Source organism: Panthera tigris, chromosome C1, assembly GCF_018350195.1.
Source record: "Panthera tigris isolate Pti1 chromosome C1, P.tigris_Pti1_mat1.1, whole genome shotgun sequence".
In the NCBI taxonomy this organism is placed as follows: Eukaryota; Metazoa; Chordata; class Mammalia; order Carnivora; family Felidae; genus Panthera; species Panthera tigris.
In genome coordinates this window covers 208,599,492-208,715,947 of record NC_056667.1, presented here as the reverse complement: position 1 = coordinate 208,715,947, position 116,456 = coordinate 208,599,492, and the positions used below count along the sequence as shown (strand labels likewise).

At 40.2% G+C, this 116,456-nt stretch overlaps 1 protein-coding gene across 5 annotated transcripts; it reads right to left on the bottom strand.

Annotated features, from left to right (window-relative positions):
* Positions 1-43,791: 43,791 nt before the first annotated feature.
* Positions 43,792-115,972, bottom strand: AGFG1 (ArfGAP with FG repeats 1). Of its 5 annotated transcripts, none has more exons than XM_042995520.1 (13): positions 115,725-115,972; positions 97,882-97,975; positions 73,070-73,185; positions 69,659-69,821; positions 68,506-68,659; positions 60,916-61,035; positions 58,454-58,663; positions 56,574-56,754; positions 53,697-53,776; positions 53,394-53,486; positions 46,362-46,520; positions 45,324-45,409; positions 43,792-44,477 (listed from the first exon to the last, which is right to left on the bottom strand). In XM_042995520.1, exons 1-13 carry the CDS (start codon positions 115,889-115,891, stop codon positions 44,418-44,420), a joined length of 1,683 nt encoding a protein of 560 aa, XP_042851454.1. In that variant the 5' UTR covers positions 115,892-115,972; the 3' UTR covers positions 43,792-44,417. The 5 variants fall into 5 exon arrangements, with proteins under 5 accessions (XP_042851454.1, XP_042851455.1, XP_042851453.1 ...); XM_042995521.1 differs by having other exon boundaries at positions 45,324-45,415; positions 56,574-56,691; XM_042995519.1 differs by having other exon boundaries at positions 45,324-45,415; positions 115,725-115,971.
* Between the last annotated feature and the right edge of the window lie 484 nt (positions 115,973-116,456).

Genomic DNA, 116,456 nt, shown 5'->3' with positions numbered 1-116,456 from the left:
TCACTCTCTCTCTCTCTCTCTCTCTCAAAAATAAATAAATAAGCATTTTTTAAAAAAGAAATATTTTTCCAGATATGTCTCTTTTGGCAAAGAAAACAAAAGCAAAATTAATTATTGCAACTATATCAAAGTAAAAAGCTTTTGCACGGTGACAGAAAGCATCAACAAAACCAAAAGATGAATAGGAGAGGTTATTTGCAAATGATGCATCCAATAAGAGGTTAATATGCAAAATACATAAAGAACTTATACAAGTCAACACCCAAAAGGCAACGATGCAATTAATACATGGTCAGTGGACATGAACAGACAATTTTCCAAAGAAGATGCAGAGATGGCCAGCAGACACATGAAAAGATGCTCAACATCACTCATCATCAGGGAAATGAAACTCACAATTACAAGGGGCAATCACCTCACACTGGTCAGAATGGCTAAAATAAAAAACACAAGAAATGACAGGTGTTGGCAAGGATACGGAGCAAAAGGGATCCTAGTGCACTACTGGTGGGAATGCAAACTGGTGCAGCCACTGTGGACAACAGATTGGACATTCCTTAAAAAATTAAAAATAGAATTTACCATATGACTCAGTAATTCCACTCCTGGGTATTTCCCCAAGAGGTTACAAAAACACCAATTCAGAAAGATACATGCAGTCCTATGGCTACTGCAGCATTACTTACAAGAGCCAAGAGAAGCCACCCAAGGGTCCATCGATAGATGAACGGATAAAGAAGATGTGGCATCTATCTACAATGGAATATTATTCAGCCATAGAAAAGAATGAAATCTTGCCATCTGCAACAACATGGATGGATCGAGAGGGTGTAATGCGAAGTGAAATAAGTCAGAGAAAGACGAATACCATGTGATCTCACTCATAACGTGGAATTTAAGAAGCACAGCAAACAAATTAAAAAAAGAGACAAGCAAAAAAAACCCAGACTCTTAACTACACAGAACAAGCAGATGGTTACCAAGAGGGGAGGTGGGTGGACGATTGGGTGAAATGGGTGAAGGGGATTAAGAGTTCACCCATGATGAGCACTAAGGTAAGGAAGTGTGGAATCCCTACATTGTACACCTGAAACTAACGTCTCACCGTAGGTTAATTACAGTTGAATTTTTTTAAAGTCTTAAAGATGACTTCTTTGTAAATGCAACTGTGTCCTGCTTTTCAGAACAGAAAGACAGGGAAGTGGTTTGGGGCTCTCCGTTGCACAGACCTGTAAATCATGCCTGCACCTACCTGACTTCAGTCACTATAGTCCTAAGATAACCGCTGTATAAAATAGCTGATTCATTTCTGGCTGCTACTTTTTTGTTGGAATGTGATCATGCCCTGTGGATTTTTAGTAGTTGTTCTATCTTGTGCCAGGATAAAGACAGAGCAATGCAATTGCTTAAATAACTATCCTGGAAAACACCCAGTGAGCAAGCATTTCCTCTGTGCCTTCAGCTCACACACATTTCTCCCCAGTGCTCTGACCTTCAAGATTCATCTGTTCTTATATGAAAGGGCCCCTGAACTTCTGTTTTCAGGCACATTAAGATTTTCCATCGAGTAAACTTGGGGGGAAGCAGCGTACACAATTTAATAAATAGTTGTTGAATTATCCTTGTCTTACGACGAAGTAACTCTGACATCTGCAAGATGAATCCACGCAAAGAATTCCAATACATGAACAAGAACCAGAATAACCCTGTCCATTGACTTTCTCAGAGCTATAGAAAAAAAGGAGTTGATTCTGGGGGCGCCTGGGTGTCTCAGTCAGTTAAGTGTTTGACTCTTGATTTCGGCTCAGGTCATGATCCCGCAGTTTGTGGGCTCGAACTCCATGTTGGGCTCTGCGCTGATAGCTTGGGATTCTGTCTCTCTCTCTCTCTCTCTCTGCCCCTCCCGCTCTCATGCGCACACTCTCTCTCATTTTTTCTCAAAATGAATAAACATTTGTTTAAAAGAAGAAGTTGATTCTGAGTTTATGTAGGAGAAAGGGAACTGGGAAGACTGACAGGGACCCTCTATCGCGGGAAAGTCTTCCTTCCCATATAACACCTTCAGTAAGGATGGGAGATGGGAAAATGTGAGGGGCGATCCAGGCAGCGCCCACCATAGGCCTGCAGCTGGCACTTACAAGGTGGGACCCAGGGGGAGCAGGGACGGCTGAGGACACTGAGAGCCCAGCCTGAAACATAGGTAGAGGAGGTAAGGGTAGAGATCCTTGGGTTCAGGTGTCCCCCGCGTTTCCAAAGCTCAGGCCTTCAGTGGTTAGGCTACTTTGCTTTTACAAAGACCTACGTTAGGACCTGCTGTTTTTGCTAACGGAAAGAAATCTCAAGAGGTTGTTCACTTTTACAATAAAGGCCCCAGTAGCGTTCAGCATTTGTAGAGGCAGCACTGCCCCTGAGCAGAAGCGCAGCTCCCCCCCCCCCACCGCCCCCACCCAGCTCCTTCTCTGGACGCACCCTCAGCAACTCCACGTCTCCGCATCCGGCCTCCAGAGCTTTGAACTGCGTCTCTGAGTATCTGTGATTTGTCTCCATTGATTTTGTGCATCTGCCGGCAAGCTGTGTCCTAAGGTTGCAAAAAAGCCAAAGAGAGGTGATTTGGGGTTCTGGGAACGCTCAGCATTTGCTCCGTGTAAGTTAATGGTAATTGACTCACCACTTTCCGCCACTTTGGTTTTCGAAAGTGTTCATAGGAACGCTCCGCTTCCAGAGAGCAGGGACACCTGTGCTCTGGTAAAGAAGCATTAGAGGTGTGGAGTCAGTGAGAACTAGCATTCCGGGCTCTGGAAGGGGACTGACGACAGAACCAGGACGTGGGAAGGCGAGACCAAAAATAGAGACCGGTTAGGGGCACTTGGGTGGCGCAGTCAGTTAGTTAAGCCTCTGACTCTTGATCTCGGCTGAGGTCGTGATCTCACAGTTTGTGAGTTTGAGCCCCACGCCGGGTTCTGTGCTGATGGTGCAGAGCCTGCTGGGGATTCTGCCTCTCCTTCTCTCTGCCCCTCCCCTGCTTGTGCTCTTTCTCAAAATAAATAAGTAAACTTAAAAAAAAAAATTTTTTTTTTTTAAATTAAAAAAAATAGGGATGAGTCAAAAGGCTTTTGCAACAGTCTTAGCCTGAGAGCCTCAGCGGTCTAGAGACTGGGGAAGAGAGGGAAGGAACAAATGGTAAGCAGGGCATGGAACATTCCCGAGAGGAGCCCCATTACAGTAGAGAAAACAGCATCACATTAACAGTAACACATGGTGTTTTACTAGATTTGCTACTTAGTCGCTCAGTAAGTGGTCAGTAAATATTGTTGAATGTACTGATCAGTTGATTAACTGAATTTTGCTCATCATTATGTATTACGTAGGTCCTTTCACCCCTCTTCAGCGTCCAGCAACATCCTGCCCCAACAACCATCACCCTGGGATCCCCACAAGGTATCAGTGGGCTCAAGAATGTAGCACTCAGTGGCCCTGGGAGAGGGCCCTTTTCTCCCCTGGCCAGTCCCCCAGGGCCTGCAGTGATGCAAGTCTGAGGCCTGGGGGGCAGGAAAAACCATGAAGGCACATGGTGGATCCCACCTCCTGCAGGTACTGCTCGAGGGGTGAAGGTCCTAAGCCAAAGCCATACCATGATGGAGCCCACACTGCCACCAGCCATCACACTGTCTTGTAGTAACTGCCACGGCCAACCTTCCTGGCCACCTCTGTACCAACATCATCTTGCCCTGATGTCCCTCTGCTGCAATGGAGAAAATGTCTTCCCCCCACCTTGTACCACACCCTGGACCCACCGGGCCTCACAGGAAGTGTTTCTCATTGCCTTTTTTTCCATATGCCTCAAGCCCAAGTCCATCATGAGATTCGACTTCTATAGGTCCACGACACGAACCACTCAAAAGACCTTTAGTAATTGGGTCATTGGTCACAGGAATTAACCCCATCGCCTGGCTCTTGTCCCTTAAAACGACTTTACTTGCTTTTGTTTTTGTTAGGATGTGCCTCAGTTCATCCCAAGTGACCCCTGGCAGACCCACCTCCCCATTTCTCAAGACCTAACCAGACATGTCAGAATCCCCAGACCAGTAGAGCTGAGACTCAGATGGGACTGTCATTGCCTAAATGTATGTGACATCATGGAAGCAGAACTGATAAATATTTGTGGTGACCCATATGGCTTTCCAACTACTTATTCTAGCTTAATGAGCTAGTCAACTCTATTCCTTCCCCTTCATATACTTGCTATCGCTCCCTGTTTTTGTATCAATTCTCCCTACCATCAGGTGAATATGTAAGTTTCTGCATATGGTACATGTGCTCCAAGTGTATTTGTGGAACGTCAAGGTGAAAAAGTTTAGAGAAATTCTTCACTGGGGCCCCCCATGCCCCGCTCTCCAGGCCATCTTTCAAACAAGATATCCAAATAATAAAGAAGATATTGACAAGATCATGATGGAGTTGAAATTGTCATTTAGAAGCTCTGCTCTTAAGTGGACTGACATGGGATGGTTTAGCACCGCACGACGTTACTTAGGGTCTACAAAGGAAATTGAATCATTTGTTTTTATCTTGAACATTTAACTGTGTTTCCATTATTTTTTGTTAGTGAAAGGATAGGAGACCTTTACACTATGTAAAAAGGTGTTCCTCTTTCCCTCCTAAAGGACAGAAAAGTTGCGCCTACCACCCTAGAGTTAAGAATGGATGTCACTGGATGTGGCAAGGGGATGTCTTTTAGGGATACTCCACAGGGCCCAAGGGATGAAGGAAAAAATTAGTTAAGCTGGGAAAAGACAGAGACTAAAGAAATAAGGACTCAGAGCACACCAAGATCACCATAATATTTAATCTTAATGCTTTCCATTGTAAGAGTGCAGAAATCCCTACAGTTAGCCAAAGACTAGACTCCTACACAGATACCATCGAATGGGTTCTTTGCTTCTCTTGAATTTGTACCAAAGCTGGAAAAAATAACATTGGACAGTGATCAGATCTCAAAGTGTGACCGCATTCAGATTAACTTAGATATGGGAATGTCCGCTCAGCTTCATCCCGTTGGGAGATACAATAATCCCAACTCCCCAGCAGTACAGCCTGGTCATTGGAAACCAGAGAGCATTCAAATGTGTGACCCATTCGTCAGTAGCACAAATTCTTGCCTAAAGCCTGGCTCAAATGCATAAGCATGCCAGTTAAAAATAACCAGGCGTGGCTGTTGTAAACAGAGGGTACCATTCAGCGCATCTATCAATTAACTTCCTGCTTATAGTTCTACCTGGGATGATAAACCCTTGAGCAAAAGCAAGCCAACTTAACAAACATTTGTTGAACCCATTTTACGTGCCAGGCCACGTGGGCAGCACAAGGAAATGTACTTCTAAGTAACCCCAGCTGATCAGAGAGATGAGAAGAAATAACTGGGTAAACTGAGGAACAAAGAAGATTTAAATAATAGCCTAATAAGAGTTGACTCCGAGTATGGGCTGATTAAGTTCCAAGTGAATATTAAGCCTTGCAAGAGTTCCAAGGAGGGGCTAATTAAATCCAATCACATAGAGAAAGTAGGAAAGCTTTATGAAGCAGGCAGAGCTCAAACTGAGTCTTGAATGGGAAACCAGATGGGAACAGGTAGAGAGGAGGAAGGAGCAGCGGGTGGGGGTACAGTCTGGGATCATCCTGCATGAGCTGCTTCCTCCCTCCACCTCCAGCGGTGTGACCTGATTTTTCTATACCTCAATTTCCTGATGAAAATAATAATCCCTATACCATAGGACTGTAAATATGATCATACACAGAAACGCTTAGAATAGAGCTTGGGACAGACCTCATAAATGTTAGCCAACGTGAGTATTTCGAGGTAGGCTGCACGTCGTAAGGGAAAATACAAGACTCCTCCAGCAGGCAGAAAAGAAAGCACATGTGCCTATAGTGTAAAGTTTATTCCAGAGAATTAGTATTCAGGCTGCAAATACAAGTTGAAACTAAGTCTGAACTGTAGGTCGGAGAGACTTCGATGTTTCTTTTGCAAGCGAATTATGTGGCATGTAGAAATGGTATTTTAGGAGCACGTACCTGGCAGCAGCTTGTAGGATAAATTAAAGACGAAAACCTATAGAGAGACCAATGAGATGACTCTAGGTAGGAAATTCCATCCGCGTTAAAAATTCAAGGATCTCAAATGCAAACGTCTTATTAAAATTCTTGTTCGTCATAATACATTCACTAATGAACACAATGGGCTTATGTCTTAGAAGCGACTACAGTTCGGGGCGCCTGGGTGGCTCAGTCGGTTGAGCATCCGACTTCAGCTCAGGTCATGATCTCACACTCCGTGAGTTCGAGCCCCGCGTCGGGCTCTGTGCTGGCAGCTCGGAGCCTGGAGCCTGCTTCGGATTCTGTGTCTCCTCCTCTCTCTGCCCCGCGCCCCCAACCCCCCTGCTCATGCACTGTCTCTCTGTCTCTCAATAATAAATAAACGTTAAAAAAAAATTTAATAATAAAATGTGTATTTATTTTGAGAGAGAGACAGAGGGTGTATGTATGTGCATAAGCAGGGGAAGGGCAGAGAGAGAAAGAGAGAAAGTGAGAGAGAATCTGAAGCAGGCTCCACGCTCAGTGTGGAACCCGATGCAGGGCTTGATCCCATGAACCATGAGACCATGACCTGAGCCAAAATCAACAGTCGGTCGTTTAACCGACTGAGCCACACACCCACCCCTATTTTTTTTTCAGCTCTTTTAATATTCCAGAAATAATTCTAAGTATTTTATCTGACTTGATTCTTGCAATAACCTTCCAAAGAATATACTGTCCATGCTCCCAGTTTACAGATGAAGAAAAAGTAAGACACTGGAACATTAATTGTCTTAAGGCCACAAAGAAACTGGAGTCAGGACAGCGGCACAGGCAGCCTGATCCCGGAGCCAGCCCTCTCAACCACTCCGCAACCCTGTACTTCCTGTCTTCAAAGTTCAGCGTCTAGATCAGGGGTCAACACGCTAAGGCCCACTTTTGGCCTGCCACCTATCTTTGTAAACGAGGTTTTATTGGAACAAAGCCACTCACACATTTAAGTGTTGTCTGTGGTAGTTTCCAGTCACGGTGGCTAAATTGAGTCATTGCGACGGAGATCATGTGACATTCATCCGGTCCTCGACGGAAAAGTTTGCCAAACCCTGGTCTGGATTATGCAGCGTGCTCAGTCCAAAAGGAATTCTGAGTACAGGCAAACTGTTTTTGACCTGATACCCCGACGAGCTGCAGTGGGGTACGAGGGTGGCCTCTTTTGCTCTCTCTCCCGCTCAAATAAGCCACACCCTTCTCTGAGCTTTTGCAACTGACTTCCCTCCTCCGTGGAACCTGTTTTGTTCCCATCGCCAGAACTGGGATGGCTTTCCTATTTATTTACCAGTCTTTGGGATCGCGGGCGCCTAGTCACAGTCTGCGAATAACCAATTTAAAGTGATATTTCTTTCCAACAAATGAATACTATTCCATGTAGAAAATCTATTTTTGTATCTGCATAGAAATAACAGCGGTAGAGTAAGTGGGGAATATTTGGATCCTTGTAACACTCCTTCCCAAGGCTAATGTGGGGTGAATGAGGCACCCACCTGGGGTGAAAATTTAAGGTGGCACCCAAAACCTGAAATCATCACGATATTTTTAATGCAATATTTAAAAAAAAATCAAAGTAGGTGCAAGAAGCCCCTGATGAAAACCATAACAACATTTTACCAAAACAGAGGGCTGGACACCGCACTTGCCCGACTCGGCCTCCCCTAGTCCCAACCCCGCAGCTTACTACACAACATTTAACACGGTTTAGTACCGACTAGTTCTTTCAATGCCTCCACAAATCTACCAACACAAACATAGCGTACCCTCCCCTATTAAAGACTGTGGCAGGAGGGAAGATACATGTGGTTAGATGAGTACAAACGACTTAAGACCCCATTGCCCCTGGAGCAGCTTTTCAATTCTAATCACTCCAGGAGAAAGGCCTCCACCACGAACGCCATGCCGAGTTCTACAAGGCCACCAAGATGAGCAAAGCTGGTTCCCACCTGCACACCTGCTCTACAGCACTGTCTGGGAGCTGAGAAAGCCAGCGTGGCACCCAGCTGACTGGCTTTGATCCAGGCTCCGCCATACAGAGGCTGAGAGACTTCCCCTCACAACCCTGATTTCCTACGTACACAGTGGGGATGATTTTCCTACCTGCCTCTTAGATTGTTGTGTGGACCACATGGGAGGAGGCTTGCTAGAAATGTCAGCGGCCACCATCGATATCGTTGACTCCATGGGTGACGCAACGACCCGTTCCCCCGGCTCCCCCACCGGCCCTAGTTACTTCACCTGCCATCTAGTGTCCACCCACCTGTCCAGGCTGGAGCCCCCACTCTTGGATTCTTGAGTCCATTTGCTTCTCCACTCAACCTTGAAATGTTTCTCGAATGTCCCATTGTGTGGCAGGTCCAGCCGCCATCATCGGTGCCCAGATCACCACAGCAGCTTCTTGTCTGGGTTTCTGCCCCTCCCTCCACCCATTCTCCCTGTGCTGCCAGACTGGTATTTTCTCCAAAGTATATCACTCCTCCACTGAAATCCTTCAAAGAATCTTGCACAGTGTGGAACACAACGTCCGCCCATTTGTGCAATGTTTTTCCTGGTCCGGACTTTGCTCGCCCCTCCAGCCCCGTCTCCTCACGTGACACCGTCACCCTCCACTCTGCAGCCACACCGAACTCGGGCTGCCCCCGTTGGTCACGCTGCCTCTCACCTCCGACCTTTGCACACAGTTGGGTGCCTCTGCCTGAAATAGACCCCAGCCCCGCCCTGTCCCCTGACACGCCCTCTTCCCAGAGGTTGCCTTAACCTTTCTGGACTTGGTCTAAGTGTCACTTCGTCCATGAGCTTTTCTATGACCCTGGCACCCCACCCGAAGCCTGGGTTAGGTCTTCCTGCATCTCCGTGACACCGCACGCTGCTCCCGGCCATAGCGCTTGTCACATTACACAGTATTTCCCATGTACTTGTTTGTGTCCCTCATCACGTGAGTAGCCCCAAGCCAGGAGCCGTCGTTCACCGTCTCCTAGCCCCAGTATCCGGGACAGCACAAGGCACAGTGAGTGAGCACCATTCTGGAGCCTGACTGGACAGTTACATCAGTGGCACAGAACTGAAAAAGTTGTATCTATAGATAGATAGGTTCCTCAAAAATTATGTAGACAGGGGCGCCTGGGCGGCTCAGGGGGTTGCGCTTCTGACTTCGGCTCAGCTCATGATCTCACAATTTGTGAGTTCGAGCCCCGCATCGAGCCGTCAACGCAGAACCGGCTTCAGATCCTCTGTCCCTCTCTTCCCTCTTCTGCTCGCACCCTCTCTCTCTCAAAAATAAATAAACATTTAAAAAATTACACAGATAATTAGAACAATATATGTATGTAATTATAAATACAATTTTATCTATCTATCTACCATCATCTCCTGTCTACAAGTAACAATAGTAAGACACAGAATACGTTATCCGATACTATAAAAATAAGGAAGCGTTATGGGAGCTCAGAGGCAAAGAACTTCCTAGGCTAGGGGTGGGCAAGTGGGGAAGATGGGATTTAAGCTGAAACCATGCCATCTGTACATGACCTTAGGTGGGTTCAAGACGCGTAAGCAGTAAGACTTAAAAAATAGCTAAAGTCCTGCCGGCCCCAGCCCCATGTCTCCTAGGTAACGATGGTAAACGTATACCTCCCACAGCATTTGTCAAGAAACCCGGAGCAAATCCACCAACTCCGAGACCGTTTCTGGAGACTGAGACTCCTCTCCCTTCCCGCGGTAAGCACTGGTGGACAGATACATCCCGCCCCCGCCCCCCGGTAGTGAGTTAAGTAGCTGTCACCTGGATGAGCAGAGACCTTGTGTGGTCCAGAAATACCTCTGAGGAGTGCCGAGAAGGAACTTGCTGGAATGTGGCTCTCACCCAGGCAGCAGGGTTCAAGGACCACCTGGCGGTGTGAGGAACAGCCAGATAACAGCAGGTGCATGCATGAGCTTGGGAAGACGAAGAAGGGAAGGAAATAAATGAACAAGGACACGCATGTAAACTCTGAGAATCAATATGGTAGGGAAATAGGATTGCCAGGTTCGACGTCAGAAGAACCTGGGATTAAGTCAGGATTTATTAGCTGCATTTCTTTCCGTGAATTTCTTAACTGCCTCAAGCTCAGTCCTTTCATCGATGAAATGGGTCTAATACAACCCACCTCGAAGGGTTATGGGGAGGAATAGAAGCAACCATGCATGTAGAGGGGGGTCCACAGCAACTCACCACCCATCCTTTCTTTTCTGAATGGACATGGGGGGGGAGCGTGAGCTGAATAAGGGGACCCCTCCGTTGCCCTGCTGCCGAAGCTGGGCTGGCAACGAGGTTGGCCCTGACGTCAACACTGTAAGTGGAATCAGCTCAGGCAAGGTCTTCCCTCCCCGAGGGCCTGCTGGGTGAGTTCGCTGCTGCCCGAAATCCGCAGAAACAGGAAATACACAGATGTTGGAGGCACAGCCAAGGATGCCAGCAAGAACAAGAGCCTTCCAGAGCCGTCCAGAGCACTCAAGCTCCCCGGCAGGGCCAATGCTCCCCAAACTCCCCAGAAACCGCCTGGCACCGCAGGGTAGGGCCTACGTGCCTTCTTCCTCCCTTTGGGACCCTCTTCATTTCCTAAATCCGTTTCAAGACACAAAGCACCCCCTCACCACCACCAATCCCCACCACCCTCGCCCCACCTGGAAAATCCCCCCTGTAAATCTGAGCACAGAAGCCCGTCAGGTGAACCGTCATTTCGGGGCAGCAGCAGAGGGGGCCGTGTGGCTCTCTGACGAAGGGCTGTGGGTGCAGGGTCGGGTCCAGGGGTGGCCACAGCACCCTGCCGGGGTGCCAGAGCCAGAGTCAGAGCCCCATCTGCTGCGCCGCGGCCCCAGTGGCCGACACAGGAACGGACAGAAAATGGGACCAACGAAGAGATGTGATCGTGCATCCAGTCACTTTATTAGGAAGTTTAAAACAGCAGATGTAGACAGAGCCACAGAAGAGCCAGCACGCGGGCAGAAACCCCCAAAATGGCCAGAAGCCAGGCCCGAATATTTATCAGAGATGGAACATGACACACAAATAAACCCTTGGGGCTCCCAGGAGGCTGGGACTTTGCCCCGATGTCTTCTCACAAGCTCTTTGGTTGCATCGTGGTTCCGTGCTGCACGGTGGCGGGGAGGGAGGATTTGTGCCAGCGTGGGCACAGGAGGTTCTCGGAAGGACAAAGCAGGAGGAGGGGGAAAGCTGGTGACAGGCCGAGGGAAAGGAGACGGAGGAGGGTGGGCCAAGTCTTACCTGCAGGGCAGGGGGGCTCCCGCAGCTCCCGGGCAGGGGTGAGGCCGCCCGCCCGCCTAGCTGCAGCACTGCTTCTTGCAACAGCACGTCTGCTGACAACAGCACTTCTGCTGGCAGCAGCCCTTCCCGCAGCCACACGAGCCGCAGCCACACGAGCCGCAGCCACACGAGCGGCGGCAGCAGCAGACCACGGGGACGCTGCAGCAGCCCCCGCAGCAGCCGCAGCAGCAGGGACAGCAGCTGGAGCAGCAGCCCACCCGGTAGCACCGGCAGGTGGTGCAGCTGCCGCAGCCGCCGCCGCAGCCGCCACCGCAGCCACCGCAGCCACTACCGCAGCCACCGCAGCCGCCGCCGCAGCCGCCGCAGCCACCGCAACTTCCGCAGCCACAGCACCCCATGGTGTCGGCAGAGAGGACTCGGGAGAGGGGAGGAGGGAGACTCAGGAGGTGAGGGAGGTCTGGTGCCGCCTCCTGCTGGGGGAGGGGCTTATATACCAACCCGGGAGGTGGGCGGGGGAAGACATGTGACCACTTCCCTGTTGTTTATTTCAGTTCCTATAGGAAAACTTCAGGCCCTTCCTGTTTATTTCCTGACACCTTTAGTCCCATTAAGTCACATATTTTCCGTTTAAGTAAATTTATCTCTGTTTCACCCAGTGGGAATATTTAGCAAAGAACCCAGCTAGCCCGTTTTCAAATATAGCTGGTCTTGGAATAGATGAGCCGGAGGAGACCCATCTGGCCACGGTTCGCCTTGCTCGCTAGTATCTCCGCAGGGGAATTGTTATTTCCCTTGACACCTCTTTCAGGAAAATGCTTAGGGGTCCTTTCAGCGGGAGGAAGAGAACATAGAACCTTAAATAAAGGAGGTAAGTTGCCGGGGCACCTGGGTGGCCCAGTCGGTTAAGCGGCCCACTTCGGCTCAGGTCACGATCTCACGGTTCGTGGGTTTGAGTTCCACGTCCGGTTCTGTGCTGACAGTTCAGAGCCTGGAGCCTGATTCGGATGCTGCGTCTCTCTCTCTCTCTCTCTCTCTCCCTCTCTGCCCCTCCCCCACTTGTGCTCTGCCTCTCTCTGTCTCTTAAAAATAAATAAATGTTAAAAAAAAAAAAAAAAATTTGCAACATCCACTCTTTCTACCCCTGGTCTGTATGTCACAGATCAAAGAGGCTACATACATCTAGACTAGAAGATACTTCTACCTCTCCTTACCTGGGATAGGGAAGCCTGACTGCAATTAGAAAACTCATTCTCAGTGGAGAAGCCCACGGTCCCCGGATTCATCTTCAGGACCTTAGCGCCCTGCCTTGTGATTAATTCTCTGCGCATGAGTCACGTGTGTACATTTAGTCCCAGTCCCAGACCAGACCATAAGGTGAGGAGGAGGTGAGCTTTCAGAGGGAAGTTCCTCTGTCCCCAGAGACTCCCTCCTTTGATTGGCTGACCTCAGAGTGTTTGCATTAATCTAAAAATAACACTAACAGCTCATGACTTGCTCACATAAATAGCACTTTTCTGGGGGGGAGAAAGCACTACATTTTCCCCAAAATTTAGTGAACGCAGTGACATTGTTTTACACTTCTGCAAACCTCTTTAATGTCTGACTTAGTCAAAGACGCCTGGATTCTCATTATCTACCTTCTGTGTTGAAACTGTTGTACGGCGTGGTTTTGATCAAAATGCATAAAGAAAACCCAGCCTCGCGCAGATGTGCAATTGAAAAGGATGCTCTTACCAGCCTCAGGGCCCCGCCTGGGTCCTTGAGCCACACACTGAAGACCGCCAGAACAGAGCTTTGGAAAATTTGGGCCCCTGAGGAAAGAAACCACTTAAAAATGCACCCAACTATTGACTTTAGCCTCATCAAGTATAATAAATCCCTACACATGGTTAGTGTATGGTACAACAATGGCTCAATGCCATTTAATAAAACTTTATTGTTTCTATATTAAAAAAAAAAAAATCCTACCTTCTGCTGCTATATTTTCCAGTGGTGCACATTTTGTTGTTACTCAACAGTCCTCGGCTGATTGTCTTTAAACTAAAGTCCAGACTCACCAGTAACAATCTGACTCCAATTTGCTTTGCAGCCTAATCGTCTGTCGGGGGCTCTAGAGTAACCCAAGCCTACACGAGAAGGGAGAGCTTGGGAATTAATACCATTAGGACCAGTAGTTAATCTTTATGGTGCAGGCACTATGTGCTGCACGGTGTGCGAAGCACTTAGAAATTAAGACAGGGACAAGAGCAATGAAATAGGCAAGACGCAGCAGGGAACACCCTGCACAAGAAGGAACCGCATCCACAGAGCAAAAGCCCCGTGGGATGAAGGTGGCAACACAGAGCACACCCTAGATCCCTCCTGTGACTCAGACCTTTTTGCTCTTACTAAGGAAATACAGCAGCCGTACAATCATTACTTGAACTTTTATCCTTCCAAACGTCCCTTGTGACTGTGTCGTTAGCTGAAGTTCCACCCCTGAAATTCTGTTCGTTTTTAAAGACACAGTTCAAGTGTTAGCCTTGCGCAATCCCTCCAAATGAAACTGATCTTTCTTTTTTCCAACCTTCGGCTGTGTCTTCATTCCATCACAACAAAGGAAGGAGAGAACAAGACAAGGAAAACAGGCAGAAATGGTGTTGAGTAGGAGGACAATGGCGACGCAGGAGGGGGCTGAGATCTGGTAGCGCCCCTGTGGAAGGCATTCTGGGAACCAGTGGGACCCTCCATCCCATCCTCCTCTGCACTCACCTCTCTTCTCTCATCAGCTCGGCTCCCCTTCTTCCTCCGGCAATGACCACTTCCAATCTTGTCCCCTTTCTTCAGATGCCAGATGCCTCCTCCTTCACTCTGAGAAGGCGCTTCCTACCACAGAATCTATAAAGTTGCCTGACTCAGTGCCGTCTCTCTCCTTCTTACCTTGACTTATAACCACGGTGGTGCTCCCCCTACTCCTCCCGTCACTGGTCGGCCCCTCCATCTGTGCTCTGAAGACCACCCTTCTGGCCTTTTGAATCTCCTTTTTCATGCACCTTCTACCTCCACAAATCTCCTTTGTTCAGCACCTACTAAGTGCCTACCTACTGTAGGCACTACAGACACAGCAATGAACCCCTTCTGCTTTCTAGACCCTTCTCATCAGCATCAAAACCTTTATTTTTTTTTAAGGATTTTTAAAAAAATTTTATTTTGAGAGAGACAGGGACAGCACAAGGGGAAGGGGAAAGGGGAGAGAGAGAGGGAGAGAGTGAGAGTCCCAAGCAGGCTCTGTACTGTCAGTGCAGAGCCCGATGCGGGACTCGAACCCACAAAACCGTGAGATCATGACCTGAGCCGAAACCAAGAGTCGGATGCTTAACCTGCGGAGCTACCCAGGCACCCCAAGCATCACATCCTTTAGGATGGCATCTCTCCCACCCTCAAGCAAGGGAACACCTCTGTTAGGCCCAGTCTGCCTCCTGCTCCTGCCTCTTGTCTCTCCTGTCCTTGACACCCACACTTGCAGGAAGCGTCATCCCAATACCCTCTAGATGACAGGCACGAGCGCAGTGACATTAGAAAATAAGGATTGACCTTTGACACTGTGTACCTATGTCAAATCATCATCCTGTAAACTTAAATATCTTCTAATTTTGTCAATTTTACCTCAATAAAGCTGGGGACAAATGAAATAAAATAGGGATTCAGTGGGGATCAAGAACATGGGATAGGACAGTCAGCACAGCATGCATAAGATTATATATAGTAAAATGCATTGGCAATCTTTTAATACATAAAAGAGTTATATATTTTTTAATATATAAATCATAAAATATGTAGAAACAAAATATTACCCATGATTTCACTAAACATAATTACTGATAACTTAATAACACATGTATGCATATTTAATATAATTTTTGCTTTTTCTGATCATGAAAGCTATACATGTTCATTGTAGAAAGTTTGGAAAATGCGCAGAAATACAAAGAAAATAAATATTACCCACCATCACACCTTACTGAAATAACTACTGTTCACTCTAATTTTCTTATAGAACTTTGTGCATACGCATATGCATGATTCAAAAACATAACTGGGGATGATAGTGTGTATCCTGGGTGTTATGGTGTGTTCGCTTACTATAATAAATAAATACCACCACCGAGGACTCCAGAAATTCTCCACTCCTCCCTAGAGGACAGCTTCACTGGGAATGCTCTAACTCAAGTCCCGGATGGTCTCCATGTGGTTAAGTCCAAGGTATGTTCTCCAGGCAATTTACAAGGTCATTTCTCAGCATTGGGCAGTTGGCAAATCACTCTTTCTTGACACGCCCTTCTCTCTTGGCATCGGTGAGGCAAGGTTCTGTTTCTCTCCTAGTCATTTTGCCACTCGTCCTCCAAGTCTGCTTTGCAAAACATGACTGTTCGAGAGGCTCGAGAGTCAGCGTATAGACTTCCTTGGTGCTGTCTCTTCCAGAAAAGGTCACTTCCTTTATAGCTTATTGACTCCTTTGTTGAATGCTGTACGTTTTATTACATAAATCAACCTTCTTTCAAAATCTGATTTTTGGGGGCACCTGGGTGGCTCCGTCGGTTGAGTGTCTCTGGCTCCTGATTTCTGCTCAAGTCACGATCTCACGGTTCATGAGATTGAGCCCTGCATCAGGCTCTGCGCTGACAGCACGAGCCTGCTGGGGATCCTCTCTCCCTCTCTCTCTGCCCCTCCCCCTTCCCCCCTCCCTCTCTGTCTCTCTCTCCCTCAAAATAAAATAAACATTAAAAAAAATCAAAATGAAGAAAAATAAAATCTGATTTTTCCGAGGCACCTGGGTGGCTCAGTCGGTTAAGTGCCTGACTTCAGCTCAGGTCATGATCTCACAGTTTACGAGTTCCAGCCCCGCACTGAGCTCTCTGCTGTCAGCACACAGCCCACTTTGGATCCTCTGTCCCCACCCCTCTCTCCGCTCCTCCCCCACTCCCTCCCTCCCTCTCTCTCTCTCAAAAATAAACATTTTTTTTTTTTATTAATTTTTTTTTTTCAACGTTTTTTATTTATTTTTGGGACAGAGAGAGACAGAGCATGAACGGGGGAGGGGCAGAGAGAGAGGGAGACACAGAATCGGAAACAGGCTCCAGGCTCCGAGCCATTAGCCCAGAGCCTGACGCGGGGCTCGAACTCACGGACCGCGAGATCGTGACCTGGCTGAAGTCGGACGCTTAACCGACTGCGCCACCCAGGCGCCCCAAAAATAAACATTTTTTTAAAAAAGAGAAAACATTTCAGGCTACAAGTCTTCTTCAGAAAAATCAGATATTTTTATAGTTCTTATTTTATTTTTTACATGTTTATTTTTGAGAGACAAAGAGTGGGGGAGGGGCAGAGAGAGAAAGCGCGAGAGACAGACAGACAGACAGAGGATCCGAAGTGGGGTCTGCACTGACAGCAGAGAGCCCAATGCAGAGCTCAAACTCACGACCCCTGTGATCATGACCTGAGCCGGAGTCGGACACTTAACCGACTGAGCCATCCAGGCACCCCTGGTCGGAAACGTTTTCAGTAATATTTTCCCAAATGTGGGATCATCTTTTTCTCACTTTCATGGGAAGGTGGAGGGCATCACCAGGTCTTCTGACAGTGATCTGGATAATTAGGGAGCTACAACTTTTTATCCACCGGAGTCGAGACCAACACTGACCAACAGACTTTTGGCAACGAAGGAAGTGTTCTGTTCTGAGGCTGGCCAGTATGGTACCCACTTAACCACATGTGGCTGCCGAGTACTTAGAATACGACTAATGAGGCTGAAGAACAAACCTTCTTGACTTAATTTCGATTAATCTAAATTTAAATTGCCGTACATGGTGAACGGCCACTTTAGTGAAGAGCCAGCTCTCAATGGACAGCACCACAAAAGAAAGGCCCACCCTTCATCCTTCTTTGGGTCAGTTTGCCAGAAGTGTAATAATTGTCTCCTACATTCCAGACATTGTGTAGCCGTCAGGGGGAGTGAGGTGAAGAAGAGGCAAAACTGCTCTTAACGGAGCCTGTCAAGGCCATCAAAAAAAGACAGAAGTAACCTATAATAATGTAACATGAAAAGCTCTAGAACAGAAGGCCAAGCGGAAAACATACAGAAGATCAGTTAATTAAATTCCCAACACCTAGCATCAGTCCTGGTATATAATACAGTCAGTTCTGCTATAACACTTGTTTTAAAAATGCAGATTTGTTCCAAGGAGGACATTATGCTAAGTGAAATAAGCCAGACATAGAAAGACAAATACTGCATGTTCTCGCTTAAGTACGGGATCTAAAAAAGTCAAACTCATGGAAGCAGGGAATCGAAAGGTGGTTTCCAGGGGCCGAGGGAAGGGGACGAAGGGGAGATGTTCGTCAAAGGGTGCAAAGTTTCAGTTAGATGAGTAAGGTCTGGGGATCTCATGCACAACATGGTGACCATAGTTAATAAGACTGTATTGCGTCCTTGAAATTTGCTTAAAAGAGTTCGTCTTAACTGTTCTCAACGCAAGAAGAAAAAAAAAGGTACCTAAGTGAGACGATGTATGTGTTAATTAACTGGGTTATGGTTATCGTTTTACAATGTGTACATAGATCACATCATCACATTGTACACCTTAAATACATAATTTTGAATTTGTCAATTATACCTCAATAGGGCTGGAAGAAGCTTATTCCAAGGAGATTGATACATGAGGGAATAATTTGAGCAGAATGCAAATTCTTTGCCTCTGGAGGGCTTTGCCCATAAGAAACGCCAAGTAAATATAGAAGGCTGCATCCAGCTAACACACACACACACACACACACACACACACACACACTTCAGACAACTAATGACCACCCTCCTGCGTGCCCTATGTCCTGAGCTACGCTCATCCGCACTTGTAGTCCCAACTCTCCCTCCCATTTCAGATCTTCCCCCTTCCATCCCCTGACAATAACTCAAGCTGCAATCTTTCTCAGACCTCCCTTCCACAAACAAATTTCACATCTTTTTCAAGGTAGAGTGCCACATTTCTGATAGGATTTATAGATTTTTTTTGTTTGTTTATTTTTGAGAGAAACAGAGTGTGAGCAAGGAAGGGCAGAGAGAGAGGGAGACAAAAAAATCCGAAGTAGGGTCCAGGCTCCGAGCTGTCAGCACAGAGCCCGACACAGGGCTCGAACTCATGAACTGTGAGATCCTGACCTGAGCCGAAGTTGGACAATTAATCGACTGAGCCACCCAGGTGTCCCAGGATTTATATACTTTAAACATATGTGTAAAATCATGTACAATTTTTATTTTGAAAACAAGTCACTGATTAAGTTTTTTGAGTGCTGTTCCCCAACCCCATAAGCCCTGTGGTTTTTAATCGGGTGATTTTGTACAGCTCTACAATTTGGTGGAACACACATGTTGTGTCATAGCAGAAATGACTGTAGGTCTAGAAAAATATCTTAGCAATGGTCATACCTGCGCCCCCGATCTTGGATTCTCAACACCATTCTCCAATAAAAGGGACCAGACTCTTTGGAAGAAAGGCTGATTCCGGGTCTGGGGCTGGGAAAGGATGAAATGGGCCGTGAACATCTTGTGCCAGAATCTAAGCTGATACTCAGAAAATGACAGAGATATTTTTAAAAGGTACAAGAGCCAGCTTGAAGGTGTGGCTGCTGGAAAAAAATGTAGGACAACTTGAGCATCAGAACGATGACAGGAACAGATGATACCTCACTGAATAGATTAGGATTATTCTTTCTGTGAACTCACACTGATGTAAATGAATAAATGGGTAACGTACCTCTTTACCCTGACCAGATGCTGCTGAACTGCTCTGCAAATTGGTTGTAGTGAATTATATTCCCACCCAATGTTGTACGAACATTTCAGCATCCTCACTGATACTTGCTATTATCAGACTTGAACACTTTGATAATCAGGTGGATACAAAATGTACCGCAGTTGGGGCGCCTGGGTGGCTCAGTCGGTTGAGCGTCCGACTTCGGCTCAGGTCACAATCTCGTGGTCCGTGAGTTGATGCTCAGAGCCCGGAGCCTGCTTCCGATTCTGTGTCTCCCTCTCTCTCTGCCCCTCCCCCGTTCATGCTCTGTCTCTCTCTGTCTCAAAAATAAATAAATGTTAAAAAAAAAAAATTCAAAATGTACCGCAGTGTGGCCTTCGTTTCTACCTTTCTGATCATTAGTAGCATTGAGCTTCTTATCACGCGTCAAGCTGTGTCTTCTGTGACTCCTCAGTTAATATCCTTTACGCATTTTCTGTTGTTTCCCTTTTTAAAACTGATTTTCCCCTTAGCCTGTGACTGGTTTTGACTTTTGTTTTCAGCATCATTTTGTAAAGACGTTTTCTTCTTTTTCATGTATTTTGTCCTTAATCAATCTATTCCTTTTATATTTTAAGAAATACTTTACTAATTTGAAGTCATAAAGAGAATTTTCCACATCTTCCGAAAATGTCAAGTTTTGCTTTTCACTTTTTGATCTTAAAATCATCTGGAACTTTTTTCTTTCTTTAATGTTGATTTATTTTTGGGAGAGAGAGCATGTGAGCAAGCGGTGGGGGGGCAGAGAGAGGGGGCGACCCACAATCGAAGCAGGCTCCAGGCTCCGAGCTGTCAGCACCAAGACCAACGTGGGGCATAAACTCACAGGCCTCGAGATCATAACCTGAGCCGACGAAGCTGGAGGCTTACCCAGTTGAGCCACCCAGGTGCCCCAGATCTGGAATTTATTTTAATGTATAGTATGAAGGACCCTCATATTATTTGTATCCACATGGATAGCCTAGTATTTCAGTACCAATATTGAATGGCTAGGATCTTCTCCTGATTTGTAATGTTTCTGCCATATACCAAATTCCAAAATTTGTGTGATTTCATCTCGGGGCTCTCAGTTCCTGTCCACTAGTCTCTCTGTCTCAGTAACAGAATATCATACTGTTTTAATGATCATAGCTTTAGAATTAGTCCCAATATCTAATAGGTGAACTTCTCTCCTCATTCTTCTTAAAAACAAACAAACAAACCATATTTGACATTCTTTGCCTTTTGTTTGGTCAAACAGATTTTAGGAGAAGCTGTTACATTTTTTTAAAAAAGTGAACAATGAGGGGCACCTGGGTGGTTCAGTCGGGTAAGCATCTGACTCTTGATCTTGGCTCAGGTCAGTATCTCAAGGTTCATGGGTTCAAGCCCTGCATCAGGCTCTGCGCTGATGGTCCGCAGCCTATTTGGAATTCTGTCTCTCCTTCTCTCTGCCCCCCTCCCCTGCGTGTGCTGTCTCTCAAAATAAATAAACTAAAAACTTGTTTTGAATAAAAACAGTGAATAAAGAAACAGTGAAAAGAGACCATGTTTTAAAAAATCTCTTAGGAGGGGCGCCTGGGTGGCTTGGTCTGTTAAAAAACCTCTTAGGGTTTTTAGCAGAATCGCAATGAATTTGTTACTTACTTTGGGAAGGAGTAACATCTGTATTCATCAATGTTCTGCAGAGAAACAGGACCAATAGGATGGCTGGGTGTAGATACAGGCACATAGATTTACTATAGGAATTGGCTCACGTCACATGGGGCTGAGAAGTTCCACCATCTGCCACCCTCAAGCTGGCGAATCAGAAGAGCCACTCATGTCATTTGGTCTGAGTCTGAAGTCCGAGGGCAGGGGACGATGGATGTCCCAGCTCAAGCAAAGAGCAAATTTGCCCTTCTGTCGCAGACTCTGGGTCTGGGGTTCTCTCTTGTCCAGCAAGAGAGCGAACGCAGGGTAGAAATGCGAGAGAGGCTAATGTCCGAGAGGAGACAAGAGCCCCGAGTAAGGGTCCTTGCTTTGTTTTTATTAGGATCAGAAGGCTTACAAGCGTGATGGACGTGTGCAAAGAGACAATGAAACTGTGAACATTACCTCACGGGTGTGAGGGAAAGGGGGTGTTGAAGATATGTGGTGTTAGGGGTTTGGGTCAATACACAACAAAGTCCTGGTGCCGGGCAGATGGTTGTTAACAGCAGACGTGAGGCGCCACCTCTGTTTACCTAAACTTGCCTAGGGGACAAAACAGAACAAGCTACCTCTGGGTCAACAAGGCACCTTTCTTTTGCTAATTAGCTCCGCTCTGGGCAACTTCGCCCCGCAGGGGTCTATAGCCCTGTTTACCAGTTCACCTAATTTCGTCCTTCCTTCCTGTGAAAGCAGATTTTTGCTATTGTACTAAATTGGGGGGCACTTCTGCCCTGAATCTCTAATCTTGTTGACCTCATCTTGGATGTTTTCACCCTGAGATTTCCTATTCCTATACGTTTGTCCTATACTGGGGGCCTTTGCCCTGTTTACCTAATCTTGGATGCGTACATCCTGTGGCTTTCTCTTACTTTCTGCCTTGTTAACCCATCGGTGCAAGCTCAGGGAATTCCTAAGCTCATTCCACACACCCTTCTTCTGCCTTTGCGTCCCAGCCAAATCCTCAGTGGATTGCATGATGCCCACACCCACTGATGAAGCTGTCTTCTTCGCTCAGTCCACTGCTCTCAATGCTAATCTCAATGCTAAACACACTCAGAAAAAGATGTCTTATCAGATATCTGGGCATCCCTTAGCCCAAGCAAGGAGATCCAGGAAACTGACCATCACAACATTGTTTAGATATTGAGAACTCCCATCCATAAACCTAGGACGTTTCTCCATTTATTTCCTCTTTTATGTCCTTCAACACAATTTAATAATTTTCTTTCTAAATATCTTGCACGTCTTTGGGGTTAAGCACTGTTATAATTTTATTGCTATTTTGCATGGGTCTTTTTGAAATATTTATTTGTTTGTTTTGAGAGAAAGAGAAAGCACGTGAGCAGGGAAGGGGCAGAGAGAGAGAGAAAATCCCAAGCAGGCTCCACACTGTCAGCGCAGAGCCAGACACAGGGGTCAATCTCATGACTGAGATCATCACCTGAGCCCAAGTCAAGAGTTGGACACTTAACCGATGGAACCACCCAGGAGCCCTTGAATGGATTTTTCAAATTACATTTTCTATTTGATATGTAAGAAATTCTTTCATTGCTGAAAATTGATTTGCTTTCTTTTCAAACTTTTTTCCCCTCCAGGACTTCTAATTACCTCTGCCATGTTAGTGCCAATTTCCCAAATGGAGACACATAGTACAGCACATCCTAGATTATTTGAATATAAAGTCCATTTGAATAGAGACTTTATATACCAAATTCATGGACTTTTAAAGAGCGATTAGACGAGATAATGTACATAAAATACATATAATTAGGGTAAGACAAAAGATAAGAAAAAATGCCAGTCGAGTATCTCTCCCTGAGAGGCTAAGATCTGCCAAAGAAGAGAGAAAGATGAATCTCCATGGTTTAGATCATCTGATACTAACCAAAGGAATTTTACTTGAGGGGGTCTGGGTGGCTGAGTAGATAAAGCATCCTACTCTTGATTTTAGTTCAGGTAATAGTCTCACAGTCTTTTGATCAAGCCCCTCATTAGGCTCTGTGCCAAGAATATGTAAGAAATTCTTACAATAGAGCCTTCGTGGGATCCATTCTCTCTCTCACTCACTCTCTCTCTCTCTCTCTGCCCCTCCCTCACTTGTCTCTCTTTCAAATAAAAAAAAAAAAAGCAAAAAACAAACAACAAAAAAGAATTGCACTCACAGGCAGATGTATTGGGGGGGAAAGCAGTGTTTTATTATCTATTTCAGTTCTGATTCCTTTGAAAGCAAAGGTAATTTATCTGAAATTGAAGGAGAATTAAGTGGTGTCTGCTCCTGAGATAGTAACAGGAAATAAACATCCCTCTGGTCAAAACAAGGAGGGAGAGTGAGCAGTATCTTGTGCGAAACCCCCAGATACAGTATTTAAGGGCCCCCAGGGAAGAGGCAAACATCAGACCTCCCTCACCCCGAGTCTCCCTCTTCTCCTCACCTCTCCCAAGTCCTCTCTACTGACACCATGGGGTGCGGTGGCTGTGGAAGTTGTGGTGGCTGCCGTGGCTGCCGTGGCTGCGGCTGCGGGAAGGGCGGCTGGAAGAAGCAGTGCCCTACCGGGCATCCGGCCCCCCTCTGGTAGAATGCGCCCAGACGGCGCTTGCCTGTGGGTCAGACTTTCCTCCAAGTCTCCCCATTTCTCTTCCCACAACCTGGAAGTCAGTCGTGGGCACTCGGAGCTGGAATTTGAGACTCTCCTCTCTGTCACATCACAAATGGATCATTTCAATGGACCCTGCTAGTGATGTGAACAAGAACGAGGAAAACAAGAGTCAGCCCAGCTGCTGGAGTCAATTCACATGTGGAACAGACTGAAAGTGGAATCATGGCTACTCACTTATTTTTGTTTTTCTGAAATACTTTCCCACAACTTCAGTGCCTTGCTTGTATCATGCCCTCACATTACGTGCCAATTCCACTACGTTCTCATGCCCAGCAGTTCTGTCCTGCTGAAAATCAAGTGCAGATAGGATAATGGACCATACATTGATGGTTAACATTTCTTTTTTTTTACTTTCATTTGTTGTCTTGCTATGAAAGGATCTTTTGTGTTCCATAAATTCATGCAAGCTAAATAAAGAAACGCTTGTTGGGAAGAATGTCCCCAATTGTCAGAGTCGTGTCCCTTACGGTCATAGTTGCACTGAGATGCGCGTTGCGGGCCAGTCGCAGGGCCCCTCAAGCTCCGGGGGAGCTGAACAAGCAGGGCCATGGAGGATGGACGCTAACCTCAAGATTTGCCTTAAGAGCTATCTTCAAAAGAAAGAAGTTGACACATTTTGTTCTATCATGTTTTCTGCCAATGACCACGTACAGACCCTCAAAAGAATTGGATTTTTATGTCAGCCTCCATTCCAAGCAAGCAGCCCGGTCCCTGGCTGTTGGAGAACCCCTTTCATGGTTGAAATTTCGATTTTCATCTTTAATCCTTGCCATGAACTGTGCAGATACTGTTTTCTGAATCTTTTGTTTGAACGCCCTACTGCCTCCTTCACGGCACCCAAGACTGTGACTGACTCCATTTCTAGTCTTTGAGACTTGGCTTTCAATCACATGGTCCGTGCTTCAGGACTGAATATGACCCAGCGAGCAAGGGGCCTGGACTGGAGTCGGAAAGCCCTGGAGAAGAGGCACTTCCCAGCATGCACTGGTCAGCCAATGACCAGTGAGAGGACCAGAGGGCTTCTCCTCTGCCTGCAGAAGTTGGCGGGGGGGGGGGGGGGGGTAAGACCTCAGAGGTAGACCACAGCTGTACTCCGGGTTGTGCAGGAAAGCCTTTACCTCTTCCTGCTGAGGTCACTTGGAACGCTGTCTGCATCAGGTAGCTCAGAACTGGATGTTCGCCTTGCCAGAAAAAGCCTTCCGTTTTGCTTTGAGGTTCTGAAATCAAACCTCACCCCTCTCAGAGTGATCTCTGGTCAGGGGATCGGAAGCAGCTCTTAGGTTGTTTGTCAACACCCAACTGTTGCGTGTCACTTGGCTCTTATTTTTTTTTCTCTCTCTCCAAGAGAGTTGAACTCTGGCTGCATTATCTACACTCTCAGGGCCGTGTTCCCGCTGCTCATGGCAGTGCCTGGCACGTCCTCAGGAAAGACCCACTGTGTTAATAAAAGGAAGCTCTGTGGGGCTTTCTCTGAGCCTCTCTCCTCTTCCTGGGTCAGAGTCAGTTACTCCCTCACCTGTGCGAGCACCTGCTTTCTACGTGATCTTCCTGGTACCTTCGTGGGGTCATGCACGTGCCTGTTTACAAGCCCTTGAAGTTCTTGAGGGCAGGAACCCTCGTGCTTGGTGCTGCCTTCCCAGGCTCCTTCACTGTGTAAGGCATCAATTAATATTTGATGACTGAATGACTTCACCCTCTTTCCAGGGTTTGACACCAGGTGGTCGCGTCACCAACGATCCACTTAAAGCCATTTACAAGGCCAGTGGTGATGGATATTGAACGTGTCTTGTGTGAGGTGTGGGGGTCAGGCACGGGAGACCTGACATTTCCCTTCTCATTAAAGTGCACAATGGGGCTGTGTCATTAAGCTTCTGGCCAAAGACACGCTTCCCAGAAAACTCACCAAAAAAGGGCAAAGCCAGAAAGCCTAAAGCACGATGCTCTCGTCTAGGAATATTCTGAATTGAAACACTTTTCTAAAAGGCACGTCATCTAAAAGAGCAGAGTAAGGAAAAGCCCCATAATAATACAACAGATTTCATTCAAATTAAAATCCATGGTTTTCAAAAGGGATGTTCAAGTGGCCTCTGGGGTTTGCCAAGCTTCTGGGAGGTACCCAGAGTGGGTGATGGCAACTCACAGAAAAAAGTCATCTTAAAAGCAGACATGCCTTTTTTTCATCTGTGCTATTATGAGATCATGCTAATACTCTTTTGAAAACACATTAAAACGATCCCGCAATTCATCTAGAGTTTTATTGTTATTGTGGCTTTTATTGCTTGTTACAAAAATGTGTAATTAGTTAACAAGCAAAACTGAGCTACCAAAAAACAAAAAAACAACAAAACAAACCCAAGCCAAATAGGCAATAAAAAGGAAACGTTTGGAATGAGGTACCTAAACTAGTCCTAGTGGAGATTGCATAACACCCTCTATCCACGTGTCACGGCTAGTTTTCAACAGGCTGGAAACTCAGACTCCAGAAAGAAGACTTTCTCCCGGCTGCCTCTCACCCATCCGCATCTGCAGGCCACGCTGCACCCAGCCACACAACCCCCGGGGCCCAGGGCCCTTGTTCAGTTCATTCATCAGCCTCTCGATCCTGGGGTACAAAGTTTGGCCGGCAGGACCAAGAACAAAGCAACACACCTAATTCCCTGGGACCCAGTGTCTTCAAACTGGCTTTTAACCATTTTTCAAGGAGGATGTTAGTGACTATTCTTTTCCCTTTGAGTTATTCTGACACCGAACAGAATAAAGAACTAGAAACTAAGAGCCATTGAAGGGGACATGAAACAGGTGTCGGGGGAACATCGCTAACCCACCAGGAGCCAGCAGGTAAGACCAAATTCTCATCAAACACTTCTCCATGCTGGCCATAGGCTATGGGGCTAAGTATTTTTACCCAGGAATGAGCAGCTCTGAAACTGCTCCCCAGACTGTAGGGATACAGTGTGGGAGGCTGTCATTTGCACTGGAGGCTCTACAAAACCTTTTGAACTGGAGGTCAGAAAAGAGCCTGGGGGCTGTAAGGCTGGTGAACTAGAATGGGGTCAGGACAGCGGGAGAGGGGGAAGATGTTCACTGGGGAGCCCGAGCAGGGAACTGAAGACAACAAACAGTAAGAGAAAACCTTAAGGGCAAGTGACCAGTATCACTCTTTTCCTTAACATGGGAATTGGTGCCTTGGGATGAGTGAGCATTGAGTGGGAAGGGGGGACCGTGTGATCTGGTTTTGTCCGTATCACTGGGCAGTTGTCTGCCTGTCGATGAGTCACCGAACCTCTCTAAGCAGCCCTTCTTTCCCTTGTAAACATTGGCTCACACTCTCCCAAGGGTCCCGGCAGCTGTTCAATTTGTCGGTGACTTCAGCGACGGTGCAGAATGGATCATTTTATCTCGAAAGTATTTCCCCGATATATACTTATTTAGGGAATGACTCACCTGTCTGAAGAGTGGAAAACGCGTTATTTTTATTTGTTCTGAATTGAAGACTCGTTCCTATTAATTGGATGTATACAATTCATGTGTGAATATATTGTCTATTTTCATGATAAGAGGTTAAGCAGGTAATGCTAAAATTGCAATTTAAATCAATATTAACATATAGACCCAAATTTTATTCTTAAAAATTAGGCTGGACCTACAAGAAATTTGGACTCTAAACAAGTAAAAACTTGAAACTAGAACCACGATGCTAATAATGAAGACATAATAATAGTTAACACCTATGGAGCACACACAGACATCCAAGTAACTTAATTCTGATGACAATCCTAAAAGATGGATATCACGATCCACGTTTTACAAACGGAGAAACATCCGGCGAAATTAAATAAGCTGCCAAAGAGGCAGGGCCTGCTGAGGTGTGGAGCTGGAACTATAATCCAGGTTTGAGGGATTCTACAGCCCATGCTTTTAGTTCCCTCGCTGTAAACACCAGCAGAGTGACGGGAATGGTGAATGGCTGGACACCCAAGGTCAAATGGTGGCTGATGATGCCTAGATGTGTTTGCATATTTTAGCAGTAACTATTAGCATTGTTCATTCTTTCTGGACGAGGAAAACCAATTTATCAGGATTTATTTGAAGGACAACTCAACTGTTTCTTGACTTGAGCAATGTCAGTGCTCTATCACTTTAAAAGTAGCAGAGAGGGGCATCTGGGTGGCTCAGTTGGTTGAGCATCCGACTTCGGCTCAGGTCATGATCTCACGGTTTGCGGGTTCGAGCCCCGAGTCGGGCTCTGTGCTGACAGCTCAGAGCCTGGAGCCTGCTTCAGATTCTGTGTCTCCCTCTCTCTCTGCCCCTCCCCCACTCGTGCTCTGTCTCTCTCTGTCTCTCTCCCTGTCTCTCTCTCAAAAATAAACAAACATTAAACAAAATTAAAAAAATAAATAAAAGCAGAGAAAAGTACCTATCAGTTTCCTTCTACACTTGGGGCCAGGACCCATTTTCCGTTTATACCTATGCTAGTCACCCCTTCCTTTCTCATTGCCACTTGTCTCTTCTCTTCCTCCTCCCACAACATCTCAACCCTTATTACCTGACATGGTGATAGATGCTTTCACTGCAGAAATATCCCATCTAGTCTCTTCATCCAGGCAACCATGGCATCTTATGTGAAATCTCAGAATGATCGTTAACAAAGTGCCGGCACGTAATCCATTAGGACCAGACTGCTCATACAACATCACTTGAGCTAGTGGATATTATTTGGTAAGTGGCTGATAGCTAAAGCCAGGAAGGAAAGCAGCGGAATCACCAGCAGGGAAAGCAACCACATCATCACAAAGAGATGAGTCATAGGGACCCAATTTTATCACCCCTGGGAAATGAGTCCAAGGAATTCAATTTAGGATAATGTATGTATTTAGCTCACTTGTTTAATCGCTCAAAGAAAAAAATGAGTGCCTGGTAGGTGCTGGCTTGTCGCTATGGATTCAGATGAAGTCTTCTAGTCCATTAGGGAGGCTAAGTATTTGAATAACTTATCCATACGTAGGATTGTTGTGGTTTTTTTTTCAATTTTTAATTGAGATATAATTCACATACCATAAAATTTACCTTTTAAAGTATATAATGCAGGGGTACCTGGGTGGCTCAGTGAGTTAAGGGTCCAATTTTGGCTCAGGTCGTGATCTCACAGTTCATGAGTTCAAGTCCCATGTTGGGCTCTGTGCTGACACCTCGCAGCCTGAAGCCTGCTTCATATTCTGTGTTTCCTTTCTCTTTGCATCTCCCCTGCTCATGCTCTCTCTCTTTCTCAAAGATAAACTTTTTAAAAATTAAAAAATAAAGTATGTAATTCAATGGGTTTTAGTATATTCACAAAATTCACTATTTAATGTCAGAATATTTTTTATTACTCCAAAAAGAAAACTACATCCATTAGTGATCATTTCCTGTTCCCATTCTTCCCTCCTTCCAGCCCTGGTAACTCTATGCTACTCTCTGTTCTTTATGGATTTGCCTAGTCTGAACACTTCATTTAAATGAATCATAAACAGAGTTTGTGTCTGCCTTTTTTCACTTAGCATAATATTTCCACAGTTCATCCGTGTGACGGCATGAATCAGTACCTCCTTCCTACGACTGAAAAATATTCCATTGTCTGGTTATACCATTTTATTTCTCCATTTATCAGTTGATGGGCATGTGGGTGGGATCTACTTTTTAGCTATTCTGAATAACGCTGCTATGAACATTCGTATACAAGTTTTTGTGTAGACATGTTTTTGTTTCTCTTGGGTATACACACACCTAGCTGTGGAATTGCTGGGTCATATGTAACCATGCCGAACTTTACAGAGGAGCCGCTAACGCATTGTCCAAAGCCACTACATCACTTTGACTTCCCTCCAGCAGTAAATGAGGGTTCCGGTTTCTCCACATCCTCGCCAACACTCACTACTGTTCATCGGTTTTATTATAGCCAATCCAGTAGTTGTGAAACGGTGTCTCATTGTGGTTTGTATATGCCTAATGACTGATGATGTTGAACTTTTTTTCCATGTGCTTATTGGCCATTTGTATATCTTCAGTGGAGAAATGTTTGCTCAGATCTTTGGCTCATGTTTTAGTTGGGTTGTCTTTCTTGTTGAGTTTTAAGAGTCGCTCCAAATGGTTTAAAGTACAAAAAGAAATGTTTTACACACTATGTCCTATGAAATTTGAAATACATGTTTAGAGCTCATATAGAAGCATATTTTTGTCTTTCAAGTTCAATAATTTTTTATGCATTGATATTTAGGAAATTAAATTCTAGCCGCAGTTATCATAAAAAGATAAGGTGTGTTAAAAGCTCGAACAACTCTTAGATAAGATAGTAACAAAAAAAGTGCCAAATACACTTACACTTTATTACAGGAAAATAAGTAATTTCTCAACTGCCATGAAATCCAGGCACCAGTTAAGTGCTTCATTTGTGAACTGGCCACGTGACTTTTTCAACTGATAAACAATTAGAAAAAATACTGTTAATAGCAGCCTGAACTCAGACAGGCTATCTACATACTGAACCACATGTCACTAAATATTGGGAAAACAAGATTTTAAATACTTAACATGTATTCCATAACGTAGATACACAATAATTTACTAAACATTTCCCTAGTGTGTTTCCAGTTTGTGTTAGTTATACATATTTTAATAAATATCCTTATACATAAATCTGTGTGTCTATATGGTGTTACCTTTGGAAAGATTTCCAGGAGTAGGCTTACTGGGATTGATCAAGATTCAACTGATTGATCAAGATTCAACTGAATTATTGCCTAACTGCCTTTCAAGAGATTTTTACCAAGTTTATACTCTTACCATCAGGATGTGAATGTTCATTTTGCTTGATCCTTGTTGATGGGGGATTTTTAAGTAGTCTTTAGTATTATTATAAAAAGAAGATGGTATCTCATTGCCCAAACTGTATTTAAACTGCTAGAAAAGCTATTTTCCCAAGCCTTATTTGCTGGTTCTAGTTCCTTTTGTGGGGGGGGGGGGGGGCGAGGGGATTTGTCTATTCACATCCTTAGCATGTTTCTTAACTGTTTAGTAAAGGAATGTTCTCCCTACTTGGAATATACGCATGCCCAATATCCATTGCAGAGATTAATTTATGGAAAATGCAGCTGAGCAAAGATGCCCAAATTTGGTTGGTGATTAGGGAACACTACCAGCCTAAAGGTTCAACTAGGGCGGTGGGCAACCTGTAGCCTGCCGGTCTGGCTTTGTAAGTCACATTTCACCAGGACACAGCCCAGCTCATCCATTTATCTAAGACTGCTCTTGCTTTCCTGGGGCAACACCCACTAGTTGGGACAGAGACCACATGGCCTGCAACGTCTAAATACGTATGTAGTCTCTGGCCATTTTAAGTAAAGTGTGTGGACCCCCAACCTACAGCACTAGTAAAGAAATTTATGGTCTTACTAGAGAGACAGATACTACCACCATTAAAATGACTTTATAGGGGGGCGCCTGGGTGGCTCAGTCGATTGGGCGTCTGACTTCGGCTCATGGTCTGTGAGTTTGAGCCCCGTATCGGGCTCTGGGCTGACAGCTTGGAGCCTGGAGCCTGCTGTGTCTCCCTCTCTCTCTGCCCCTCCCCCACTTGTGCTCTCTCTCTCTCTCTCTCTCTCAAAAATAAATAAATGTAAAAAAAAATTTTTTTAATGATTTTATATACCATTAATGATGGGGAAAAGTATTTGCCAATTGTTAAAACGTCAGAGTAGTTGATAAAATATTTATATAAATTGTATCCCAAAAAACCCCACGGCTATAATTGGGAAAACTGGACACCAAAATGTTGCTATTGGTGATCTCAGGGTGATGAGGTTACTTTTTGGACGGGGAGGGGCTCTTGTAAGGTTTGTTTCAATGAACAGATTTTACTTTTGTAAACAATGTAAACAATAGATCTGTGATGTGACTCCTTGTAAATTTGCAAAGGTAAATGGCTGGGGTACAAGAAAAAAAAAAAGTAAAATCATTTCTTTAAAGTCATCACGGGAACCACTGCCTCGCCAGCCAGCCCGGGGCCAAAGCTCGGCCAGACCTTGGCCAGCGGGGGAAGTGACACGCACACCCTCACCGTCCTCTCCGCCGCTGTTCTGAGCCAGCTGCTCCCACGTGGTTCAACTGCCACCACCAGGAAACACTGCGGTGTCCTCCCGTGCTTGTGTTCTGTCATCTGCAGGCCTCCTTCCCCTTCCACTGCCTGGCGTCAGGGGACAGTGAAACCTGGGTCCTTCAAATCGCCCTCCTCCACAAACACCCTCGCTCACACACACCTGCATTTTACAGCATCGCCTAACGAACGCCCTTATGTGTTCGGAGCTCAACCCTGGCACATGTCTTTACTAATTCCTTTGTCAAGAGGTGAGATACCTTCTGCCTTGATTCCTCATTGCTAGAAACATACTGAACACGGAACATGTTTCAGAGGAAATTTCATTCCCAGGTGCTTTTACATCATTTCTTTTGAGTTTTTCTTAAATCTACCGTTTGAAGATTCTCTAGAGCAATTTGAGCCTAAGAAATGTGTATGGACTTAAAAAGCTAGATACTAAAGTTATTTACCTAACTTTACAGACTGGGCCACCCAGGCGCCCCCGTAACCATCTTTAATGAAGAGGTGCAATATGCATGCTTGAGAGAAGTCCAAATTACTACTACTCTGCAAAGGAAAGTATTTCTACACTCCTCTCTCCCCACACACCCCGTCCTTTAAAAATGCTCTGATATCCTGGAGGGGGGAAAACTGGCCAAGCTGCTTTCCCATCATTATAGAGTATCCACAACACAAACCCCTCTTCCTCCGGCTTCCTTCAGCTTCTGCTCATCCTTCCCCCTCGGTCTTAAATTCTGTTGTCAAGGCTGCTACTCCTTTGTTAAGTCTACACTGGGAAGGGTTGAGATCTTTCCTACTCTCCAGAGCCCCTTGTCCTTGCCCTTGTCCTTGCCCAGATTATTATCCCATCGGCCTCCCTCCTCCCTCCCGGGTCTGGATGATGGGTTCCTTCTGTGCATTGTAAAGTGGTTCTGAGCACGCTTCGAGTCAGAGCTGGTTCAAAGCTCAGTTCTGCCACTCCCCTTACTTGAGCAAGTAAACCGCCGTCTCTAAGCCAGTTTTGTCTGGTAAAACAGAAGTCAGCCCTACATACAAGGTTGTGAGGACTATAGAAAATAATGTTTAAAAATCATTTAGCAGGGTGCCTGGGTGGCTTGGTCGGTTGAGCGTCTGACTTCGGCTCAGGTCATGATCTCACGGTCCGTGAGTTCGAGCCCCGCGTCGGGCTCTGTGCTGACCGCTCAGAACCTGCAGCCTGTTTCGGATTCTGTGTCTCCCTCTCTCTCTGCCCCTCCCCTGTTCATGCTCTGTCTCTGTCTCAAAAATAAATAAACGTTAAAAAAAATTAAAAAAAAAAATCATTTAGCAAAGTGCCACCAAAGTAACGCTAAACGGAAGCTACTATGACTTTGTCATAAAGCATCACTTCTTTTAGTTCTCAAACATCACTTAAAAAGTCAAAATCGTTGGGGCACCTGAGGGGCTCAGTTAAGCGTCAGACTCTTGGTTTCGGCTCAGGTCATGATCTCGTGGTTTCGTGAGTTCGAGCCCTGCAACATGGTGGAGCCTGCTTGGGATTCTCTCTCTCTCTCTCTCCCTCTCTCTCTGCCCTCCCCCACTCACACTCTCTCTTAAAATAAACCTCAAAACAATTTAAGTCAAAATTGTTACGTATTTTGAAGGTATTATGTCTAAATAAAAGTTCAAAATATTGAGTTTCTGAATGGCCCTAAATTTGCAAGTTTCTCTATTGTAAAATCCCCATAGTTTAGGATGTTGGATTTCCCTGGAAGATGTGGTTATTTCTTCACTTCTCTCTCTGAGAGAGCTACCCAAATATGTTTAGTAACTAACTGAAAATAAGCCTTGAAAGGAACTGTATTGTCCTAAAATCATAACTAATGTATTCTATAAGTACACAACATTCTTCTGTGATAATTTCCTGGAAATATAGTCTGAACTGGTATTTAGAATCATAAAAATTTTAATGTTTAAAATTCTTCTAGGATTACACAGAATTTTATTCAGTGCCCCAACAATTTTGACTTTTTTTTTTTTTTTTAATTTTTTTTTTTCAACGTTTTTTATTTATTTTTGGGACAGAGAGAAACAGAGCATGAACGGGGGAGGGGCAGAGAGAGAGGGAGACACAGAATCGGAAACAGGCTCCAGGCTCCAAGCCGTCAGCCCAGAGCCTGACGCGGGGCTCGAACTCACGGACCGCGAGATCGTGACCTGGCTGAAGTCGGACGCTTAACCGACTGCGCCACCCAGGCGCCCCAATTTTGACTTTTTAAGTGAGGTTTGAGAACTAAAAGAAGTGATGCTTTATGACTTTGTCATAGTAGCTTCTTTCAAAATCTTAAAAACCTTAAAAGTTACTGCAGAAGACCATATGGCAGAGGTAACATTTAAAGACCTAATGATCGAGAAACTTGCAGAACTAGTGACAACAGCAATCCAGACTCGAGGCCCATCAAATTCCAGGCACAAAATAAACACCTACATCCAGCCACATCACAGTGAAACTAATGCACCCGCAGAAGAGCCATGTCTGCATGTATCAAATACAGGGAAAGGAGAAAAGATGCACTTGTGAGCCTGAATAATGATGAGCAGTTCCATTAGAGGATCTAAAGAAGTAATTCTCTCCTCTGATTAAAAAAAAAAAAAAAAAAAAAAAAATAGGGAACTAGAAGGAACCTTGGCAGTTATCTAGATTCGAAATCCCATTATGGACAAGGTTATTCATCCTAAACTAAATGACATCATTAGCATTAGAAAGGTTCTCCTCTGTGTCTCTGTAATCCCCAAATATATAAAGTGATGAAATAAAAATATAAATTTAGGTGACCTAATTAATATTTTTAGATTAACTTTTAAAACAATCCATACATGAGAAAATGCAACTAGGAAATCACGAGGAAAATCAACTTCACAAGTAATCAAAAAAAGGAAAATGAGGCGTTATTTCATATTGCCTAAATTGGCAATCATTAAAAATTGGAATTCCCTGTGGCAACTGGATATTGAAGTAAAAATGGACCACGTGCCTTTTTGGTATTTGTAAAAATTAAATCAATCCCTTTAAATAGCAATTTAGTTGAGAGGATAAAATGTTAATCCTTCTAAGCCATGCGTGTGATTTTAGAAGAACTTATTCCAAAAAACAGCACAAATGAAACATCACACACAGCAAGATATTTAATTAACATTGTGAAAAATGATACATGACCAAAGATATACATTGTTCACTACTTCCATTTCTAAGAAACCATGATGACGTCAAACCCTAAGTGTGTAAAAGTGGAGGTAAAATGTCTGATGTTGAAAAATTAGAAACTATCTCAATGTTCACCATAGGGATGAGCACCGCACACAATGAAAAATCGTTGGCAGAGAACGTAGATCTATACTTGAGGTTGAAAGAAAGCCATGATATATTGAGGCAGATTATAAAATAGTGAACACAGCCCGATTCCATTCTGGAAGAGGTCTCTGTATTTACTTCCATATGGAATGGAACCCAGAAGTACTTACAATGTATCTACACGAGATTAGAGGGTTTTTAAAAAGAATAATTTTCTACATTTTCAGATTTTTTTACAATAGGTGTTATTATTTTGACAAGCAGAAAAAAATAGTAAATACATTTCCAGTTTGGAAGTAAACAATTGTGAGAAAAGGATCTTAAAAATTAACTGGCCATGATCACAATGCAAGATCTGCTATGGGCAAGAAGCAAATATGGAAGGGAAAAAAATCCAAAACTGGGTAAGACTTTTTTTTTTTTTTTAATTTCCATTAATGTTTGTGAAATAGGTTTTTAAAATACTCACACTCCTATTAAAACTTCTGGAATAGAAGCTTCAAAGTATGAATATAGGAGAGAGGATGAATTTTAAAATCAGATAGAAGTGTATTCCTGTCGCTTACTAAATACAGTCTTGGCAAAGTAAACACCTGAATGTCCACTTTTTGGTCACAAATACTGCCTGGAAACAGTTGCTGTGACCAGTAAGACCAATTCTATGAGATGCATGTCACAAAATTAATAGTAATTAACAAATAGTGGCCATATTAAACTGTATGATGCTGACACCTGGTATTTTGAATCTATGAAAATACCAGTTTCAACAGCTATTATTCCGAAACATTGAATTCCAATTCCCAAGGCTAATTACTAATTTAACCATGGATTCCAGGGCTGAGGGAATCCTATGTGACCATTTGGAAGAGAACTCATTTTAAAGTTGAGGAACTGAAGGGTCTAAATCACAGGCCCAAAAGTCAGTTAATGGCAGAACCTAAGATCTGAACAGAGTAAAGGGCTCTAGGAGATTTCTTTTCGAAGATCCCAAGTCAAGTTCAGTAAAGACTGTTAACATACCATTAAAAAAAAAAAAAAAAAAAGAAAAAAAGGACAAAAGAATTTTAATCTCTTCCCATTAAGTGAGACTAAAATAAACATTAGTTTTCCCCCAGGAGGAAGGGAGGGGATACTGGTGGTCAGGGTGGAAATACCGACTCTAAGGGAAGTAAATTTTCTTCTGGGTTCTGGTGATGGTTGACAACAATTTAAACAACAGAAATGTATACAATAGTCAGGATGGATACAGAGCAAATAATGACTACCATGAGGATTGTGGCGTCAAGAGCTGGGAGGCAGTTCACGATTTTACCTGTTATATTTCCATAGGTAATAGAGTAGGTAAAACCTAATTACCGTACCTACCGTCTTAAAACCAAGCTAGATCAACACGTGACTCAAGAAAAAAAATGTCTTTTAGGGGGGAAAAAAATCAGTATCGGAAGCTCAGTGAAAAACACGTGCTTCTAAAAAGATGTTTCGCAGGCCTCCGTCAGTTAAGCATCGGGTGGCTCAGTCGGTTAAGCGTCTGACTCGGGTTTCGGCTCGGGTCATGATCTCACGCTCTGTGGGTTCGAGCCCCACATGGGGCTCCACGCTGGCAATGCAGACCCTGCTCGGGATTCTCTCTCTCTCTCTGTCTCTCTCTCTCTCCCTCCCTCTCTCTCAAAAATAAATAAACTTTAAAAGTGAGCTAACATTAAAAAAAAAAAAAAGTTTTGCAATGTGTAGACAAAGTGAGAAACACTAATGTGTCATTAATAAAAAGATTAAGCTGGAAGGAGATGCAGGAGCTGCTTTGCAGACAATTCATGCTACGCAACAATTAAAGAGGCTACTCTCAAATGGTACACAAATTGAGGAGTCTTTATTTTGAAAAAATTCTTCCAACAATATTTCACAATGAACAGAAACTTCTTAACCAAATTCACCTACCAAAGGGTTTTAGAGATGGGGACGAAATCAGCCTGTGAGTTTTCGTCCAACTCCTAAAACCATCTCCTGCACTGCTCTTCATAAATGGCGGCATATTCGCACCCCTTCCAAGGCCTGGCTGGCTGGCGTCAAGGGTCTCCCGTCTTTCAGAGGTCTCACGGAGTCCTCTCCCCTCCCTAGGCTTAGCCTGAAGGTGCTACGGTACCCTTCACCATCAGTTAGCAGGGCTGATAACATTCCTCATAAACAAATGACTCCAGGAAGCAAGTCCTGTCTTGACTAATGGTAAGTGGACGTTAAGAAATTCTCTGGAATCGAATCTTTTGAGGAGTAAGAATCAGAACCTTCAGTTATTTCCCAAGTCTTCTCTAAGGCAAAGGGGAACTAATTTTGAAGAATACATATGTGGTTGTACCAAAATAGATTTTGCTATAGTAAACCCACACCATTTCTTCTTAAATATAAAGTACATTCTAAGCCAATGTGTAAGGACAGGTACAATACCAACAAGTAGTAACAGAAAATAGCCCCAAAGCACACTTTTAGAAACTTTCAGGGTCGTGGGTGGGGACAATGGAAAACTTAAGGTGCAAAATGGGAATGAACTTGCACAGCCTTTGAAAGAACTGACTGAAAGAAAACCTTCAAAGTTCAGTTAGAAAGCGTAGGATTTTTCAAATATCTGTACATAGTCAATCCGAGGGATTCTCCCCCACCCCCACCCCCTTAAATGGAAGAATTTCCTAAATGGAAGCAGAAGATAATAAACAGCTGGCGAGCCTCAACATTGAATGAGGTCTGTTTTATTGAGTTTCCAGTCAGGCAGAGTCAAGACTTATCTTCATATATGCACAAGGATAGTCTCAATTTAATAATATTTTTTAGTAGAAAAATCTATACAAATACTCTTCAAAAGGGATATCCATATAATGAAACCCTGAAGCCATCGAAATAATGAGTTAGAGCTGCAGGTGCTAATATGTAAAGATAACCAAGTTAAATAAAAAGAACCAAGTTACAAAATTGTACATTTAAAACGAGGGAGGACGCGAGAGGAGTATATACGGAAATAGAGGCGTATGAAGTAAATAACATTTCTCAAAGACTATACAAGAAATACAAGAAACTATATTCCCCTGTGGTGTGGGAATGAAGTCAGAGGAAGGAGACGAGACGTAATTTCTCACTTTATACCCTTTATATATTGCATAATTTTTAAAAATCACAAGCATGTATTATAACGTATAAAAAAAGATAAAGTCTTTAAAAAACCTGATTGTACCCACAGCATTCCATGAAACATTGACTATACAGCATCAGTTTACAATCCTTTTACTTAACGGTCGTTTCCCTCAATGCCTTTCACTTAATGGTCATTTCGTCAAAATCAGAAGGCTCCTTGAGTGTGTGCCTCCTCTAGCTCTCCACTCAAGATTGAGGGAAAATGTTGAGAATTTAGAGTTTAAATCTTAACTCTCATTGCTTGAACTGTAGCCAGGATGACACCTACTCAAGATTCCAGAGAACCAACGAAAATATGGGCATCTTAATCACTTAATTAAATATTTTATCCGGGATCATGTTTCCTTTTTACAAAAAGCCTGAGTCACAACATTCTCTTTTCATTAAACTCCACAGCCCTTTGAGTTGGACAAGCACAGATTTCAAAAGTACATTCAAACACACGTTGAATTCTGATCCAGGGGCATAAGATCAGCAGAGTACATAGAGGCCACAAGTTTGAAAAGAAACGCGCTGTTGGTGAAAGTCTTGCCTGGAAAATAACACCATCGATTCAAAGCCTACGGGGCTGCAAAATCCGACCGGTGCGGCGGCGTCACGAGCACCTCTCACGCAGACACAGAGGCGTCGCTTTAAAGGTCTTCAAACACGTCTGAATGTTTGAGGCTAAGGAAATTGGGCGGGCAGGCTAGTGACCACCGGAAGGACGGAAGCCCTTTAAAACTACTCAAAACCCAAGTTTTTAGGACACTGTGCTGGTCAAACAAAACAGGACTGCAGACAGAATTCAGACTTTCGCCACGAACGTACTTAGCCCTACCACCAGCACAGCGACTGGACTTTTCAATACCAAGCTTCACAGTACTCGGGTCTTTCCAGATGAAATGCGTCCGTGCCCCGAACATTTCTACACGAGGGCGAGTGTCCGTATGCTTGCTGAATTCACAACAGAAAGCAAAAGCCTCTTTAAATATTGGCTACAAGCACCAGCAAATTTACCAGGCGGGCTGTGGGCTGCGAGAGGCGAGCCGGAGCCGGCTCGCAAAGGCCCGGGCGCCGGCTGTGTGCCTCCAGACTCCAAGCTCATGACGTCGGATGGAGAGGCGACAGCAGCCACGGCGAGACCGTTTCCACCACAGATATCAGTGAACAGCACAAAACAGGGCCCTTTTTCACGCGATTTCAAAAAGTCTCACCAGCACAACACTAAGAATTCCATCTTGGTCACATATTCACTTGCTCAAATACACACTGCAAAATTTTAACTGAGGATATCATAATGTGCTAAAATACACAAAGAAAAAATTAACTAACGAGGATGAATCCGGTATGACAGGCTAATCTTACACAAATTTTAGTAACAGCATCCTTTAGAGAGTAAATGTTAAAACTGTCCAGGGCACAAACCTTCGCCATCCGAGTTGGAATGCTTCACAAAATAGGAATCGCTGTGATACTTCAGATGCCTCTCCAGTTTAAAACAAGCTCCACTAATTACCTCATTAATTTACTTGTGAAGTTTACCAAAAAGCCTGCAGAGTAAAGTATGCTGATTTCATCAAATTCTGAATGCAACCCAAATTAAGAAGTTGTGTTAGGTATATGGGATGTAGAAACGCATGCTCTTGGAATTCCAAAAGAATTTTTTAAGGGCTACTTACACACAAATATGACAGCCTTTCAAGCCAGCGACGAAGTATTTGCTCCCCAGAGCAACAGCCCTGTCATCAGCTTACCCTCCCTGTGCCCTGCTCCTTGCATCCACTTCCAGGATCGTGTAATACGTGAAGAGCACTCAGCGAGCATCTCATACATTGAAAGGGCTCAATAAACCCCCACATTACTTTGAAGTCATTACGGTTTTAAAAACGGATCTTCTTCACAACGCTCTCCTAGGGATTGATTTTTTGACAGGAGTCTGAAACTGTCAGTGGAGGCCAAAGATGAGGTGAGTCATTCTGAACACCAGTTCAGAGAAGGAGCATAAACGTGCGGACGAAGAGGGCGCAAGAAGCAAGGCACAGGGCCTGCTTGGGAATGGAAATGGGGTATTATCTCAAAAAAGCATGTTTCAGGGGCGCCCAGGTGGCTCAGTCGGTGAAGCGTCCGACTTCGGCTCAGGTCATGATCTCACGGTTCGTGAGTTCGAGCCCCGCGTCGGGCTCTGTGCCGACAGCTCGGAGCCTGGAGCTGCTTCAGATTCTGTGTCTCCCCCTCTCTCTCTCTGCTGCTCCCCTGCTCACGCTCTCTCTCTCTCTCTCTCAAAAATAAATAAACATTAAAAACAATTGTTTTTAAAAAAGCATGTTTTAGAGCATGCCAACAGCAGCAGCAACAAAGCCAGAGTTGGTGGTGACTAATTACCGTAAACCATCTTTTAAAAAGTCACTTCAAACGAATTTTAAAACATTTTGTTTAAATGAGAAGCAACAGCCAGTGCTCTCTTTAAAAACGAACAAGGTATGAAAAGCCACCGGTGAGAAAACCATAGCAAACCTCTTTCTTAATCAGTAAACATATTCCTTTAATTGTAACAGTGCACTTCCTGGAGGGTAGTGAGAGGAATCTACTTTTCATTAAAAAAATTCTTTAACTATAGCTAAATTATTAACTATAAACATAAGAGATAAAAAACTATTCATTTTGAATTTTTCTTCAGCAAAGTATTTAAAACATTTTTTAAATAGCTATTTGATAGTCCCCCAAAGCAATTACCCAATTTCAAAGTGGTCAGAATAGTAAATGATTCCAAAATAAACATCCATAACTTGTAATATCTGAATTTGTAATATCCTTCAAGGAAACATTCACCAATTTCATCATTATTAAAACGATTTCAAATAAAAATAGGAGAAAATCCAGAAAACACCACTAAAAATGTTTGCAGTTTCACCTCAAATTTCCATTTTTCCCACCACGCCAAGAAAAACACTTCGAAGTTTAAGGAGTGGTATGCTCACAGAAATTGAAAAGTGTAGCGCAGCGGTTTTCCAAGTGTGGTTGGAGGACTTGTGCAAAGTCCCCAAGAGCCAAGTGTCAAAACTATTTTCCTAACAAGACGAAGACGTTCTAGGTCTGTTTCACTCATGACTTCCCAAGTGCACAGTGGAGTTTCCCAGCGCCCACATGCCACGTGATACAGAAACAGCCGGAATGCCAAGTAGTAGGAGAATCTCACGGTTTCTTAAGCCAGGCATTAGAGACAGGCAAAACATAAAACAATGTTCTTCTCACTCATTAACTGTTGTTGAAAGACAACAATGTTTTATTAAAAAAGGGCATTTATGTTGACATGCAGTGGGTTTATCATCGTTATATTTAAATGAATGAACACGTCTGTTAGGTGCCCCGGCATTAACTTCTGATACGGTCGGTAATTTCTGATCGGTACAAGCTATATAAACAAAAGCTCTTTGGGCGTCCTGAAAACCGTACGAGTTATGGTCCTGAGACCGAAATGTCTGGGAACTATAAGTCCTGCCACGGTGGGGCAGCCCGTTCCTCTTCTCTCCATTGTGCCAACTTCTAGGACCGGTGCCGAAGACGGTATGTCCTGGCAGCAAGGGCAACCCACAGGCGGAGAGCACTGACACGCTTCTCCAAACTGCCAAAAGGAATGGTTTTAAGGAACAAAGTGATTGCCTCATCTCTGTGGTCACAAAAACGAGAATAAAATATGCCTTTACACTGTATCGACAATGTTTGCACCCTAAAAGAAAATGTTCTTCCCAGAGCAAAGACGGGAGAGAAGATCTGATTCAACCAGTAAGCCAGAAAACGTGGTCTTCAGCCTCGTCGCTTTCGAGGATTTTCTCCTCTTTAGCACTCAACACAATTCTGATGGTCTACAAAAAACCAAAAGCAAATCTGAATATGAAGGTTTAACAGAAGTGGATTTAAATCCACATTAAAGCTGGATCACTTTTTAAGCTAAGCATTTCGGTTTTATAAGCACTCATTTAAAGTAGTAAGTCAGTAACTGAGAGTTCTCATTTCATTACAAACTTCAAGATTTACCCAGAAAAAAAAAAAAAACAAAAAAACAGTCTTTAAAATTATTTTAATAACAACTGTTTAATTTACTTATTTCTCAGATGGAAAGCCTGGTAGGTTATTTCGGTAATGGCCTACAATTATATAGCATAACTTCGTACATATGAATTGCCTGGGACCCAATACAATCTAAAGCATAGAAATTCAAAGACATTTCCTAAGTATTCCCTCCATGAAAGGGGGGCTGGAGGGAGACCCCAAACTGTAGGTATTCCAAGTATACACCCCCACGCACACACCTAGACTCTGCCACATTCACTCGATTCTAAGAGAAGAGGCATACTGTTCAAAAACGGGCCGGGATTTCCCAGCCTTCTTGCTCATCAACCACACGTTCGGCTGGAGACACGACAGACAGCAATGCTGTGGCAAGTCTGAAACACCACACAGACTTTAAGATAGTACAACAACTCATGTAGTCACCACTGGAAAAGGTACTCGACACAAATAAATTGTCTGAAGAAACCGACGTTCACTTCTTTTAATACTAAAGCTTTTTCCGAAACGTTCACTCATTGTAAGATGAAACTTTTCAAACACGCATTACATATTTGTATATGTGATGTTACCTTTTCTTGATGACACAGAGTCCTAGTGACAGACCACTGTCAGATGATGATGTCATACAGCGACATCCTCTAGGCTGGCCTAGCTGTCCTTATACTAAATGGTCAACAGTTTTCCACGGTTTTTCTGTATCCTTCCAAACCACCACTTCTGAACTGCTAATATGCTATGGGCTGGTAAATCAAATAATCAAACTTTCGCATAAAAACAAATGCGTGAGCTCTAACACGTAGAGACTCTGTGACTCTTGTGCGTTGCTCAAAGGCATTTAAGAAAAATTAAAATTCCAAGTTTCTCAGCTGTGTTCGGTTTTGAGGAGGCTTCTAGATTATGGCCTGATGAATGAGGCATCACTGTACATAAATATTTAAACAAGTTCATGTCTTGAGTATTAACAAAAAGATATAACCTAACATTAGTATTGTTGCCTTTTTAAACAAAGTATTCTATAACTTTAAGGTAACACTGGGTTCCAGGTTGTTTCCCCCCAGAAATGAACATAAATAAATGTCCTATTTTAACAGTATCAGTTTATCCAAACAAAGGAAAAAAAAAATGAGGTGCAATCATGTCACAGTTAATGCATGTCTGCTTCCAATACATTCAAAGACAATATTTTTGTTTAAAAATCAATAGTTAAAATAGGACTTCTGCAGTCTGAGAATTCAAGATACTTAAAAAAATTTGTAAATACACATACATGCAAATTCTTCATATATACAAGTTTTCACAAAATTAAGAAGTTGCAAAGAAATTAGAAGGATTACGGTGAATCTGACAAGCTACATTTAAATGCTTTACCACTGACATATTCCTGAATATAGCAGTCATAGTAGTTTTAATAAATTTTCTACATGGCCTTTTTATAAAATTTTCTCTTTTAGACATAAAAGTTAGTCACTAGAAGTCTTCTGAAATTCTAATTTAAGAATTCAAGATGTTCTCAATTCACTACTCATATTTTAAGGCCACTTTGGTAAAGGCATTGCAGCAAGAACACAAAAACGATAGCATATTTTCTAATATTTATTTTTTTCACCTGCAAACTGTAGCAAAACATGATCAGCTTTATTATGCAGACAGGTATCCCTCTACATTTTTAAAGAATTTAGGTATGTATAAATAGAAGAGCTCTTAGAAAGGAAAAATTCAAGAATGAATAAAACCTTCCAATTTTGACTTTGTAACTTTCCAGTAGCAATGGTTAAAATGATTTTAGGTCATTCATTCCAAGATATATGACAGCACCTTAAAAGTGGCTGATCTATTTCCCCAGTAACATTTCTCACATAACAATGTGTTAAAGTTACAAATACTGATATGCACAAATAGCTAATTTCTAAGAAAAATATGTACAGTACTGCAGCATAATGAATGTGGTATCTGCAATAACTTAATATTAGCCAATTTTTAATATACATGATACCGCTACCTTTTTCTGCCAATTCACAGGTTAAAAGTTGTTACTGGAGCCCTCTGTTTTGCACATATTACCTGGTGTTTAATACACAATGCAGGCTTTTTAAAGACTTCTCTTGTGTTTAAAGCTAAGATCAGTGAAACAAGACAACAGTGCAAGAGGCGGAGAGATGTAATGTGACCACGTAAAAGTTCGTTCCAGTAAAGTGTCTATATAAGGCTATAAGAAAGGATTGGTTGATGAGCTTCCCGTTGGAAACTGTCCTGTTGGTGCACCAGTCTAAAGGAAAACATAAGACGAAGCAGACATGTAAGAGTGGTGTATGTGGGGAAAATAGGAAAATAAACTTTATTTGATTAAATCTAATTAAACAGTATTTACATTAGAAATTCCTTTATAACTACTGGCAATTACATTTATTCATTACTGTTATCAGCAACATATTATAATAAAACTATTAGGTGGTCTTTAATATCCATTACTTCAGGGGCGCCTGGGTGGCTCAGTCGGTTAAGCGGCCGACTTCGGCTCAGGTCATGATCTCGCGGTCCGTGAGTTCAAGCCCCACGTCAGGCTCTGTGCTGACAGCTCAGAGTCTGGAGCCTGTTTCAGATTCTGTGTCTCCCTCTCTCTGACCCTCCCCCATTCATGCTCTGTCTCTCTCTGTCTCAAAAATAAATAAACGTTAAAAAAATAAAATTTTTAAAAAAATAAAAAAAATAAAAAAATACCCATTACTTCATATAACTCTCATAACAGATTCTCAGAAAGGACTTGGCCCTTAAGAAAATGCATTTATGATTCAAACCAAACCTCCGACTTCAAGCCCTTTTCATACTGTTCACTAAACCTACAGCCACTCATAAAATGTCATGTTGACAAGAAAGCAGACAAGTCTCAAGTTCTAAAATAGCTTATTTACTGTCCATGTTTTGATCTGCAACTGATTCATGTGTGGTTTTTAAATCACAAAAGGATCGTGCATGACAGCCATCTCAATTTGTAAAATCTCATCACATGACATCAATAGAATAACAGCATCTAGCAGAGTCACAACCTGGTTTTCCTAATCCGCAAATAATACACAACAACTTATGCAAGTGCTTAAAACTGTGTCTCACTTACCATAAAAGGATTACTAGATACTCCAGCAGCTGCAACTTGACCAAAAGGGGTTACCACTGGCTTGCTTTGTCCAAATGCTGCAAAACCTGCACCTTGTTAAAACAGAACCACCAATTATAAGCCATACCTTTAAGAGACAATCTGGTAACTTGTAAAACTTCAGAAGGAGTTTCAGAGGAATTCCCACCAGGGCAATAGTAAAGTACCAATATGAAATTGTTGGGTCTCATGCTCTTTCATATACCAGAGACAGAACTTCCTGTGGCACATCTCAAAAGAGCTTCCACACAGCTCCTCAGAAACGGTTAATTCTAATCTTTCTCAGCTACGTCAACTGCTGGCATTTCAAAGGATGGAGTTAACAGATGAGCCTGGGACAGACTATCTGAGACGGGCTCTGAGTGCAACACAATGGTTTCGTGTGAACAGCGCAGTATTCCTTAGGAAATATTTTATCATTATGGTTCTGCCATGGACCCAATTTTTACCTGACTTCAAAAAAGAAAACACACAGTTATCATTTAAGAATAATCTTCAAATCTACGGACTTTCAAACTTTAGCGAATGAACTTAATGGGTAAAAAAAACCACCCTGGTCTCTACTGAAAGTTCCCGAAAACAAGTAACAAACTCTATAGTTACCTGATTGGAAATGTGGTGTACACCACCAAAGTAAATAATTTATACAAAAAATACACACGCAAAACAAAAACACTCGAGGTCTTTTAAAATCAAGAGGAACATCAGAACATAGATATACTATTCAGACAGACACTGGGGATTCTGAGAAGAAGGGGTAGTCTTTAGAGAGTCTCTGATTTCTCCTAAATCTATAACCTGGTTACAAGAGCTCACCAAAGCACTCCACTTTCCAAGGCCCAAATCACCAAGGGCGTCTATATTTGCGTGGTAAACGTTAGCAGACAACGCCAACACCACGGCATTCTTTAGACGTGCCTCTCTGTCCAAACGTACAACGTCACGATACACGGAGGACATCTGAGGTGGACTTACAGCTAGTCGAGTGCTGGATCTTACCATTGGGCTGTTGAGGAAACGCTGTCTGCTGAGGGAAAGCTGCTTGGGCCGGGAAGGCGGGCTGCTGGAAGCTGCCACTAAAGCTGGTGGGCAGACTGTAGGGCGCAGGAGTCCCGAACCCCGCAGGCATGCTCATGGACGCGGTGCCAAAGGTCGCAGCTGACAGACAAAACAAGGGCTGATCATTTCCACACAACAGAGCAGGCTTTGTTTCTCATACCACATGTTACAGCACAATTTGCCTCGAAAAATACGAAGATGCACATTAAAGGCATTTTAAATTCCAAAACTCTTGACAAAGTTAGCAGTGAGCTTTAGCACTCTACAGTTGAACACAATCTATAACATTTTGTTCTCCTGAAACCCAACGAAGAATAAAGCTATCATTTGAAATCACAAGAAAACTTCTCAAAATAATTATAGAAAGTTCAAGTCTAAATAAATGGCAGTCAACTTTTAATCATCATGCAATTCACATGTATCCTAGCATACATTTTTTAGTTTCATTTTGCTATGTACGTAAAATGGCCCAAAATTTAGTTTTGTCCACTGAACTGTCTACTATAATGTAATAAAGTATGTTCTGAAAAAAAATTTTTTAGACCTCTAAAAAATAGTTCACCAAAATTAACAAGACTTATAGGAGAAATAGGGTTAGAAGCAGGCCACTCAAAACCTATGCAGCTTTGTACCCAGAGCCCAAAAAGGGTAGGAGGGGGAGGGGTTTCTCTAATAAAACTACCCACAAAATTAAAAGAATATGTGAAGTTCCCAATACATCAATTCCAAAAGAAATATAGATGGATACCCATTTCTTGTTTGGAAGATAAACAGACTGCTCTGGATACGGGGTTTAAGGTTAGGACTGCTGAGTGAAAGAAATTGGGGCAAAATGCACAAAGACTGAAAAGGAAGTGAAATAAGCATTCTTAGAAAAGACGGATGTAGGGTGAATGAGCACTGTGATCAATACCGCACTGAAATCCGTGTGTGAACGACCAGTACGTATGTGGTAATGCTGCCATCCTTCCCCCACTTATAAATTACTTATAATCGAATCTGCATCACAGAAACACATGTAGTAGTAAAACAATTTATTACTTACTACTAGTGAAGATTAAAAACAGAACCTTCTGAATAATGTCCTAGAAAAAGTCTCAGTAAAGTAAGAGCCAATAATGGTGCTTTTAATAGAGAATACTAGTAATTACAATAGTGAAATAGTGTTGGCATGATGCTATCAAAAACGTGGCAGTTCACTGAATTTCCTGATATAAAAAAATTTACCAATTTGACCTCTGATTTAAGGCATAGGAATTAATAACTAGAAATGTCACACAGACTTATATTTTATTGAAAAAAACCTGAGAGTCATGTTACAGATACTGCCCAAAGTAATCTTCATAATCCTATTGTTTATATCAAGGCAATTTTTCTCAATGAACCCAATTAGAATGCCAAATTTCTTGAAATTACTATTGATGACAGAAAGGAAAAACAAGCCACTAGGAAGCAAGTGAACTAAAGAATAATAAGCACACTGCAAGGGAAACAGAAGGGTTTCATAACAGACAACAACGCACTGACGAACTTTGACAAATCACTTTTAAGAAAGCACTAAAAAGCGCAACCTGTATACAGTTAAGCAAAACCAAACTCCATGGAATAATGTGGTAAGATGGTTTGGTGTGTCGAAAAGGTGTCAAAGTAGTATGAAATCAAACTCAAGAAAAATAATCAAAAAAGCTATTAACATTCTAACGTGACCATGGAGGTAAGCAACAATGCTTTTCAGCGTTAAAAACAAATCACCACAATTTTCGTGTGACTTTAAATATAATGTAACCCCGATGCCACACATCCATGCCCACTCCATTTTAAAACATGGAAAAAACTCAATTCCACATGCAGGGATCCAGAACACTAGCAGAAGCTTCCACAAGCAGGTAGACAGATTGCCACACAAATCTAGGTATTAGTTGTGGCCACCTACCAAAATGAGCGTGAGGGAACACTTGAGAATGCATTGCTCCAGAAAGGCCTTACGGAAAGCCATAGAGAGACCAATGTCAATTAACTTATGGTTAACTATTGTCAAAACAAATCTGTTTCATTAAAAACTTTTAAAATTAGAATACACTGTTACAAAGTAGGTAGCATAAGAATACATATAAAAACATATCCACCAAGAGTTTTTTTAATTTCAACTATATTCACGACACTGTAATATTTAACCTGTTTGAAGTAAAAGGGAGATCGCCAATAATAAATACCAGAAAAATAAATATCAAATGAAAAAAAACATTTATGAAATCCACTTTTAAATAAATGCTAACGTATTTTTCGTATCAAGATACAACTGTGTCCATAACAAGACTTTGTAGGTCTCATGAATTACACCCCAAATTGCTATTTGCAGGATCATCTAAAATGATCTAGAATCTACCTTTTGCCTCTAGAAAGTCGGATCTTGCAGATAGCACCTGGATGATGTTTGACTGTTTTCTTTACAACTCTGTACGCTAACTAAAAATACATAGATAACTCAAGCGAACTACATATTATGAAAGGGAGAAATTATTCAATGCAGTTCATTAGAAAGGTAAGTGCAACTTTCAATTGAAAATGTTAATGGCTGAAAAGAGAGATGAGAAAAGTGCATCTTCTGCAAATCTTACCTGGCATAACTGAGGCCAGAGAGGTTACATACAAATAAACGTAATGAACAGAAAACAAGTTTAGGTTGTTAAGTACTAGAAACTTTTTGTTTGTTTTAACCTTCTGGAGTGGAATTGTTTCTAAAATACAGGTCCATCTATGTATGCTTTTTACATTAGCAAACTTTACCAATTAAATTTGGGGAAACAGAGCAACTGGGAGAGAAGAGTGGTTGTGAGTCTTGGTTCTGTCATTTTCTAACTACGAGACATTATGTAACCTCCACAGGCTTCAGTTTCCTCATTTGCAAATAGAGGGTACAGGTACAGGGATAACAATACCTACTTTATTTACAAAGCTGCAGTAAAAATAAATTTGACAATAAAATTTTTAAAATGATGTAAATATTCAATGGATGTATTTTACTTGCAAATCACTTTAAAAGATGTGTACTTAAAAGATACACCAGTACTGTGTTATGAATTCAACAAAGAGGTAATTCGGGGGAAGGATTCTATAATAAATAAGGTAGGTCACTTTATGTTTATCTCCTTTCTTACAGCACGTTAAGTCTCTTGAGAAGTTCTACGATAAAATGCGGGTTAAATTGTTTATACCAGCATTTCCCATGCATATCTGAGCACAGAACCCTTTCCCATGGAGTATTTGATAACATCTCAAGAGACATGCTGTACAAAATACACTCTGATAAAAACCGACCTTTAGTCAACAGTGACTGCGAACCAATATGAACTGCTGTTGCCTCAGCCTGCAACAACGATGCCCTCTCAAGTTCTAGCCCTGGAATGCTGTAATGCCCATTCTGGATACACCACCATGTATAAGGAATCACAAGTTACACATTATTTTGTGACTAGCTTCCTTTATTTTAGCCTGATGTTGCAGCATGTCCGCTTCATTATTTTTCGTCAGTATTTCATTACTTTTTATTATCAAGCAAATTCCATTGTATGATTATAACACATCCGGTCTACCCCTTCATCAGTTGATGGACATTTTGAGTTGTTTCCTCCCTTTGGCTATCATGAATAATGCTGCAACGGAACATCTGTGCGCCAGTTTCTATGTGGATGTACATTTTCATTTCTCTTAGGTATATTCTTAATGAGCGGAATGGGTGGAACCAGTGGAAACTATGCTAGTTTAGAAGAGCTCTAGGTACAAATATTTGTGCCGTTAATTAATTTTGAACCCTTAAGGCAAACCCATCAAACAAGTCTCCCCCTAGATAATAAAACAAGGACACTAGCCTAGATGCTACTGTGATTTTCAGCTCTACATCTCTATTAAGTTTACCTCCGGGGGGGGGGGGGGGGGGGGGAATCTTTAAAATCTTTGTTCATTCATTCATGTGGCTCAGTCAGTTGAGCATCTGACTCTTGATTTTGGCCCAGGTCATGACCCCAGAATCGTGGGATCGAGCCCTGCGTCGGGCTCTGGAGCTGCACGTCGAGCCTGTGTAAAGGTTCTCTCTCTCCTTCTGCCCCTCTCCCCTCACTCTCTCTAAAATTATTTTTTTAAAAAATCATTCATTAAAATGAAGTTAGGGAAATAATAAAGACTTTTCATTCCACAGCAAAGGAGAGATTGAAGAGTTTTAACAGAATTTCATAATAATTGAAAACTGTATTAAATCTGTTAGATTTAAGGTCTCAAGAGCCCTCTTTTTTTAAAAAAAATGCTATTACAGAATCCTAAAATAAAAAAGGTCTTAGGCCATACTGGCTGATATCCTAATGAAAGTTTCTATGTAACATGGCAGAAGAAAATTAAAGCCTCAAAGCTTTATAGATGCAGAAGAAAAATTATTAAAATATGTATTTTAAGAAAGAAATGTTATCAGTAAAGTTTTACATTTTATTATGCAATCCGTCTTTCAAAAGCTACTTCAAATGGAATTCAACAATATATTTGAAAGCAACAAAAAATATTTCCTAAAGAATATTAATTTTGACACTGGAAATTCCTGAGCATAGTGAGCATAGTGTATTTGTCAAAATGTTGCTCATATTTCAACTTCAATAGAAACATATATAGCTAACATTTACTTTTCATCAATTCTGTAACAATTTAATGAAAGTGACCAATGTGATAAATCAAAGCAGTTTATAAAGAGAAATTTTTTAACCTTGAAATAAAAATTTATGGACACAGATTTACCTTTCAATAAGTTTTTCTTAGCCTAATACTAAAATTACCTTATATTATCTGAACATATACTGTATGTTTTATATTAATGTACATCCTATGTAGAACCTTAACTTTAAAGGACTTTCATACTCTACATAAAATAAGCAAAAAAATAAAAAATAAAAAGCCCTTAATTCTAATGACAAAACTAACTTCAAGGTAGTCATGAAAGGAAAATAATAGGAAAGATTTACCATACAGGACAATGCAAACACCATGCAAAGATGATTTGTATCATCTAAATTCTCACAAAAACCCTGCCAATAGGAGAATATTATTCACATTCTATAGAGAAGGCCAACAATAGGGCTCAGAGAAGTTCAATCAATACAAGTTTTAGCCAAGGCACAATTTGAATTTCCATCTTTCTGTTGTCAAATGGGGTTATGATAGCTATAAATGTTTCAACAGTATCTTGTCAATAATTTTAAACACTCAACAAATGTTAGTACATCTTTCTATCATCTTTATTCATCACACAACTAATACATAAAAAGCATCTTAAGATCACCGCAAGTAAATACTAAATCAGGATTTGAACACAAGTCTGGCTGTACCCAAAACATATCCACACTTAACTTTTCTGAGCCTCAGTTCCCTCAGCTGTCAAGGAGTGATTAAAACATTTATTTGATGAGAGCTAAAAGGATTAAACGACACAATGCACAAATCCCTATGTGACGTGAGACATTTTACAAATTCATTCCGCCAAGTCAAAATAGCATGCTAAGAAAGGGAAATGTTACATGTATCATAACTGATGAATATTTTTGTCTGAAACACACAGAAACGAAAACAATCACTGATTAGGTGTACTTGAATTCTAACAAACACAAACCATTTTTTAAAAATTATCTGTGAAAATACTTATTAAACATCGATCATGCGAGATACCAACAAATTATGACTAAAGACATTTATTTAAAAGGAAAGTTATAGTTCAAACTCCATTAATACCACAATTCTTAATCTTGCCTATGAGAGAGATTTACTAGTAACTACCAATTCTTATGGCACAAATTATGTTACAAGCACCTTACTTTTTCCAGATTCCACACCAATATATGCCATACGCTGAAAGCTTTAGTTCTAAATGTACCGGGACACATACACAAAAACAGAGCTGGCCAACTGGAGGTTTACTGGGTATCCAGCAACTCCACACACACTTGTTGACGCTCCAAGGTACTGGCCAACAGTTCTGGTGTTCAGGTTGATAAGACAAAAATCAAAGAGGCTCAATACAAAAAAATATGTGGCTGGCTTGCGGTATGAACCAAAAACAAAAAAAGGGAAGGAATAAAGAGGATTAAAAAATTATCAAGAGAAAATATTAAAATACCATTCCCTAAATCAAATCAGGTTTGTGTAAGTTAAAAAACGTGAACACTCTAAAAGAGATAAGCACTGGAAAAGACGTGATTTTTAAGACCTCACGTAACAAAGCTCATTCCTTCCTTGCCATCTCGTGGAGAGGAAAATAAGAAACAAAAAAACTTCTCGTAAGTTTTTTCTATTAAGACTGAATGAGTAGTAACCAGTAATTCCAAAACCCGATCACCAAATAAGTCAGAATTTCGGTGTTCAAAGTCCCACCTTGGTCACAAAGTGGCTGCAGGGCGCAGGGCTCTAAGGAGGCCTCGCCTCCACACTTGGGCTTCCTCACCTGAAGAATGAAAGCAGGGAATGGGGACCAGGGGGCGCTAGAGAATTTCTAGGGTTCCTCTCAAATATTAGAAGTCCAGGATTTTATAAACTTTCAGCTAGCGTAGGTCTTTTTTTTTTTTTTTTTTTAATGTTTTCACATTTATTTATTTTTGAGAGACAGAGAGAGACAACGTGAGTGAGGGAGCGGCAGAGAGAGAGGAAGACCTAGAATCCGAAGCAGGCTCCAGGCTCTGAGCTGTCAGCACAGAGCCCGACGCGGGACTGGAACCCACGAACCACGAGATCATGACCTGAGCCAAAGTCAGACGCTCAACCGACTGAGCCACCCAGGCGCCCCCAGCTAGTGTATGTCTTTATGGACAAACTCTTCCATCCACTTCCCATTCACCACAGTAACAAAGAAGAGCTTTATTTTCTGATGTTCTTCCCATGATGTCTTTGTAATAAATACCTTTTCCAAAGCTTTCTGTTCTATAATCTATATTGATTTCTTACCTGTTGCTCCTCTGGCATTGGTCTGAAATGGATTTGTAGAAGATGCCACAGAAGGACCAGCAGCAGCAACAAATGGATTTGTGGAAGGCGTAGCTTTAAAAAATTAGAAAATATGCTATGAAATCCTAACATGTTTGTATTCAGTCATTTAAAATATTTGTTCATACATTTATGAAGATCAGAAAACTAGAGCTTTTGGATAATAAATTGTTGCTCTGACTGCCTTCCAGTACCCGTAAGAAAATGTTCTACAGTATACACAGGCTCTTTAGAAAATCCGGTATATATACCAGAAACACGTACCTCCAAATGGAGCAGGCACACTCGAAGAAGCAGGCTGTGTCTGTGCAGAAGCACCCACGGGCACTGTTCCAAAAACATTGCTGAAAATAAATACAGAAAGAGTTCTTTTTATTCATTTTTTAAAGCAAGGCTAATCTATCTATAGGGTGGCCATAAAATGTGGAAACAGGTAATACTGAACACATCATGTATCACAGCTGTTCTTAAACTCTGGAGTCCGGTCTCATTTACATTCTTTTTTTTTTTTTTTTTTTTTTTTTTTTTTTAACTAGGCTCCCCGCCCAACATGGGGCTTGAACTAAGGACCCTGAGATCAAGAACCGCGTGCTCTTCTGACTGAGCCAGCCAGGAGGTCCAGGACTCATTTATGCTCTGAACCGAGAACTCCAAAGAGTCTTTGTTTAAATGTGCTATATTAACAATACATATATACAGAAATTAAAATGGAAAAATTTTTAAATCTTATACCTTTAAAATTAACTATAAAGCCATTATACACTAACGTGAGTAGCATTTTTAGGATAAAGAACTGTATTTTCCAAAACGAAAGGAACTTAAGAGTCACAACATTTTTGCAAATCCCTTCAATGGCTGGGCTTAACAGAAGATCAATCTCCTGTAATATGTCGTTTATGTAAAAGTGTATGAAAAAAACTGCTCTCATAGACATCTAGCTAAACAAACTAGGAGAATCTGAATAGTTTCTTCAGATACTTGTGAATATTTTCCTTGACATCACAGCCAAAAACGACAGCGATAATTTCCTAAAGGTTAGCTACAAAATGGAATTTGAAATCCTATCAATGAACTCCTTTGTGCTCTCTGAAGTAACATCTACTAATCTATCTTGCACTTTAAATGAATCTTTTACCATTTTTGTATCATTTGGGAAAATATCTGATACAAATCTTCCAAATGTTAACAATTTCCTTATACAAAATCAAAAACTATCACTGCTCATCTTATCAAAAAGTAATGTAGAGCTGTCGAGTTCATGATGGAGTCAATAAATTTTCCAAAATTCTAATATTTGCTTTGGAAGTGTGAATTTTATCAGTTATTTTCCTTAAAGTGACAGACTTCAATTATTTCATTTTTGAGAAAATGTGTGCCAAATATCCAAATCTGAATAACCATGGTTTATCGGTCTTAAGGAAAAATGGCGTTCCATAAAACAAGTGGCTGGTTCATTCCACAATTTAACCACACAAGCTGATTTTCCAGAAGCTACCTACCATACTTCAATATGCACCAGAACCACGTGATGTATACCTTATCTGAATACACAGCAAGTTAAGAAAACATTATGTAAGGGTCAAGATTTAATAAAGTTAAATTTCTTTACTGTTTCATCAAGAATATTTGTAAGAATATATACATAAGTCATGGGGACGTAATGTACAGCATGGTGACTACTGTCAATAATATTGTAGTTCGTACTTCAAAGTTATCAAGAGAGTAAATCCTACAAGTTAGCTTTGTGTGGGGACGGACACAAACTACATTTACTATAATCATTTCCCAGTGCATACAAATATCAAACCATTATGTTGTACACCTGAAATCAATGTTAAATATCAATTATACCTCAATAAAAAAAATTAGAAGAAGAATATTCAGAAGAAAAACAATCAAGACTATTCACAAGTAAAACTGAAAGTGGTGTAAGAAATACAGTGACTATTACATGACTAGGACAGTTGGTGTCATGGCCTTAGTCTGTGCTATGGCACTACCAAGTTTTTACTTGCCATTGTTTTTGTGCCATCAATACAAATGTCAAATACTGAAAACACAACTAACCCCTCAGAATTATTATGAATAGAGTTTGGACTTCACAGACCCCTTGGAAGCGTCTCAGGTACCCGAAATGTTCCATGGACCACATTGTGGACCACTAAGATACTGTAATATGATACCAATAAACCACCTGTTAAATATACCTCTCTGTTTCCAGACTGTATGGTTACCTTGCAATAGGTCACGACTGTTATCTAACATAGACAATCTTAATGAAAGAAAAATAACAAATACTCTAAACTGTTCTTTGGATTCAATTTTTCCCATCTGGCTGTAAAATTAATTACTAGAGAGTCCAAGTCATTAGCGTTACAATCCTCCCACTTCTCCCTAGAAAAGATGCTAAAAGAAAATTAAAAAAAAAAAAAAAAAACACACCTCAGATAACAAAAGAAAGAAGAGACAATCTACAGGACAGAAAACACTTGGATAAAACACTGCACAGCTAAGTCACCTATACTTCTGGGTCTGTTTCCTTACTACGAAATGAAGAAGTTACAATTAGAAGTGTTTTTAAAGATCTATTGCTGTTAAAATGTGTTAGACTTCCTGCTGCCTAGAATTCCTTCATTCCACACGAATCTGAGCACAGTAATGGATATGCTATGTGTACCAGCGGGACACCGGAGAGATATAGAACGGGGTCTTGAGTTGTCTTACAAACATATCTAAAAATGTTTATTTACAACTAAAGCTACATGTTACTTCCAGTGTTTAGTCTTCGTGACTGAAAACTGTACCTTAAAAGTATATAATTTGCTAAATGGATTCTCTGCTCAGTATAATTAAATCCGTATATAACTCTCCATTTTGAGACGTGTACATACTCTCAATTACACTTCCGTGTTCAAGGAAGAGAAGTAACAAAACCTTTGAGTAAGTAAGATAAAATGGCAATCACTCAAGGATTATATTTTAATTAGCAGATTCAACTCCGTTTCTGCAAACTTACAAAAATATTCAAGAATTTTAAAAATGTGTCCCCAAACAGCCATTATTTAACGTCATTATTCAGCGTTGAATTAAAAAACAAAAAAGAGAAGACACGAAGCAGGAACACGGACAAAGACAAGGTACCTGCTAGCATTACTTGTCGAAGTATACGCGTTACTGGACGTGGCCGCGGAGCTGAAAACGCTGTCGAGTTCTGCCAGGGCTGCGTATTTGTCTGAAGATGCACTTGACTGACTGGGAACTGAAACCACAGAACCAACAGGAGGTTTACCTGTGGTCCCAAAACCACTCCCCTGATCACCACCTATAAACAAACAAAAACAATTACACCGAAAACTTAGTTATTATGCTTTCAATTTACCAACCACATGTGCCATGAAACATGCAAATTTAATTTTCCAAATTTTTTAATTTTAGAGAGAGAGAGCACATGAGCAGGGGAGAGGGGCAGAGGAAGGAGGGAGGGAGGGAGAGGGAGAGGGAGAGGGAGAGGGAGAGGGAGAAGGAGAGAGAGAGGGAGAGAGAGGGGGAGAGAGAGGGGGAGAAAGAGGGAGAGAGAGGGAGAGAGAGGGAGAGAGGGGGAGAGAGAGAGGGGGAGAGAGAGAGAGAGGGAGGGAGGGAGGGAGGGAGGGGGAGAGAGAGAGAGAGAGAGAGAGAGAGAGAGAGAGAATGAATATCTCAAGCAGGCTCCGTGCTGCACATGGATCCCACGACTCTGGGATCATGACCCTGAGTCGCAATCAAGAGTCGGGATATTCAACCGACTGAGCCACCAAGGTGCCCTGAAACATGTAAATTTAAAACTACTTTAATGCTAAGCGAATAAATAGACAAGAATTCTGTAGTGTTATCTAATACACTATCTACAAACTATTAGACAAGATTAATTGCTATACACACCACTGTGGTAAAGACAGGATACAGTTTCTGTAACAAAAACTAAGGTGGGGCGCCTGGGTGGCTCAGGCAGTTAAGCATCCAACTGCTGATTTCAGTTCAGGTTATGATCTCACAGTTCGTGAGTTCGAGCCCTGCGTCCTGCGTTGGGCTCCACACCGACAATGCGGAGCCTGCTTAGGGGATTCTCCATCTCCCTCTCTCTCTACCCCGCCCCCCATTTGCACGCACTCTCTCTCAAAATAAACAAACTTAAAAACAAAAAGCAAAGAATCTGTACCATTGTCTAAATTATGCATAAGGAGCAAATTCTCAAAGTGCTACATTAACATCTCCAAAACAGGTGCGTGTCATTCAAGTGAACATAAAAATTTCTAAAATGCCAGACCTAATGAGAACAATCCATTAATAATACCATCTTCCCAGGGTTTTCCATGAAAAAAATTAGAGACAGTAGTACGAGGAAACATTTACACAGCACTTATTATGTGCCAGGCACTGTTCTAAATGACTTAGATGTGATAATACATATGAGCTCAATGCTATTACTGCCCTATGAGATGAGATGAGAAAACAGCTACAGAGATTCGGATGCAGAATCCAGTCCAAAAGCAGACCTCTACTGTTCCCTACCACACTGTGCATTCTGAGAGGCAAAATACTGGCCTTAAGATCAAAACCAGGTATAAAAATATTCTATAAAACTAATGGCTTTTAATACCAAAATATTAATAGTAAAAATAGCTCAAAATGAATATATTATAAAAACAACCAAATAACGCTCCAGTCAGCATTATTAATTGGATTTGCTGGCCCTCTATAGCCTCAGAACAGTGAAGCATGCTTTCTAAGACAAAATTAAATTTTGTCAATTATTTTCTTTTAGAATTAGAAGTTTACAAATAGTTCCTAGTTTTCTAGGCCTTCCAAAAGACCTATTATTATTTCACATCAAAAATGTGCCGAACGGTCATGAACATTTAGTGTACGCAGAATTTCTTTACAACTAAAAAAAGCATAACAACCTTAAATTGCAATAAACACAACCGAATTCAGAGGACTATGTTATTACAAATTTGTATTTATTTTGTGGTAAAGCTTAATACCTTGCCCAGCACTAAAGATATTGTCTAAATTAGCAAGTGCTGCGTATTTGTCTGTAGTCTGCAGACCAGCTTTGTTCGTTGAAACTTTACTAACAGCTGATGCTGTTTGATGACTCTGGGAAGTATTGAAGGTTCCAAAATCAGCACTGGAGGATTTGGGGAAGTTATCAAAATGAGCAAAATTAGCATTTACTGATCCAGCACTTCCACCTGTAACAGAATAAACAGAACACTTGAAATTTCTAGACTTTTCCCAAAATCCTTTGATAGATTATATGATCATTTCTTCCTTAAGTGTTCTATAAGCAATCTTACATTCTTAGAATTAACAACTGGCAAGCGGTATTCAACTTTAATCTTCTATTTACGTATGACTGTAATTTGGGGAACTAGATTTTTAAAGATCCTGGCAACATGGAGCGTAACAAATTTCTATGTGTAATTATCTACCCTGAAGCAAAGACTATAATTCACAGAGGAGTAATTCCATGCTTGCTGGGTTTGAGACTTAGTTACCTTAATATTCATATATACATATATATATGTGTGTGTATATATATATGTTAATACATTATACATATATATACACATTACACGTATATATGTTAATATTCATATATATGTGTATACACACACACACACACACACACACACACACACACAGTCTCTCTCTCTCTCACACATATATATTACTATGACCTTTTACTAGTTCTCCCTAAACGGATTTCCATCGACAAGATGCAAAGTATTTTATGCTATAAGCTCTTACAGCTCCAATGGAGACCTGGTGGCAACAAATCCCAGAGCAGAGATTTAAAATGTTTAAGATGTACTGTTTTGATCCACAATTTCTTAAAAAGTGGTCTTTGAGCTCTGGAACTTATTTTACTTGAAGAGTTAATATTTAATTCCACATAATAATATTGTAATATATATACAGTATCAGTAAAATCATACCCTATTATATAGTACAAGGAATAAAAATTATAGCATACAATATATAATCTTTTGAGACTTATAAGATCATAATTCATCTAATGGTCTATCGTACCTCCTGCTAAGATTTTGAAGACTGTTCTGGTTACCAGAGACTTTCCTAAAGCACTACCAGAAGACTAAAGCCAGAATAGTTCATTTTATGCTTTTGATGCTATACTGTTGGTATTAGTTCTTCACACCTACACATTAGTTTCAGCAATGAGAACAGTATATACATTACAGCTATATATTAAAGTAACAGCAAAGCACAATTAACAGATATTTTAAAAGCAGAAAGAATACAGCCCTATTTAAAAAAGAGAACACAAACACTTTCCCATCAATCAGTGTATTTCAGACACTCTAAAATAAATATGGATAAAATTTCTTCCAGGAATAAACTCCAGTCCTTTGCAATTAAAAGTAGTGTGTGTTGGTATTTTAAGACTGTGGTCTGTTACAAGTAGCTGGTGAACATAGTACACAATACTAATCTTTCACAATTTTTATGATGAAATTTATTTCAAATTATTAAAAACTGAACTATTAAATCAACTCTTTTACTGTACACTATTGTGCTCTCTAAGTCTGAGCTTAGTAACAGTGAAGACACAGAAATGAGAGTTTCAGAATGATTACTATTAAAAGATGAATAACATTCTATAATCGAAAAATCCATGGAAGAGCATACAACATACAAATCAGTAAAAGATGCCTACTTGACAACACAACTTACTGTTGGAAGCCTGGAGAGGAAAAGCTGAAGTAAATTCACCAAAACTGCAGCTAGATGAAAGCATTCTAAATGCTGGACAGCCAGAAATTATGTAAATGATGGAATTTAAAGAAGAAAAAAAAAAGAAAAGTGAAAGAAAAGGCTTTATAAGACAATACACAGAGTTAAAAGTTGAAAGAAAAGTCATCAGCCAAAGATCTCAACAAGGGTTCAACGGGATTCTGGAAACAATACTTCGTTCAGGGGAGAGTACTCACTGTCCAAAGCCCAATTCCTGCACAGAAAACTACTTCCAAGTCTGATTAAAGTGACTGTGAAATAATCTACTCTTGACTAATAGACTGACAATATTTATTGTCTCAAGCTTGCTGCCCTGAAAATTACTTACGTTTTTATTTCTATGGAAGCAATCAATTAGCTTCCTTTACTCAAAGCCTAAACCAATGTGTTCTGTGAACCTAACAAATTTTGAGGACTGTAATGCTCCTGTGCCTAAGAAATTTAAGGAAGATTCATATGCAGGAAAAGGAAGAGAACAGACACTGTGAATTAGACAACACACCAAGGAGTTCAAAAAACCAGATGAACACAGAAAAAAATAAAGATTTCAGGTTTCCCCAGAGCTTTGTAAGATAGAACTATTTTTAAATCAAATAATTATAGAATTTAAGTTGAGAATAATTTTTTAAACTACGTGTAGAGAGTTTTGTATGTCAAAACGTTTACGCGTGACGCGGAGAAGCTCTACCTGGAGTTTGGGGCTGAAAAGGAGAGCGACTTGCTGTGGGGAAACCTCCAAAATCACTCGAGCCACTAGACTGTCCAAATGCACCAAAGTTTGCAAAATCTGCATTTGCAGAGTTCTGGGCTGTAAATGGTAAGGAACAATATATGTTAATGAATATGAAAATTATAAATGAAAAATATGACAAATGAATTTAAGAATCTTATGAGAAGTTTCTCTTTCACAACTTACTTTAAAGAGAATTCATTCAGAATCCAATTTTAAATCCTGCCAGTGCTGATTTAACCCAATGCCAAACAATTCATTAAAGGGTAGCCAAAAATTTCCCAAAACACTTTGTACAACAATAAATTTGTACACAATACCCTTTGAGTGACCTCCGGAATAGTACTGCAAAAGTGACTCTACTGAAGGAAACTCTAAGAGCATGAAATATATGAGTTACAGTAAAGCAAACTGAGACGTAGGATATAGATTACATTCTGGGAAACCCAGATTTAAAATGGTGGTGAGTGATTCATCAGCTTTGTGAATCTAAAATAATGATACAAAGAAGTTTAAATTTCATTAATATTCTTTTTGGTTTTTTTTTTCCCTAAGTTTACAACCATCTCACATCATGGCACGTAAAAATGAAAAAACTTAAATGTTTAACAAGGACATGACTGCCAAATAAATCACAGATAGTCACATTCTCTTCGAAGGCTGCTGTTCTGGCGAGTCTGGGTGACACCTGACTCCTGATTTCACCTCAGGTCATGATCTCATAGTTGTGAGATCAAGCCCCGAGTCGGTCTCCCGAGTCAGACATGGAGCCTGCTTAAGATTCTCTCTCTCTCCCTCTGCCCCCTCCTGCTCATGCTCTCTTAAGGCGGGGGGGGGGGGGGGGGGGGGGAGCCTGCTATTTTTAATACATATTAAAATTTGAGAAATGAAAATAGCAAAATTTGTGACATTAGTGTACTTCAGACTCAGTGAAAAAGACCAACTGGTATTTCCCACTTGTCATTAACCTAAGAACAATTTTTTAGGCTTCCCTAAACTTAAAATATGTAACTAAATACAACAATTCAAAAGGTTGTTTTTTTTAAAGGCTACAATAGATGCTGAATTAAGATTTTTATAGAGAATATAATAAGAAGTGGTTGGTATGTAAGAAAAAGAATGCTAAGTGGTAAGAATGAAAAGCATGCCCAAAAGATAAAGGTTAAATGCCATCAACATAGTACAAGTCAGCTACTTTAAATCCTTTGCAGGCAATTCTACTTCAAAAAGCTTTCATAAAGAAATAATCTTGCAAATGAGTATGGCTGCATCTAATAGCTAAATGATTTGTTTTAAAATAATAAAACAAATTTAAAACTCAAATGGCCAGCAATGAGGGATTGCTTAAATTATGAAACATCATACAAAGAAATATAATGCGGCCATTTAAAAAATCACATAGAAGATACAGTCCTCTTCAAAAATACTTATGATGAAGTATATCAAGATAAACAGGCCAAAAAGTGCCAAATACATTTTCATCTGCCAATTTTGTCAGCATGGTATCATATGCACAGAAAATCTGCATTTTCATTAACTTGTAGTGGTGAGTTTTCAGATTGTTATAGTTTACTATAGTTATAGTTTATTGTTATTGTTATTGTTATAGTTCACCAAGCTTTTGCAATGGATATGTATTCTAACTGTACATCAACGAGAAAAAAGTTACTAAACAAATTTTCCACTAATGAAGTAAAACATTACTCTAGGGAAATGATCAAAAAAACCTAACAGCATTTTATGTAATTACTATGTTGTGTATATCCGAAAGGGTATATGACTATAGGGGGAAATGCACCTGAACTAGATAGTCCTCCTTTTACTAGACACCTGTGACACCTCCCTCCCTGTGTCCTCACACCCAGCACTTGTGACAGGTGGAGTGCTATCCTACATACACCTATCACTGCTCGCACTGTTGAAAACCTTTTCTAAAGACGTTTGTCCTCTCTCTCAAACATCACACAGACGTATCTAAATTAAAAGGCTGCTTACTGCTTAACACAAAAAATTCTGTATTTTCTGGATACTCTGAAATCTTTTGTTATTGTTTTTACTTATTACCATGATAAAATTCAATTTCTTTATAGGCTGAAATTTTACTTGAACAAATGAAATACATCTATCCCTTGGAGAAACAGGAGTTGGGTCCCTAAGCTGCTTTATCACTTATAATCTCAAATATAGTGAATAAGTAGCCTATGATAATATATATTCTACTTTTAACATATTTAGAACACTACAGGAGAAATATACATTTAACGTGTTTCAAACATCATCATTAAGAAATCAGTTCAATGTAATCCATTTTGTTAGTCAAGTCTATTTTTATCAAATTTACAAACACTGGTGTTTCCAACCAGAGCACCAAACACATTAACCAAATATCTATTCATTACAGCAAAACAGGACTTTGTAATACCTCTTTCAGTCTTTATATGGAGACACTAAATCTATTCAGTGTCTTCAACAACTGGTTATGGTCAATTTTAAAATTTCTAAGTACCGTGGAATGAAACTTGAGTAACCACAACTTTGGAAATTAAACACTAATAAATTCAATAATGTGAAAATTACTGTCTGGAACCACCTCAAGCAACTACCATACAAAGAAAGATAAACTAAACGGAATGTGACAAAACAATAATAGATGCTTTTTAAATAATCTTATCTCAAAAAGTACAAAGAAGTGGGGCTCCTGGGTGGCTCAGTCAGTTAAGCATCTGACTTCATCTCAGGTCATGATCTCATGGCTCTTGAGTTGGAGCCCCGGGTAGGACTCGGTGCTGACAGCTCAGAGCCTGGAGCCTGCTTGGGATTCTGTGTCTCGCTCTCTCTCTGCCCCTCCCCCGCTTGCACACTGTCTCTCTCTCTCTCTCAAAAATAAATATTTAAAAAAAATTTTTTTTTAAGTACAAAGAAGTAACCTCAGTTTAGAATTTAAGGCACCAAGTTAATCAGCCTGAATCTAGCTGGAAACTGTCTTTCCTCTTCAGTGAGAAACAGGTACTCCTGAGAAAGGGAGATAAACGTAGGGATGAGAGATAGAAACTGACTGCCTTCATCATGAATACAGCTGACAAATACACTTTGTTTCACCTACATGTTTAAATTCTTTTTCATCAACCCAACATTTAAAAAGACAACATCTTACATTAAATAAACAAGATTTCCTGCTTTTCTTAAAAGAAAATCAGTGAATCTAGTAATCCTGAGCCTGACTGACCATGTGGCAACAGGAGATTAGAACACCTTCCTGTGCACACGGTTCCTTCCACACTGCATTGTATTACTCACTTGTGTTGACTGGATGGCAAGACAAAAGTTTGAGATCCCCAGTAAGGTGTGACAAAAATCAATTACAGTTTACAGTTCATAGGGCTGTGGAGTTTATTACCAAGCAAAATAACTATTAAATTCTGTAGGTTAATCATGTTTCTAACTGCACAAATATTTCTGTAGAAGATGACTTTTCCTGAACACAGTAATAACCTCACCACTGATACATATCCTCACATACCATCTCAGCCAGAATGTTCAGATGAAGGGTGAAGACTTCTGGCTTTTAAGCCATTAAATGATCTGCAAAATAACAGGTTTCCCTACAAAATAATGCTAACCACATTGGCATTTCTAAATAATTATCATTTGAAATTAAAGGTTCCATTTGTCGTATCAATCTGTACAGGAGAATATTCTCACTTAAAAACTTCTTAAAAAAAACCAAAAACATGAAAATTTCAGGGTGAGAACTGAGCTGTCAATGACTTTGTATTTGTGAACCATACACAGAAAAATAAAGATTCAGGGTTCTTGCAAAGGCTGGAGAAAAAGACAAAGAATGGAAAAAGAGGAGATAAATGACTAACTCTATTAGCTTCTTCTTGCAGTATGTGTATATATTTTATTCTTCTTGAATCCAATGAAGTTTAAAAAAAAAAAGCTGACTTGAGTGTGCATTCGTAAATAAGAACTTCAGGCTGAAAAAACTAACTCCTCTTAGGCCACCTGATCTAATCGACATGACTAGTAAAAGCCTCACAGACTCATCTTTCCTACCACCTCCACCACATGTGGAAAAGAGACCAAATTGTTAAGATCTACTTCCTCTATCAATCTGATAAAATTATAGGTTTCTTTTCTTTCTTTTTTTAACATATTCTACAATTAAATAATGGCTATTGTTTTCAAAGAGAATTCCAAGGGAGTTACTGATAAGGACGCGTGCCATCATGGCACAAAGTAGTCCGTGCAGCTGCAGTGTAGACGCATATAAACACGCCTGGCTAACAAGTCTACAAGGAAGAGTACAGCATTAATTCCCTGAATGGTGAATATTCACAAATTGCATTTAAAGACAAAAAAACACACAAGGGAAACATGAAATAAGCTGAAAATGTACAAAAGAGCTTGGTACTTACTTATCAGTCATTTCAAATCCTATTTCAGCAAGTGTAAAACTGAGATAAATGAAAACTATTCATGAATTACAGAAGGTCCCCTCTACATTCATTGGTTCTCCAGCTCCTTTTGCCAGCATTCAAAAACAACAGGTGGGAACAGAGAGCTGAGACTCCTGTGCGGTCAGAGGAGCCTGGCTGCCCACCTGGAAGGTGAAGGGAAAGAGTCTCCAGGTTTCCTGGATGTTTCGCTGCTCGGCTAACACAGGAGAAGGGAAACCTACCACAGGCCCAACAACTTCAGCTTCCTGACTTCTTACCCTCCTCAGCATCATCTTTGCTAAGAAAGAGATCCTCTCCACCCTACAATCCCCTTTTAAATCAAACACATGCAACATACAAACATATATAATTTACACCGTAATTTTCTTCCGCAGTACGCCCTTAGAAAATACTCGAATATTTAAAAGAAAAGTTCCTTTAATGCTTGCTAGAAAGAAATGTGGCCGAAGAGCAGCTTTTCCGTAATTTTTCAAACTATCTTAAACAGTACATTTTGTGTGTGTGTGTGTGTGTGTGAGTATACATATATACATATGATTCACTTTATACCATCATGATCCAACTATAAACCAAGTCCTCAAATTGAAAGAAAAAGAAGGGACAGCATCACAATCTCACAGGTGAGTAAAAGAAGGTAAAATAAGTTCAAAAATACAAACAGGAAATCAATTCTGTAAGTACTGGTTTCTGCTATGTGCATTAAATAGTGAAATGCATGTTTTAGAAAGATAGTCCTGAGTGTTTCTTGATTATATAATTAAAGTTAAGAAAATCAGCGACAAAGAAATAATAAACATTAGCCAATACCCCTATACATACATGCAAAAATATAAAGCAAAGTTTCAAATGGTCAAATAAAATGGCTACGAAGTGACCTAATTCTTAATTTTAGTGCTCTCTACATTTGGTTTGATGCTTACTCAACCGTTCACAAATGCATACTAGATAAACTTTCTATGACATGCACATCAAAGCTTACTGGCATCCAAAAGGTATTTCATACATATCTCTGATATAAATACAATGTAGGCTTTTAGATCATTTACACCAGACCTTATAAAAAAGTAGAACAAAGCATAAACAAACAACTATAAGGACTCATTCTAACTCCAAAGCCCATTCTTTTCACTACATTATGCCATTTCTCTGTCCATTACAATTAGTTACTATTACAATTAGAGACACCAATGACTACATCTATACTTAAATAATAATTTTTAAATATTACCTAGGTAACTGCAAGGTTTTTACATTCATTCACAAATAAAACTCCATAATTTCTAATTTCTGGTGAAGTGCATTAAGCTCTTTGTAACAAACATGTTAAAAAAATTTTTTTTTAACGTTTTTTATTTTTGAGACAGAGAGAGACACAGCATAAACAGGGGAGGGTCAGAGAGAGAGAGGGAGACACAGAATCTGAAACAGGCTCCAGGGCTCCAGGTTCTGAGTGGTCAGCACAGAGCCCAACGTGGAGCTCAAACCCACGGACCGCGAGATCATGACCTGAGCCGAAGTCGGACGCTTAACCGACTGAGCCACCCAGGCGCCCCTGTAACGAACATGTTAAATCTGAGAGTAAAAAAGAAGTTATATCTGCTATAGCCAACCTAAAGATATTGCTACTCTAAAGATGAGATAGTTTGAGAATTAACAAAGATAATAATGGGGCAGGCACCTGAGTGGCTCAGTAAGTTTATCACCCAACTTCAGCTCAGGTCATGATCTAATGGTTCATGAGTTCAAGCCCCACATCAGGCTCTGGGCTGACAGTTTGGAGCCTGGAGCCTGGAGCCTGCTTCAGATTCTGTGTCTCCCTCCATCTCTCTGTCTGCCCCTCCCCCACTGTGCTCTCTCAAAAATCAATAAATAAACATTTAAAAAATAAAGATAATAATGACAACAGATTTGAGATGTAGCAAATGTTAAATCTATGAATTCATAATGATACGAAAGAAAAAAAAAACAGATCACCATTAAAATGTGGTAGGGAATCAACTCATTCTGATATGTGGCCAGAATCAATCACATATTAACTTTCTATTATACTAACATATTATACTAACACATATTATACTAACTATACCATTGGGTAATCAAAGATTTTTAAAGAAATATTTCAACTCATAAATGAAGGGATGATAAATTCAGAATATCAACATTTTGCATAATGAATCCAGGCACTGAGCATCAACAGCTCACATTATAGAAACAGAAACGATTGGTATTATGTGCTTAAATCTTAAGTGGCAGGCTTGCCCCCTTCAAGAAAAGAACCTGTGATGGATGACGCATCTAGATCCAACTATCAATTTACAGAAAATACGGAGGACAGAGGAACCTGTTAAGGGACCCCACAGTGGTGCAATCAACAAATTCAGACTGCTAAAAACTCCACAGGACAAATAACCAGATTTCTTAACAAATAAATTGCAGAGGAGAAAAATGGGATGGAGGAAGTACCCACAGAGTAAGTGATGTAGCTCACAACTGTAGCATGTAGACCTGATTTGAATAAACTGTGTGTGTGTGTGTGTGTGTGTGTGTGTCCGTCTGAAGTGGAATAGAAAGTCTTAAGTAGTGACTAATGAATAATTATTGTTACTGCTATTATTTAAGGGAGTGATACCACTACAATGGTGATGTTTAACAAAGTTCTTCTGTTTTATAAATACAAAATATTTAGGGATAAACTCTTATGTCTAAAATTGCTTCGAAAGAGTATAAGAGGAGGAAATGAGAAGAATGAGAAATGAAACCAGATTAGCCATGAGCAATGAATACACGAGGGTTATATTGTCATGTTTGAATATTTGCAATTCTCCACATTAAAAGGGTAAACAAAGAATATTGAGAAGTCTTTTCATTTTTCTTTGGAAAGAGGTCATGTCAGCATGTGGCATTAAGTATAATCTCTTCCGGGATTAAAAAGGCCGCGGCTACACAGTCACACAGGACAGCTCAACAGCCATGAGGGCCCACACCCTCAACAGAACACATTTACCGATATTTCAGTTTTCAAAAGAATGGATGTCTCTTGGTGCTAAATACACGTGCCTGGCAAAAAGCTGTCGAGAACACTTACCGGCATGACTGTTGAAATGTGCAAAGTTAGCAAAATTGGCTGTGGCCGTTGACTGAGGCGCTGGAGCAGCAAAGATGTCTGAGCCAAGATCACTTAAAAGGTCAAACTGCTTCTTTTCCTGCTGCTGCCCTTGAGAGCGACCTACGACAGGGGACTGCACACCACACATTAACGATACAGAGCTTCCAGTCAGTTCTGCCACATTTTTGTAACACTCTTTCCAATTCACCAAGCTTAAAAGGCAGTTGAAAGATTACATAATCTTTTATTTGTAGTTTTGAATACCTTGGTATTTTTTGAAAAGCACCAATTTTCCACATCTATTCCCAAATCATCTCTCAATTTTAAACACAGAGTCAAAGACAAAGAAACGCTGTATTGTAACAGCTGTTACACCTCAGAACACAAGCGAGACGTCCTGCTAGGAGAGCAATAAGACTTTCACAGAACACATCCTTTCTATGTGGGGACAGTGCCTTTCTCTTCAGCTTTCACTCAAACCTCTTGTGACAACTGAGCAATTTTATCCAGATGTCCTCGTATGCATTAGTAAAAGGCGCGGACTTGAATTCCAACAGTACTGTGCCTCAGAACCATTCTTGTGTAGGACAAACGCTGTCGTGCCAGATCAACAAACCGGTCACAGCTCAGAAAACTGTCACAAAGTGCAGAAGCACAAGCTTTTTCACCAACTTCTAAAAAGCCTTCAGCCCGTTTAGTTTTTTAAAATAAGGCATGTAATGCAAAGCCACCTGTGTTTCGATGATAAGCATGCTTCACAATGAGGCAGGGGAAAAATTCTACTACTTAAGAAATCCTTTCTTGTAAAAGGACATCACAGAGCCTATACTGTTCTAACTCTGATGGTCCCCAGAGTCCTGTTTCACTAAATGTAGCTATAGGACAGACAGCTATTAACAGTGTTCTGTGTACCTTTGTAAACCTGTGGAGCATTCAAAGAAACTCGAGCAAAAAGAGCAAAAATATGCACATCCCAACCACTTAACCAAGACTCTCTGAATGCACTATCTGAACCACTAGCTTGCTGTATATGACCACTAGGACATAAAGCTACTGTCCTAAAGAATTCTCAAGTCCGTGATACTCAATCCTCCTGGAGCAGAAGTCTCTGCGAAGATGGGAGACCACTCACCTGACTAGGTGTGCCCTTGTTTAAGTGCAGTGCTGGTGCTGAGTCTCCTAAAAGAGACTTCAGGGGTTTGACCTCAGGCGTGCTGCTCGTGCTACTGGCAGACGACCCTGAAATAGACGCATGAACTGATGCCACCACCTTGGCTTGTTCTGGAGGGACATACCTAAAACATATGAAAAATTCAACAGGCACTTAACCGAGAAAACTGCAGGGAATACTAAAACATGATAAACTTAATTTTAATTTCTTGTCAGACTATGTCGACATTACTCTTATTTCAAAACCCTCTTAGAATTGACAGCTTAAGACTGCACTTAATTGAAGTACTCAGAAAGGCTGATACAGACTATGTGCAAAACTTGTTTCAATTATTTACTTATAATTTTTCTAAAAAAATATATATCATAAATAACTTTTTTAACAACAGAGGGCCTATAGTTAATCATGATGAACAGTTAAAACTCTACTTTTTAACAACTAAAGTATAAGATCATGAATAACATTTGGGAAGAGAGCAAAATAAAGAGAAAACATCTATTACATTATAGTTAGTAGTCTAAAATACAAAGGTCTATTACAAATCTAGAAGAATAAGATCAACAACTCAATTTCTAAATAAGCAGAAACAATTCCCAAATGGAGACACAGAAATGAAAACACTTGCAACCTAATAAAAATGCAAATTAATATATCATTCACACTTGCTCTGAGCATAAATTTTTAAATTTTGTTACTGCCCGCTAAAATACAGAAATAGGTATGTTGTATCTCAGCAGTACAACTTCCAGAAACTCATCCTTAGGGATTAATTGGATAGGTGCACACAGATACATGTACATGCATGTTATCACAGCACTCTTTATAATTTCAAAGAACTGGCCACATATCAAACATTCATCAGGAGAGAAATATTCAACAGATTCAGCAGATTATGCTAACATCTGTATAATAGAATACTGCATAGCCACTCTGTTTGGACAAGGAAAGATGTCCCTAAGACTTTCAGGGTCTTTCAGGTTTGATCTCATTCGCGTAAGTACAGGATTTACCGGAGGAAGAGAGTGAAGAAAACTAAAGAGAGGCAGTAAGAACATAATGCCCAAACACTGGCAACGCTAATCTCCAGAGCTAGGATCACGTAAGAGTTTTTGTTCTATTTCTGGGTTTTGTCCCACCCTGCCCTTCTCCCCAACACCACCCCGAGATCACTTAGGGGACACAGGAAAACAAAGTGGTTAAAGAGCACCTATGTGTTCTAGAGACAGAGTTAAAGTTCCAGCTCTACCCCTGGAAACCTAGCTAACCTAGGGCAAACTACCCCAACCCTTTGTGCCTCCGAGTTTTCATCTATAAAATGGAGACATGGTTGCTATGAGGTATAACTGAGTTAACATTTATTTTTCAAGTACTTACAACAGTTCCTGGTACACATGTATTAGCTACACAAGTGTTAGCTATTTTCAATTCTATGACAGTGACAAACAATACAACTGCTTTGCCGTAACTTGGTATATTCACTGATGGGATCAATTTTTGAGCACAGTCAAGTCTTACCAAAGGATAAAACCAGATAATTGTATTTAGTTCAAAACACTCACCTGACTAAAAGTAAAGAAGTGAAGCTTGTATTGCACAGGAAGTGAGTTTGAAAACTGGTCATACAATCTCAAAACCCCTTTAGATCTACGACAACAATAGTCTCAATGTTTTAAATACAGTTGCCTGGACTGAGGATTTTCAGGGAGACTGCATTTGGACAGTGCTTATATCATGTTAAAAACCCACTGCACTGCTCTCTCGTTACATGTCACAGGTATGTGCAAGTGCTTAAAATCCACAGAACCTGGTCCACCTGAATGCTGGTCACTCTCTCTACATGCCGAGCATTCAAGTTTGTAACTGTATTATTCTTGCTATTACTATCCTGTTTCTCAGGACAGAAAAATAACACAAATTGTAATTATTTGAGGTTTACAGTTACTTGAGTTATAGTTTGAATTAATAATTTATCATCATCACGACCGTCATCATCATTATAAATGCAAGGGATGGAAATTTATGGTTTTAAATCTAACAACTCTTACTCATACACACTTTCTTTTGCTAAATGAAGATAAACTATGTAAAATCTTAGCTAAGTTCTATTCAAACTAACTTGCTGAGTTGGTAAAACTGTTGGGAAAATAAAAAATTAGGCTACAGCTATGTATGGAGAAAGGTCTTAGTATAGGATACAAGGTCTTGGAAATTAAGAACTGAAAGGACAGAAAGTTAATCACATACTTCATTTTAAGAGACTCCTTTATGCCACCGTGTTTCTACTATCAGCCCACCCTCAAAGATTTTCTTCTTTCTTGAACTAAAATTTTACGAGCATGCTTTTATCTGCATTCATACCTAACACTACCTAGTGCTGCTAAATGTAGCCTGCGCTACAGCTGATCCTGCCTGGCAAAAAGAAGTCTCCTTTCGAGAACAGTTAAGAATACAGAGTTTGCAGAGGAAACGAATTAAAGCAACTTCTCTCTGTTGCTCACTGAATGAAGGCGGAGATATCTCACCTATAACCCACAGCCAAGTAGTCCTTCAGTATTCCCGGGGTTAAGCCATTCACTTCCACCTTATCTATTCCCTCTATTGTGACTCTCTCCTTTATTTTCTTAAGCCCCCAAGAAGGAAATATACACTACTGAATAATAGGTCTTAATAAATTGAATTAAATCGTGCTCATATAACTAAACATGAAGAGTCCAAGGTAGTTGAACAGTAGCTTTACAGACACATTTCCTGCTATGCTTTTTAAAGGGCTGTACTAGCCATATGTCCAACCTGTTTTAACTTCTTTTTAAAAATTGACATCTGATGGATTTAGTTAGGGGAGCATAAACGCTCTCTTCTTAACCAGGGAGTAAAATCATTTCTTGGGTGAGAAGTGAGGATATTTTGGGCAAAGACCTACCACAAAATGCAATTATGTGGATGGATTACTACACAAGAGCTTTAGCATACTGCTTAGTATATAAAAGATACTAAATAAATACTTGCAAAATGAATGAAGATTTTAAGAAAAGAGGCTATATGAAACTAGAATGTCTTGAGAAGCTAGCAGGGCTAGAGAAGGATTAGAAGGAAGGATCCTTCGCTTTCCAAAAAGGGTAGGAGGCCTGGGAATAAGGAACCGGCTGCTGCTGGGCACAGATGACTTAAGTAGAGTCAAGGCTTTTCGAAACCAAATCCAATAAAATGCCCAAATATAAGGAGTATCTATCTACCTACATACCTATTTCCTTATTTCCTATATAACTATCTCTTTCTTTCCATCCTTTCTTCCTTCCTTATGTCAGATTAATCTTACCCATAATTAATGTGATTTTTGGGAGCCTTTGTTCTAAATACAAACTATTCACTCACCATCTTTTCTTTTCATACTTTTCTTGTAGGAACTCTTTCACTTTTTGTGGATCCCTGAAGTCTGGAATTGCTGAAGATCTATCATCAAATAATCCTAGCCAAATCTGTTTACAGACCTTTGGAAAGAATTAAAAAAACAAAAGTGTTAAATTCAACATCTTCACTTAATGAAATTTTAAGGGAAAATTATGATTCTTTCAAAAAGCTAACCTACTTAATACCACTGCTTTCAATGAGAATATTACCACAAAGAATGAACTAAATTTATTTTAATATATTCCAGTATGCAGTAAAATCTTAGCAACAGCATCATAAAGAATAACACCTCATAGGGAAATGGGATTTGAATGGATCTGGGCCTTTTTGGTCTTGGAATGATCTTAAACTGTAAGCCATGAGCAAAGTTGTGTTACCTTGATAAACCTCAGTTCCCTCACCCCATAAAACAGAGGAATTAGACCAGGAGCAATTTCATGGATCTTTGACAAATTTAAAAATCAACCAAAATAGGGGCGCTTTGGCTGGCTCAGTTCGTAGAGCATGTGACTCTTGATCTTGGGGTTGTGAGTTTGAGCCCCATGTTGGATGAAGAGGTTACTCAAAAAAACAAAAAAAATCTACAACAACAACAAAAACAAATAAAAAGTACTAGAATCATAAATAATTTGAGCTTAAAGTACAATAATAATAATAACAAAAACACAAGGCAGATACAACTCTAGCTTTATAAGTACCTCCCATGCTTTTTCCCACTAATGGCTAAAAAATAAGAATCTAAGATATTTAACATTTTAGAAAAAAACCAAAGAAATGAAATGATGCAGAACTCAAACAGAACACAAAGAGCAGAGAACTATAAAGAAAAAAATTAATAACATGGACTTCAAAATTTAAAGCTACTCTTCTTGGGGGTGCCTGGGTGGCTCAGTCAGTTGAGTGTCTAACTCAATTTCGGCTCAGGCCATGATCCCAGGGTTGTGGGATCAAGCCCCAAGTCTGGCTCTGTGCTTAGATATTCTTAATGCTTAAGATATTCTCTCTCTCTCTCTTTCTCTCTCCCTCCCTCTGCCCCACTCACACTCTAAAATAAAAAAATAAAAATAAGTTAAAATAAATAAATAAAAATAAAACTTGGTCTTCAGGGCACCTCAATGGCTCAGTCAGTAGAGCATATGACTCTCGATCTTGGGGTTGTGAGTTCGAGTCCCGTGTCACGTGTAGAGATTACTTAAAAAATCTTAAAAAAAAAAAAAAACCCAAAACTATCGCTCTTCAAAAGACTTAAAAAGAAAAAATGAAAAGGGAAGCCAACTGATAAAAAGTATTTGCAAAATGTGTTAAGATTTTGTGATCTAACGTGATAGGAACTTAAAGCAACTTGAATCCAAAATACATTTAAAAATTCTTAAAACTCAACTATAAAAAACCAGTAAGAGTGGGCAGGGAAGATGAACAGACACCTCATGAAAGATATACACAGCAGCCCAGTATCAGCACTGAGACCCACTACACAGGCACCCACAGATACCACTAAAAGGCCCAAAATAAAAAGACAGACCATATCATGTGTTTGGAACAACTGGAACTCTCAGAAGGTTAAAAAGGTACAATCACTCTGGAAGACAGTTTACAGTTACTTAAAAGTTAAATATACACCTACCATATAACCCAGCCATGCCTTCTAAGTTATTTACCCAACAGAAAGAAAAAACCTGTCTACACTCAGATTTGTACACCAATGTTCACAGCAGCTTTACTGATAATAACTCCAAAGTGAAAACAACCCAAATGGGTTCATCAACAGGTTGAATGGATCAATTTTAGAATATCCAAACAGGATACTCTTCAGCAATGAAAAGGAATAAACTATTGATACAAGCAACTACATGTGGAGAAGTCAGATTCCCCTCCAAAGTACATACTGTATGACCCCCCCTCATTTAACTTTTACAAAGCACAACTTTATCTATAGTGACAGAAAGCAGATTAGTGCAAACATTACAAACGGGCACAAAAAAATTCTTTGCGATAATGAAAATGTATGCTGTCCTATTACTATAGTGATGGTTTCACATAGGTCAAAACTCATCAAAATTGTACACTCTGAATATATCCAAGTTATTGTAATTAATTATTCCTCAGTAAAGCTATAAGAAACCAGTCCACAAGCTTCCAAACTTGTATCATTTTAAAAATTAACCAATTATGACACTGTGAAAAGCACACAGTATCCAGCTTCAAAAAGCCCCCCAAAACTCGAGGAATCAGAGAATAAATAAAAAGCAGCATTCCTCTCAATCGTACCTGCTCACTGAAATGGCAAAGAGAGAAAGAAGAACCAGAAGAAGGACTTGCCCTCTTCCTCTCTCCGTACCCCAATCATGCTTCAAAACAATTTTTCTTGTTTTCTTGTTTTCCCTCCTACTCCAGGCTCAGTGCAGATACTGTAACATCATTAAGGCAGTGTAGGTGACACACATGAGCCCTAGGCTAAGGCACAAAGCAGTACAGTGGCAAAGCCCAAGAAGTACACCCAGAAATGGTAATGCAACTTACTGCCAGAAATGCTGTCAACCCTGTACAGGGCCAGTTTCCCCACTGACTATTTAGCAACTTAAAAAGAACCACATGGGACTCTCCTTAGAAACCTGACTGATGATTCTCCGAAAATTTAATTTTGAAAGATTCTGTGGCTGTGCAATTACATTTATAAAGGAGGGATTGGAAGTTTCTAGTTCTTCTCTCTCAAAAAGTCCCAAATGAGAAAACAACAGACATGGTAATTATTTGCCCAAAGCCAAAGAATTATTAACCGTAACTGACACAATTAGTTCAGGACGCTTCATGACATTTAGTCTTTGCGCGCTAAAAATTCCTAAGAACTATCATATACAACTTTTTTTTTTTTTTTAAGTTCATTTATTTAGAGAGAGAGAAAGAGAGCGCACGCAAGCACAGGGCAGGGGCAGAGAAAGGAGAGAGAGAACCCCAAGCAGGCTCTGTGCAGTGAGCACAGGGCCTGAAGTGGGGCTCGGAACTCACAAATCACAAGATCGTGACTCAAGCCAAAATCAAGTCGGACGCTCAACCGACTGAGCCACCCATATGTAACTTTTTCTAACTGAAAACAAACAGTGAACAAATAAACATACAAACAAAAAGGAGATGGGCTGACGACACATCCCCGAGTTACTGTCTTGGCACTCATTCATCACGGGGATGCGAAGCGAAGATGAAGTGCTTGGCGGTAGACTTTACAGGCATCTGACAGCAGCAGCCAGTGGGTATCACTCAAACTTCTGTACTGTTGCAGTTCTCTGTCCCTGCTCTCTGACAGGAAAAATCTTTAGTTCTTATTTCTCACTATGTTGCCCCATAATAGCTATTTCCTATTATTGCTCAAGATCCTAACCATACCTGCCACTCATGTCAGCTTAAGTTGTACCTAAGCCAAGCGGCTCTCAAAATGGATTTCCCAAGTCCCTGGATCCGCAGCATCAAGGTGACCTAAGAACTTGTAAATGCAAACTTTCAGGACCCACTCAAGATCTACGAAATCAGAACCTCAAGGGGTGGTGCCCAGCAATGTGTGTTTCAGCAAACCCTTTGGGGGACTGTGAAATTGGTCAAAGTTTGCAAACTGGTGCGTTAGTAAAATCTAGGCCAGCAAATGGAAACTTTCTTTCCATACATATACTACATACAGTTTCCGGTTATTTCTCAAAATTATGAAATCACTAATCCTCGTATCGGGCAAGATTCATTTAACAGAGACAGTGTTCCAGGGACACATCCGGGAAAACACAATGTCAATCTCTTTGAGACCGATTCATATTTTCATCCCTGAAAAGCTGGCTTCTGTTTCAACCATTCTACTAAAATTGCTCTTTCAGGTTTCTAGATTTGCTGAAAGAAAAGCATACAGTTCTTTTTGTTCCTTTTGTTCCGTTAGTAAAATAATAAACAGGATCACCTGAAAAGGAACAGTTTTTCAAAGCTGAAGGAGAGTGGGAGAGTGAATTACTAACACAGCAAGCAGCACTGAGGACTCATGGAGATGAGTAGTAAAGTGAATTAGTCTTAATAGTTGTGTTTGCCTCCAGCCTCATCTGCCTATTTAGGTACAAAATAGTTGAGTGACGACGGCTTTCAAGGTAAAATACGACAAGTTAAAAAGGAATGGTTATAACAGACCATGAAATCTAAGGTAAGAAAAACAAAGATATGGTGAGGATGATGGCCAAGAAGTTTAGCCTCAGTGGGCTGCAGTCCTGATGGCTGTGCCACAATTGTTGGGATTTAGAAATTAAGAGGGAATGAGCTGGGAAGAGAGAAGTGGAGGTGGCCAGAGACCAGGATGCTTCAACTTGCACTCTGAGAGGTGATTCAGTTATTGATAAATAAAAAGTCTAAAATAAGATGAAGGATTATTGGAGGTAGGAGGTCGAGGAATTCAGGAGGCCAAATTATCTATTATTATGATAATCATGTGGATTATCTATGCGGACAGTGAGACTAGAAGAAATGATTAACACTAGGAGAAAAAAGACATTACATAAGGGGCTAAAATCTAAAACGAATGAGGGGTATGACTGCAATAAGAAGCCACAGCAGGTGACAAAATCTACTGGCACGAGAAACATGGTGCTGGGGGACCAGAAACACCACTGAGGAGCAAGAATGATACCTAAAAGCCATCATCTGAAAGAACTGCACTCATGACGGAATTGGTGTTGATAATCTCTTTTAGGGAGGTGGATAATCAGTTCTAATTATAGAATAATGTGATGGTTGGGGTAGTTCAGAGCCTGGACAAGGGGAACCAGACAGCCTGAATTTGAATCCCAATTCTGTTTAGTAATGGAACCTGCTTCACAGGGATGGTGGAAGGGTTAAAGGAGTTAGTAGGGGGGAGGGGGGGCGGTTTCCATTCCGGAACAGGGGTACATAATGAACTGTAACTAGTACCAGTTATTATTACTCTCAGAGGTGGGTTATGGAATAATGAGGTAAGCAAGCACTGGGAAGTAGGTCTCCTCAGGAACACAGGAAACTATGGGTCTCCCTTCTATCCTGCTGCAGACAGAATCAAAGTGGTCTTGATTTAAAAAAAAAGAAAAACACAACTCCCTCCTCCAAACTTCTATAGCACTTTGTATGTTTTACATGAGGCTCATTACCAATTGCCTCATATTTGAATTACTGCGCATGTGTCTCATTTACTTTTGAATTCCCCACATTGCTTAAAATAATGGGTTGTGCCACATTAAGTGTTCAATAAATATACCGGTAATGCTGAAAAACACACTTCATTTATCATTTTTTTAAAACAATTTTTTAATATTTATTTTTGAGAAAGAGAGAGAAGAGACAGAGTGTGAGCAGGGGAGGGGGAGAGAGAGAGGGAGACACAGAATCTGAAGCAGGGTCCAGGCTCTGGGCTGTCAGCACAGAGCCCGACGCGGGGCTCAAACTCACGAACAGTGAGATCATAACCTGAACTGAAGTCGGACGCTCAACCAACTGAGCCACCCAGGTGCCCCTATCATTTATTTATTTTAAAATTACACATCAGCCAACAAGAATAAGCCTGTGAAATTTTCAAAATAGTTTTTTCCTTATTCTAGTGCAAATCCACTTTAGAATTGTAATCATAATAGCCACTGACATAATCTAAAATACTTTAAAGTATCAGTCAGGGTTGCCATAGAAAACAGGTGGCATGCTCAATTCAAAAAATTTGAAAGAAAGTTTAATAGACTATTTACAAAGCACAGGCAGGTTGTAAGGAACTCACACATGAGAATACGGTTCCCCCTCATTCGTAACAGCTCAACCCCACCCACTGGCAGGGGAAGGAGAGGAAGAGGTAACCTTAAGACGAAGAGGGCTAATTGACGGGAGTCTGACCTTCAATGGAAGGATGCAGAAAGGAGACAAGAAATCCCACATGGAAGAAGAAAGTAAGTATTTTAACCTCTCCCTCCTTCCTTTCTTGCTTTGACAATGTTCCCCCATCAGCTCAACCCAACTGGAAGCCAAGAGTCAAGAAGGCCCATCTGTGTATCCAGACAAATGAGCAGCCTGGAGCCAGAGCAGGGTAAAGACCAGAGCTAGAAGGGCAGATGGAAGCCATCCAGCACAGCACCTAAATCACGACAATAAATACATGTGGTGCAAGCAATTTCACAAACTCAATTACGGACGCCAAAGATAGGAAACATCCATACTAATTCTCAATTGCTCATATAAAAAAAGGAAGGATAAGGAAAGGGTGCTGCACCAGGCTTGAGAAGGAAAATAGATAAGGGTAGAGATTACAGCTTCCTAATCCTCTCAGGGACAGCAAAACAAAGCAGAAATTTGTGTGAGTGGCAATTTACCTTTATTCTGACAAACCCTTGTTTTCATAAAAAGGATAAAGAATAAACATTGTGACTGGACTCTGTTTGCAACCTCTAGGTAAAAAGATAAAAAATAAGAAAAGGAGGGGGTGCCTGGGTGGCTCAGTCAGCTGGGCATCCAACTCTTGATTTTGGCTCAGGTCATGATCTCATGGCTTCTGAGTTCGAGCCTAGAGCCTGCTTGGGATTTCTCTCTTTCCTGCTCTTTCTGCCTCTCTTCTCTCTCAAAATAAATATATAAAGTTAATAAAAGAAGGAAATGACAGAAAGATGCTCTGGAATTAAAGAACCTTTTTTCATTAAATCCATCTACATATATCCAGCCAGATTTCAGACTATTTTGCCCTCACTCCTTAGTGGAGAGGTGGAGGGTTACTGACTCCCTAAGATACAATCGCAGCACTTGCTAGTACTGCCCATAAAATACAGAAACAAATAACTGGAGGCCTCAGAATTGAAAAATTCATGAACAAGTAACAAACATCCACTCTTTGAAAGCACAAAGAAAAACTACACAGAAAAAAATACGAACAGAAATACAATTAAAAGCTCTCTAGAGAGATACCATGTAACGGCAACATATTATTTAGCGCTAAAAGAAAAAACAATCAGGTTTTTGCTTTAATTTGCCCTAAACATCCAAAATCAGAAAAATATCCCAAATATATGTCATGACCCAAGTTAAATACTGAAAAGTACATTATTAGCATTTCCTACATTCATCCAGCCTCCATTAGCATGACTGTGCTCATATTTCTAGACTGATCGGTATTTCCCAGTTATAGCCTATCTGAAGGATGTGTATCAATAACGCTTAGGGAAAAAAAGACACTACCCATACACCTTATGCAAGAGAAACAGTTCTCCATGTATCTTTTTCAGACTGTATGTTATAGTCCATCTTAAAATTTGGTTTTAAAAAATGTGCAAGAATTAGAACCTATGCAACTGATTCACTGAAAACGGGCACACACAGGCTTTAGGTGCAGATCACTAAGGCACCAGAGCCTTTGTGAACCAGACATATAAATGGATACATGAGGGAGCAAGACTTCCATCAAATCCAATTTATTTAATCTTAGGGTTTTTGTTTTTAATCTAAGCATAAACTACCTTATAATGGCTTCCTTAACATAAAAATCAAATTCTTCACCTATTCAGGCCCCAAAGGAGCCAACCCCTGATTACCTCTCCAGACTCCTTTACTATCATTACTCTTTCCAGGCCACACAGGCCTCCTCAGAAAGTCTTCCCTCAAAAGCCAATCCCACGGTGGGGGGCAACATCTCCCACACCAAACCTCACCTGTACGTTACTACAACATATTATTTTCATGCCCTTTATCTCACAGCTTCTAAATGTAAAACTCACGAGGCAGGAACCTTCTCTGATTCACCACTATTTGTATTCTCGGAGCCTGACACGTAACAGACACTAAAAAAATAACCTAGCACATGAACGAAAGCAACTTCCTAACAGTGTTGAAATATAGGTACTTAAGAAATTCTTTTTTCCCTTAGTTCCATCTGAAATATACAGGCTGACCTAGAACACTTAGCATACTAACTTATTTATGCAGAAGTAATAAATTCACTGATGCGAATTCTCACATTCTGTCTAGACCAGAGGTTGCTAGCAAAACACACCTCACAAGCTAAAATCTGGCCTTTGGTGTGTGTTAGCAGCTGAAGTTTCACTGGGACACAGTCCCGCCCACTCGTTTACCTACTGTCTATGCTGCTTTTGTTGGGTAGTTACAACAAGGACGGTACAGTCCACAGAACCTAATATTTACTATCTGACCCTTTACCAAAAAGGTCTGCCAACCCCTGACTTTAACTGCAACCATGGACGTTCTAAGATACCATCCCAGCACCCAAAAGTAATAACGATTTAAATAGGATAATAAATAAAAGCCTGCTGTTGAGGCAGGTTTTATAATGTGTATGGGGAGTAACAGAGATGAAACTAACATGAAAGAAGCCTTTCCCTGGAGGAAGTACTTTCCAAGAATGAGGACTATGTAAGGGCCAGTTTATTCTATGGACCCATTCACTAGTGAATAAAGGAGAAAAAGTACCAGAGTTAAGTTTCAGGTAAGGATTAATGTATTTGACACTTGTTTTCTACATAACTGACAAGTACAAACAAATAGAAGAGATAAAAGCAGCGAATACTCAAACACTAGAGAGAAATTAAATGCAGTGGTAAGAGCAGTAAAACCTACTTGCAAGAATCTGCAGTTTGTGCAGGAGACCAGTAGCTGTAATTCAGAAACTTACCGTGCAACTTAGTAAAGGGCAGTATACGCAATGCACAGCACACTCCCATGCCTGATTTCACTTAACATCTCTAATGTCAAATCGTGTTCCAGAGAGGTTGCAAAGAACAAAAAACCCAGCCACGCTCGTTCAGATAAAACAAGGAAGCATACAGCAACACCAAGAAAACAAAAACTTTAGGGGAAACTGAGCTGCAAACAGAAAAAGCCATTTGGGACCTAGGTAGTCTGAGAATCTGTTTCCTAAGCCCCTCTCCTCCCCACCCCCCCAAACACACAGTTGATCACTTTTGCTTCTCACACTATGTCTAAATCCCTGCTCTTGCTCATCTTAGTACACTTTTTTTTTTTTTTTTTTTTTCTGTTTAACTTGTTAAGACTGCACATGGCCCAAGTACATCCTGTCTTTTTGGTTTAAGCGATTCATCATTTGAATCCAGCCTCTGTGAACCTTAATTCAGTTTCTTATAAGAGGGAGGATCAGATTAGTCACTGGCCCCCAGGGTTAGCTGTCCATTCCTGGTCCAATAAGCTATGTGTTTTCTGTCTTTATTTTGTGGTTTTTCCAAGGCAGGGAGGGAGTCTTCCCCCTTTGTTCCTTCAGCAAAGCATGAGAGCTTGGTAAGCACTCCCCAAACCTAAACACACATGTTATTCATGAATACGCTTTGTCAATTATAAAAAGCTTTATAAATATAAAATTTATTGTATTAGTGAAGTCACATTGGTTTCAAGTAAGATTATCAATTGTCCTCCTTTCTCAAACTAGTATGACTATGTAAATTACCCTGTATGGGTAACAAAACAATTGTTCTTTCAATTTTGTATGCTGCCTTTAATAAGCTTCCCAGTTTTAGATAGTTAAATTTATCAATATTTACTTTGTGGTTTTTCCATTGCTTTTAGCATATAAAGTCCTTACACGTTCAAATGTTAAGTAGTCAGCTATATTTTCTATTAAATTTTACAGTAATCACTTATGTTTTTTTATTACCTACCCTCAAGCTTACAATCCTTAAACACTACAATTCAGTTTGTTTTTTAGTTATAAAATAATTTGTTTTACAGCAAAGTTGCAAGTATAGTAAAAAAGAACTCCCATATACCCTTTACCCAGTCTCTAATGTTAACATTTACTTTATCATGCTCTCTTTAGATAAAATTTTTTCTAGGCTTTAAATGGTTTAGAACCTTCTCTTCCTAATGTCTACCTCCTAAGAACAAAGACATTCTTTTATATAAATGTAAGCAAAACTATCTAAATCAGGAAATTTACATTTTATTATTCTCTAATCCACAGACTAGCCAATTATCTTAATAGTGTCCTTTAGAACAAAAGGAAAAAAGGTTCACCGGGTAAAGAATCTGAACTGTCCTGCTGCCTTTAATCTGGAACAGTTCCTACAAGCGTCTTTGTCTTTCATGACCTTGACATCTTTGAAGCGTATAGGCCAATTATTTTGTAGTATGCTCCTTTATTTAGGTTTTCTCATGACTAAACTTATGTTATGCATTTTGGCAAGGAATACAACCTAAGTGATGTTGTATCCTTTTCCGTGAATTGTATCAGGAGACACATGATGTCAATCAGTCCCATTCCTAGGTGATGTTAACTGACATATGCCAGATCTCTTCATACTAAAGTCACCATTTTTCCCTTTGGGATTAAGTATCTTGGAGGGAGATCCTATGAGACATTTTCTATATTTTTGCTGCTTTCTTTGTGCTTTAAAATTTTAACTCTAAAATACTTCTGAAATTAATTTTGGTCTACCGCATCAGTTAGCACTCAGACTTTCCATTTACTGAATAACCAATTCCTTCCATACTTAACCGCTAAAATGTGTTTATTTTATAGTAACTTTATACACTTAATATATATAAAGATCATAGCATGTCTAAGGATCTAGTCTGTAGATCTGTGCCTACTCTAGTTTCGGACTGTTGTAATTACTCCAAGTTTATATTGCAAATTATTGCCTATAAACACAGAGATATATTTTTAGTGTCCAAGTGGAGCCAATCCTATTTATTACTCTTTGGTTTACAAATTCTTCCCAGATAATTTTACTTCTTTGTTTTAGAATCATTATCTAAAAAGGAGTAGAAAACTCCTACCAGTGTCTTGGTTCCAATTGCTCTACACTTAATTTGTGAAGCCTTCATAAATCTTAAAGCACAGCGTTCTCATTCCCAAAGACAGTTATGCATATTATAAGCAAGCCTGCCAAAAAGGAAAGATTAACCAAAGGCTTACGTTTCTTTCTCTCTACAGAGTAAGTTTTCAATTTTGACATTTTCCAGAATATTAACAAGAACAAACAAGGTACTGAGCAAGAGAGCAGAATGGGAAAGGTGACCTAATCACATTTCCTTCAGAACTGAATATGAAGTACAACTGTATTTACTTGTCACAATATGCAATAAGAACTGTTGGTGGATTATCGATGGCTTAAGGATCGCACCAATACCAGTGAATCACCTCTAACAGGAACACTACTCATTGTTTCACTCAACCGAAAGCTTAACGATAGTAATGGATTTGTACTGACACTCGATTGTCTGGTTGTCCTGGTGACTCAAAGCCTGCATTTGCCAGGCAGCTGACTGAGGCTGGGAATGTAGCCTCTGGCTGAGGAACAGAGAGACTAAGCGGCCCAAGTGCAGAACAAGCCTCGGAAGTAAACCCGATCCATACCACAGTCTACGTGAAGTAATCATGAGGAAAAGAAAAAAACATTTCGTTTTCTTTGAACATTTGTGAGTACATGGGTGGCCCACAGGTTAATCAAAAAGAAAAGAAAAAAAGAAAAAAGGAAAAGGAATATTCAGGCAAAGCTCTTGTCAGTAAAAATGAGATGTGCAGAAGAGGGGAGTTTTAAGTAGGTTTCCAAAACAGATTATCTCAATGTCCAAAGGGAACAATTTGACCACCAATAAGAATAACTACAACAGACTGAAGCACATCAAATAATTTCATAATATTTAGAAAAAAACCACATGTAACTGGTCATTGTTGGAAGATGTTTTGGAACTCATTTTGAAAAAAGTTAAATATTGAGAACCACATATAGCTTTATGTGCACTATATACCTGATATTCATGACTAGTTTTAATGTACTTAAAAAAGAATGATAAAAGTACTGCACATTAATGTAAATTTTATTCAAATAGCTGTATATTCTAAAACCAAAAATATTAGTGAAAAAGTTTTACATCTTTGCAAATTTCATGAATACTTGATTAAATAGAAGACAACGGATTTCTCATGTGCCTCTGCATTTTTATGTTATGTAACTTCTGAAAAACTCCACCGTACACTCATGAGAATGAAAGTAAAAATAGCCAATCGGGTCTTCAAACTACTATTAAAAATGTTTGATTTTACAGAATCCCTGAAAAGGTCTCCAGGATCTCCAGTAGAACCCCAGGCCGCACCTGGAAAATCACTTAGTTAGAAGTCACCACTTTACAACCCCAAATCAATGGATATAGGAACAGAGAACTACAAGAACAGCCCCTGACATAACCGTGCCACCAAAATATCTCTCCATGAAAGAACACAACACCCAACCCGTGCAACACCGGGTCTTCCTCTTTTTCCAAACTAAACACGAATCTTAAGACGCTACTAGATCCAACTACCAATTTACTGGTAACTACGATGACTGAGGAACACCGACACTACCATACGGATCGAATCAGCAAAATCCAAACAGTGGGTGGGAAACTACTGAACAAATGACTGGGCTGGAGAAGCGAGAAAAGGGGAGTGGGGGAGGGCAGGGGAGGTGGGAAGAGGAAGAGAGAGAACCGGAGTAAGCAACTGAGGGGAAATTCCTAGAAAACAAAGATTTAACAGGCAAGCAAAGCAGGTACCACTTCTGGTAATGTCAGAAGAGCTCACATTAAAACCCAACTCTCCAACAGATGACTATAAACTCTATGTACATTATAAAAACTACCAGAAGACACTAGGGAACAACCAAAGCAAACAGAATGTTGGAAAGGAAATTAAGCATTTGCTGTTTTTTTTAAAGACATGGTCAGTAACAATCAGAGTAGTTGCAGCAACTACAAAAACTGGAAAGTGAGCAGCAAATCCAAGGAAGGAGAGAATCAGGGAGTAGGAGCCACAAAACTCTGCCCAGGTCTCTGGCTCACCCTTGACCTAGGCATGTGCGGGGCTGACTCCAAACCAACTCAATTAAAGACTAAAAGAACTAAGTGGAGATTTTAACTGGTATCTTCCATGAGAAGCAGAATTTGCTACAGTAAAAAGGAAACAAAAGAAACAAACAAAACCAACGCTTTTGGAAGGAACAAGACAGAATCCAGACGCTCTACTATGCACCATTTCCAGCATTCTGGATATAATCCAAAATCACTAGATATACACAGAAACAGCAAAGTGTGACCCACAGTCAAAAGAAAAAGCAACCAGTAGTGACACACCTGATGTGACAAAGACTTTGGAATTGGTAGATAATGATTTAAAGCAACTTGTATCCCCGTGTGCAAGAGCTTATGATGAATAAAACTATGAAATCTCAGCAAAGGGAACAATTACAGAAAAGAATCAAATGTAAATCCCAGAACTGGAAAAGTATCTAAAGAAAAAATGGTCAAAATGTTAAAATAATTTTGATGAAGACAAATTCACAGATTAATGAAGCTTAGCAAACGCCAGGAAGGATAAACACACACACACACACACACACACACACACACACACACACACACACGCTCGTGAAACACACATGTGTATATCATAGTTATATCTAGAAAAAAAAAGAGCTTCAAGATGGCCTATTGCCATAGAGCAACAACAATATAAAGATCAGATAATGCTCTTTTCAAAGAAGAAGAAAGTATTACCAGAGAGAGAGAGACTGTATATGACAGAATGTCACCTTTGTGAGGAGGACATAGTAATAATAAATATTGGCCCCTAACAAGTTTCAAAATAAATAAAGCAAACAATAAAACAGGGAAAAATATACAAATCCACAATCATTTGTTAAGTGCTCTAACTGATAAATTACCTACACGAAATCAGTAAAGCAGACCTATAAGATCTGAACAGCACTACCAATCACAACCTATAACTGACATTTATAGGACACTATACCCAATAACTTCAGAAATACATTCTTTTCAAGTGCACATAGCACGTTCACCAAGAGAGACCATGTGCTGGACATAGAACAGGACTCAAAAAATAAGAAAGGGTTGAGAAAACATATAGAGAATGTTCACTGACAAAAACAGAATTAGAAATTGATTATACAGTAAGAGATCTAGCAAAACTCCAAATATGTGGAAATTAATCATTTCTATATAATCCATAGATCAAAGAAGAAATCATAAGGGAAACTAGAAAACATTTTAAACTGAATGACAAAATACAACGTATCAAAATTTGTGCAAAGCAGTTAAAACAGAGGTTAGAGAGAAATTTACTGCTTTAAAAGATTAGAAAAGAAAGCTCTCCAATCAGTGATCTTAGGTTCTATCTTAAGCAAAGAAAGAGCAAATAACCCAGAGTAAATAGAAGAAAAAACAAAGCCCAAAATTATAGAAGCTACTAAACATATTTAAAAGAAGGCTCTCATTAACTTTGTCAATAAATATGACAACTTAGGCAAATTCCTTGAAAAATACAATTCATCAAAACGGATACAAGAAACAGATAATCTTAATAACCAGTGATCACTTTCACTCTCTGCCCCAGTGACACTCAGATCCCAGTGTTCCTCTTTCTGTCCTTCTAAAGAGCCCAGTCATCTCAACTAAAGCAGCTGGCCAAAGATGACTGAGTCATCAACTCCCACATAAGATTCTAACACTTGGTAGCAGGAGCTGCCAACAGGGGAAGGGGGTCTCCATGTCAAACAACAGTACATCACCAAGTGGGACTTTTAAAAACAGGCAACAGGCCAAATCTGGCTGGCGCGGGGAGTGAAGGGGGCGGGCGGGGAGCAGTTACACAGTTTGCCAACTCCTGATATACAATATGGAGAGGAATCTTCAAAGAAAAGGGAAATTGGAGGACTTGCACTCCCTGACCTCAAGACTGACTTCAAGACGGTATGCTACTGGCATAAAGGGCAATGAATGAATGAATGAAACTGAACAAAGAGCCCTGAAACATACTCGTACTTACATGGTCATTTCATATTTGACAAAGGTTCCAAAGTAATCCATTGAGGAAAGTGTTTTTACCAAATGGAGCTGGAACAACTGTATATATTCACAGAAAAATACGAACCTCAACCTCCAGCACACCATATACTAAAATTAATTTGAGACTGATCATAGATGTAGATGTAAAAGCCAAAGCTTTCAAAGCTTCTAAAATAAAATGAGATTATGATGATGACAGTAGGCAGAGATTTCTTTAGAGCCGAGAAAGAAGAAACTATAAAACTAAAAACTGATAAAATTCATCAAAAAGACAAATTTTGGCTTGTCAAAAAAAAAAAAAACTAAGAAAATAAATGAGAAAGCCACAGACTGAAAGAAAATACTCACTAAACCAGTCTTACGAAGAAAAATGAACAAATTCTGATATATTCATAGAACAGTCGTAGGTAATAAAAAAGGAACAAACTACATGTAGCCACATGCACAACTCTCACAAGAAGTCTTATGCAAAAAGCACACTTTATTAAATACAAACAAAAATCAAAACAGTGGTTGCCTCTGGAGAGGGGAGACATTAAGTAAGAAGAAATGTCAATGTGCTTTATCTTTGCAGAGCTTTGGGTTACCAAAGGGGATGCATTTATCAAAACTCTTCCCAAGGTAAGATTGTTACATTTCCATCTATGTCAATTATACTTCAATTTTTAACAAATATTGAATTCCAATTAACGATCTCCTGAGGATTTAAGGGGTGATGTGAACTAATGTTTGCGGCTTACTTTGAAACGTAAGAAACGTTAAGTGGAATTAACTAATGGATGGATACACAGACATGTGTGAAAGCAAACACAGCACAATGTTTACCATACCTGCACAATTTTTCAACTTTTATGTATATTTGAATGTTTCATAATAAAAAGTTGGGGGGGGCGCCTGGGTGGCTTAGTCGGTTAAACGTCCGACTTCGGCTCAGGTCATGATCTCACAGCCTGTGAGTTCAAGCCCCGCGTTGGGCTCTATGCTGACAGCTCAGAGTTTGGATCCCGCTTCGGATTGTGTGTCTCCCTCTCTCTCTGTTCCTCCCCCACTCATACTCTGTCTCACTGTCTCTCTCTCAAAAACAAACAAACAAACAAACAAACAAACAAACAAATAAAGTTGGGAGGTGGAGGGGGCAGAAGACAGGCAGATCTGGCCATTGTGCCGTGGCTTTGAGACGATGCTGCCAGGGGCATCCATGAAAAGGGGTTCTGAGAGACAGTGCAGCATGTAGGTCAACCTGCAAGCCACTCACACTACCAGAGACCCCCCTCACCTGCAGTGAGACCTACAGCAGCAGCTGCAACAGAAGGTAACTGCTCACCACCACCCCATCCTTGCAAAGATCCCAGAATCACAGACTGGTATGAGGTTTTCCTTGGGGAGCTGGTGGAGCCCATGGTCCAGTAGAAGACTGACAAGACATCATCTAAATCTCTAAGAAGTTCTTGCTGGGTGTGGCCTTTGCTTAGTCCTACCCAAAGCTGATACTGCCTGTGCAGGATGACTTTAATTTCCGGAAACAGAACCAAGAACTCTTCGATGTCATCACCAATTCCTCAAAAATCTATGGGCCCAGAGCCTGTCTCAACTTTCTTCTTACCAGTTCATAAAGCACCCCACAACCAGACGGCATCCTCTGTTGCCAAGATGAATGCCAGGTGCTGTCCTAGAAGCCAAGCAAACTTCCTGCTCTGGTAAGACTCAACATCAATCGTGAGGAGCCTGAGTAGCAGCTGATGCTGAAGCACAAGAGACACAGGTGGAGGACTAGAACTCAGATGTGCACCACAGGGCACTTGTGCAGCATGTCTGACTGCTAGGTCTAAAGTCATCTGAGCTGTTACGCTTCCCAGGGACTTAAGGTGGCCAGGACTCACCCCGGATTACAGGGCATCCAGCCCCAATGATCTGAAGCCCCAACTCTCCTGATGCAAACCTGGCTCTATCCCATAATCCAAGCGATACAGTCCAAGAAGTTGCCTGGTAAGACTGTGATCATCTAGCTTCTGACCGTTTATCAGCAGGTTCAGTTTCAAAACCCATATTAACCACTCACAGCAAATAAGTGAAGCGTACTTGCATCTTGATTCAAACAAACCATTAAGGAAAAGAAATGAAACTTAGGAAATGAAAGAAAACTGAACATTGCTAACTAGATTAATGCTAATTTTTATGGACATGAAAATCGTATTGCGATTATGTATTTTTTAAAGTCCTTGTTTTTCAGAGATAACATTAGTTGATGAATTTACAGATAAAATTATATGTCTTAGATTTGCTTCAAAAAATAAAGTGGGCGTGGTGCCTGGATGGCTCAGTCGGTTAAGCGTTTGACTCTAGGTTTTGGCTCAGGTCATGATCTCATGGCTTTGTGGGTTCGAGCTCCACACTGGGCTTTGCACGGACAGTGTGGAGCCTGCTTGGCATTCACTCTCTCTTTCTCTCCCTCTCTCTGCGCCTCCCACACTCACAATGTCTCTCTCAAAATAAATACACTTAAAATATCTATATAGTTATGTATAAAGAAGGGACAAGAAGACCATGAATGGGTGGAAGTTTGTTCTATTATTCCATGTGCTTGTATAGATATATGAATATCTCCATAAGAAGTTGTTTTAAAAGGAACAAAAAAGACTGACAATTTCTATTTTCAATTAGATCCAAGTTTTTAAAATGGTAACTAACAGGAAAAAAGAAACAAAATAGCTGAGAGGTGAGAGGAAGCTATAATGGCTGAGGCAAATAAGCTAGAAGGAAGTAAAGATACCGGTGCAAAAGAAAAAGTTAAAGGCTCAGAGCATTAATTACAAACTAGCACCTAGCTCCTTCTACAATAATCTGGGTTTTCAGTCACCATTCAAAAAGACCATGCTACAATATGTTCACATCAAAGGCACAAAACAGGTACTTCTCACAGATTACAAAGGAAAATGAAACTCAGGGAAAAGTAGTTTGCCCAAAGTGACAAGACCACAAATTATTTTGAGTCTTAGTCTGGAGCCTTTAGCTGCTACAGTGGTTTTCTCACATGGTAGCCTGTAGCCCTCAGCTTCAGAATCACAATGGGGTTCTGGCTAAAAATGCAAACAGACACCCCTTCACCTCACCATACTCACCATACATTCACAGTCAGAATCTCTGGAGAGTTCTCTCTCTCTCTCTCTCTCTCTCTCTCTCTCTCTCTCACACACACACACACACACACTAAATAAATAAATAAATAAATATTAAAAAATTTTAACAACTACTAAAAGTAACTTGGATGAAATTCACATGGATCCAAAGTCTCAAACTCCCTTGGATATATATTCTTGTACACTCTCACTGCTATAAGTGTAATGAAAAAGTATGTAAGATACGATATAGAAATGTCTACAATGTTTTGAGGATAGTAAAACCAATACAGAAGAAACTATGAAATAAAAAAAAAAAAAAATATATATATATATGTATATTGCAATATCTTAGAGTGAATGCCACGGTGTGTGTGTGTGTATATATATGTACATACACACATATATATACACATATGCACACACATACATATAAATATAAATTAAATATAAATATACATTTTTTTTTTGAAGTATGAGTGGCGGGTTTATACAGTCCCTGTCAGCTACAATACTCCTGGAAGACTTCATAGGAGAGTAAAAATTTGATAGGGCTTAAAAAAAGATTCACAATAAATGCAACATCATGAGCAAAATGGCAAGAAAACTGGAATACGGACAGCATATATGGAAAACAAAACAGAGATCACTACAGTTTAAACATTTCTGCTGGAAACGAAGCAAGAAAAAGATTAACTAGGAAGGTTATAAAAGGATTTACACTGAGAACTGAAAACTCTGGAATGCCACAGACCAGGGGTCTTCAACCAACCACCTGCAGATCAAATTGGGCCACTGGCCTGTTCTTGCACTGCCCCTGCTCTAACAATGGTTTTTACAGCTGTTTAAAGGATTATTTTAAAAACACCCTATTCAAACAAGGATATGTAACAGAGACTGTATGTAGGTGGCCCACAAAGCCTACAATATTTACTGGTCCTTTACAGAAACAGTTTGCCAACCTTGCTAAAAGCAACAAGGTAATTCTAGATCCTGGAGTACCGAGTTAGTAACTTAGCTCTACTCAATCATGACATTTAATATGCTGTTATTAAAATCACAGCCAATTTTTGCTACTATTTAAGATCAGCATAAAAATTAAAATGTCCCAAGAATTTAAATACATAACCCAAACATTAATGTAAATGCCACTTTTGTACATTATGAAAACTAAAAAAATCCCTCTAATAAGGAACAAAAATACATATTGATAATCCTTCCCTTGTAACTTCTACTACCTTAGACTCTGATTCAATAAACATCTGAATACCTACATTATTCAACAAGAACTACACTCAGAACTTTCGCAGATTGCTCAAGTTCAAAGATTTTACTGTCACTATTTTACAGTTGGTAGAAATGGAGTCTCAGAGGCATCCTGTCCAATGTTCTCAGCCTGCCGAGTCCAAAGCCCATTCTTTCTGCACAAGACCACTGCACTTCAAGAAGTATTTAACAAATCCAGCTCAAATTTTATCTATTTCCCTAGAGAGTTACAGTTTGGGTTAAGACCGCTTAGCGTTTACCAAAACTTTAAAGAAATGACTACAACACTTTGAAACGACATGGTATCTTCACACACTGATTCACGATTCATTCAAAAGTTCACGATCTTTACTCTGATAATGTCCCATAAACTCTTTCTGATATTGGCTTTCCACTTTTCAGAGTCCATGAGTCTGTGTGGAGAATCACCATCACTTATTTAGTTTACAGGACACGAGGTGTCCTGTTTAACCCCATTGTAGACTGAGTACACACAACATATCATAAAATGATAACTGGATATTCCAGAAAAACTGTCTGAGCATGTGAATTTGGAATTTAAAATTTTTTTAGACACAAAAATGTTTTTTGTGTGTGACAGTGTTTGTTTCCTGTTATAAATGGCCCCAATCTCTCCCTCCCAAAGATGCAATTTAATTGCCCAAAAACTCTCAATAGCTTATCTCATAAACTAAGGTCTATTTAATCCTAAGTATAACGTCCTGAAAAATCCTCATCTCCACACTCCCAAAGCATCTACAACTCCCACTGAAGCCCTCTCGGTCCTAAACCAAAGTGGAATTGGCAAAAAATGATTTTTGTTGTCTGTCTCCCCCCACTAAACTCCAAGCTTTACATGAGGGCAAGTCCTGTCTGCTTTTGCTTGGCACTCTATCTCTAGCACCCAGGGACAGTCCTTGGTACACAGCAGGTGATTAATAAATCTCTCTTAAAAATGAAAAATGAATCCATCATAAATGTGAACAGAGAGAAAAGAGCACCTTACTTTATGGGCCAATTGTTTTAGAAAGTTGTTTTTTTTTGTTTTTGTTTTTTTTTTTAAAGCAGTAGTTTGTTTGGGGGGTTATTTTTATAATCTAGCATAAAAATAATCAAATATTGTCCATTAAAGGATTTTATTTCTACATGTAGACTGTATGCGCCTGTGGAGCATCAATAGTGACTCTTTTATTCTCAGGCCTAAAACAAAATTAAGGAGAGTTAATTTGCTCCTAGAAAAGAAAAACTGATGTTTCAAAATAAAATTACTAATACATTTTCTTTTTATTGTATTTCTAGAGCACTGATCACCAGCCCTGCTTCCATTAACTTTGATAATCAGGATTTAACCCAGTAGTGAAATTCCCTCAGCTAGCGGACCATAAATTACCCACAATATCACAAAAGAGGATATATGCAGGAAACAACTAAAGATTTTTTTTAAGTTAACATCATGATAGAAAAGTGCTACTAGGTAAATACAGTATATAGAAATTTTTTGTAAAACACTTTACTTCTGAAAAAAATGTCAAAAGTATTTCTGCAAATAATAAATACAAAGTGCTTTGCTGAAAAATATTGTACTAACATCTGGCACATTATGTTCTATAAGATAATAACGTACACATCTGCTCCGCAGGAGTCTGAGAACACTAAAGTAATGTTCAAGTACTTCGTAAACCACATCCGTAGAAGCTAATGATATAATGTAATAAATATTAAGCATGTCCTTGATACACATTTATAAATGGTAATAACAGTATTTGCTTACCACAGCTCGCAGACCAAGACAGATGAACTTTATTAATCACTCAAATACCGTAAGTGGTGCTGCCATCAGTTCTGTGATTTTCCAAAACCACTGAACAATTCTTAACACGGTTCTGAATGAAAAGCGAAATCTTCCCTAGAGATGCACATGTGTTAGGCCACTGCGCTGATGGTGAATAAAACGGATTCCCTGAATCCGTGCCCTTTGCCCTGTAACTTGGCGGTCCCCTCCTACTCTTTATCCTGAATTTGGCAGCATGACTTCCTTTGGCAAGCTGTTCACAACTGTAATGCAAGCATTACAACAGATTGAAGTTATACACTCAGATGACTGTAAACAGATTTTCCCACATAGAAATGTCTGGAGGAACACTGAAAGCATGTGCAATGTAGGTGAATTCTGTTCAACACACGGGTTGCTGAGTCATTCAGCAACCACCGCGCTTACCTGGGTAAGCCTGCACCCTCCAATCAGGACCAGCTAACTGACCCTCAGAACACCAACTCCGGGAGGGAGGAGACCCCAGGACCGCCGCCAGTCAATATACTCTCTTTTAACTGATGAAACACTCGTCCTCAGGTATGACCCCTTCATGCACGTTACATAAGACGGGCAGGGCCTTTTTAATCCAAAATATATGTGATTGAGGATGGTCCTCAAACACAGTGACACACAGCTGGAATATGGCAACATGTTTTAAAATGAAAAATTAACATTTGCATGCTTTCTCTACGCATGTTAAACTTAATATTTAAATGTTTACATAAGATAAAGTGATAATAAAGCACCTGCGCTTGGAAGTCTATCAAGTTTTTGCTAGGCTGTGCTGACCATCCTGCACTTTATAATATCAATCCTTACCTTCTAAGTAAGCACCTCGTAAGTTTTTAAGAACACAGATACTGTTAATATTAGTAAGAATTAAATATACCTAGCCCAAGACTTTGATTCTAAGATGTTCTTAGGGACACAAGAAACTATGTGTGTCTTCCTTAACAAGTATTTAAAAGGTTGGTATATTTTCTAACAGTACGAACTATAGTAAATTACCCTTTCTCTTTGTGCAATGTGTTTGCTCTGCCTTCAATATCTTTTCCTGCCACAGGGCGCCTGGTTTGCTCAGTCAAAAGGGCATGCAACTTCTGATCTTAGAGTCATAAGTTCAAGCCCCACATCGGGTGTCAAGATCACTTAAAAATAAAGAAAGAAGTAAACTTAAAAACGAACACATCTCTTTTCCTGCCAGCTCAGGTCCTAAATGTTTTACCTCTATGAGATCTTCCCAATTCTTTCCTTTTCACCCACAGTTTGAATCTGTCCTTCCAGATTATTTCTGATACTTTTTATTCTTGTCATTAGTTATCTAACATATGCTATAACTGTTACATATCTGCCTCCCCAACTACACTGTAAACTCTATGTCAGCTAAGCCTCTGAGACACACCCATAACTGCACCCACAGCACCTCGCACACCCACAGCACCTCGCACAGTGACTGCCCTGGCAAGGGCTTTAAGTGACCTATCAGTCTGCATGGCTCTTTTTGGGATTTAAAATCCATGAACCCATTCCAGTCATCTCTAATATTCATATTTTGTTTCTACTTTTTTCTTCAAATTTTAACATTCTTTTTTTTTTTTTTTTTTGAGACAGAGAGGGTCAGATTGTGAGTGGGGGAGGGGCAGAGAGAGAGGGAGACACAGAATCCAAAGCAGGCTCTGAGCTGTACGCACAGAGACTGACGTGGGGCTCAAACTCACGAACCGCGAGATCATGACCTGAGCCGAAGTCGGATGCTTAACCAACTGAACCACCCAGGCATCCCTGTTTCCACTTTTTGATATGAGTTGCCTAAAATTGTTTCCTTGCCTATATTCTAAATTTATTTTGATGTCCACCTTAAAAACTGCCATATTCAACAACATGGGTGAACTTTGAGGACACTATGCTAAGTGAAATAAGCCAGTCACAGAAGGACAAATACCGTATGATTCCACTCACATGAGGCACCTAAAACAGTCAAACTCACTGAAGCAAAAAGCAGAATGGCAGTTGACAGGAGCTGGGAAGGGAAATGGGGAGCTGCTATTCAGTGGGTATAAAGTTCATTCATACAAGATGAGTAAGTTCCAGAGATCTAATGTACAACACTATGCCTACAGGTAAGAATACTGTATTGACACTTAAAATTGTTTTCAGAGAGGAGATCTTATGTTGAGTGTTCTTATCACAATCAATCTTGTATCTTGAGGCCGATCTTCACCTAACCTTAGCTACTTACTGACAGGTGCAGATGTTTTTACCTAGCCTCTCCAATAGACTGTCACCTTTTTAGTTCTATTTCTCTGACTTTACCTATGATCATTAGATTTTTCATCTAAGAACAATAATATTTTATTTCTGACTCCCTATTTCAGATATCCAAAATTTTCCATACTAGGCCAACATTCTAAGAGTGTAATTAAAAGTTTGCACTGCTAGTTTAATCCCAAACTTCATATAAACAATTCAAATTATATTTTAATCAGTAAATATATTATTCTATACTGTCATTATAAATCTTCTGCCCTTTCTCCTAGCTTTAGATTTTCCCACGTCAGTCTGAAACTTGATTCCACAAAATAATTTTTTATCAGCAAAATTTGGGAGACTTCAAAGTGTGCTCACTTCTCTAAATCATGCGTTTAAAAATATCTCATAATCTTGAATTTATACCTCTTTGCTGTTTTAGAGCCAAAATAAGATGTGCGAAACAAGTAGGCAAGCAAGTTTAAGATATTACTTGCTTAAAGAAGAAAGAGAGGCAAGTAAAAATGCCTACATATATTCTGAGGGTGAACAATTAAAATGAATAAAATACTAAAACAACTTTTTCTTTCTCTTATATCAAAAATATGCAAACTGAATAGTATAACTAAAGTAATTATTTCCTTTCCTTGAAGTAATGAAATAATTTTTTGGGTCAATTTTATAGTTTTTTCAATGCCAGATCACCACTTTCATGAACACATGGTAAAAAACATAGAACTAAAAACGAGAAAGCAAACAAAACAGAATGGCATTGCTGGAAGCCCATTAAAACAGAGTTAGAATGAAACAGCTCCTCTCCAAGTTCTTCTTGGGCTCCCCTTCATGCTGGGCTCTCCCCCAGCACTGCCAGCCTCCTCCCTACTGAGCACCTGCTCAACACAAAGTTCAGGATATAATAAAAAGGTAGGAGGGGACCTTAAGCAAAAGCTGATTACACAATGGCCTAACAAAAGTTTATTCTTTTGGTCTTTTAAAGTACACACTAACAATTACTCCCATACTAGATGTCTTCCAAAAATGGCTTTTACATTCAACACTGATGAACTTTAGATACGTGTTTCACCTCAGGATAAAGGTATTTCTGCATAGATATTAATTCTAAGTACATTACTAAATGAGTACATTCTAGGTATCTAAATACAGAACACAAAAATAACTTTTTAAACAGTGAAATCCACCATCTTTTATTTTTTAATGTTTGTTTATTTTGGAGAGAAAGAGAGCGAGCGAGCACGGGGGACGGTCAGAGAGAGAGGGGAACAAATAATCTGAAGCAGGGTGTCTGCTGACAGCAGAGAGCCCGACGCAGGGCTCAAACTCATGAACCCTGAGATCATGACCTGAGCCAAAGTCTGACACTTAACCGACAAGAACCCCTCAGGCACCCCTCCACAGTGAAATCCACCATTCTAAACAACTTATTAAACCTTATTAAAACGACTGCCAACAAGAAAGTTAAAAATTGTAAAAACACTTACTTCATTTCCATGTTTCTGCAGAAATTCAATTTCCTGTTGTGTGAATGTTGTCATGGAGATAGATTTCACCCTGTGTGGTGGATTTAACCCTCTCCTAAAAGATAAAATATTTTACAAATTTACTAGATCTTAAAAATTACACATCAAAGTAAAACATTTTTAATTAGTGCATTTAAACGTAGAACAGTTCACTCCATAAACTAAAAGTATTTAAAAATTATTTTATTATTAATCTCCACAATAGATATGTCAAGATAAGTCAGATTCACACTAAATAATATATTTAAAGATAAATTCGGGTAACTATCTAGTTAGGAATACATAGTACCTGTAATACATGAGCTTCTTGGAAATACAAATGTTGCTTTAGTGTGTTTCTAATGGAAGGACAGGACTACGTAAGAGCTCTATGGTAAAGAATTCAAAAAGCAATTAATCATTTAAATATTTTCACATTTCCTAAGAAAATGACAATGGTTTGTTAGAGGTCTGGAGCTATACAAATATTCTAATCAAATAGCTGCTACCTTTAAACTTGAGGCTGATTTGAAAACTGAAAACTAACCCAAGAAAACTGGAAATGATTAACCTGTAAGAATGAAGTCCCACCTTTCCCATCAATTCAAACAAAAATTTATAATAAAAGGATATTTTCAATCATCTCAGAAGGCAGTAAGCATTCAAGACGAAACGGAAGAGACATAAAGGGACTCAAGAAATGCCTGGACTCAAGATTAAAAATGCCTGTTAAGTTTTTTTACAACCTTAAAGTCTTTTCTGTATAGGTGGCCTTAAAAGGACTTTATCTCTGCGCTTCTTGATGTTTACAATGCACATAAAAAACTGAATAGAAATGCACTCAAAGAAGAATAAAAACTATTTACATTTTGCCCAAAGTGACCTACTCAACCCACAAAAATAAGGGTTAAATAATCTATGCAAAGTAACAAGTAATTTATGCAAAGTTTCATCAAATTACGTTTGAGTCATGTCCTCTAGTAAAGGCCTCATTTGGAACCCAGGGTCTAGAGCAGATTATTAATATTTTTACATAATTTATCACAGTCATCTTGCAGACTCCTATGCTGAGAGATTTAAGAAAGATGTAAAATAATATATGAGCCAGAAGTCTTTCAAAAGTAACCTGGAAACATTCCAAATAATTAAATATTACACAATAACCCTACAAATTCACAATATTATAAGCCAAAACAATAAGGAACTCAGAACTAACAGACGCTCCTCAATTTTCACGTCCTGCTCCTTCTCGCTCCCTGACAGAACAGTCAGAGATAGATGGCACATCTTTCAAATCATGCTTTGAATTATGACAGAGCACTTTAGGTTTCATGTTTTGAAGTTAGGGAAACGTTAAGTTGGGTTTTGTTGCTGTTTTTAAGTTTTAAACTAATTCGTTTACTTCTAGCTCTTGGTTAAGTCATAAGATACAGAAATAAGGACTGCACAGTAGGAGAAATTGAACACAGCAATTTCATCCTTGTAAAACTTTCAAACTTAACTAATGAAGAAACAACTACAGTATGAATTAGTTTCAAGTAAATTTGTAATCACAAATTAAGGGTTTAAAAACATCTCCTAAATTTCCAAAAGTGAAAATGTAGGAAACTCATTATTCATATAAAGCAATACACTTTGTTTTCCGATTCATCTGTATTATGAGAACAAGACTAGATTCACCATTTTCAGGGAAGCATATTAACTTATGATGTGTATTTACATCCCACCTTGTTCAAAATAATTTAAGAACAAATTAACTTACTGTTCTCTTAAGTTCCACAACTCCTTCCCTCTCACTTAGCAACTTGGTCTCCCCTTATTTGCTAATACCTCCGTCCTTGCTCCAGTCAACCCTTCACCTTTCCACCTCCCTTACAGTATCCTTTTTAAAAAAGGAAAAGGCAAAGGAATAATTTCCTAATGAGGAAGTGTCAAACACTGCTTACCAGGGGGTATGCTTTGGATAAGAAAATTTTCAAGCAAAGAATTATACTCCTGTATTTCTCAACTCATTAAATGAGGAAACCCCTGATTCTTTTCTCTAAAACTCGTTTTTAGTTCTATTTTACAGATGTAATCTCATGACAGTACAGTGTATAGCTAGTTCATTCCCAGATCTCAAGACCCTATGGCTATCACAAGGTCGGTTTATGCATGAAGGCGGCATTCATTTTACTTAAATAAGTGACAAAATTTTCAACTTATGAAACAAATACAACCACAATGAACTCATAACCAAACTATGAAAGGACATTTTTTTTCTACTTAACAACATTTACTCTAGGACTTCTTTACGTGAGCTGACTCAGTGCATTTAAAATAGGAGTCAATTTGCACAACTAGAAGATACAATTTTGCAAGGCCACAATGATTACATAAATTGAGTAGCTCCAAGGAAATTTTACATGTGTTCATGTTGATTTCTCTAATTGCTCTTTTATATTCCATTGACTCAGGCAGATTAACTATAGTCTCAATGCAAGGATATACAATGATTTTCCCCTTTTGGCCTCCAAAAGCTTTGTATAGATATTAAAGGCTTATAAAATAGTTTGGTTAGCGGTGCCTAGGTGGCTGAGGCAGTTAAGCGTCTGACATGGGCTCAAGTCGTAATCTCGCGGTTCATGAGTTCAAGCTCCGCGAGGGGTTCTGTGCTGACAGCTCAGAACCTGGAGCCTACTTCAGATTCTGTGTCTTCCTCCCTCTCTGACCCTCCTCCACTTACACTCTGTCTCTCTTTCTCTCAAAAAAAAAAAAAAAAGAATAAACATTAAAAACAATTTTTTTAATGTAATAGTTTGTTTAAAAAGGTGATTAAGTCCAAAATGAAAATAGGTGGTCTCATACACTATGGTAGGATAAATTCACCAATTTGTTAGCAAGAACCTCATTCACACCTTTTGACCCATAAGTACCCTTTAAGTATCTATTCTAAAGAAAGAATTTGAAACACAGCTAACTAATTACATACAAGATGTTCATCAAACATTATTCATAAGAAAACATCAGAAACACTACAATATCAAAGGGAAGTGGTTACATAAATGACAATAACACTAAACATTATTCATACTTAAGGTTGTTTTAATTTTTTAAGATGAAACTTACATAGTATTCTCAGAACTACATAAAATCTATCTACAAAGAAAACAGACAAACCAAATACCCCCAAATGTTAACAGTCCTTGCATATAAATGATAGGATGATTTTTTTTCTATTTATAATTTCCTATTCTCTCCAAGTTTTCCACGATGAATATGTATTATTCTATAATAGGGGGAAAAAAACAGCAAGAAATAATGAGAGAGTCCAACTGATTAGTAGCAGTAGTCAAAAAGTTTGGACTCTGAGTCCTTGCTGTATAGATGTGAATGCCAGTGCTTAAGAATTAGAGAAAGAAAATATGGGAAGGAGAAAACAGTGTTCCTAAGGCTTTCTTTCAGTTTTTCTAAAAAAAAGAAAAAAGAAAAAAAGCCTGGAAAGCCTTTCCTCCCAAACATACCACCAGCATTAACACCTTATCTTCACTTTATTTCTCTAAGTCCAGGTTTTCTCGACTTTCGCACTATTGACATTTGGGGCCAGGTAACTATTGTGAGGGGGCTGTTCTGTGCATCGTAGGATTGCAGCATCTCCAACCTCTACCCACTGAATATCAGTACATCCTCAAACCACAAGGGACAATGAAAAATGTTTCCAGACATTGCCAAAACTCCCCTAATGCACAAAATGCCTCCAGTTGAGAATCACTGCTCTACATATGCCAAATGTTAATTACCAAGCAAAAGAAATTACTGGAATTTCTTTGGATCTTTATTGAGTATCAATTTCTACAGGTTTAATCTTTTTTTTTTTTTTTTAATGTTTATTTACTTCTGAGAGACAGAGACATGGCACGAGTGTGGGAGGAGCAGAGAGAGGGAGACACAATCTGAAGCAGGCTCCAGGCTCCAAGCTATCAGCACAGAGCCCGACGCGGGCCTTGAACTCACGAGCTGTGAGATCATGACCTAAGCCGAAGTTGGACGCTTAGCCGGCTGAGCCACCCAGGCACCCCTACAGGTTTAATCTTCCATAAGACATTCTCCCCCATATACAACAACAAAATTAAATCTTCCCTTAACATCATTATTTTCAGAAAAACATAAAATAGAAATGAATACTTTTTCCTATGAAGTGATAAGTAACAAAATAAATATAGCAGTTTAAAATTTGTATATTATATATTAAATTTAAATTAGAAAAGACTGTGGAAAGTATCCACCAAAAAAAATTTAAAAAACCAAAAAAATAAAAAACAAAAAAAACAAAAAAACAACTTTATTATGTCAAGCATGCTGACAAAATTGGTGGTAAAATAAAAGTTAAATAAGGTACAGTGAAATTAATATTTATAAAGTACCTATACTGACACTTTGCATATTTAATCTCATCCAATTTCTACTTCTAATAGTATGGCAGACCGGATATTCTGAAAAGTCTCCTCTGCTAAAATATGATAGATACTCTATAAGTTACAAAACAAAAACAAACAAAAAAACCCTGTTAACCTATTGTTGAGCATTCTAGAAAGGAAAGAAAATCTCTAAGAATTCCTTCCAAAAGGCAAAAAAAGGCAAAAAAAAATTAAAAACTGAGCTGAAACCAGAAAAGTGACCCATGTCATACACAAAATGTAGTGTTGCTCAGAAGGCAAACACCAATCAACAAGGGCTATGGCCAGATGAGAGAGCTGAAACGGAGACAGACCTGTTAAACTCAAGACCCTGGAAGAGAAATAAAACTGTTTCCAGTTGTAGTATCCCAGGTTCCCAGCAGAAGAATATGCAAATCCTCTCAGGAGCAACGCACTTCCAATTTATACTATCGGTATTTGGAAATATTAAGCTCAATAAACTATGAGGTTACAATAAAAATCATCACACAACAAAACATACCACTAAGCTTGTCGGTAGAAACGACATGTTTATACCTACCTCTCCCGAAGACTTTAGATACCGGAGTGATCAAATACAAAACAGAAAATAAATACAGTATGTAAGAAACATCAAAATAAATAAAAGATGGCATAAAAATAAACAAGATATGTGTAGTTACCAGAATAACCAAGCAACTTAAAAGTCAGAACTTTTAGAAATGAAAAATTATAAATGTAGAAACTAAAAACTCAACAAAGCAGGTAGAGAGATGAGATACACCAAAGAATAAAACTGGTGAATTAGAAGACAGGAAACAAACCACCCAGAAAGCAGCACAGACATGCAGGGAGACAGAAAAAAAGACAAAAAGGAGAAAAAAGGGATACGAGGAGGTCTAACATATATAATCAATACTCTTAACTTTTGAAAGAGAACATCGAAAAAATAAGGAGAAGGGATATTAGAAGAGATAATGGCTGAGATTTTTCAGATCCAATAAAAGGCATGCATCTACAGATATAGGAATTACAGTTCATCAGAAACAAGATAAATTAAATACACACTTAGAAACATTTTGTTTAAATTTCAAAAATAGAAAATCTTAAAAGCAGTCTGAAAGAAAAGATCAAGATAAAATCTGGCTGAAAGTAGACTTCTCAATGGAAACCAAAGACAACAAACATCTTTAAGTAGTGAGAAAAAATAAGTTGTGAACCCAGTAAAACTATCTCTGAAGTATAAGATCAAAATAATAATATTTACACATAAACAAAAACCAAGAGTTTACCCCCCAGGAGATTCTCACCGAAGAAATGCATATTGTATACACTTTAAGAAGAAGAATGACCCCAGGAAGATCCTGAGATGCAAAGATACTGGTAAACACGTAGGTAAATCTCCAAAAACAAAAAAACAAAAACAAAAACAAAACAAAACCAAAAAACAAAAACCACACCTGATTTATGAAGTGGAACAGAGACAAATTTAACATCTCATCAACAATACCCCTTATGCGAGGGTACTTTGTATTTTCAAAGACCTTGTTAAGTTATTAGGGGAAGGTTAAAATTAACTCTAGAATGTCAGTATGGAGAACAAAATTTCAATGATGACCATAAAAGTACATGGAATTCACAGCTTCCCAAATAGTATAAAGGGAAAATTGGGGGCCCCTGGGTGGTTCAGTCAGTTGAGTGTCCGACACATGATTTCTGCTCAGGTCATGATCCCACGGTCATAGGATCGAGCCCCACCTCGGGATCCACACTTAGCATGGAGCTCGCTTAAGACTCTCTCTCCCCCTGTCCCTCTCCCCAACTCGCACTGCCATTCTCTCTCTCAAAATAAATAAACATTTTTTTTTTAAAAAAGGGAAAATCAAAAGAAAAACCGTCATTAAAAAAAAAAAAAATTAAACATACACTTTCCAAATGACCTAGCAATCCCACTTTTATTTACCCAGCAATGGAATACTAACCAGCAATCAGGAGAAACGAACTACTGGAATATGTAACTACCTTGGATTAATCTTAAAGGTACGATGCTGAGTGACGAAGACAAGACAATCTGACAAAGTTATGTACTTATGATACAATTTACCTGACATTATTGGAAAGAAAAATCAATGCTGGAGAACTACAGGCAGCTGGCAGGGGTTAGGAACAGAGAAGGGTTAAGAAGAGTCTTGGGGATGGTGGAACAGCCCCGTGTGCTGATTGTGGCAGTAGTGACAGGAATCTACCGTTACGTTAAGACACACCAAAAGCGTTAACAGTGATGTGCACTAACTTAAATAAAACACCATAGTCCTAATTCCGTGTTACTCTTCACAGTAACCACAACTTTTACACTAATTAAAATAAATTTTTTCTCATTAGTGGACCTACCTTCTTCTCTACTTACCAAGTTTGATCATTTAAATGAATGAAATCTGATCAAAACTGAATTATTTATCTAGTCACTTTAAAGGTGGATTTGTGAAAGCTGCTGCCACTTCCCTTTTTTGCTAAGCCCAGTCTAGCTGTCATGTGAGTTCAGTGTTTATAAAACATTTTACTGTAATGATATTAGTCATAACTACTGGATGAAAGTGTTGAGCAAGTAAGCCACATTATTTTTATAGTGCCAGTATTGAAGTACCACCCATTGCAGATCCTAAAATACACATTTTAAGTCTCCAATTTAGTGCAAAAAAAAAGAATTAGGTAATGACTCATTTAATAACAGCAGTATTGATATTCTGAAAGCATGTTTGCCAGTTAATTGGTTTCAAGAAGTTCCAAAGTCACCTACTGGTGGAGCCCAATATGTTTTCACAGTATAATTAAGTCATATGCAGATCCCCAGGAGCTTTAGTTTTAACGACCACCACCCAGGTATGACTGTAACCAGATGGTGTGACTCATTCCGTATGTCCACCAGTATGCTGCTCTTAACTATGCCTCAAACAATCTTGCAAACTGCCATTTGTTCAACTCAAATAACAATGTGTGCTGGGTGAATAGGAACACTTATTCAGTTTTATTAATTGTTTTTCTCCCCCTGGGGGAAAAGCTGGTTAAAATATTTTAATAGCCTGTGGAAACTTTTGCAGTTGCTAATATTGATCTAAAGTAATAAAGTTAATATGACATTTAGATCTATCCCAATCCTAGTTATGTAGTAAAAATATTACATATAAATAATGTTTCATATAAAAAAAAATTATACCTTTAAAATCTACAGCAGATGGAAGACAACTTTAACAGGTTATCAAGATTCTACAAACTGTGGATGCCAAGGCACTAACATGCACTGGATATTCCAAAACATTAGTCTATCCAGAACCCAACTTAAAAAAACTGAACGAACACACACACACACACACACACACACACACACACACACACACACACGATGTAAACCACACCTGTTTTTTTTTTTTTTACGGGGGGAGGGTTGAAAGTCACAAATACGGTCTGTAAAAGGTACTTGTAACACTTATGCAAAACATCTAAAAAAAAATAATACTCAAGTAACAATTTAAACCTAATTAAGGTATCCAGTTAAAAGTGGACAAAACCCAAGAATGTCTTCACAAACCTCTCCAAACCTCACTGAAATGAAAGCAAAGGAATAAAATGGTATTAACTCACAAAGAGACAGGAACAGAGAATAAAGGAGGCCAAAAGTATACGGTAGTTCTCTAATAACAGAATTTGGAAGATAAAAAGTGAATATAACAGCAGTAACTGACTTTGCAGAATCAAGAAAAGCAAAACAGAATCTCCTTCAGAGAGAAGCCAACTAGAAGCTCATTCCCACTACAGAACCCCTTAAAGATTCACAAAAGGAATCCCAGGCAGGCTGGCGGGGGTGGGGCTGGGGATTACATAGGGTCAAAAATAAACTCCCAGTTCCACTACAGCCACAAGACTACCCCTACCAGGCCCTAGGCAGAAGTCTGAAGGAAAATTTAATCTGCAGAGACTATCCAAATAGACTAAGGACTGTTATTAGGTACCATGCTAAAAACCAGGGACTTAACTGGGACTTTCTACAAACTGAATGATAGATTATGTGCCTCTAGTCTTCTTCCTCAACTTGGATCCTAGAAAAATGGCAGCCAGGCTCTTTTTCAGTCACCAACAACAATTTAGGAGAAAATACCTCTGAACTAAAAAAGCATGATTTCCAAACCAACGAGTCCAAAAGAATGGCTAAAATAATGAACAAAAGACCTAACCAAAATACTTCAATGTACGGTTCAGAACAGCAGGGATTAAAAAAAGAAGAAGAAAAGAGAAAAAAAGATCACATATACTCCCAAAGAGGGAGGGGGAAAATGGGACATGAAGAATCAGCAGGCTGCATCAGTCTACTGATGAATACGAAGAATACCATCAGACTTCCTAATTCCTAACATCAATACTGAGGATCTGAACAATTAAGCAATGCCTTAAAACTTCAAGGGTAAAGTATTTCCACCCTTATGAATGGGGACAAACGATTAATTTAAAATTGATGGCAGAATAAGACATTTACAGTCATACAGCTCTCAAAACTATCTCCCACTGATCTTTATCAGGAGGCTAATGAAGATGTGGGCTCCTGGAAAGAGAGGGTCTAACACAGGTTAAACATGAAAAAGAAATTTCCAAAATGAAGGCAGAAGAAAAGTCCCAGGATGACCACTGCATAGTAGGTCTAGAGAGAAGCATGACCAGGCCAGAAGATGACAGAAGTGCCCAGAAAAGATTTATCGATTAAAAAAAAAAAAAGGTACCTGATGCGTCTGATCATATTGAAAGAAGTTTTATGCCTCAGCCAGAGATTATTTATCTGGGGATATATTAATGATACATACATGGAAAACAAATGAAGAGAACTAAACAATTACAAACTTCAGGGAAAAGTTTGTATAAGCAAGAAAATAATAGTAATAATATACTATAGGTCTCAGCTGAGAATACGTACATACTTGCAACAAGGCAAACGCTAAATAATGATTTAACCAACAACGGTGATAACATTATATGGAAGAGGTAGAAACAGTAGATGTAAAGGGAGAGAGAAGTGTTGAGGACCAAATCCTTATTTCCTCTTTGTACAACAGAGAAGTGAATATATAAAGCCAACACTGGAAAAAAAAAAACTTCCAATAGCTGTAACTATGTTAGTTAGAAATACTAAGGTAAACACAGAAGGAGGGCAGAGACAAGAGTTCACAGTCACTGTCTAGGACAATCTGAAATGGAGGAAGGGAACAGGTGACTGTTGTTCGTTATAAGCCTTTCCCTTTTTACATTATGTGCACGTATTCTTTAGATAAACATTAAAACCGAATTAAAAATGAAACATAAAAAAAGAATCGATACAAAGAGTTCTTGCTCTTCAAAGCCAAGTTTAGGGGCGCCTGGGTGGCTCAGTCGGTTGAGCGGCCGGCTTCGGCTCAGGTCATGATCTCACAGTCCGTGAGTTCAAGCCCCGCGTGGGGCTCTGTGCTGACAGCTTAGAGCCTGGAGCCTGTTTCAGATTCTGTGTCTCCCTCTCTCTGACCCTCCCCCGTTCATGCTCTGTCTCTCTCTGTCTCAAAAATAAATAAACGTTAAAAAAAAAAATTAAAAAAAAAAAAAGCCAAGTTTAACTGACATACAATTTACAGGTTGCTTTCTTTGATGAAAAAGTTTGAGGAATTTTTTAAATTTCAAAGGTATCAAGTCTCTCTACTAGACACTAGCGATCTTTTTACAGACGTACCTACTGAACACAACTGTTTTAGAACTACCAAAATTCACTGTGTAGGAGATAAAGCTTTGAAGACAGAAATGAGGAAGAGTTTTCATGTTTTCCCACATTATTAGTTGTAGTGATTTTAATACTCTCCCCATCAAAGAGCTAGCACAGTTTAACAAAACATGGGGGAAGAACAGAATTTTTAGAATCTGACAATTACAAAAAACTTCTCTCTTCCTTTTGTAAACATGTATGCTTCTCTATAACTTCCATACACGTCTCCCATTTCCTCCCAGAGAATAAATTTATTACCTCTTCCACATACAGGCCTTAAAATTACCCAAAGACAGTGACCATATATGCAGCTCCCCAACCCACCCGTCTTTACTTCTGGTTCCTGCAGTTTTAAATCTGCTTATCATCCTGGTAAAATTCCTTAGAGCATGCTGCAGTTAATGTACCTCTTAAAAGAAGCAACCAGAATAAAAGCAAGGTGTATTTATGACTTCCCTCTCTCTGAAACAGTATGGTTCCAATCAAAAGGAGACTACATCTTACTCAGGAGTCTGAAAAAATATGTTCCAACTTAAAAAAAACTGTCATTCCTCATATTTCGAACAACTCAAACAAGCTTCCCACTGCTACCGTAAAGCCAGTTATGAATTTCCTTCTAATCACATCCAATCATCCAACTCTTAAGACAAGAGTTCTCAGGTGTGGGCCTGTAAAGGATGTCACAAGGAACCTGCTACTAACTACTCCAGGTTATGAGTGATTTACCTTTTTTTTATACACCTTAGGGGAATCCACGGTGGGTATTCCTAACCAATTACCACTCTGACTGTGTAAAGTGGGAAATACATTAAGAAGTCAGGGGGATCAATGGGAAGAGTAACGGCACCTGGTTCTGATTATCTCCACAGGACTTTCTCAAGAATATGAGCATTATGCACGTCGTCTAGAAAAGGGTGAAAACAGGATGCCACCATACCATATATGCTTATGAGTTTTCCCAGGACAGAAGATGCTCACAAAACTACAGAACAGCCCCCCTTCATCAATTTGTTGGAGGAATCCATGTTTCTCCTCCCTGCTGAACAACCTACCTACAGCAAATGCCTATTGCGCAGCAAACATTCCCAGCTAGGAGGCCGGCTCTCTCCTGCTCCTTCCAACTGAGTTTCATGTTTATCAAGAGCCGTTTAATATAACAACTTGGTAATACAGTTGGCACAGTATTTGGTAAATATACAGTTTAATTCAAGATTATGTAAAATAACGACGCATGAGAATTGTTTCCATAAAAACGAAGTATTTTGGAGACTTAATTGAGTCACTATGAAAACTTGTTGTTTAACCATAGACAAGAATTGTAAAAGACTGAAGAGAAGATCGAGAACAATCCCGCAGTCAACCTGCTTTAAAAGCAACTTAAAATTCTAAGTATTGTGGGGCACCTGGGTGGCTCAGTCGGTTAAGCATCCGACTTCGGCTCAGGTCATGATCTCACGGTTCGTGGGTTCGAGCCCCGCGTGGGGCTCTGTGCTGACAGCTCAGAGCCTGGAGCCTGCCTCGGATTCTGTGTCTCCTTCTCTCTGCCCCTTCCCCGCTTGTGTTGTCTCTCAAAAATAAACATTAAAAAAAAAAATTCTAAATATTGTAAACAACACAATGTGAGTCTGGGTTATAGCAAAGGGACAAAGAATCTAGTCAGTGGAACCACATTCAAAGAAAAGTCTAGGTGTTACAAAAAACTCTGACAAATTAACAATTATACATTAAAATAAAAAAACTAAGTATATAAAAACATATATACATATGCACACATACATACATAATTGATTTTTAATGAATCTAATCACTATCAATCCTAAATGCATAGGATAGGAGGTTTTCATTACAATTCAGGTATAGAAAAGAGTAAGAGAATTCATTCATGGCAGTGTAGATAGGCCAAATTCAAAACAGCACCATATTCCCATTACACTCACAATACACAACAGCAGTTTCTGAACAAAATTCAAAGTTAGGAAAACACATTTGCAACTAAGTTCCTTTAAATTTTTTTGAAAAGCATAGCTATGAAGTAAAAATGCATGATACATCCATAAACTGTCTGTCCTGCTTTTAAAATCCAACAAAGTTAAAATCTACCATTTAACTCCCCAAAATATAGAGTTCAAAACAGTTTACAATAATCCATGGGAAACCTTTATACATTTGCTAGCGGTGGACTCAGCATTAGTTCTGGATCCCAACATCAACCAAAGTATCACAACAAAGCACTAAGAATGTATGCTAGGGATGCCTGAGTGTCTCGGTTGGTTAAGCTTCCAACTTCGGCTCAGGTCATGATCTCGCAGTTTGTGAGTTCCAGCCCCACGTCAGGCTCTGTGCTGACAGCTCAGAGCCTGGAGCCTGCTTCAGATTCTGTGTCTCCCTCTCTCTCTGCCCCTCCTCCACTCATGCTCTGTGTGTGTGTCTCTCTCTCTCAAAAATAAACATTAAAATGTTTTAGAAAAAAAAGAATGTATGCTAATTTTACAATTTGAAGTCGTTTTTATGGAAACAATTCACGTGTCATTATTTACATAATCTTCATTTAAACTATATATTTACCAAATACCATGCCAACTGGATGACCAAGTTATTATATTAAACAGCTCTCGATAAATGATAAACGTAACAGTATTTTCCTCATGTTGTTACTAGAATCCTGCCTGACACACAGCTAGCACTCCATAAATGTTACTAATTATTATTATTATTATTATTATTATTACATTTTCTATTTCCACAAATACTTGAATTGTATCCCCAACACATGTACTAGTGCTGGGAACCTAATGAATATTTGCTTAAAAACATCGTGTCCTTCATAATTGAAGTATCTCATTGTCTTCCCACTTACACTAATTTGAAATTGTACTAAATTTTCAAAACATCTCATTGAATACAGCCACATTAGAGTACTAAAAAAATGGAAAAGGAATTAAAGATATAAATCACTGCCCACTGTAATCTCGTAAGATCCTGACTATTATAAACAGAGCTCCAAAAGACTATTTGATTGCAATCCACTCTAATGCTAGTAATTGTATAAAAACAAACTAGATGCCTTTTCATCTAACTTTAAAATATTCACCATGAGTCAAAATGCACACAAAATTAATAAAGTATAAGTTAGTATCAGGCTACATTTATACACCTATTGAAATTCCCATTTTAAATACACTGTCCACATAAAATAGCTGGTATTAGAAGGGACAAAATATTTCTCAAATGTTATTTTTTATCTTATCTAAACCCTTTTGAAAAACATGAATTACTTTTTAAAGACGAACAATTCTTATTTACTGATTATGCCAATATTAAATAATTTGGTCTAAAACTAGTCTTTTTAATTTTTGTTTTATTTTACATTTGAGAGAGAGAGAGAGAGAGAGAGCGTGCGCATGAGCAGGGGAGGGGCAAAGAAGAGAGGGAAACAGAATCTGAAGCAGGCTCCAGGCTCCGAGCTGTCAGCACAGAGCCTGGTGCAGGGCTCAAACTCACAAACCGTGAGATCATGACCTGAGCTCAAGTTGCTTAACAAACTGAGCCACCCAGGCACCCCCAAATTTTTTATTTATTTTTTTTATTTATTTATTTATTTTTTTTTTTGAGAGAGAGAAAGCTCATGAGCAGGGAAGGGGCAGAGGGAGAGAGAGGATCCGAAGCAGGCTCTGTGCTGACCGCAAAGAGCCTGATGTGGGGCTTGAACTCACAAGCCTTGAGATCATGCCTGACCTGGGCTGAAGCCGGACGCTAAACTAAGCTACCCAGCCACCCAATTTGGTCTAAAACTAGTCTTTAAATCAACTAAAAGTTCCTTAACATGAAGGCAATGTTTGACTGTTGGCTGTAATGGAGTGTCCATTCATAATTTTAAGTATTTCTGTAGGTAGGACCAGAAAGAAAGTGACAAATCAATCTGTTACAATACCCCCATTCTAGCTCAGTAATAGTTTAACCACCTACATTTAAAGTTTCACAATTTGAATTGTCATATACTCTGAATGAGCATCAAACAGGTATAGGACAATCATCAGGTAAGAAAAGATTCTGAGGGTCTAGCAATATAAACAATAAGATGCTTATTCAATTTGTGTGAACAAAGATAGCACTAAATGAATGACAAAGGGTATGTGACTAACCTTTAAAATGTAGAATTCATGACAGTAGACACCATTTACTGCATATCAGCATTTTCTAGGCACATCAAGGTTTCCCAAAGGATCCAGGACAACGTGCACACAGTGGCCTTGCTTAATACCTTGCCCTAAGTCACAAAGCTAGTGGCAGTGTCGGATTCTGATTTCAAAATTCATATTCTTCCAAATATACCGTGTCACCTCCATAGCAAACATATAATTATTAAACTCAATAGTTATTTTATTCTCCTCAAATTATTTTCCTTTATCATTGCTTTTCAAGGACAGAAATCCTTAGGAGCTCCTGTCCCTTCAATATTTCTGCAGTAACCATCAGATCCTGCATCTTTTCTTTCCTTCCCAAGAATCCCAGATTTCTGACGTGAGGACTCTATCTGGGGACCCTTGTTGCCCCAGTGAAGTCACTGTGGATAGTGAGTCCAATGAGGGCACCGGTTCAAGGTAGCTACATGCCTGAGTGATGGCAGAACTTCTGGAAAAGCTGGGACACTGGCGGGAATTAAGGCAGTACCCAGCTGCAGGGGCTGGGAGCTGCCAACTTGGGTTGAGAGAAATCTAGGCAACATCGTCGAGCCCCTGGAAAAAGTCTCCCTTCAGAACAAAGGTTTTGAGTCACATCTGAAGAATCCAAACTGATAGATTTTTATAAGGGTGCTTCTCATCTCAATGTCTTTTACATACTGTTTGCCACTCACGGAATGGCTTTTCCCCCACGTTAATGCCTCCTATTTACCGGGCAGCTACTATGTACCAGGCATCAAGTGAGATGTTAAACAGGTTATCTCTAACACTGAAAACTAATCTACATCCAAAAGCTACAAGGTAAACTTTATCCTCACTATTCACAGATGAGAAAATTCAAACTCAAGGAGACTGAGTGACATTCTCAATACCACACAGGTAATAAATGGCGCCAGGATTCAAGATCAGGTTTATCTAGCTCACAAGTACTTGTTCTTTCAACACCATGAAGCAGCCAGCCACATGGATCTTGCCTTTAAAAGTCTTTGTTCAGAAATCAAATCTTCTGTGAAGCTTTCTCTATCCATTTACATATTTCATGAATAGTTTTTAGAGAAAGGAAATATTACAACGTATCACCACTGTTTACACAGTTAGAATACAAGCTCCTTAAAGACAGTAGGATCCAAGTAACCCCACTGCCTCCCATAATGTATGTGACACAGACCAAGTGAGCAATAAATATATGCAGAATCACCAGCGAATGGAGATATAAAGTCTTATCTATCACAGATTAAATTCTTAAAATAAGCAATTGTCAGCATAGTGAGATATCCTTCTACATAGACTGCTTCTGAAATGTGGGCTTTTAGGAAGAAATTTGTAAATATTTGTTGATCTTAAACATTTGCTGCCTAGACTAAATGTTGCCCTGCTATACTTATGAAGGACTACAGAGAAATGTCAGAAATTCAAAACAGTAAATATAGACATTTTTTTTTCCAAACCAAGTATTTCCCATGTACCAAACGACCTTGTGCTTAGTAAAAGCAGAACATACTTACCATTATGCACATAAGAGAAACCAAATACATTTAAATCACCAGACTGTTGGCCTTCATTTTAGAACCAAAGTTGCCCAATACAGGTCACTTAACTTTATCTGTAAACGCGAAGTGTGAACCAGACTTTCTTCTAGATACCACCCAGCTCTACAATTCTGTGTAATTCAATAATATTACTGTTTACCAACTTCTTAGAGTGCTTCTCTGACTACAATCTGAGAGTAACCTTCCGGGGAACCTGGGTGGCTCAGTTGGTTAAGCATCTGACTTCAGCTCAGTTCAAGATCTTACGATACACGGGTTCTCAGATTCTGGGCCTCCCTCTCTCTCTCTCACTGCCCCTCCCCTGCTCACACTCTGTCTCTCTGTCTCTCTCTCAAAATAAACAAACATTAAAAATTTTTTTTAAAAACAAAAATTAAAAATAAATAGTAACGTTTCAAACAAGGTCTCTCCTATCACATACATTTTAGCATACTTACCCCTGACATTTCTCTCATTTACTTATATTACCATCTCCCCTACAGTGTAAGCACCAAAAGCACAGTGATTTTGCTGTATTCATCAGCACACCCCAAGGCTTCACACAAAACACAGGAGGCACCCAATAAATGTCTGTTGAAGAATTAACATCATGGAAGGCTAATAACATCTTGTTGCCCAAGGGGGAAAAAAAGCGAATTGTGGGCTGCTAGGCACGTCCTGCGTTTTCTAAACATGAGTTTTCTAATCTATTATATACTTTGCCTCAGTATTAATCTTACAAGGTGTTTTTTTTTTTGGGGGGGGGATGGGGTCCAAATTACTTTATTTGAAGGAATGCTACCAATGAAGAACTCAAGTGGATGTTTTGGTACAACAAAGGTTTTAAGAATATTTAGTGACCACCACTTTGCCAAGATAATTAGTACCCAAAAGCAGCTCGGCAGTTCCACAATCATCTGCAAACTTTCCAAAGGAAATTTCACAGTGACAAAAACCTTATCAAAATAAAGCTTAATGAACCGAAGAAGAACAAATACAAACCACCCCAAACGATTCAAGAGGTAGTCTCCGTTTTTCCGTACAAAATGCTGTCGTCCCCTCTCCCCTGTCTGTATACAGATAGTGACGCTGATAGACAAGTCTTCCAGATACCATGACACAGCTTCTAGTCGGTACCTTATTTGCATTCAAACTTTCCCCAAACTCAAGACTCTCTTTGGACCATAAAACTAAAACCCCACCACCTCCCATCTGCTTCTCTGCCTCCCTCTCTCGCAATTAAGCCTCTCGAACTTCTTCCCTTGGGATTCACATCTCTGCCACCAAGACAATTTAATCCTGCTACTCCTCCTAAGTGCCTGCTTTCTCCCAGTGACCTAGGTTCTCTCGACCCGGGGGGCGGGGGGAGGGGTGGAGGAAGCCCAGCCTAAGCGTCCCTGCTCTTTCCCACCCTAGCTTCTCCCCCCACCCCCACCCCCTCTCTGCGGGCGCCCGGCAGGTGCCTCGCCGGGGATCTCCGCGCCCCGGCGGCCGCCGCCAAGCGGGGCACACAAAAGACCCGCACGGCCCTCCCCAGCCTCCTCCGGTCTTTCCCCTTCCGCCCCATCGGGTCAGCGCCCCGGAGAGCAGAGGCCCGAGGGAGACGGCGCCGGCTCCGCGGGGCGCAGAGATGCTCGCCCCGGGCGCCCCCTCCTGACCCCACCTTCGCCCACGCCCCACCCACGAAGCCTGCCCCGGGCCGGGACCCTCGGCCCGAGAAACCGAAAGCGCGCATCCCCAGCCCGGCGGCCGGGGCCGAGCGCAACCCGCCCCACGGCCTCCGCCGCGCCCCTCCCCGCCAGCCCGCGCCCCAACCGCCGGCCCAAGCGGGCGCCCCCGCCGGCCTCCCGCGCCGCCCGGCGCCCCCGCTCCCCCCGCCCCCAGCCCCGGGGAAGGGCCCACCCCGGCCCGGCGGCCCGGCACTCACAGGCTGCCGGAGCAGGAGGTACAGACGAAGGAGCCGACCGTCATGTTCACGTAGGTGGGGCCGCGCTGGTCGCAGTCGAAGCACTTTCGGTTGTGCGGGAGGCCGGTCATGTCCCGCAGCATCTTCAGGTGCTTCTCCTCCTGCTTCCGCTTCGCGCTGGCCGCCATGGCCGCGGCGCCGAGGGAGGAGGCCGGCAGGGCCGGGAGCGGGAGCCGGGCGGCGCTGCGCCGGGGGCCCGCGGTCCCACGGGCCGCCCTGGCCGCGGCCGCCGCCCTCCGTCAGCGCGCGCCGCCCGCGCCGGATCTGGCCGCCTCGGTTCGACTCGACTGCGCTGGGCGCGGCGCGGACGCTGCGGAGCGCGGGCTGACGGGCCACACCAACCGGCCCGGCCGGGACAACCGCCGCCGCCGCCGCCGCCGCCGCCGCCACCTTCCCGACTTCTCCTGAGGGGAAAAGACGAGGAAGGGGGACGGCAAGAGGAGGCCCGCCCCGGGCGGCCGGAGGCCAAGTGGCGGCCGGCGCCCTCTGCTGGCCAGGAGGAGTCAGTTGCTGCGGCCGCGCAGAGGCCTGGAATTGGGCCGGGGCAAAGTAGCAAAGATAGGCAGGTGATGGTAGCGATGGACTGTAGTTATTAGACAGCTTGGATGTGCTAAGCGCATTATTACCTGAGTTAACTTCCTCCCCCGCTCAAAACTCTCCCAGGGGCTGCCGACTGCTTTGGGGATAATTCCA

What these genes read in the sequence shown, in the direction of transcription:
- AGFG1 (XM_042995519.1), bottom strand. Translation starts at nt 115,891, where the DNA reads ATGGCGGCCAGCGCGAAGCGGAAGCAGGAGGAGAAGCACCTGAAGATG. An exon ending in TATCTTTAGTGCTGGGCAAG is followed by an intron (nt 56,755 to 58,453) that starts GTATTAAGCTTT and finishes GTTTGTTTATAG; the next exon opens with GTGGTGATCAGGGGAGTGGT. An exon ending in TCGACAAGTAATGCTAGCAG is followed by an intron (nt 53,777 to 56,573) that starts GTACCTTGTCTT and finishes ATTTATTTTCAG; the next exon opens with CAATGTTTTTGGAACAGTGC.